The sequence below is a fragment of the Aythya ferina genome, assembly GCF_964211825.1.
Source record: "Aythya ferina genome assembly, chromosome: 1".
NCBI classification, from domain to species: domain Eukaryota; kingdom Metazoa; phylum Chordata; class Aves; order Anseriformes; family Anatidae; genus Aythya; species Aythya ferina.
In genome coordinates this window covers 124575238-124711612 of record NC_140296.1, presented here as the reverse complement: position 1 = coordinate 124711612, position 136375 = coordinate 124575238, and the positions used below count along the sequence as shown (strand labels likewise).

Here is a 136375-nt window from a genome sequence, read left to right as displayed (position 1 = left end):
ACACGCCTGCTTCTGCTTCAGCTCCTGCTGGTGGGGCTCTCCAGGCTGCTGGCATGCGGTTGCTTCACTCAGCTCCCGAGGGCATCCCCTCACAGCCTCACCTACCTGTGCCTTCTCTTCCCCCATCACATTTATACCGCTCCACATCTCATCTGCTGGGTCAGTTCACGGCTTTTCTCTGCTCCTCTCTCCCCCCTGAATTTTTCGTTGTTGCGTACGCAGCGATACTCAGCATGCGGCGTGCAGATGCACGACCCAATCTGTGCTCCAAGTTGCTCTGCAACCTCAGCAGAGTACATTCATTCCACCCTTTTTGGAGTCTTACACCCTTAGACAAGATGAAGGAGATACAGAAGTCACACGATACATAGTTGTTGGGGAATATCGACAGTATGCATGTCTGCAGCCCGGAGAACAATATGAATGTAATTTTCTCTGTACAATAAATTAAAATTTTTATGGTGTGTGCTGTTTGTGCTTTGTGTTTACATAGGTGTGTGCATCTCTACACACACACATTTGTGTGCAGTGGTGGTGTTTTCTCTGTCTTCACATGCACTTACTTTTGTGAGTTTATAGTATGTATGTATGTATAGTATGTATGTAATAAAAATATGGTATTTTTCTACAGATGTGTTCTAGGCTCGCATGTATGTCTTCATACGTGGCCACGTGGCTGTTTATTTCTGTGGGCTTTCATCTGCGATAAGTATTTTTCTGCTTCTAGCTTATGCAGGGTGCATGCTCCTAAAGTAAATATTTATACATTTTGTTTTAATAGTTCTTCCTAGTCCTGTCACTGTATCGTTTCACTGGGGGAGGGGAGTTTAGCATTTATGCTGAAGGCTGAAGGAACTCCGAGCAAGCCCAAAACACACCAGATATTTTAAGAGTTTTATTCTGTGAACTAACTCATAAGTGTCATATACGAACATAACTCATAAACCCCCTCCAAACTGTGTGCTGAACAACAGAGCAGAAGGCCATGTATTTGCATTTGCTTTCCTTATATTTACATAAATTCAGACGCAGAGCTTGTACCCTTTCACGTAAAGTGAAACCAGCAAAATCTCAGTGTGAGGAGGGGATGTGCACTTTTACTTGTTTGATACGCACTGCTCATCTTTCTGTCCTGTTCCCATTAAAAATCAGGGAGATTAATACTTCTGTTCATCTTCCACGATGCCGTATCCAAAAGCCAGGAGGACACTTCCAAGAATTCAACCCCTGGACGAGCTTTGCATTGGGAAATGGCTTCCTGAGAGGCGATGTCAATGGGCGCTGCTGCGGGATGGGAAGCAGCGTGTGTAACACAGCGAGAGGAAACCCGAGGAGTAAAGGGGAGTGATTAAGGATGCGACCCAGCCTGCGAGAAGACTGGCAAGGGGAGGGAGGTTTCGAATCGCTGTTTTTGTGAACCTAACGTAGCACAGATGGAGGTCGTGGTGCTCACTCAGGGTGACAGACGCACTCTCAATATGAGCACAATATTCTGAAAGCATCCCAAATCTGAGCTGTCACACTTGGGGATCCTTCACTCAGGACACCCTCCATCAGAATTAGGGGTTGGGTGAAGGTTTCTTAAAGGGCATGGGCGAAGGGAACCAAGGAGGAGATGGCCGTGCGTGGCTCTGCTTTTGTACAACGAGGATTTCTCTGTCTTACAGGGGCTCTGGGATATTTGGGTTTACTGAGAAGCTGCCTTCTTGGCCCGAACGGCCTGTAAGAAGCGGGTAAAAAGGCAGGCTTTATTTACCTGCGCCGCGTGACGCTCGGTTTGCTTTCGGAGCGCTTTGCCGGGTGGCTGCCCCTTTGGCTGGGGTGTTCGGGGGGAGGGAAGCAAGGCAGCCAGGCAAGGCAGGGAGGACGTGGGGTCGGGGGCAGCGGCGTGGCTCAGCACTGCCATTTTGCCCTTGGCTCACCTCCTGCCTGCTGCCCGAGCTCCTTCCTCCTCCCCTTGCCCCCCATCCTCCTCCTCGGGCAGGACCTGGGTGGCTCAAAAAAAAGGACGGAAACGGAGGGATGGGGCTGGCCGCTGTTATTCACGGCCGAGGACGGAAACGGGGAGCGTGACAGAAGCGAGACGGGAGGCCTGCTTTTCGTGCCCCTCCTCTCCCCTTGGTGCGTGGTGGTTATACCCCAGCGCTTGGAGCGCGTTAGATGTGGTGCGGTGTGTGCTGTGCAGAAACATTGCGTGCAAAAAAATGCAGATTCTGCATTTCTCAGAAATGAAAACAAAAAAAGAAAAAAAAAGGGGGGGGGGGGTTGCATTTCCAGTTCATCTGTCCAGGGTTTTGCTCAGTGTTAGCTGTGTGTGTTTGCAAGCTCCCTCAGGGTGTGCTGGAGGGGCAATACCGCTGGTAACGCGCTCTTTGCCAACACGGGTTACGCTTACACCATTAATCGCAAGGACAGCTAGAGGAGTGCCCTGCGGGGCTCAGCCTCGGCCCCCAATTTTGGGATCTGACCCCAAACCGGGAGGCGCAGCCCTCAGCGCCCCCCTTCCCCCTGCCCTGCCATTCCGCTGCCCGCCGCTAGGGGGCGCTGCCGCCGCTGGGGGCCGCCGCTTCCCGCCCTCCCCCCCCCCGCCCCCCCTCACGGCCCTGCGCATGCGCGCGGGGCGAGCCGGCGGCCGCGGGCGGGGCTGCGGGCGGACATGGCAGCCGGGCCGTGAGCCGCCCCCTCCTCCCCTCCGCCTCCTCCTCCTCCTCCTCCTCCTCCTCACGGGCAGGGGAAGGGGCACGGGGCCGGCCCCGGTCTGCTCCGGGCTCCGGGGGGCGGCCGCGGCGGGGTGAAGCCGCCTGTGAGGAGCGCCGGCCTGCTGCTGCTGCCCCCCCCCCCCCCCCCTCAGTTCCCCTCAGCTCACCTCAGCTCAGCGCCCGGCGGCGGGCTCGGGCAGCATGTTCCGGCTGATGAGGGATGGGGAGCCCGAGGACCCCCTCTTCGCCATGTGAGTCGTGCTGGGGGGCTCGGGCAGGCTTGGGGGGGTCTGCTGCGGCACTGCGGGGGCTCCGGGGGGCAGCGCAGGAGGCGTCGTGAGGGAAAGTAGGCCAGCGTGCCTCGTAGCTGGCTGGGGAGGAGAGGGGTAGGGTGCTTAACACATCTCCTGGCTTCAGGGCTTCTTCCTAGGAAGGTTCCAGTTCAAACGGGGGACGTCGGCTCTCCTGCTTGTTAGGCGCTGCTCTGCGGAAGGTGAAGAAGGCTCTGAAAGGAGTTGTCACGCTGCACGAAACTAAATAAGCAGGAAATTAGTGGCTCTGAAATATAAATCTTGAAATCCGCCAAAAGTGCCAAGCGCTGTTCGTGTGTTCCCTCTCACTTCAGTATTTTTGTCTGTCCGCAGACTGGTTGCTCTTGATAAAACTCGCTAGTTCTTACCGAAGCAGAGATAAGGATAAGACTGTACCGCAGTAAGAGTTTGTTTTCATCAAATATGGAGGAATTTGTGCAGGGAAAAAAAAAAAAGTCAGTTTTTTCTTTACAAAAGTGATGATAATCACCAACTTTATCAGCTGTAAACAAATTAGCAGGAGGGGAGACCTTGATGTCTCAGTTAGTCACAGAATGAGTGTGTGTGCTTATTGATGTGGCGGGGATGAGTCTGGCTTTTATTATGCAAAGCATTTCCAGTAGAGACAGAAAAGTATTGGTTTGTGCTGGGTGCTTTTGTGATCTCAGGAAGCTCTGTGCCGCTCAGGTTATTCATGCTGAGGAAGGATAAATGCAGACTGTAAAATGGGCAGGGAAATGCTATGGTATTTCTCAGCCTCTTTGCTGTGGCTGCTGTCTTTTGTGACAGTTTGTGCCTGCTCTTTCTCTCTCCTTGCTTCTCCAGCATGTGTCAGTGTATACAGCCATCAAAGTGGAGGCTACAGAAGAAAGAAAGGAAAAGCATTTAGGGACCCTAATTATTGTTTTCTTTCATTCTGACTCTGAGACTTTGACCTGCAAAAGCTTTGTGATCTCGGCCTTGCAGGTGTACACATAACATCACAGAAAAATAGCAGGTGGAGATGGTTTGGGGCAGGGGAATATCAGTGTCAGGCCATACAGGTTTCGGTCCTTGTATTTGAATGTGTTTGTGCACAGGTATGTGAAAGGATAAAAAAAAAAAATTACAATTGGAATGGCTTTAGCCATGCTTAGCCCAAAAGGAGCAGAACACTAACCTGCTGCTGAACAGACATCAGTTAGCACATGAGAAACAAGAAAAGAATGAGATCCAGAATTGTTTTTTTCCAGCCACAGGGATTACCACTCGTAATTTTCATTTTAAAAAGTACAGTCACAGTTACATAAGAGAAACTCTGTCAGAACAGGTCTATTATGCAGGGCTTTGTCTTCTGTCATCCCTTCCTCACCGCTGTTCTCCCAACCTTCTCAAAAGGGACCCTTTTGCTATCCACCGGCAGCACATGAACCGCATGTTTTCTGGAAGTTTTGGGTTCGGCCCGCTGCTCGGCATCACCGATGGGACCACTCCTGGGGCGCGCCAGGCCGGCCGCAGGATGCAGGTAAAAGAGGGGCTGAGTGTGGGGGCTCGGACACTGACAAGGCAGTGTCTTGGGTTGGGCATGCCCCTTGCCTTCTTGTGTTAGATGGAAGGAAGGGAAGGCATACGTGTTACTTCTAAAGGCCATCAATCAATAAAACTGGGAGTAATTTAGAAGCATTACTTCCATCTGATTTGTTAGCAGTGATACGATTTGAACCATTGTGAGTCTGTGGGATGCTTCCTTAACTTACTTGTTGGGTCTGGGTGTGGGTGATCTGAGGAGGGTGTAGTATTTGTCTGTTGCAAGATCATGCTCTATTCTGTTTTTCTGTTGTCCTGACAGGCAGGAGCTATCTCACCCTTTGGGATGCTGGGCATGGTAAGTACTCGTTTTTTCTGTGCCAAGTTTGAAGCTTCCCAAATAGTGGCTTCATGCAGAGATACATTAGCACTCTGTTCAGCTAGTAGCTAAAATGTGACCAAGACCGTGTGTATCTCGTATGTAGTAGATGGTGAGGACGAACAGTGAGGGTGGGATGGTTTGAGGAGACCAGGATGAGCTCTGTTTGTCTTCAGATTTGTAGTAAATGGAATACAGAAGAGGGTATTGAAGTGAAGCTGAATGTAGCTGGCTTTTCTTGGACCGCTTGCAATGAATTGCTGTATGACTTTAGGCCTTTTGGTTGTTCCCCTCCGATGTTTTAACCCGGCCTGTGAGCTGTTTTAGAGGGGAGAATCTGTTTATATGGATGGGCTGGATCTGAACCTTGAGCGGGGAAGAGCTCTAAAGCTGTTACAGCACAACAGTTAGTAGGAACTGGGAGAGTTAATACCCAGGAAGAGCAGAAAGTCTCTTAATAACCTCATACGTCTAAAAAGAAGCAACAGATACATTTTAGAGGTCACGGAGGAGCTATGACAATGTAAGGAAAAGACTTGGCCTTCGTTAGGCTGAGGTGATTATTAAACCTCCTTTGCCAATGGTGTCGGACGGAAGAGCCAACAGAGTCATTGAGGGGAACAGGACTGGAGTGAGAAGGGTGTTCTCACGTACGTACAGCATGCTGATCTGTCATCTGCTGAAATAATACGGTGGAAATAGGTTATTACAGATCCAGCAACTTCAGCTGCCTTGTGGGATTGCCTCAGCGAGAGAGGCTAGCGTCCCAAAGTTGTTCTAGCTCGGAGAAGGATTAATAATACAAATAGATAGACTTCAAAGGATTATAACGTTGCATGTGAGTACTGGTCTGCTGAAAGCGAGAACAAGAATGTACTCGAGGAAGCAAAAAATAAAAACAAAAAATCAGCACATTTAAACTGGCATAGTAATTCTGTTTACGTATTGCACAATTAACCTGTGAGACCTGCTGGCCCAGTACGTTACTGCAGCCTGTAGGTTTACGAGATTAAAAAACGAGGTGTTTATTGGGGAAAATAAGAAAAGCTATTATGTTAGGAAGAATATAATCTATGGAAACTCCCATGTGGTTTAAATTAATTGCTGATAGTGATGAGGCGAAAACATCCCTGAGGATGACTGTCTCATGGCTAAGTCCACTGTTAGTGCACATCCTGAGATTTCGACTCTTAATTTTGTTGAGTGCCTGGATTCGCAAACCCCAGTTCTTCAGGAGTCAGGCTGGTCTCAGTTAGGACAGAGTTAATTTCCCTCCTGGTAGCTGGTAGGATGCTATGTTTTGGCTTAGGATGAGAAGAGTGCTGGTAACGTGCTGATGTTTTAATTGTTGTAGAGCAGTGCTTACACCAAGCCAAGGACATTTCAGCTTCTCTCTCTGTCCTGCCAGCGGGCAGGCTGGGGGAGCAGCAAGAGCTGGGAGGGGACAGACCCAGGGCAGCTGACCCCAACTGGCCAAATGGGGTCACGCTAAACAATATATAGGGGTGGCTAACCGGGGCAAGGAGGGTTGGACTGCTCGGGGTTAGGCTGGGCATCGGTCAGTGGGTGGTGAGCAATTGCATTGTGCATCACTTGTTTTGTACACGTTATTAGTAGTAGTACTATTATCATCATTAATGTTGTTATTATTTTTTTTTTCTGTCTTAATAAACTGTCTTTATCTCAACTCACGGGCTTCACTTCCCCGTTTCTCTCCCCCATCCCAGAGAGGGAGGGGGAAGGGTGAGCGAACGGCTGCGTGGTGTTTAGCCGCCGGCTGGGTGAAACCACAACGAGGAGTCAGACTCCCACTAAAAGAACACCCTTTGTCCTCTCTGGGGATCTGGAGAACTAGAACATCTGGGCAATGCACCCTGAGAGACCGGAGAGAACAGCAACTATAAATCCTCTTTTTTTTTTTCTGAACTACTGATAGAAAGGGAAAATTACAAATTTACTTATTTATTTATCTTCTTGGACATCAGTTTTATGGCCTTTGCAGACAGCTTATTGTAGTTCTTTTCTCCTGTATCCTTCCAAGCTAACTGTTCCTGTGCTCTCTTCTTTTTTCTCAGGCAGGTGGCTTTATGGATATGTTTGGCATGATGAATGACATGATTGGGAACATGGTAAGAACCCTCAATGAATCCCTCTGTATTAAGGGGGGAGTACTGGAGGTGCTCCTACCGTCCTCTCTTGTCTCCCACCTTATTGTGCTGCTTTTGTGTTGGCTGCTCTCAAGCTGCTAGGGTGGCAGAGGCTTTCTCTCTTGTGTGCTGGCCAGGGTGAAATGACAGAGCTTTTTCTTGGGGCATACCTGCTGTGAGTGCAGCAAGGAGAAATAGGGGAGGAAGGAAGTGTGGGGGTAGGCTTGTTCAGAAAGAAACAAGAAGAGCTGCTCTCCAGAAAGACGGACCCACAGGAACTACACTCACAGAATCCCAGAATGGTTGGGGTTGGAAGGGACCTCTGCAGGTCATCTGGGCCGCCCCCCAGTTCAAGCAGGGACACCTGGAGCAGGTTGTCCAGGACCATCTCCAGGTGGCTTTTGAACATTTCCAAGGAGGGAGACCACGCAACCTCTGTGGGTAGCCTCTCCGTTGGAGCGCTCAGTCACCCACACAGTACAGAAGTGCTTCCTGATGTTTAAACAGAACCTCCCGTGTTCTAGTGCATGCCCACTGCCTCTTGTCCTGGCACTGGGCACCACTGAGAAGAGCCTGGCTCCATCTTCATTGCATCGCTGGAAGAGCTGGACAGTCTTCCTTTTGTACAATTAAGCAAGAGGGAATTACAGAGAGAGACGTAACCACAATCGCTTCCTCCCTCCCTTTTCTGCTTTACGCCACTGCTCATTTCCCCTTGCAGGAACATATGACAAACGGTGCTAACTGCCAGACGTTTACCTCCTCAACTGTCATCTCCTATTCCAACCTGGGTGACGGGCCCAAAGTCTATCAAGAGACCTCAGAGATGCGTTCAGCACCTGGCGGGGTAAGAGAGAGGCTGCAGTGTGTCTTCCCAGCACGAGGCTGCTGGCTTTGCTGACAGCGAATAGATCTCACTTGGTGCCTCGGTGTTGGCCACCCACAGCAGTTCTGTTTTGCAGGCGGCTGTGGTTTGAGGAACGCATTGTGAGTCACTGAACCATGCTGAGGGCCACTGGGAAGGGATGGTGGGGAGGGAATCCTTTTTTTTTTTTTTTTCCTCATTATTATGTTGCATCTGACATACGGGGAGTGGTGGCAGTGCAACGTGCCTGAAGTTCTGTAGACAAGAATCGGAGCGCCTTCTGGGGCTGGGAGAGTGAATTAAAACGTTGATCCTGCACACATCTGCCCTCAGATCCGTGAGACGAGGCGGACTGTAAGGGACTCAGACAGTGGCTTGGAACAAATGTCTATCGGGCACCACATCAGGGAGAGAGCCCACATCATGCAGCGGTCCCGGAACCACCGCACAGGCGACCAGGAAGAAAGGCAGGACTACATCAACATGGACGAGAGTGAGTGCTGGCCACGTCCTCCTCCGCAGCAAACCCAGAAACCACTTCCTCCTTTTTTCCCCAGCTGAGCCTGCTCTCCTTTCCTTCCCTAGGTGATGCGGCTGCGTTTGACGACGAGTGGCGGCGAGAGACCTCCCGTTTTCGGCCACAGCGGGGCCTGGAGTACCGACGCCACGAGGGCACCGCTGGCCGCCGGGCCGAAGGGACTCGCCTCGCCATCCAGGGCCCTGAGGATTCTCCCTCCAGACAGTCCCGTCGGTATGACTGGTGAACCCAGAGCAGACCTTGTGGGGGGTGCAGCGTGCTCACCCCCAAATCTATCCACACACTATTGTAAGTCTTAACAAGGCTTGACTTCTCTTTTCCATCTTCCACTGCACGGTTGCTTCTTAGCCGTATGGGCTTTCTTTTCGTTGCCCCAGTCCTGTAGTATTTCGAAGCGTTGGAATCAGGTGTGTTTTCCCAGATACTGTGAAGAGCAGGGGAAGGTGGGAGTTTTGAGAAAATCACGTTCTGAGTGGAAAAGTGGAAACTGTCGAAGTTAGTTTTGTCATCAAGAAATGAAGATGCTGTCAGCCATAAGTGGTGGTTGAAGTGGTATGAGATCATGCAGGACCACAATCCACAGAGTGTTTATATTGTCATTGTGTAGAACTCCGAGAATGTTTACTGTCAAAACAGGTTGAAATACAAATAAGTGCTAAACTCTGTCCTGTGCCTTGAGGGTTCGCTAGCACGTGATCTAGTGCTTGAAAATCAGTGAATTGTTTGTTTTTTGTTTTTTGTTTTTTATCTTTAACCATCACCCTTAAGATTGCCTTTATCTGTCTTCTGTGCTGCTTTCTAATCACCACTTACTCTTTTTATGTTCTCTCTTTGTTTCCCTTCCTCCCAGGTACAGACAGTGAAACTCTGAAGCCCCTTCAAAGCTCCACTTGGACCCTCCTCAAATTTAGTATTAACCTCCTTCCCACTTAAGAATTGAAACAAAGCAACTAATCTTCTGCGTTGCTCTTTTTTGCCCCGTTTGGGTGCTGCCGTGGGTCACGGAGAATCTCACTGATGTGCAAGGAACGTGTTAATTGCCCATTCCCTTTCTGCTCTCCCTTGGTTCTTTTCTGCCAGTAGTGATGGGCACGAGGAGCTGCCACCTTGCCTCTTCCATCCTTTCCACTCTTCCTCTGCTGGGTTGGGCTGGTTCTGGAGTTTGTGTTTAGTCCCCTGTGAAAGAAAGATGAGGGAATCCTGCTAGACCCCTGTGTTAGTCCCCTCACTGGGACAAAGGCTTCTCTTCCCCTCCTGGTCCTTGGTGCGGCTCTGGAGAAGCAGAAGGATGTGTGTTTTAGAGAGGTGAGGAGCAGAACAAAAGCTGGATTACCTGTGGGCCCCCCGACCTTTCTTCGATTGGCTCCCCCACTTTTTTAATTTGTGGAACTTGTAACTAGATGTTTACTGAATAAAGAAACAAACTAAAGAATTCTCGGATGGTTTTTTTACTTCCTGCTAATCTAATTGTTCCTGATGTGGAATTAGGTAACCTCTTTCATATCCTTAGGAAGCAGCTGAGTAGAAATTCAGTGTCTAAGGCTTTTTTTCCTATAAAACCTTCTCGCATCGTTAAAGTGAGATAATGCTCAGTGACAACATGGAAATTGTAAGGGACCCAACCACCCGCCACTTGCAAAAAGACACTCTAATTGCTGTAGCTTCACTGCATGTTCAAGGGGAACTGTGGATGCTTTTTCTTGCTGCCTGGTCATCTGTGCAGCCCTAAACGAGGCCTCTAGGGTTCCTGGATAGCTGGGGAGTATTCCCATGATTTGCTCATTATTTCTCTGCAACCCAGGCTGACAACGTTTGACATTTCTACCAGTGATCTCTTAACTTCGGTATTAGGTGAAGCTTGAAAAGCATTGGGAATACAGGACCAAGAAAGATCTCCTGGGCCAATTTCTTGCTCTGGCGTGTCCTGTTATGTAAACTATTTCATAAATTAATTTGGAACAGAACAGAGGAAATTAATGCTTGACTTGTGCTTGAGAATGGTGTGCCGGGGTTTTACCGTGTCTTACCGTGTTGTACCCTAACAGAGGGACAGACACCTCGCGGAGTACTGATTGCTTTGCCCCAAAAAATAGGATGCAGAATCTGGTGTGTTAAAGGTTGGGGCAGAGTTTATGCGTGTTCCGCCCTCCAAGGAAGCACAGGGAAGAGCCATAGCTGGTGGCAGGCTCTGTCCCCACTTCTATCCCCCATAGTAAACCCCAGCAGGAGTCCTGCGCTTCAGGTGGTGGCTCAGCAAGGCCTCCACCTCTGGGGTGCGTTTGGAGAAGGTGTGTTTGTGTCATGACTACGGAGGGGAAGAATCACTTAACAGGGTGTTAAACCCTGGCTTCAGGCAGATTGCTTTCAAAGGGGGAACAGTACCCCTCTGACTCTCAGTCCCAGGAGGCAGTTTTTCACCTCAGGCTTTGGGGTCTGCTGAAATGTTTTCACCTGCTCTGGGCTGACATTGATCCGGGCCTGGCAGTGCCTTTCGATCGGTGGCTTGAGGGACTGTGGGAAAGAGGAAAGAACGCGAAGGAAAGGAGAAAGGGCAGATCTGTACCTCAGTGGGAATAGATTTACTGCCTTCACCGGCTTCTGCTGAGTGAGTGCGAGTTGTGCTTGGGGCTTGTGCTTTCACCAGAACCCTGGTTTGATGAAAATTCACTTACCAATTACAGATGTAGGCTATTAATCAAAAGGAAGAGAGTGCAGAGAATTGCATGGAGGCAAAAAAAGAGAAAGGTGTGTGTGTGTGCACAACCATTTATTTACTCCTGTTCCTGCCTTTAGACAAGATGTGAGAAGCCTGAAGTTGTTTTAAGAAAGCAGGTGAAGTCTGCGTGCAGAGAAGGTGCGCTGCTGTAATTGGAGTGCCTGAAAACAAGAACGCAAACACACGATCAGAAAGCCCCCTTCTGATTAAACCACTACAACTTTGGCATTTAGACTGCGCCTAAGTGTTTTTTTTTTGTTGTTTTTTGTTTTTTTTTTTTTAACACATTAACTACAGTTTCAGGTGAAAAGAGTTTCCTGTTTCAAAGTAATCGATGGTTGTATCAGGGCATGCTGAAGGCCTGGGATGTCTTTGTGGCTCCTGAAATTGTAAAAGGTCAGTGTTATCAGCTGAATGTTCATAAGTCCACGTGGCCTGATGGGATTCACCGGAGTAGTGAACTGTGTGTGTTATAACTGGACCCCCCCCCAACAGTTTACCTAAGGTCTTGGGAGTCTGGGAAAGCACAGGGTGGCTGGGGGTGAGCCAGTGTGATATCACTGTACAAGACATACATGAGAGGAAATGACAGCCCTATCAGTTTAACCTCAGTCCCTGGAAAAAGTATGGAGAAGATCACCTCCCATGGAATCAGGTTGCCCAAAGCCCCATCCAGCCTGGCCTTGAACGCCTCCAGGGATGCGGCATCTACAGCTGCTCTGGGCAACCAGTGCCTCACCACCCCCATAGTAAAGAATTTCTTCCTAGTATCTCATCTAAATCTCACCTCTTTTAGTTTAAAACCATCCCCCCTTGTCCCATCACTACACTCCCTGACAAAGAGTCCCTCCCCAGCTTTCCTGCAGGCCCCCTTTAGGTACTGGTGGGCTGCTCTAAGATCCCTCCTCAGCCTCCTCTTCTCCAGGCTGAACAACCCCGACTCCCTCAGCCTGTTTTCTTCCGCTACGTTCAGCATAAGAAAGGTGAGAATGGATGTTCCCTATATGAAAGTCAAACGTTTAAGTTGCAAGGGGCATACTTCCTAGCCATTTTTATCCATCCGAAGGAGACAAAATCAGTTCTCAGTCTTTATCTGGTATCTATCACCTTCAGATGAGGCTTGTTGGAGCACCAAAGCCAGGCAATTTGGCGATGCTTCTGGTTCTGGCTAAGGAGCAAGTAGAGCACCTGGAGCTGAGATAGAGGAGCCTGCCAGGACTACTAAAATAAAACATAAGTTTTGAAGCTTTCCATATATAAACATTTATCATGAAAATGGGAGCTATTAGAGCTACTGGGAAACTTCTCCTTGAACAGTTCTGTCGGTAGCCCTGAGGCTCTGCACCTTTCACTGCACTTTTTAAAGCCGTAAAGTATTGGGGAAGTAAGATGAACACGGGAAAATTAACCTTGTGCCCATATTTATAAACAGTAAATGAGGTGATATCCTAGCTGTAAATCAGTTAAACTGGCATTAAGTTAAGATAAGAGAGTGAAAACGCAATTGGTTTAAAAATTAAGAAGGATGTATCGATGTTCCCATGCTGGCTTCCCCTCAGTTGTTCCTAAAAACTGTCATCTTTTCTGATGCAGTCGTGGGCTGGGCTAACAAAGGCACTACAGGAACCTAAAGTCACACCAGCACATGACATCTAACTTCACCACACAGGCCTATTCTCTGATTTTTGTTTTTATTTTTATTTTTAACAACAAAAGGGTCTATAATATAAATTCTAGCTTACTGGGAGATTTCAAGTAACTAGGAGGGAAAGAGTCCCCAGAATACTGAAGTATTTCTAACAGGATGCTGTTCTGAAACGAATGCTCATTAACAGTTTGATTAATGATCTGAAAGAAGAAATTAAACCAGTGCTGATGAAGCTTTTGCGGGACACAAGGAAAGAGGGAGGTAATAAATTCTGGGAAGCGATGAGATACGCAGTGCAGCCCATACCCACTGGCACAGGGTTTGTTTGTCACTGGTGAGTGGTTGTGGCTGCACTGACAGCAGAAAGGCATTCATCTCGGAGCATAAAGGTGTTCGAGATGGAAGACTTTTTGGAAACTCTGAAGGGACTCTAAAAAGAATTAGGGGGCTGGGAGACAACCCTGTAAATTAATTTTAAATGCATAATTATTCAGTTGTACAAACGGGGTGGACTTGGATACATTAGTCTGGCATCATCAAGAACAGAGGAGAAATTTCTTCCCTATACCACAGCAGTGAAACCATTGCTTGAAGCGTTTTATCTGAGATTCCTGCTCTGAGAAAGACACCAAAGATTCGAAGGAGTCCAGAAGGGAGGAGCAAGGATGACTCGAAGCCTGGAAGCGATGAGAGGCACCACAAAATGAAATGAACTGGAAGTCCCGCTTGAGCCTGGGCTGGCGTTACTTTATGGGAAGGAAGTTTCTGACAGTAGAGGGCTCTTTAACCCAGCAGAAAACCTGCAGCTCCCTGATGAGGAGGCTGGAAATGAGGTGCAGGCTTTCACTGGGGAGAGCAATCATTAGAAGACACCTGGACTGTCCAGATCTTGCTACACCAAAACCTGGATGGGGATGCCTCAGACAGAAGTTGGGGAGCAGACGCAGGAACTGGGGTAGGTAGTTTTCGGGAAGCCTCATGGGAAGCCAAACAACATGATTATATTGTTCCCATCAGGCTTTAAAAATCCATGAATCAGAGAAGAAAAGCAGGCCGGCGCAGTACTAGACTGCAGGGAAGGGTGGGAAAGGGAGGAAGAAAACTGGTGACCTGACAGATACTTCAAAGCAGAGAGGACAAAAGAGAGTTGCAGGAAACAGAGCCGTCTGTAGGCATGATGCTCTGTTTGGGAAATAAATGCACATTGTGAGCCTGGAGTGCGAAATCCCCCAAATAGCTGTCCCACAGCACAGGCTGGAGTATGGGAGAACAACAAGATTTAAAATAGAGCTCAGTATGCAGTCTAGCTTAAAATCACTGGTGTGATTTTGCCATGTTTATCTGTTTTCCAAAACATTCTGAAAAATAACTTATTTTTCACCCCTGATTTCAATGTAACTATTTTTTTTTTCCTCCTGGCGATTTTCTTTTTTAAAGACAACACTTCACAAGATATCCCCACGAGGAAATTCTGCTCAGATGATTATTACTTCCACTGTTTCCTTGCATCTGGCAGTTTTGGCTGGCTGGGTTTATATATCCTGAGGGCACTTAATACAAGCCGACGGGGGTGAAGGGAGATACACAGGGACAATCATGGGATCAACACTGCCTATCTCCACCTGCTGCTGCCGTAAGCTGGAAGCAGAGATACCAGCCTCATGATATCCATCCCCTGTTATTGGCAGGGAAAAGGAAAAAAACAAACAAAACAAAAACCAGCAGACGCATTGCCAGACTGCGTCAGTGTCACACAGGAAGAAGTAGATGGTCTTAAAGGTGTCAATCACAGCAAAAGGGACTAAAGTTAGTAGAGCAAAAGAAAAGGTACATACAAACTGAAGTCAAGACTGACTTAGCTGTAAACTCTTAGCTTTAAATTGGAGCCTCTTTGATTGTAAGCAGTGAAAAAAGAAAGACTCGGGATCACCAGTAAATCATATAACAACTGTGAGCACTTACTGCAGCATCAGGAAAAAGACGAATGCAATCCTGAAGGCATTTATAGTAGCTACAGGTATGTATTGCTGCTGCTGTGCAAGATGTTGATAAGACTTGATCAGTGGATGAGAACTGTGCTTGTTTCTAGCCAAGAAAGCTTAATTTGAAGTGCAGGTAAGAGCTTGTAGGATACGACCTATGAAGAGCTCATAATATCTGAGGAGACAGGTTAGGCAAAGTGGAGTCTATACACAAGGGAGAGAGGTACCAGGGAGGAAAAACAGTTTAATCTAAAGCCATATTGGCACGGGAACAAGAGAATATAAACTAGCTGTGAATACATTTAAGCTGGAAATTAGACAAACTTCCTAACCATGGTGGCAGGCAGGTTCTGGGGCAGCCTTCCAAGAGGACTACCGGGGACGATAAAATTAACCAGCTTTTGGTTGGCGCTGGAGAAGCTCACACAAGGGGCTAGGACGCAGCACCAGCAGCGGGAAGAGATCACACATGGTCACTGGGAGTCTCCTTCCCCATCCTGCTCCTTCCAAACGGATGGTTTGTCTTTTTGCCTGCACCCTGAAGCCATTGCTAAATGCCTCAGAGGTCAGGGGAAGGAATCCCGCAAGGAGACAGGGCAAGGGCTTCCCAGAATTATATTGTCTTGATATGAAGGGGAAGGGGCTTCGCTTCTGCTTTGGAGCAGCATTTAACACACACATAAACGCTACAATAATTCTGGACATTCATGTTATCCATGTGAGGTTCACAGCTCGAGGATCCAGCTGGCATTTTGGTGCTAAATGAATTGCTAACCAGCGATTTCTGGCAGCTACTTTGAGACGCACCGGCCCATCCCTTCTCCAAAAGACAAACACGAGTAACCTTTCCTATGTCTCATCTGGGGAACAGGGACAAGGACAGCCTCAGCAACCCCAGCAAACAGCCCGGAGCCCTTCTGGGAGCTGCTGAACAAAGAGCCCACTGCTGCTGCTGGAGCTCCTGGAGCTCAGGGCAGAGGCTGCTGTGTCCCAGAGCTGCCGCAGAGACTTCCCTGCAGCTGTGCTCCTAATAAAAACCCATGGTTGCTGCTCGCCCTAGGAGGTGGAGGTGTCTGGCAAAATCCTGACATCGCTCCCCACACTCAGGTGTAAACTGGGAGGAGGAGGGACGGAGCAACTCAGCCCCTGGCTGCATCGCTGCCCTCTCCCCTTGCCTGAACCCAGATGTATGAGTCCTGCGTATAATGCACAAAGAGGGCCGCAGTGAATGACTGCTCAGCCGTGCCAGGGCTGGCAGGGCTCCTGCTCCCAGAGCTGGGACCAGCACATCTCGTCACGCCCTCCCCTCTACAGCCCACTGAACCTCTCATTCTTTCACCCGTGCTTTGGCTGCCGTGTCTCCAGATACTTCTGCTCTGCTTGGGGCCTCGCTCTGCTTTGGGAGAAAGCAGGGTTAAAAACACAAAGAGGACATTTAAAATTAAAATGAAAACTTGCAATAATAATGCTCGGTACTTATCTCACTCTTGCCATCTTCAAAGTGATTTACAAATGTTAACTAATTAATTAATCTCCGCAGCCTCCCTGACTGAAATTCAAAGTCAAGGCTGAAGCGAACAGGAAAACAAGCAGCGTGGTTTTCAGGTGAAGGGCAAAGCGAAACCCCTGCTCCTGCCTGCTATTTGCCATCAGGCAAGGCAATTTGCAGCGACGTTTTCCTCTCAGTTATTTTTCAGACGTACAAAAGGTCTAAAGTAATTTTATCTGTCACTGCCTGCTTCCTTTTTCTTAATCTCCCCCGTTAGCCCCTCGGTCCACGACCAGCCCTTCCCAGGGAGCAGGAGATTTGGATGCCCACAGACATCGCTGCCTCTCACAGACGTGTGGAAATGCGGAGAGCACGGTGACCTTCCCCACCAAGAAAAACAGCTGAAGGTGACGCGATGCAGAGGGAGGAAGGCTCAAAATAATTCCAACAAAAGCCGAAGGTGTAGTCGCAACCCCTCGCTGCGCTTTATGGAAAGCAGGACTCATCAAGTGAACTCACTACTTCTGCCAATTAGTCAGCCCAAATCGGAGAGCCGGGACCAAGCTCTGCGCTCCTGCAGGCAGATTCACGCTTCCTGCCTGGGCAAAGTTCAGGGCCTTCTGTTGTCCCATTAATATTTTTTTTTTGGTGGTTTGCTCACGCACAGAAACGTCGGGTCAGGGAATGCAACGTTAGTGTTGGCACACAGCGAGAGGCAGAGCTGAGTGGGGGCAGCAGTCACAGTGTCAGCGTACATCAGCTGCCACAGAGCCACCACGCAGCGTGGCGCCCGCAGCTGCCTGACTCTGCTCCAAGGCAGTTTCAAGGATGCATCCTCCGAAGAACCCGATGGCTTCTTCAGGGCACCTCACAGCAGCCAATTTCACCTCCTTTTTTTTTTTTTTTTTTTTTTTTTTAACCTCTAAGAATCCCCGAAAAGCACCTCCTTCAAATGCTCTGGATGCAAAGCAGTTACACAAGAAACTCTTTAAATAAGAATTACGTTTCATCCCTGCATTACAGATGTGTTCATAGAATCACAGAATGGTTTGTGTTGGAAGGGACCTTGAAGCCCATTCCAGTTCCAGCCCCCTGCCATGGGCAGGGACACCTCCCACCAGCCCAGGTTGCCCAAAGCCCCATCCAGCCTGGCCTTGAGCACTGCCAGGGATGTCATGGTTTATACAGGAATATCCAAAATCAGTATATGAGGCAAAGAGACACCATCACAGGAACACAAGTCTGTATAGATATGTCCATAGATCTGTATTTTTATTGTTTTATATATATTTATAATATATTTATATATTTTTAAAAGAATCCCTTCAAAAACTACCCTCCCACCTAGCAAAACAAAGTTTAAACAACCAAAGATGGCAGCTGCATCCTGGAACAAAGTGTCCCAGGGGTCTCATAGAGCCAAAATGATTGCTGAGCACCAGTGCACTCGTTCCAAGCTTCTGTGATGCCCTACGGATGCAAAGGTGACTGACGGACTTTTATGGCTCTTTAAATTTACCTGTCAGAAGACAGGGAGAGAGAAAGAAACACATGATCGTGATGATGGGAGCCTGAGGGGCAGGGGAAACAGCAACACATTCAACTGGAAGCTTAGTGTGTGAAATGCCTGGAAAAGAAGTGAAGGAGATAGGAAAGAGAACAAACATGCAGAAGAATTAGTTGGCAAGATGGATCTCAGAGATGAGCTCAGAAGCATCACACTTGGGACCCTCGCTACCCCTCGATCCCCCAAGTCTCTTCCTCCTACCCTCCCAGCTGTGAAGGGCGATCCAACTAGTTTGACTTAGACCAAATCTTCGCGCTGCCCCGGAGCCTGTGGAGAGAGGGAAAAAAAGAAATCAAACTGAACACTAAATTTCGTGCCTGACTTCCTCTGCGAAATGTGCAGAGAGAAGAGCAGCTGACATTCTTTGTGAAAGAAGAGAACACAAGGAAGGCTTGTGAACTCAGCTTCAGTTAAGGAGCTGCAGAGACTCCCCTCCAAATCAGCAGGAGGCAGAAGTCTGCTGGGACCATCCCACCTCCAAGGAACACAGACCGCTGCAGCCCCTGACCTTGCTGCTTTGTAACAGCACTCCCCTGAATGCGCACAGACAGTGGCAGTATTTGTTTGCCACCACTCCTCACCCTTTGGCTTTGGAAGTTTTCTTGCTGGCCTGGCGCTGGTTGGTGCCAGGGGCTGGCTCCCTGAGCTCTGTTAGGTGCTGTTCCGGGTCTTGGGACGTAGCTGCTGCGGCAGCTGCTGTTGTCACTTTAATTGTCTTCTTCAGATTTGCTACCTGAAACAACAATAAAGCAAGAACCGAGGAATTTCCCCATTTTTATGTTTTAAGAGCTGCAAACACAGGTCCAAGTGCTAACAGCTGCCCAGACCTTGGCACTGCAGAGGAGTGTTTAGCTGATTTAGGGTTCTTCAGGCACAACCACGCAGGGGGTTGCAACCTTACTTAAGCAAAGACTGTGACAATGACCAAATACTGGTTCCAGTCGTTTTTAAGTGAGGGGTACTAGCAGCTCCCTCCTCAGCCCACTAACCTCGCTCTCTATCTGCTGCTTGAGTGCCAGCTGTTGCTCTTTGTGTTGGTTGGCTCGGCTAACCTGTTCTTCGATGCCAGACAAGACAACTTCACAGCCCTGGCACCTGCAGAGAAGACGTAAAGCTGAACAGGACGGGTAATTTATACTGCACAGAAAAAAAAAGAAAAAACAAAAAACACAAAACCAAACAAACATGAAGGATGACAAATTTAACTCTACAGAGACCAAACAGCCTTGAAGGTGAGGGCTACACCAGGCAGGAAAGGCACAGGAGCAGCAGTCCAATGTAATAATTTAGTGCCATTATTATCTGGGAGGGAGGGGGGGCAAATAACAAAGTCACACTAAGTTGGGCGCTACAGATGGATACTCAGAAAGCCTCCTGCTGCCAGCCAGGACTGGTTGCAAAGGTTGCTGCAGTTATCTCACTCCTCCAGCATGGAGGAATTTGGAAAATTGTTCTCCACTGTGCAAAGGGAAAGGGGGTAGAGGAGGCCACCTCACTACACTACCCCCCAACAACACACAGGGGACCTGGTGAAGCCCCTGCCCACTCCTGCGACTTTTTTTTTTTTAGGTGTTAGTACGGGGGGCTTCCTCCTCACCACTCCTGCAATGTGCGGGTGATGGTGCTTAGCTCCTCCCTCCGGATGTCCCTCCCAATGCTGTAATCCACCTCCAGGCGCTGGTTCCGCTGATCCAAGCTCCCTCGCAGCACATCTGCGTACACAGCCTCAATCACAAGGTCCTCCAGCTGCCGCACGTTCTTCAGCTGCAGCTGCTCCAGCAGCACCGAGTAGGGGATGCACTGCGGAAAGACGGCAGCGCCTAGCACGAGGCCAACCCCAGAGGGAGGAGGGCTCGGGGTAACAGAGGGGCATTACCTTGATCTTGGCGGCCAGGGTGACGACTGACAGGTGCCTCAGTTTATTCTTCTGGGCCTCTGTCAAGGGAGGGAGGTTTGCTGCTTCAGCTGTCGCAAAGGGAAGAGCAGATGTTAGAATTTATGCCTCAATCTCCGTTCCCCAGTTGTGTGACTGAAGTATATGCACCATGTGTGTTTCTTACAGCCTCTGTGCAACCCCCTGAGCAGCACCTTGCCTCGGGGACCCCCAAAATCACCTCACAGCCCCAAAACCTTATATTATGGCATCCTCCCCACCGCAGCGTGCTCCCCAGCCTCCCCCCTCCCTCCAGCACAGGCAGAGGCAGGGCTCACCCAGGTAATCGGCGTAGGTGCCGTAGGCGAAGATGGTCAGGAGGCGAAAGACGGGCGAGAACTCGCTGTCGGCCAGCTGCGGGACAGAGGGCTCGGGTCAGGGCACGGCGCCGGGCTGCGGGCGCTGCGTGGTGGGGTCGGTGCCGGTGCCGGTGCCGGGTCCGGGCTCACCTCCCGCACGGCCGGCATGTCCAGCAGCTCCCCGAAGACGTAGATGCCCGGCGCCTCCAGCACCTGGTGGATCAGGCTGGCCAGGGCGGCGCCGCGGGCGGCCTTGGCGAGCAGCAGGAACTGCTCCTGGCTCTGCCCCGTCACCTTCCCCTCGGCCGCCATGGCACCGACACCGCCACCGCCACCGGCAGCCGCGGCGCTGGGCACGGCCCCGCCGCGATCGCTCCCCACAACGCAGGCCCCGGCCCCGCCGCCCTCACCAGCGGCCCCTTCCGGGTGTGGCGCCTCCTCCTCCTCCTCCTCCTCCTCCTCCTCCTCCTCCTCGTCCTGCGCCCCCTGCGGGTCCTCTCCGCACCTGAGGCATAGCGACGGGGCTCTGCCTCGTCCCTCGGTCAAAGGAATGGGTTTTGGGGTTAAACTCCGGGCTCCCGGAGTCGTTATATCCCAAGTTTCCATCTCGCCTTGCTAAAAACAGCCCGCGAGTGCCCGTCTTTGTGGTTACAGGGAAGTTCTGAAATTTGAGGACTTGGTGTAGCCTCACAAAGCTTGCCCACGAGGTGAGCGGGCTGAGGAGGGAGCTGCTAGTGCCCCTCACTGAAAAACGACTGGAAGCCAAGGGTGCGGGTGGATGTCAGCCTTCACTGCGTTTCAAACTTTTCAAATAAAAAAAAATCTCATAATACCACGAGGTTGTGCGTTATTATTTATGAGTGTTTGGGATTTCTGCTCCTCTAGCATCACCCTTCTCTTCCCCCCGGAAAGAAAGCCCCGCTCTCTCCTTGCTGCAGACCCACCTTCTCCCCTCTGCCCCACTTTAAGGCCCGCAGCGCCGTACTGTGTCATTTTGGGTTGTTTCTCTCTTCACCACTGCAGAATCCAAATAACTCGTCGACACGCTGATGGTATTTTTTCTCCAGCCCTTCTCCAAACATATCCAGGGTCGCGTCTTCTTAGAAGATTTTTCACACCTCTGTGCAGACTCCACAAGCTCCTAGGCAAAAGCCTTGTAAGGACGAGGGAGTGAATCTCTTTGGGCGGCGACATGACTCGGAAGGGTTTTAACCTCATAACTTGTACTAGGTTAATGCACACAGGGTCGTAAGACCTGTACCTGGTTACACAGAGGGCAGCGCAACACCAGGCGCCTACAGAGGAATATAAGAGGAGGAAAACTGCATGGTAGCTCTGCTGTCTGTTTGCTCTCACAGCCTGCAGGGCTTTGCAGAGCAGGAACTCCCTTCCAGACAGGCTTCCAGTCATGACTCAAAGACTCCAGAAGAGAGAGGACCTCTCGCTTCACGTGGTAGGCTGTTTCTGTGATTATTAGTCACTCTTTGGTGGCTGTCTCTTGTCGTTCTCCGCCAGAATACCTGGTATACTTTTCCTCGGGGAAGAAATCATACTGCAGTCAGGTCGTGTCTCTTTTTGCCTTTTGATAAATTAAACAGGTTGACCTCTTTAAATTACTGAGATCCCCAGCCTTCAAATCATGTCTGATTCAAAGTTATTTTTAAAACACAGACCATGAAGCAGTGAATAGTTTCCCAGCATGGGGTCCACCCAAGTCACAAAAAGAGGTCTCCTCACTTCTGCTGCTTAGTCCTGTCATTGCATGGTCAGGCACCAGGTCAGATCCATTGCTGTGGCCTGTCCCACTGGGATTTTCTGCCTGATATGACCCCTAAATACTTTTCAGATCACCTCTTTTGGGGATTGAAAGATGCTCCCTGCTGACATGGGCATATCTACCTTGTGGACATCTTTCCCTGTTCCCGTACAATTTGCTTTCAGTTGTCTTACAAGAAGTTTTCTGAGAATGACCACCTTACTGAACACAGCAGATCATGCTGTGCTGGTCCTAACCTCATTATTTTTAACACCCTAACAATATTTGTGTCCTCAGAAAACTGTGTCAGAATAAACTGTATCCATTCACCAAGCGCTGAATAAAGTGTTGACTCATACCTGACCCAGGGCTCATTCCTGGGCATCCACAGAATAAACACCTCCATTCAGTGGTGGACTTCCCTTTGCATGTGGTAAAACGTGGTTAATCAGTTCACTTAATCTCCTGCTCTGTTAATATTGCGTAATGCTATTTTTTTTCTCACCAGAACGCTTTGGGATATTAATGCCTCCAGGAACCTAGATAGATCTAAGCCATCACCTTTTCCAAAAAAAACCCATAGTCACATCAAAGACTGACACGAACAAAACAAGTTTATGCAGCAAGATCAGTTTCCTCCAAATCAGACTGATTGGCATTAGCTGAGAATCTCATATCAGCTCCCCTCTTGCCTAGAAATGTTCAGGTCTTCTGTTTGCTCTTTACAAACACCGGCGCAGCGCTGCTCTTCTCCAGCCTTCTGGGAAGTCTCTGGTGTTCCAGAGCTTATTAGAACCGGTGGTTTTGTGAGCAACAGGACCGAGGAGCCTGGCTTCTGTTTGGATGTGTTGCCTATATTTTCTATACTTCCCACCGCCCTTCCTTCGACCAGGGTATCGTGATGACACCCTTTCAGTCTGCCACAGCTGCGTGTCCTTTCCCCTTACCTGCAGTCTGTGTCACTGGGCTATTTGTCCAGTGCTCTCTAACACACACAGCTTTCTCCATATTTTCTGCTTAATTTATTTTGGCCTGCTGGCTGGACTTCTCTGACCGGTGGGGCTTTGCCCAGCGGCGTGGCTACGGGCTCTCCTCCAGCACAGTCACTGACAGCATCTCTCCTCTGTCAGGCTGCCAGCTTCCATACAACTTACTGGAGCTTATTTACCTTTCAGACTCTGCTTCTTTTGTCAAACCTGGCTGAACACGGCCTGTGGCGACTGACAGACAAGCAGATGGACAGACAGATAGCAGGGCAGCCGTAGGGGCCTCACTGCCCTCAGGACACAATGCTAAATAAGAACAGCAGTGGTCCTCTTGGCCTCAGGACTCTGGTGGGAATGATCTGTACACAATGACTGTGCCAGGCAGAAATAACAGCCTTGTGCCCTTCCCAGTTACAACAGGGCAGGAAGGTGCTTCACGGTCCTCACCGATCCTTGTACAACTCCTGGCCAAATACACAGCAGAGAGAATTTTTATATCTCCATCTTTTTTCCATCACTACACCACCTTAGCGTGAACACCCTGAGAGTAGTACTTCATGCTTAACATCGCTCTCGTTATCCTCTTCCCACAGCTATCCACCTGCACCTCCACCAGCCCACTTGACTCCATCTCTTCACTCGGATTTCCCTGTAGTTTCTCGCTAGCTTTCCTTTGAGCCCACCCCCTCCAGAGTACCTCCTTTCACCACTCTGCTTGTCCAAACCTGTGCTCTGAAACAAGCACGCCTTCCCCTTCATGTCCTGATGTAAGTGCCACATCAGCCCTTGTGCTCGCCGTTCCTGTCACCTCGATGGCTTTCCTGACTTCCCTCACGCCTCCCAGGGTCTCCTTGGTCCCTACAGCACCTTCCTCCTCCTCATTCTCTCCCCTGTCTCCGTCTCCTTTTGCTTCCTCCTGCAGTTCTGCTCTTCAGGGGGATTTTCAGTGTTTGCGTCATTTGGATTTTCGCCCTTTAACTGACCTTTCCCCGCTTGAATTTTCTCGTCTGTTTTGTGCCTCCCAATTATACTAAACACATTCGTCATAATTTGAAAAGGTCAGAAAGAGCCCGCGTGGCTGAGGTAGCCCCTTCCAGAGCTTTCCACCCTCAGCTACCCCACGATGAGCGGCAGGAGGGTGCAGGGGGCTGGACAGAGCTTGCAGAGCACGAGGGCGCAGACGGAGGCACGCCTGCCTCGCTTGTGCCAGGGGCTTCCCCGACCACGTCTCTACAGGTGGTTGTGGACAAGTGTGCAAGGATTAGCTGGGCGAGCCTCGTACGGATCCCTTGTACAAGTCCCAGGAGGGTGAAAGATGAAAAGGCTGGTAAATGTGACGGAAACCCAGATAATCTCTGACATAAAGCCCTGTGTGCGTGAGGGGGACAAAAGCCGAGGCGCTCAGACACGTATATGCCTGGGGACACACAATGGTATTTGTCTCGCCCAGCCACGGGCTGTGAGAGCTCCCTGGGCAGCACCGTCCTCCCATGCCCTGAGCACTGTGCCGATACCTCCAGCCGCACACAGACACGTGCAAATCCCATTGACTCCCCAAAATACTTGCAAAAGCTCCCTCCAAACAAGGACAAGGTGAGTTCAGCCTGGTTTGCTGTCAGGGGAGCTCGTGGAAGGCCTGAAGAGCGACCGAGCACCCTCAGGAGCTGCCACGCATTGGCACGCTCTGTTCCAGGCGCCCGCTGTGGCTGTGACCAGCGTCCGTCCCTGATGGAGTGGCGGTGGCTTTATAGATCGGCGCTGTCTCTGCTATTCCCCTCTGTTTTGCCAGGGTCAGACACGGTCTTCCCTCATCACTGCATGATGAAAAGTTTGATCGTTTCTGAGGAGCTGAGGAAATTACTTCCTCATCGCTCGGCCCCGGCAGTGGCAGCCGTCCTTCTTCTCCCTCTGACTTTCTTCTCTCACCCGCGGGCTGCTCGGCAGCCACCTCCCCGTTTGGACTGCGCCTCCTGCCTGCTCCTTGGCGGCTGGGAGAGGGTGGGGGGGGGGGGGCAGATTCTCGATTCTCCCGGCGAAGCCCCCGTCCCCTCGGGGGCTCTGCTCCCGCTGCCACATCCCCGCCGCTCCCAGACGCACCGCATCGATCCGCGGCGGAGCGACGCGCCCGGGGATGCGCTCAGCCGGGCGGGGAGGACCCCCAGGCCGGGCAGAGCCCCCCCCCGGACCCCCGGGACGGCCGCGGGGCGTCCCCCTCGAGGGGTGCCCGGCGGCGGAGGCGAGCCCGGAGGGGTTTGGGGGCGTCGCGGGGCGGGGGGATGCCGGGGGACGGAGCCGTCCGGGGGTAGGCGTGCGGCGGGGAGCGGGGGGGAGCGGGGGGGAGCGGCGGGTCCCTTGGAGACACCTCTCTCTCCATGGCAACCTAATCGCTTCCTGCGGGGAGCCCGAAATAACCGGCACGACGGGAGAGGCGCCGAGCGGGCAGCGGCGGCGGGGAGCAGGTCCGGGGGATGGATGGGGAAGGGGAGCCGGGGGCGGGGGGGAGGCAGCGGGGAGCCCTCGCCCCCTCCCCATCCATCCCCTCCCCGCCGCCGGGGGAGGGCTGCGGGGCCGGGGGAGGACAGGAGGGCAGGGGGCGGCCCCCCCACCCCACCCCGGGGTGCTGCTGCCCCCGTCGGGGCTGCCCCCACCCCTGCCCTCCGTGGGCGCCCCTCGGGCCGCAGAGGGGCTCGGGGGCGGCGGCCCGCGGCCGTGCCAGCAGGCATGGGGTTAACGGGAGGCTGCGAGCGAGGGAGACGGAGACGGAGAGAGAGAAAGAGGGGCTGGACCAGTCCTCGGCAGCTGTTTATTTCAAGGCATCTCTCGCTCCCTCTCCCTCAGCCAGGGCTGAGCCTCGCCGAGCCTTCCTCCTCCTCCTCCTCCTCCTCTCCCTCCTCCTCTCCTCTCCTCCTCCTCCTCCTCCTCCTCCTCCTCCTCTCCTTCCTTCGTCCTGGCCATGAGAGGCACCGGCAGCGGCAGCCGAGCTCCCCCGGCCCCCCGCTCCGCCGCCCCGGCTGCGCCCCAGCGCTCTCCCCGCAAGGTAAGTTCAGCCTCAGCCCCCGGGGTGGGCAGGGGGCCGCGGGGCTGAGGGGCGAGGGGGGGGGACGCGTGCCCGTCTACGAGTCATCCCTCCCCGTCTCCTTCCCCGTGTCCTTTCTCCCCCGGTTTCCTTCTCCCTCTCCCCATCTGGGTGCTCCGTCTCCTCCGTAGCCGGCTCTCCCCCCCCCCACCTCTGCCGCCCCCTCCCCTCTCTGGCTGTGGGGCAGGGGGTGCCCGAGGGGCTGGCAGGGAGGGGGCAGGTCCGAGGCATCGCTGCCTCTTGCCCTCCAGCTCCGGGCTCCATCACAGACCTGTTGTGCTGGAGCCTCTGCTGAGCAAGGCGACTTCAGCCAAATTGGCGCAGCTGGAGAAAGGAAAAGGAGGGGTCAGGCCCTCCTCCCGCCCGGCCGAGGGTGCACCCCGCCAGGGAGAGCATTTCGGGTGTGCAGACCCGGCACCTGAAGCACTCGGATGCCCGGGAGCAGTAGGGAACCGGGAGGCAGAAGATTGGCAGACTCATGACATGTATTGCAGGCAGGCACTAGATGGCAGGGGACCGGCATCCTAGAGTGCTGGCTGGAATGGGGCCATGCTCACAGTTCCCAAATGCAGGGAGACCCGAGCTCGGAGGACCGCTGCTGGGCTTCACACGCCCGGTCCCTAGGTACCGAGGTGTCCAAATGCGCAGGCACTGCCACCCCTCCAGCCCCGCATTGTGCCCCAGCCCAGGATTTCCATGCCCAGCCCATGGGTGCTTGCCCCAGTGCCCTGGCACTGGGATTTCTGCCAGCGGTCACCGAGCGCTGCAGGACCTGCACTAAGAACCCCTCCGTGGTCCTGGCCAGTCCTTCAGGGCACTGCCCCCAACCCCGACAGCCTCAGGCAGGCAGCAGGTAGAGCACCCAACGCGAGGCACTGCATTCAGCCTGCCGGCCCCCAAATCCAGCACGCTCTGCAAGCTGTCGCCCCCAGCCCCATGCACAGCAGGAGCTCCTTGCCCAGATGGGCTTGGCATCTCCCACCACAGGGTACCAGCATCTGGCTTCGTGCTCCCGGCTCTCTGAGCTCCCCTGAGCACAGCAGAACTGCCTCCCTGGGGCAGCTGCTCCAGGATTCCTCCCTTTCCCTGTCCCCACCCAGCCGAATACAGCAGGACTCACAATTCCTTCTCATCAGCACTGGGGTTCACGCTTCCTGCTGCCACACCAGCGATGACTGCATCTCTGCAGCTTGGGCTGTGAACCCCAGGATGCTCACAGCCACTGAGAAAAACACAGGTGTGGGGTGCTCGGGGCACCCAGAGGTGTCAGGGGGTCTCACTGCCGGCGTCTGAACTCGCTCTGCTCGATGCCCGGAGATAGCTGCTAGGCTCCACAGTCCCGGATCGCTGTCTCCTATCAGTAGCTGTCATCATAGCACCTTGATGCTGGCCGGGAGTTAAAAATGACAGGCAACCTGGCTTTCTGTCTCTGCGAGGAGGGCTGGGTCCCCCTCAGGTTTGTTTTGATTTTTTATCACTGTTTTGAGTGGGATCGTTGCTGTGGGGGAGCCGGGCAAAGGAAGGATTTGCATGAAGCTCTCGGTGCTGCGGGGTTGCTAATGGCGAACGCTATTTCAGCCGGCAGTAAGTTTCATAATCTTGGCCCAGCTCCTGTGAATGTTCTGTTCCCCAGGGTCATCAGCCTCTTTCCCCTTCTTCCACCCCTTCCCCCTCTACCCAAACTGGTTGGCAATCTCATTGTTCCAGTGGAATATATCCGTCATGTGAGGTCATCGCTGCATAAGGAGAGGTGATTGATTGCTGAGGTCACTGGGGCCTGTCCCATGCTGGGCTTTGAATACTGGGCTGGAGACCTTGAGCTGGACTCCGTGCTCGCAGGAGGGCCGCTGTGGGGTGCGGAGGGGCACGGTGATGCGTTCCCGGCAGATCGAGTGGCTGAGCAAACAGACTGCTGCATTCTGAACTAGCTGGAGCGCTCGGAGAGCAGACGGCTCCATTCCTAGAGGCAGAGTATCACAGCAGTCAAGCCCGAGATGCTACAGAAATACAGATAGATCATCGACTGCCAGCCGAGCCAGGCAGAACCGGGTGCAGCCCTCTCCCCATCCCCAGATGGAAGGAGGCGAGCCTCTTCTCGCTGCCACATCCTGCCTGCGCTCGGCTTCGCCCAATTGCTCTCCGGTCAGAGCTGATCTCTGCTAAGCACCAAGAAAGCTGTGAGATTCTCAGATTTTAAGGCCAGGGGGACCGTTTTGATCATCTAGTCTGACCTACAGCACAGCACAGGCCAGAAAATCTCACCAATTTCATTTCCTGCGTCAAACCCATAACCTCTGATTGAACTACAGCGGCTCTTTGAGAAATACAGCCGCGTAAAGGCTTCAGGCAGGAGGCAATACACCACCTCCCTAGGTAAATTGTACGAGTGTGTGACCCTCTTTATTAATAGTGTTGTTCCTCATTTGAATTTGTCAAACTTCAGCATTTTGTAACAGAAGGTTACAGATTGCATTTGATGTGAGCGAGCTACAGCCTGGGTATTGCCTGCACGCGGCTGGCACCTCGGCTCTTTTATTCCAGCAATAACTTTTGTATTTCAGTAAGATTTCTCTTGGGGACCACTGCATACTACTAGAATCCTGGCCATGCAGGAGTTATCTGTGAATCCCAGGGCTTCAGCAGGCAGAGCAGCACCTGAACTCCAGAGTTCAGGACGTCACTTCTGCGGTTTAGCCTGTGCTTCCTGCTCAGAGCAGGCGTGCAGCAGGCTCTGCTCCTAGGCAATAGTTAGGATGTAGGTTCCCATTCCCCTTGGCGAAGTGGCATGCATGCTTTGAGGCATGGCTGCCAGGATCTGCTCTCTCCCATCCCAGCAGCAGTGGGTCTGGGCTGCAGGAGACTTACCAAGGAGGGAGAAAGCACGGCTGGGTCACTGACTTTGGGGAAGAGAAGAAGGATTTGTGCTTTCATCCTGCAAATTCAGTGAGAGCAGCTCCTAACAGACTAGCCCCGGATCTGTAGTCTGGCCCTGCAGTGGGGTCCGTACGCAATAGCAACGAGCAATGCAATTCCTCCTCGCTGCTTCCAAGCACCAAGATTCACAAACGGCGCTCGGTGAAGTGCCCTGGGGAAATAGCTTTGTCATTCACTCTCTGTCATCTGTGCATAACAGGACACTGGAACACTGCAGTGAAGGCCCTGTACCTAGAGTGAGAGCACACAGGTCCATCTTTGGACCCTGGGACCAGCTCTGTCCATTTTTTATCACGGTTAGACCTGGGAGACGGACCTGAAAGCAAAAGCCGTGCCAGGTGGTACTGATGCAGAAACCCAGTCTCTGCTCTGGCACACAACAGCCTCCTGAACAGTGTAAGGTGCAACGATACCGGGACTCATACCTCCAGGCAGTGAGACTATTTGAGCCCGCTCCTCCTCTCTGAAGATCTACTGTTTTATTCAACACCCACAATGGGATACAGAGATGAATCAAGGACATTTGCTGAGCTTGCCCTCAAGCACAACAGAGTTTGTGCCCAGGAAACAATTCCTACTGCCAGCAGCTAACTGAAGAGTGCCCCAGACATGTTTTATCTGCTGCTGTGCTGGTAAGCCACAGGGATCTATTTCTGCTCTGAGCATCGGTACTCCATGTGCAGTGGAGTCTAGCCCTTGCTGGCTGGTCAATCAGCTGGACTTCGTTTTCCTTTGCTCTCAAATTCATGCTACGGGAGACACCTCTGTGCCCCTCCACAAAAGACACCTGGCTGTGCTTGTGCCAGGTCACACTCTCAGTCTCTGACCCCAGTATCATTAACAAACCAGAATGTGTGGACTGGCAGCGACTGGTATCGTGTCCCTCACTCATCTGGAGCTGCCTTTGGGGTAGAGCCTCCAGGATTCACTTCCTCTTTACTGCCAGGATCTGTGCTCAAGAGTAGCTGAGGTCTGAGGCTTGTCACCATCACAGTGGTACGGGTACAGGAGGGGGCCAGTGCTGCGCTCACTCTTATCCCTCTGGTCCAGTAACAGCCATAACCTGCTCCCTAGGGCTGAAATTCAGGCTTCCTGGTGTTAAAGAAACAGAATTTGGGTCCGGAGGGATCCTTATTCCCAGGCTTTAGGGAATGCTTGGTGCAGGGTGCTCTTCTGGAGTGCCCAAATACAGCCAAGCAGTACAGCAATTTCTGCTTCTGCGGTGGTACTGCCCAGATCACATCTCCTATAGCCTAATGCAAAAAAAGCACATAGACACCCCCCAAAGACCAGCGCTGTTAGCAGGTAATGTGGTTGCAGAGCATGGCTCTTCATCACCGGGCTCTTCATCACTCCCCAGTCCCAGCCATGGCCCCAGGCACTCCAGGCCGCCTTGAAATCATCCGGAGGGTTTGCGTGCACCCTAGCCTGGGGACTCACACGGAGAGGGATCCACAACACTTGGGATTCCCTCCCTTTCCAAGGGCCAGAAGAAATCCTGTCACAGATTTTTGTCTTGCCAGACATGATCTTCCACAGCGTCGTGATCATAATCCAGATGGCCAAGATCTTGCCAGCGCAAGGGAGCCTCTGGCTTTGGAAGAAACTTGCTCCATTCGGCTGGCTCTCTGCAGAGCTGCATTTTAATGCCTAGTCCCCTCTAAGGCTTAGAGGTTCAGGAGCAAAGTACAAAGAAATGCTGAGAATAGCTGCTCTTTTCTCCTCATCTTCATCTCAGGATCTCTCCAGAGACTGATCTTGCCCCGGAGGGAAGGGCAGGGCACATTAGCCGACAATTCCTTTTTTCCTGTGAACTTTGTTTAAATATTTAACAGAAGGAAACTAAAAATATCCCCAGTTAATGCAGCAGAAGCCAGACAGCGGCTTGCTCCTGGGTGTCCTTCCTCCCGGCCCCTCTCCTCAGGTGCATGGCATGGGGTGCGAGCCCCCCAGCCCACAGCAAGCTGTGAGCTGCAAGAGGAAGGCCTGCTCCTCAGGAGGGGCTGCAGCGTCACCTAATGACACAGACCCAGCAAGGGGACAGATATTACCCCTTGGGAGCATCAAGATACAGCGTGGTGGCTCAGGGCTGGAGGTTTGGTCTCTCTGTTGACTGCCTCCTGATCCCCCTTGGCCAAGCGCCCCCTTTTCCACGCCCCACAGCCACATGAGGGCACGAATGTGGGTTGTCAGCTCACGCCTCTCCTTCACAATGAAGGAACGGGCTGGATGTCTTCAATGATTTTTTTTTTTTCCCCGTGTGTGTGTGAGGTCTTTGTTGTGGAGCAAATCCCGGGTCAGGTACACGGCAGCTCACTGGGGAAGGGCTGGCGCTGCGCCGCATGCTGCCAAGGGAAGGGGCAGGCAGCATGAAGGGCAGCCGTGCTGCCATGAGGATGATGCCGGAGGGAGGCGTGCGGCCGGAGCTGAAATCCTGCCGGGGTGCTGGCCCTTGCTCCGTGCTACAGCTGCTGCCTAGCGCTGCTGGGTTTGGGGGATTGCTGGTGGGAGAGGCGGGGGAGGAGGGGAGGGATGGGACCTTGCTGAGGGTACACGGGTAAGGAGCACGGAAAGGTAATTCCATGTTAGCTAAGAGGAAAGTAAATGCTAAATATTTGATAGCTATGTTTTTGCTCTTAAGTTCCTCAGTAAGGCTGGACTTTTCTGGCTGATTCACTCTCTCCTTCCCAATCTTCTCGGTTTATCACTCACGAGCGTCCCCTCTCACTCCCTCACCCCGGCAGACAATGAAGAGGCTCCTTTTTAATAAATGGATTACACGCTCCGCACTATAAATAAACACAGGAATTAAGATTCCAACTTGTTCTGGCGATAAGCAAACAAAGACGCCGAATCCCCCCCCTCGGCCTTCAGACAGGAGAGTCCCCCGGGAGTCTGTGCACGCGTCTCCGCACGTGTACTCCAGAGGCAGATCGCTTCTCCCCGGTGTATAAGATAACAAGTGTGTTTCTGTGGGCTGGGGGGAGCAGCCCCGGGCAGGGGAGTGGGTGCATGTGCATGCTCTGCGCGCCGGGGCTGGCACCAGCAGCGGGGAGGGAGCGATGGCCGCGAGGCCCAGGCGCAGCTCAAGCTCTCTCTCTCTTGCCTCCCAGTGAGGAGCATGAGGCGAGACCTCGCCGAGTGACGAGGCGCTGCTGCATCTGCGATGGAGCCTGGTGCCTGGTAGGTTCGCAGCCCCCCCGGCGCCTGCCGGCGATGCGGGAGGGAGGAAGGCATGTGGGCAGCAGGCTGCTGCCGGCTGCTCCTCGAGGAGCCTTCCCAGCAGGAGGGATGTCCAGATAACATGCTCTCCCTCCTCCTCCTGCAGCAGGATGCCTCTCCTGGCCTCCTCCATCCACTCGCTGCAGCTATGGCACTTCCTCCTCCTGGTCTCGGCCGTCCCTCCGCCCGCCGCCTGGTCCCTGCGCCCTCGCAGCCCCGTGGCCACCCGGCCCCTCTGCGCCCGTCGGAGCCCCTCTGCCCACCGGCCCATTTGCATCTGGGACAGGACCTCGCTGCCCGAGCGGGATTTGCGCCTCACGGCGCCGCGCCAGCGCGCCCTGTCCCCCCGTGGTGGGGACCTGCGCCACGCCGTGCGGCTGAGACGCCAGGCAGCGGGGGCCCGGCCCGCCACCCCCTCTGGCTTTGAGGACGGCATGCCCTCCTCCCAGTACCCCTGGGCCATCGTCTGGGGCCCCACGGTGTCGGATGAGGATGGAGGGGACGCCAACTCCGCCAACCCGGGCTTCCCACCGCTGGGCTACACCTTCGTTTCCCCGCGGGGGATGGCGACGGCGCAGCCCAACTCCCACTCGCTGCTGCACAACGCAGGGCTCAACCTCCGCGAGACCCCGGCCACCCTACGGCCGTTCCTGTTTGGGCCCCGGGGGGAAGGTAGGTCTGCACTGTGCTTCCCCCGGCCCTGTTCCTGCAGGAAGAGCTCCTCCTGCAAAACTTATTGCCCCAGCGCTTGTGCTGCTGCTCTCGAGGGGGGCTGATGGGGGCGGCGGTCCCACTGCCCCTCTCCCCCCTGCCTCACAGGTGTGGACCCCCAGCTCTACGTCACGATCACCATCTCTATCATCATTGTCCTGGTTGCCACCGGGATCATATTCAAGTTCTGGTGAGTGGGGCTTGGGGCCAGTCGGGGTTGTTTCATTACGGTGCTCTGAAGCCATGTCGGTGGGCACAAGGACTGCGGGCTTGGGTGCCGGAGAAGGCGTTTGACCCGCGGGTGCAAGGGGCACTCATTGCCTTGCTGCTCTTCTCCCCAAAGCTGGGATCGCAACCAGAAGCGCCGGCGCCACTCCGGGCAGCAGAGCGGTGGGAGGCAGCAGGAGAGCCAGCAGCCCCTCACGGACCTGTCCCCCACCACCGTCAGCATCCTGGGGCCCTACGGCGACTCCCTGACCCCCACGCCTGAGGCAGAGGAACCCAGGCATGGGCAGGAGGGTGCGGAGAAGCTGGGGGGCCACGGGAAAAGCACTGCCTTCCAGCTCAACCGGTGAGTCCTCCGGGGTGCCAGGGAGCCGTGGGGTGGCAGGGGGCAGAGGGACAGCAGGCTAGGGGTGGGCAAGGCAGCTCAACCTTCTGAGGAGGGTCCACGCGAGGCTGGCTGGCTAGCGGGGACGCCGGGGCAGCGTGAGCGCCCGTCTCTAATTCTTTTCCAATTCCCTTTTCCCCCCAGAATCCCACTGGTGAACCTGTGATGCACACGGGAGAAGCAGAGCTGGCTCCCCCACCCTCCTGTCACAACCGGGGAGCCCACGCTTCTGCCGCCTCTGCTACCCCAGGAAAAAAACAAAACAAAACAAAACAAAAACAAATCTCCTTGTGCCACGGCCCGCTGCCACCGTTGTTAACTAACTCCACCGGGACGTGCCTGGGCAAACGGAGGAGCCGGGCCTCGCTAGCGTCCTGTGGGGGGAAGGTTGGGGACCCCCCGAGCAGGACAGGAGGATGAGCGAGCAGGAAGGTGGGAGGGAAGGCGGCTGTCAGTGGTGTGAAGTCGTAGCCTGCCCTGCCCCTCTCCTCGCACACTCACACGCACTCTTCGACCTCCGTGACTCTCCCACCAGTGCATGCCTGACGTCGGGGGTAGGCGAGGTGGAAAGGCGTACCCCTGTCCCTGTGGGCCCGAGCCCCTCTGTGTGTCCCTTTCCATGTTGTGTGCTTTGACGTGAACGTCTGGAGTTCAGTGGCTGCAGCGATGCCTGCTGGGGTTCGGTCGCCCCGAGCTGGGGCTCAGGTGAAGGCAGGTCCTTCTGTTCCCAAGGTCTTGGCCCTCCTGAGGGTCCCGGGGGTGGGTGAATCTTGGGAAGAAGAGGCTTATATAGCACCTGACCCCCCTCAGCAACACATTTCCTTGAAGGAAACATTGCCCTGCCTTTAATATTCACATCTTCCCATCTCCTTTCTGCCTAACACTCCTGTTTTTTGTCTTCAGCTTGTATCTTTCATCTCCCAGTCCCCAATGTTTCTGTTTTTTTCTCTCCATTCCTCCTCCCCTCCTTTCTTGCCAGTTAAGGTTGGAAGAAGTTCCTTTAGCTTGCCAAATGTTTTGATCTCTTGGAAGCCTCCTCGCTGTCCCTTTCCATCCCCTGTCTACTTCATCAAGGTTTTATCTCTGCTCTATGGAGGTGTTCTTTAGAAAATCATAGGTGAAGCCTTCTGCCCATAACGTCATTTAGCAAGTGTCCTGTCCATTGAGATACAGCTGAAGCAGCTAAAAGTGTCACAAGCAGATATAGCTGGGCACAAGGAGCATGAGTTTGGCTGGGCTGGGGTAGGGAATTGCTTTTGGACACTCCTGTCACAGGCAGCAAGCAGCGGAGATGACTCTGTTTGCCTTGGATGGCAAAGAGCAATTTACAGATGACCTCGGGAGTGCTCGGAGGGTTGCCGTGTACTGCTGGTAGGTTTCTCCTGAAATGCCTCCTGAGACAACACCAAGGGCATGAGAGAGGGAGCATCTATGCTGCAGCCAGGCATGGGAGGCCGATTTCCATGACAGTCCATTGGCAATGACAGTATTTGCCCTCTTGTGGCTTTTGTGGACACCTTCAAAGAAATTCACAAACCCACGCTGACAGCCACTGAACTGAAATGATGCTGATTTGGGTAAGGTCACCCCTACGGTATACAAACACCTTCAGCTGCTGGGCTGATTGTGTCCAGAGACGGGAAACTCACCCACAATTTGAAGGCTCTAGTGCACCATACAAGGTCCTAGACAAAAAGTTATCTGTCATCTCAGAGGATATGAAATCGCCTTTCACCCTTTATCCCTGTAGTAAAAGCGTATTCTTTATAGAACAAAGCACACGGAGTTTCCTACGAGGCCTGGTTCTGCCCATTTACCCAGCTGATCTGATGGTGATCTCAGGTCCCACCTGGCTCACCGGGAAGGACATTTAAATGAGAGTGTAAGTTACAATAAGCCTCGCAGAAAACAGCAGAGATTTGGAGAAAATGACAGGTCAAATAAAATTATCGGCTTATTAGAAGCACAGAACGGCTGAAAGATGTAGGTGGAAAAGGACTCTGGAGGTCTCCAGCCTAAGCACAGGTTCAGTCTCTGCTCACAGCAGGCGATATTATTGCTTTACTGTAAATCAATCCGTTACTGAGCCTTTTCCTTACTGAGGCCCCTCTCAAGGCTTTGGTGGACGTTCAAGCTGTGGATGGACAAAGCAGGGGGCAGGTGGCTGCTCCTGCCCACAGGCCCCTCACCACCACCCCTGCCAGCTGAGGGCAGGTCGGGGGCTGCTCTCCCCCACTTCGGCACAACCAGGGATGGAGAAGGACATCTGCAGACAGTCTGCACAGGGCTGAATTGGTTACGGCGGGCAGTTGGCAGCACAATGCCTCAAACTGGTCTAAGTAACCTTCCAGACTGGATTAATTAGATTGCTCTTTGATCAATAGCGCCTGTTGAAACGAGGCCAGAGTTTAGATGCTACCACTTCAAGGGCTGTCCTTGGGCTTTCCCTTTGCACAGGCTGTGTGGAGAGAAGGTCTGCAAGGAAGTGGCAGGGCACTGCAGGGGGTGTAGTGAAAGCATTTTCCAGTACTTGCTACAGGGAAGCCCTGTGCTCTGCTGGCCAGGCCTTTGTAAACTCTGCAAACACATCAGATTCAAGTGTTGTTTCTGTTTGCTTGTTTGTTTGTTTTCCTTTAACGTGTCTGCTCTTGTTACCTCCAAGTAATGAAAGCACCTCCAAGGAGTGAAAACCTTTCATGGATGTTGTGGTAAGAGGGAAGATGGGAAATGCAGTAGAGAAAACTCTTACAATGACAGAAGCTTCGATATGCTGAACATCTTTTCCAACACCAATTTTTCTAGTCAAACATTTTTATGATGATCATTCACTCTCTCACATGAAAAAGGTTAGATATGGGAAACAGTTTCGTTGTTCTGCCCGAAATTTCATTGCTACGTTCTGTCCCTGGAGCAAAACATTCAAAACATGTTTGGCCACATAAGCTTCTTCCAGTCTATAAATAGTCTCACTGGATCTGCTTTCTCCATGGTGGGAGCCTTATAAATCACCTTTCCCCATGCAGAACGGAGCCTGCCTGGTCCAAGACCGTGTTCTGTGAGATGCACACGTGGACTGGTTGACAGCACCAGGTACAGAGCCAGGGCAGAGGCCGGCACCTTCTCAGTCACAACCTGCAGGGTTCTCCATCTTCCAGCTGACTGGAGGAGAAAGATCTGGGTTATTTTTTTCTTTCCAGTGGAAATTTTACAGAGAGAAAGGTGTGTAGGGAAAACTACTGCAAATGTCTCTAGGCTTGGGCTGAGCCTGTCCAACATTGCTGGCCAGTTAGCAGAAAACATCTGGGTGGGCTGAGCAACCGTGTCTGTGCAAACTCCTCAAGGGACGTGGTTTTGTTAACAAAAGGCCGGTCTCCCTGTGGGTGCAGTGGGAAGGAGGGAAGGCCTGGGGGACAGTCCCTCCCCTCCGCCCTGCATTGTGTTGGAGCAGGAACCTGAGTCTCTCCCTCTCCCTGTTTACCCAACAGTGACATGACCACGAGGAGAAATCCTGTTTGGGCTTCCCGATCTGGTTGGCCATGACGGGTAGGCAAGGGAGCAGAGCTCAGATGTGTGCTTCCACACCTCTCCTCCAGTCCAGTTTACAGCGACACATCCAGCCAAGAGTCCCAGGGCTTCAGAGAGGGCTATCTACCTCTTCCTCTGTGGCACCTAAGTGCCCTTGTAAATCTGGCCCTTTCAGCCCCCCTCCTCCCTTTCCTGCTAAGGAAAAATGCTTGGAAAGGAGCTTTTTGTTCACTTCCCACACATTCTCAAATGAAAACATGATCACCTTCGGATTGGTCTGACTTAAACTGCGGTTTTGGTTTTCACTCTGAAAAACACGCCTATGGCACAGCCTTAGAGACGAGTCCTGCAGCACAAAAGCCCTGGGCCAAACTCCAGCTCCCTGACCATGCCCCAGCTGATGTCTCACTGTGGTCCTGGCTCTACCTTGTCAAGACAACAGAGGGGGCCCCCCTTCTTTCACTGTCTGACAGCTCTCCACCCCTTCTTTCCCGTTGTTTTCCCTCTCCCGCTCCCATCTCGTACCATGGTCTCCCTCCTGGCTCTCTCTCCCCTCCTGCTGTTTCGCTCTCCTCTCTCCTCTCTTGTCCTCTCCCTGCCATTCGGTCTTGTTCTGCCGCAGCTCCCATCCTTCTCTCCATCCTCCCTCCTGCTTCCCGCTTGGTCTCGCTCCCCCCCCCTCCTCCCCTGCCCTCGTGCGCTGTGATATATATTTTTGTAGGATTTCTCTTCTCCTTGTGGTGAAATATTCAATTCTTGTGGGATGTTAGTTTCAACATTTTTAAATAAACCTTTGCAAAATACTGAAAGCAGAGCTCTCGCTGCTGTGGAAGAGGCCATAACGGAGGTGTCAGGGGTGGGAAGAGAGGGGCTTTGCCCCGTGCAGACCCCAGTGGGACGGGGACTCACGCACCTGCCATCCTACAGCCTTCTCCAGGGGGGTGGACAGGGCAATTTGGCCACGTGTCCATCTCACCCTGGTTTTCTTGGTGGCCATAGAGGCCTTTCAGCCCTCCTCACAGATTTCCACCGCTCTCCTTCACTCAAGGAAGCCGCAGGGGCCTCACACACCCACTTCTCAGCCCCGAGTGTCTGTTTTTGCACCGGAGCTGCTGCCTCCCAGCCATGCTCTGGGGCTGCTCGTCACATGCTGATCTGTGCTGGGAGCCAGGGTGGCTGTGAGAGGTGAGAGAAGCTGGAGAGAGACGGAGAGATGCTGGAGCAGAAGCCTCCCTCACTCTGTTCCCCGCGGCTGCCTCCGCAATTTCTATTTACAGCCCTGCTGCCTCCCCTCCTGGCCACAGTGCCGCTGCTGTTGCTGGTTTCCAGGGCTGCTCTGTAATTAAGCATCCTCTGTCTCCTACAACTCCCCCACTTCACCAGCTCCGTCAGTGATCGCTGCTGGGGTGGGCAAGGAGGGGGGTGCTGGAGACCACAGCAGCGCTGGTGGCACCTCCGAAGGGCTCCCTCCCCGTGGGGCAGCTCCTGTGAGCAGCACCCCTGCTGCCCCCGTGCCGAGGGTGGGAGGAGGGGGTCCCTCAGCCCTGCTGCGTTAGCGGGCTGAGCCTCTCCTATCCTCTGCAAAAGGAGGCTGTGGGGCTGGGCAGGCTGGGGAGACGCGGCTGAAGGGGTGAGAGATCCTCAGCGTGCTGACATTACAGGCTCACAGGCTTGTCAGCGCAGTGAAATGCCTTGCGTAAACCTCAGCTGCTTCCAGCGACTGCTTCAGCCCTTCCTGCTGGCTTCTCATCAGCAGATGCGTTTCCTCCAGTGCCCCCTCCACGGAGGCTGAGGCTATGGGCACTCAGCGAAACCTTCCTTTCCTTCACCTGGACAAGCTCCTTTTTCTTCTGGTCTCCTGAAGCACTGACTCCTTGGTCTAGTCCCTTCTCAACAACACTTCCCGCTATATGGCTCTTGCCCATGACTTCCCTTGGGCTTCCCACCCTTCCAGCCTGCTCCCAGCCCTGCCTCCTTCCCCAGCACCTTGCTCACTGATGGGGAGCTGCATGCTGAACACGGGGCAGTGGAGACAGGAGGAATGGATGAGATCAAATAAATCAAAGAAGAACACCCAAGAACTGCACAGCCACATCAAGACACGTGAAAGCCCCCCAGCAAGGGGTCAGAAACCAAGCAGGAGGTATTGCTGAGCACTGTGATTTCCTGAGAAAGAGAGTACCTCAGAAACACATTAAGAAAACAGCTCCCAAAGCTGGGACTCCCTCCAGCTGAGCACTTTCTGTAACCTGCAATAAATTGTCCCATTCTATTTAAAAACAAACAAACGTGAAAAACTAAGGTAATGGCCTGCTGGCAGCGCCTGTCAACGTAAGGAGCTGGTGGTGAGCTACAGTACTCCCTTGCCTCCCCTGCTCAGGGAACTTCTCCAGACCTGGGGCTGGGAGTGAGGCCTCTACACGCTCTGTGCTGCTCTTCCCCATGGGGCTATCATGGGAAAGCACCTGTGGAAGTGTTGGGCATTGCTGTCCTCCTCAGGCCTACCGTACAAACTGGGCATGGCAGCAGAGGGGTCGATCAGCTTTAGTTAGAGGTGTCTCCTAAAGGGATGTGGTTGTGCAGATGGTGATTTAATTAGGAATTAGCAGCAATGCACAGCTTAAGGCTGCCTTGAAGAATGACCCTGAAACAAGCTCATTTTAGTGCCATGTAAAGGAGCTGAGTGCTTGCCTTAGTTCGCTCCTGCTTTGAACCTCAGAGCTGAATCTTTATCAAGGGCTGCTGTGTCTCCGAGTGCACATTTCACGTGGTGAATAATAGGCCATTCAGTGACGCATTCGCCATTGATCCAAAGCCCATCTTTCTCTGGGAGTGACCAGAATACAAGCAAAACCATCTTCAACTTCAGATCAATCCCTACGAGGGATCTGGCAGGGAAACAAATGCCAGTCCCTGCTCCAGGGACCTGTCTTGCATCTCCGTGGCTCCTAGTTAGAGCTCCAGTGGCTGGAGGGCAGTCACTCTAGGGCAGCCAGTCTAGCTCGAAGTCCAGGCTCTGTCAAGGGCTGGACGTACCACAAAGGTTCAACAAGCAAGCAAGCCTGGGGTGACTCATTTTCTGAATGTCAGGAGAACATAGCTTGATGTCTACGGCACGCACTGGTCAAATCTGCATTACAGCCTGGCTGAAGAGCTGGTTGGTTTCCCTGTTAGTTTGCCCAACAAAAGTGCCCGGACAAGCATCACAATTCTCTCAGGTACCATCTGAGCCTTGGTAAAGTGACCAAGACAGCAGGATCTTTGTGAGCTCCTCCCAAATCAAGGGACAGCCTGTGGTGGGTGTCCTCTGCTAGCGTCAGGGAAATCAGTCTAGACAGGTTATTGCACTGCTAACACGTGCAGTTTGTCTGAATGTGTTCACACCTACAGAGGAGGCTTGCACCAGTGCCGTTAGATTGACTCAGAGCCATTTGACAACACCGGGGTGAGTTATTTAAGCCTGAAATGGTTTCCTTCTGATGCCTTTTCCTGCCTTACAGATTTCATTCACGTGTGACACACTGCATATGAGTGAATATCATGCAGATGAGGTCCGAGGCTCTGCTTAGCATTACCCTGTGTTTGTGGATACGCAGCAGGAACTGTCAGAGAGGCGTTATTCCCTCCTTCATAATGAGACTGCTCCTACACCAAGCATCAGGACATGCGTGGCAAAAAAGAGGACTAGAAGACTGACCTATAGCCAAATGCTGGTTTCTTGTAGCTACTCATGTTGGCTAACTTACTTTTGGTTCTCTAAAAAACATGCTGCAGTAAATCTGAGTGCAGCTGATGAGGAAGAGACAGATTCTCCCATGGTACCTGCTACTTACAGGAGGGCTGGGATGAAGTGGTCACTGAGGATAATAACAGCACTTCTGGCAGGCTCTGGTGACAGTAGTTTGCTCAGGCAGTACCTTGGAGAGAAATGCACGGCCTAACCGAAACACAAGGAGCTGAAGCTGTTGAGGAAAGGCCTAAAGGAAGAGAGTTATGAGGTAGAAGGAATATGAGGGAGGACAGGTTGAGGAGAGAGTGGGCAGAACCATGAATTTTGAGCAGGATTAAAAGATGGAGCAGGAAGAGGTAGTAGGGTCAGAGGAAGGGATCAGGATGGGAATTTAGAGCTAGGGGAGCTTTAAAAGGGCTGGGTAAACAAGAACAGGTGGATGAAGCAGGGGTCTGGGGGCTCACAGGTATGAGGGTGCTGCTGACGCTGAAGCCCTTGTTTAGGGCCGACCCAGCTCTCAAAAAGATGATGCATTCCCATGTTGTTTCCTTTTCTTGTCCTCTTCCTTTCTTGATGTTAATTGCTTGGATATTGTTTTCCAGGAGCTGAGGTGGAGGCTGTGTCATTGGACTTACAGGGACATGAAGAAATAAACTTTGAGGATGGAGCTCTGAGTACGCTCAGCACGGAGACCACCAAAGATGAGGCTGTCAGCACCTGCCCTTGGGCTCAGTGCTGGTATATGTGCCTCTGGCCTTTAGAGCTGAAGGGCAGGAACGGCACCACCTGGAGTGGCATATGCTGGGAGGAGAGCCTCTCAGACTCAGCGATGGATGCATGAGGAAGCCCAAACAGAACAACGCATGAAAAACAAACAAACAAACAAAAACCCAAAAATTTTGCAAAGAAGAAGCCAGGGATATGAATGTGAAAGGGCGAGTAGTGTCGTGATGCAGTGAGCATGTCCTCTGCACCAGAGGTGCGACTGCCTGCTGAAGCAGAGCCTGCTAACGTGACAGTAACGGGAACCCAAGCATCTGTCGGGATGGTGAGTGAAGGAAGGGGCTGGTGTTTCCCAGTGTCTGAGCTGACTTTGCATCCTGGGTGGTTGCTGCCATTGATTTTCTTCTTCTGTGATAACTGTACGTCATTTCTCTGTACAATTTACTTCACAAACGATTTCATGTACCCGCCCGAGATGTGCTTTGTTGTGTTTTGTTTAAATATGCAAAATGGCATGCAACTCCATGTGACGTCATATGCAAATTACTTCTCGTGTTACTGTGCTTATTTGAAATTAATTTGAGTATGATCACAACCCTGAATCTGAAGCCGTTGTTTAGGCTGAGCACTCACCCTGCTGCCCCGCTCCTTGCAGCTATCTCAGGGGCAGCAGCACGATCCTCCCCTGCCTGCCTCAGCCTTGATCCGGAGGTGACCCCGGCTGCGGGTGGTGCGGCTCAGAGCAAGGTCGTGCTCCAGTCCTCTGCTGAGGTTGCCAGTCAGTGCAGCAGGAAGGGTGAGGATTTAATGGGGAAGCTGGGACTCCAAGCTCACGTCTCACAAGAGTCCACAGATGTGCACTCACAGGGAGAGATTTCTTTTAAACCCACAGAGCCAGGCTAGACACTGGCCTGTGATCAGCCATCCAGCAGCTCGACAGCTCAGTAAAGTGTCATAAGGCATCTGGGCTCAGAAGAAAACGCTGGTGTTACAGTGTCAGGAATTAAACTCGCTTTCTGGAAGAGCTTGTTTCTTAATGACCGCCCCTTTATGGCAGTGAATCTGCAGATACAAGCAAAATGCTGCCGATACAGGTGCCCCATGTTCTTAGAAAGATCAGATTCCATCAGAAAACATCCACTGAAAACAAGAGCCATAACACAGGCACCAATACAATATCTACACTAATCTCTGAACATATACAAGCCATTTCAGCAACATTCTTCATGCTAATTTTCCCTTTTTTCTTCCGCCTGGTTATGAGTCAGCAGCTAGGCTTGAAACCCCTAGCCTTCATCACCGAGGAAGATGTAGACGTCACTCCAGCAATGCCTTAATCTTCCGTTAAAAAAAAAAAAACAAAAAAAAAACAGTCAAACAGACTTTGCTGTGACTCCCATCTCATCCCAGGCTCACATAACCCGCTGTGACCTGGCAGTGAAATATTTCATGCAAGGCTTTTTGCTCTGGGCAACCGAGAGCGGATGGGTGCCTGGAGACAGGGGTGGCTGAGAGCTCTGCACCGTGTCCAGGGCTGCTGGTGTCCAGGCAAGGCAGGAGGTGCTCAGGGGCAGATGCTGCTGGTTGACTGCAGCACCCAGCAGCTCCTCAGGCTGCCCGGGGAGAGCTGCTCTCATCCTTCCCCAGGCAGCTGCTCCCGAGGCATTCCTGTCTCTTGTCCCCGTTTGTAGCCCTGTGCCCCCTGCCAACAAATGGGTCTGGTCTCAGCCACTGTGCAGATGGTCCTGTGAGGTGTGAGCCCTGTCCCAGCCTACGTGCAAAGCCTGGGTTAATAAAGACAAACAAAAGCAGTGGAGGAGATGGCCTCAAAGCCTGGAAGATCACAGAGGTGCTGCAGCATGGAGGAGCTCTCTCTGCTCATTAGAAATCCCGTTGGATCTGCAAGACACGCACCCGTCACCCAAGGCATTTGGCCGTGGGCCTGCCTCTCACTTGCTGTTCTCTCCAGTTCCCATCCTAGCTCTACACACCCTGGAGGAGGCTGTGCCACCCGTGGGATACACATCCTGAGCTCCCTGGGCAACTTTAGCCCCACAGCTCTCCCTGCAGCATCCCATGGGCACCAACCCCACCACCACCAGCAGCTGGCACCAATTCCAGTCAAGCCCCAGGCATCCTGCTTGGCTTGCACTGCGTGAAGACCAAAGACATTATGAAAATGTCCTGCACTCATGTAAGAAGAGAGGACTGGAGGAGACTGCCTGACCTCTGACAGGGAGTCCCACCACATCCTCTTGCTCAGAGACCCCCGGTCTCAAAACAAGCTCAGCCTCCTGGCTTTGGGACTGCCGCTCAGAGGCTGTGCTAGGTCCTTGCACTGGCAGGTGGGAAGCTCCTTCTAATTTCCAGCCTCGGTATATTCATGGCTTAGCCTGTTATAATTCATTCTTGTGCCAGCATTGTCCTTAAGCTTAAATTCAATGACAAAGCCCTTTGTTAACACAGAGTTAATGTTGCTTGGTGATAGCTCATTCTTTCCCAGAACATTGAGTTCATGAAAATGCAAACTTGTGGAAAAACAGGGCATTTAGAGTTAAGATGCATGCCTGAGCAACCTTACTTCAGCTCATCCTGAGCTGGCGGCTGCCAGGGGGACTGCCAGCCCTCCAGCTGCGCCCACTGTGTCAGGTGTAAAGCCTTCTGCTATGTCGGGAGGGAGCAGGACCATGAGTAATGGGGGAGGTGAGCAGGGAAATGAGTCCTCTGGGGCACGCAGGGGGCTCTGGGCTGGAAGGCAAGGTGCTTCTGTCCATGGGATATCCAGGCACTCACCGTGCAGCACTTTCAAGGACAGAGGAAGATGAAATACAGTTAGGACATCCCAAGGTAAAGATTCCACCAGGCACTCTCTACTCTGCCATAACACTGAAGGGAAAAACTTTCTGGTAGGAGTCAGCTCATAAAAACAGAACCCTGAGGCATCGTTTCCCCGGGAGGAGCAACGCCAGTGTTCACCAGGAGCGTGCCCTGCCTCCTGCACTGCAGTCACCGAGGTGGGCAGGAGCCATTTCCAGCAGCCAGTGCAGCAGCCCAGCAGACTCAGTCCTACCACAGCTGGGGAGGCCCCGCGTGCTTCCTGGCAGCAGCAAGCTGCTTGCCCTTCCTGCAGCTGCAGGCGTGCTGCTTTGCCATGGAAGCTGCTCTGTCTAAAGTGAAGGGATGCTGGGAGGCTGCCGCAAGCTTCGGCCCCATCCTGGGCTCCTCCATGCAGGGAATTCGGGCCAAGATTTCCACCAGGGTCACAGTGATGCACGAAGGTCAGGACAGAAAATTATGGCAGCTCTAAAACACAGTGGTCACAGAAACTTCAAGCACAGAATCAAAGGATGTCCAGAGTGACTCCCCCTCTGCTTCCCCCCCCAGTTATCCATGCAGCATGCTGCAGATGAAGGGAGCTCATCTAGGAAAAGCTGGGGCTGTCATCTGGCAGGTGCTGGGAGGCTCCACTCCAGAAGAAGGAGAGAGGGAATGAGCGCAGAGCAATTCCCTAGGCGGCAGCTGCTTCCCAGGCAGAGCCAAAAAGGCTCCCATGGCAGGTGCTCGCCCAGCCTGCGAGGCTGGGAAACAAAGCCTCAGGTGACACTGGTGCTGAAGGAGTCCCTGGAAAACGTGAGAATCCTTGCTAAAAGGAGCGGCAGAGATGATGCACAAGATTTTCGAGGAACATCTAGGTGAAACAGCAACTGCCCTGAGGAGCTGGAGGCGGTAATCCCAGCCCACCTATGAGGAGGAGCTCGGGCAGCCTGCTGGGCAGGAGGCACTCCACCTCCTGCAGAGCTGGCCTCACTTGGCCTGGCCCTGGGACTCGCTGCTGCTGATGGTTTGGGCAGAAAATGTGTGTCCCCGAGTCACGGGCCCCTCTGGGCAAAAAGCTGACAACTTGTGGGTTCCCTAAATATGCTTATAAAGTCAGAGGTGCTTCCAGCTGGCAAAACAGAGACAGCAAATAGTCCAGGATCACTGGTTTTGTGTCTGGGTATCTGGTATGCATTGGGAGAGAGTGGAAAGCTTGCAAGAAGTGCTGTGACTAGGTAGCACTGCTGCTGCTGGGCTTAGCACTGCAGTAAATACACCATGAGGAGGAGGATGAAATAATCCTGGGAGATAACCCAGCCGTGGTACGCTGAGAGGAAGCAAGGCAGCTGATGAGTTTTCCCTGATGACACTGCAAACACATCTGAAAAGTTAGTTCCCAGAATGTGATGCTTACCTGAAGCTTGGGAGCCCTGCCCAGAGGGATCTGCTATAGATATTAGGAAAGCTTTGGGGTACAATAAAGGTGTGAGAGCTGCTGAAACCTGAAAAACCACTCCGAGTCTTGCAGCTGAAGCATTACTCTGAAAACCTCTCAGTGTGCTGGAGTCCGTAATGAATTCCAGAGGTACCCCTTGTACAGACATCCTGCCTCCCTGATGCTGCAGACTGCAAAAACATTTGCAGCAGGCTGTCCCTCCAAGCTTTCGGTGCTTACTCAAGGGGCTCCTGGCAGCCAGTGGCGGCCCCAGAATCCTGATAGCAGACTGCTTGTTCACTCCTGCATCTCGTTTTCTTCTGCATTTTATCCTGAGTCCTTTTGCCTCCTTTCCCTGCAGATTGCCACAGCCCCAGACGCCTCTCCCCTAATCCCCTTTCTCATCCCTTTCAGGCAGCAATTTCACCTGTCAATTAGCTTCCCATCCAATGTATATTTCAAACCTGAAAAAAAAATCCCTCTGACGTCAATTTGTCAGGAAAATCACATCAGCCCTTCTAACTTGACTCTCTGACAGGGTAGCTGGGCTGGCAGACCGGGGGATGCAGTAGATGTGATAGGTCTTGACTTTGAGGCTTCTGATGCAGCAAAAGGCCTGAAGTTCTCACAAAGAAACTGGGGAAATGACTGCAGCCAGAATTGCCAAAAGGTGAATGCAATCGCCAAAATAAAAATAAAAATAAAAAATACGTATACAGCTGGTTTGAGAAGATTACATCATCAGAGCCAAAAGGCATTTCCGACGTGGCCACAGAAATCAGCAGGTTCATTTTCATCAATGAAGGTTTAAGCTGTGTTGTAGGGAAAAGCTTTTTAACTATCGAGCAATAAAATGCTGGACTAGACTGGCCGAGGGAGTCTTGTCACTGGAGGCTGCTGAGAACAGGTTCAGCAGATATCTGTCAGGGATGAGCTGCGCTTCCTTAATCTTGTCTCTGGGTCAGGACGATGAATTAGATGATTGCCTGAGGTCTCGTCCCAGTTTCATTTCCCCTAACTAAATTAAGCAAACCTCAGAAACCATTGGCAAAAGCAAGCTGCAGTGGGCTCTGCTCACTGCCTTCCTGCAAGCTGGGCATTAGACCAGCACCAACCTTGCCCAGGTGTAAGCCAGGCTCAGAATCTGTCCCCCTAATGCTGAAAACCCACACGGTGAAACCCTTCCAGCTCTGCTGTCTGTGCAGGCATGTCACACGCTGAGTTCAGGAAGGTTTTTGTGCACCTCTGCAGAGATCTGAGCATTTTCTGAGAACCTGGGTTTTAAACTTCCTTCTTCAGAGGGTTCTGGGAGCAGCTGTCATGCGGGAGAGGCACCAAGCAATTGTCTACATTGAGAATACCAGGCTTGGGACTTACCCTTGAAGGAAAAACTCTTTAGGGGATGGAGGAGGAAAACATGGGCTTGTGGACCTGTGTTCAACACCTTTTTTATTTTATTATCATATTTATTTTTTTTGTCATGCTGACCTGCTCTGGAAGCACAGCAAAGCCCAGGGAATAGTAAATCTGTACAGTCTGTAAAAGAGCCAGACTGAAGGGAAAGGGACTGCATGACTCAATCACAGCCAAGCTCCTTTTCCTCGATCATAGCCCTTTTCACTGGGAACAGCCTCACATATAAAATGGATTTCTAGAGAGGAATCCACCCATGCCAGCCTTCTGCTAAGCAGAAGAAGCCAACCCCTCCCTACATCGTTTCACAGGATGGCCAGAGGGGAGGCACAGAGACAGACTCTGTTATTACAGCTCCTCCGTGCTGCTGCCAGCCCTCAGCCTGCTCCTGAGCACGGGTGACAAATTGTATATACCGTCTTCAATAAGATTAACGTAATGATCTCTTTAAGGCTGTTGTCTTTGTGACCACGTCACATCATTGCTTCATAATCACCTCGTGAGTGATGAATGCACACAGATCTGTTTTTTACCCTCTGTCATTTCTAACCACTGAATCTCCATGTATAAAATAAATCCCTGTTAGCAGGAGCAAAGAACAGGACCTCACACTTCTTCGTTCCGGTCTGTGAGTAATTCTTCCAAATGCATTTAATCAGCAAACTTCCTTTTCACTCTGCTTTTTTTTTGCTGAGCCAGAGCCATTACTGCAAACAGAATTATTCCCAAGGCCAGTAACATTCCTCCATGGTGGCAGTTCAGCAGTTCCCATTTGACTCAACACATCATCTCCTTTTCCCCAGTGTTTCACCCAACTAAAATGACCCTAACAATTCCTTTCATTTCAGCTCATCTAGCTGCCTTCCATCCTTTACTCTAGCAAATGTCTTACTGAAATTCAGCTAGATTGGATCCACCTTTTTAAAATTTTTTTATTTTTTATTTTTCCCACCCAGGTGAGGATGAAAAGGAGGTAAAGAAAAAGGAGGTAAAGAAAAAGATCAAGTTAAGGGCATGCAGTGCTTGTGTTGATAAACCCATTCTGTATTTGGTGCCGTTTTCCACTTACTGCTGTAGCTTTAATTTTGTTTTCCTTCTGTAATTTGTTCTTAACCTTATGCTCTATTGAGACTAGACTAATGGGCTTGCAGCAGCCGAGAGTACTTTGTTTTCTCTCTTCCTGAAATATAGCTCCCTTTTTCCAGTCCTGGCATGCTTACCCTGAATTTGATGGATATACTGCAAGTCTATGCTCCCCAAACTGCAGTTTCCTTGCCAGGTTTGAACAAAATACAGATATGGAGGTGAACCTGTGAGCTCCAGCCTTCACGCAATAGAGCTTCTGGAGTTCTGCTTCTGCCCTGGTACAAAAGCATACTGTTCTCCCCTGTCTCTGATATCCTCTTCTCCTGTCTTTTTCAGCATCATTCTTCCTACTGAAAAATGACATGAGGCAACTGTAAAGACCTAGACATGCTTTAGCAGCACTTTGGTGAGCACTGAAGGTGGTGTGAGGAGTGCATCAGACAAGCTTGCATGACCATGCTCTCATGCAATGTAATTTTAAATGACGTTTCTGCAGTGTTACTGTTCAGAATATGGATGTCACAGCCTACGAAGTCATCCCCAAACCAAACAGGTCCTGCTGCTACGACGTTCACCTGTACTTGGAACAGAAGTGGGGTGGAATGAGAAGCGCTACAAAGCCAGCTGGGAAAAGAGATGTTTGTGCACCAGGGCTTTACCAATGCTAACGCTGCTGTCAACATAGATGCATTTCCACAGGGTCCAACAAGCATGCTACCCTTCTGGCTTCTAGCATGATGAAGACATTGAGCATTTGCTTGCAGTGTACCAGCAGCACAGATCAAAATCACTGACTCACAGAAAAAATCAGGTGGGAAAGGACCTCTGTAAGTCTCTAGTCCAATCCCATGCTCACAGTGGGGTAACTACAAAGACAGATCGGGTTGCTCAGGGCTTTGTCCCCACACATTTTGAACATTTCCAAGGGTGGAGATTCCCCAGACTATGTAGGCACATGTTTCACTGCTGAACAGCTCTCAAGGGGAAGAAATTTTCTGTTACATATGTTCAAAATTTCTCCTGTTGCTATTTGTGTTTGTTGTTTCTTGTCCTTCCACTGTGTATCCTCAGAGTCTGGCTCCATCTTCTCTACAAATTTCCTTTAGGTAGGGGCAGACAGCAAGTGGATGCCCCTTTGGCCTTTTCTTCTGAACAAACCCAGCTGCCTCAGCTTTCTCCTTGCACATTGTGTGCTCCAACCTTCCAATTCAGGGCCTTTTCGCTGGGCGTGCTGCAGTTTGTCAACATGCCTCTTGCACCCCAGCCCAGCCCTCGATGTAATCTTCCAGATGTGGCCTCACCTTTCAGGTGGATGGGAATAATAATTTCCCTTCCTCTGCTGGCTGCGCTCTTGCTAATGCAACCTAGGTTGCAGGGATCTGTCATTGCTTGAAGGGCTCACTGCTGGATCACGTTCAAAATACTTGTTAAGACTTTTTGAGGTGATCTAATAATGTCAGTTTTGATTTAAGCCTGTTGGGGCTATTGCCACGGAGAAGCTATCACCCCACTGGAACAGGTTTTGCCTGAGCACGCCTGGTATGTTTTGACCGTGACCATGCAATTGAGGTCCCCCTCAGGCACTGCTGATGCGATTGTGGTTTTTCTCCTGTGCTGAAGGTACTTGGGCACAGTCCCTCTGGCTTTCTTGGCATGCCCAGCGATTCCTTTTCCTCCTTCCAAATTATGGGACGCATATTCATGACACGTTGGCCAGAAAGTTTGGTAGCTAATTGTTCTTACTACAGTGGCCAAACAAACTCAGTCTGTGGCTAAGGCTGATCAGTCCCAGCAGAGTCTGCCCAACAGGAACCCTGCTGTTCCCAGCTCCAGAGCCACTTCTCAGTAAAAAAGCAGTGGATCGCTGTTGAGTGTGCTTCAAGTTCCAAAGTGCATCCCAGGCGCATGGTTTCTGCTCCTTGACCTTAAGAGAGTAGATGCCAGTGTAACACATGATTCAGACAAGCAAGCGTGTGCAGGATAATGCGATAATGCACGTGTTATAACTCAGTTACTGTGTACTTCTCAGACCGTACAACACTAAATAGAGAAGTTACCAAGGAGGGAGAGATGCAATCTATTTCCACGCCATGGAAAGAAAGGCAGAAATGACATGCTGAAATGCTCTCTGCTGCGCGCTACCAGGGGATTTAATCAGCCGATTGCCAAAGAGATGTCAGTTCCTTGAAAGAGTAAGGACAACGTGCCTTGCTGAGAAATGTACTCGCAAGATTAAAATACCAGCTTCAGGATAAACTTAATATTGTCCCACAAGCAGAAGAAAATATGGGCAAGAATGAACAGCCTCCATCCTTACAACGGGTGTCACTACACCATCACACCCTCCCAAGCCCATCTGCCCATCTCTGCCTAGTGTTCAGGTACCCTCCACAAACTCAAGCACCAACACCAGCAAATCAGAGAACATGTTGGGCCTGCCCTACAAGCCAGCCAAGCAGGATCCCACAGCGCCACGCACCACCCATATCAATGGGGTGGCCACCATGACTGGTGCAGTTTATATGCGGACAGGGGACAAAAGGTGTTCAGGCACGGAGTATGGAGTGGTGCCACAAGCACGTAGTCATTACGGAAGGTCCGGGGCTAGGTCTGGTGTCAGGGTGGTGAGACAGGATAGAGATGAAGAAATCAGGCAAGCAGAAGGAGACGGGAAGAGCTGAGTTGGGAACATGACAGTCAGATGTGTCTGCGGAGGAGGGAACACGGGTGGGAGATGGAGCCTGCAGCTCGTGTAGCGCTGTGTTTGCTACCCTCCTGGGTCAAAGCTGTCTTGAAAAGCTCTCTGCAGAAGTTGTGAGAGAGCAACCGCTGTGGTAGCTTTTCTTTCTTTTTTTTTTTTTTTTTTTTTTTTTCTCAGCTGGTGTGCTTTCTCCACACAGTTTCTTTTCTGAGCTTGTCATGAGCTAGTCCCTCAGAGGCAGGCAATGTTTAGCTGTGCTGCACGCCGGCTCCTTCTCCCAGGGGGGAGGCCCCTTGGCCTCCATCCACCACCCCTCTGGGGCTCATTTACCTCTCACAATCTCTTTTACATCGCTGCTGGCTTCTCGTCCTGCCACACAACAAACTGAGCCCCTCTCAGCTGTCCCCTCCCCAGCAGCCTGGCCTGGGCACTGCGAGCGGGTGAACCTGAGCTAGGAAGGAAGGTGAGGAGACCAGGTGCCCTCTGCAGAGAGATAGACCCGTTCCTCCTATTTCGTGTCCTCCTAAGGGAAGAAGATAAGAGAAATCAAGTGCCTGTGACAGATGTTAGTCACGCTGCCTCACGTGCTGCTGAAAGGTGCCTGGGGGAGGGGAGCGTGACGCTCTGGGCACAGTTTGGGAAAATTAACCACCCTGTCCCACTCCTCTGCTGGAAATCATGACTTCTCCTCGTCTGGTGTAGGGCGTTTTGATGAGCTCTCCCAGCAGCCGAGCCGAGGAGGAGATGCTCGGCTGAATTTCTTTCAGGCAGCACAGGGAGGGGAAGGAGGGAAGCCGAGGGGGGCTTTGGGGCGAAGAAGAGGCTCCTCTTGCTAGATGTGGGACTGACATAGTTTGTGGTGATGTGGGACGAGATGTGCCACCCTCAGGGCTGAGCTGACAACCCCAGAAACAAATTACAGAGGGAAAAATGGAAAAGGGATGAGCGTGGGTACCCACCAGCAAGTCAAATCCCCCAAATTAGCAGGGAAATGGAACTTTTTTACCCCAAAGTGTTGAGGGGCAGTGGGGCGGGCTGCCAAGGGGGTGGTGGAGCCACCATCACGGGGGGCTGTGGAAGGGGGTTAGGTGCAGGGCTCAGTGATACGGGGGGCTGGGTAGGGCCCCCCAGTCAGGGGTGGACTGGGAGAACTGGGGGGCGTCCCGTGTGACTGTGTGTAATTAGCTGCTGTGCCTGTAATTAATGTAATCTGGTGATTGTGCCATTAACTCGGGCGATTGTGCAATTAACTCCGGTGACTGTGTGACTCTGCGCAACCCACTCCCCAGACTGACCACTCAGCCAAAAAAAACCCTTTTTATTCCAACGCACACCGGCGGGCCCCCCCTCATGCATTATTCATGAACTCCTCATGAATATTCATGAGGCCCGCCCGGGCCGGAAGCGGCCCCCTCACGGCCGGCGGGAGGCGGGGGGGGGGGGGAACTGGGGGGGGGGGAAGCGCCGCGCGCGCGCGCGCCGCCCGCCGCCGCCGCCACTTCCGCCCCGCCGCCAACCGCCGCCCCCCGCGCGCGCCGCCGCCACACGGCGCTTCCGGTGGAGCCCCGCGCGCTTCCGGCCCGGCCACCCGCAGCCCCGCCGCGGCGGGGGGGGGGGGGGGGAGGCGGAAGGAGGAGGGGGGGGGGAGCGGAGCGGGCGAGAGGGGGAGGGGAGCGGCCGTGACGCCAGCGCGCCCCCGGAAGTGCTCTCGGCGCTGCCCCGGAAGCGGCCCGGCCGCTGCCCTCTTTCCGGTGAGGAGGCCGCCGGAGGAGCCGGGGTCGGGGTGGGCGCCGCGGGGGCGGGCGGAGGAGGAGGGGGGGGGAGGCGGGGGGTGAGGGCCCGGGTGGGGGAGGGCAGAGGGGGGGGGGGCGGCACGGCGGGGCCGCGCTTCCGGCCGTGAGGCGATCCGGAAGCGGAAGCGGCGGGCTGCCTGCCTGCCTGCCTGCCTGCCTGTCCGTCTGTCTGCCCGGCCGGCCGTCTGTCCGCCCCCCTCCCCCCCCCCCCCTCCGCCTCCCTCCCCGTAACGCTGGCGGTTTGTTCGCAGAGCCGGGCCTGGAAGGAGGAGAGATGCGAGAGGAGGGAGAGTGAGAGGGGTAAGCAGCTCCCGCCGCGCCCTGAGTCAGCCTCGCCCCGGGGGGGGGGGCACGGGACGGGACGGGACGGGGCGGGCTGCGGGGCCCCCCAGCCCCCGGGGGGCTCATGGGGGGGGGTGGGGGGGCGGTGCATGAGGCGGCTCCGAGCTCCGAGTTTGGGGCTCAGGGCTCCGGGTGTTGCGCTGGGGGGTCCTGGTGTGCATCCAGGCGCAGCAGGGCTTGGACTTCGTGGTGCTTAGGGACTTAGGGAGGCGTTTCGGCGTTTGTTCCCACGTCTCCTGGGGGCATCCTCAGTATTTTGCAGCGGTTAAGCCTAAAAGCTCCTTGTTAGCGACCAGTTACTCCTCGTTGCTTGCATACAGACATAAAATGACAGCTGAAATCACTCAGGGCCTTTTATCAGCTGAAAGCTGCCTAGAAAATAACCACGAGGCGCGTGGAGAATAAAGAAAGCCACCTTACAACTCAGTCTCTAAATACCCGCGTGTCCAACCTTGATTGTGCCTTCCAGAAACGCAGCCTGTGCCCGGCCGTGTACTCACACGTGCTTTGGTCTCTGTGTTTACGATTAAAGCGATGACCCTGCAAAGAAGTGTAAGCCCAGCACGTTAAGTACGCGGCTCTGGGAAATACTCTGAGAGCCACGCTTCAGGTTCCTTGCCCCTTGCGAGTTCCCTGGTGCACTCGGGTGTTTGTTTGGTGCATGTCAATTTGTGGTCTGTACATAGAAGGTGTTTTTGGTTTGTATCAGGAGGGTACGTTGACATCTGTCTGATACTAGACTGGTGCGTAGGAAGAAGGTCCCATCTCTGGCCTGTTTGTGGAAGCTGGGATGCTGAAGGCACCGCAGTGGGAACATGCTGCGGTACAGGGTTGAAGCTCCAGCCCATGTGTGATAGTTGTAGAGCAATTGGAAGGGTTACGAGCAGAGTGCTGGTAAAGTAAGTGTGAGCGCTGGGAAAGTGGGGGCTGTGGATAGGGGTGCATGTTTTCCAAAATATCCTTCAGCCTAACAGCGGGACAGGGGAGGGACGTCCGTGGGCATTAGGACAGGAGGTTGGTGCGAGGATCTTCGCCTTTGTTTTCTCCCTCTGGAAGATTGGCTTGCCAGTGAGATTGCATGACAGCTTTGACTCTCACACCGTTCCTCCTTTTTCTCCACGTTCTTATAACTTTGTTACACTTCAGTCTTTCAAGCTGATTTTTTTTTGAGGCCTGACATCTATTCAAGCATGAAGACTGCTGGGTGGGGGGACGGATTCTGAGAAAGTTTAGAGAAAACATGGTAGTCATCTTCAGAGAATTAATACAAACTGTTTTGGTGGTGGTGTTTTGATTTATTATTTTTTTTAAACACTTTGCAGAACAAAATGAACAAAAGTTGGGTGCTTTGTCGTGTTCTGACAGGGGGCAAGGTAGAATCAGGAGGCCACTGAGTGCCCCAGCCTGTGCTGGTTTGGATTTTACAGTTTGAAGATGGAGTTGCCTTTCATACCTGGTGCTCTTTGAATAGGAAAGCTGTTAGGAGATTTTTGTTTAAATTGTCATCTTTCTGTTTTACTCCTAAACTTTGCAGCTGAATCCAAGGAATCCGAGACTGGGCGATTGCAAAGTTTATTTGACAGACAAGTGTGATAATTTATGAGACTTTGTGATTGCAAAGTCAGGTTTACTTAGGTTTGTCTTTTTTCTTTATTTATTTTTTGATGTGGAAGCTGAGCAAACAGAGGCTTACTCATTTAAAACAACCACGACACCCCCCGTGACATCCCAAACACAAAAAAAATCCCTCTTGATACAGGTGCTGAGTTGCTAGGGGAGGCCTTATCTCTGTGTGTGCCCATCCTGTGGAAGGAAACAATCCCGTACTGAAGTGTTAGATATGCAGGGCCTCGTTGTGGGCAGAGCACTTAATTAATCTGGCTCAGTAAAGAAATTAAAGGAAGCCCAGCTGCCTGCCCCATCGGATCCTGCTCGAATCACGGCAGTGTAAATCCAGAGTAACTCGGTCAGGCAGCTGGCAGCCGGACCGCATGCCGCTGCTGCAAGGTAAATAATTCATCCTTAAGTGGGTTTATTGGTTGGTGTGCAGTGAGCAGGTGAGGCAGGAGGACAGGGCTTTGCTGTTGTGCGAGCAATTCATAAAAAGCAAATTAACGGGTAATTTGGGTCATTTAAATACTGCTGCTCCGCACAGAGGAGAAGTGCCTTTGCATTTTGGCTCACACGCAGCAATTCCACGTGTGTTTATTCTCTCCTAAGACACTCCTGGAAAGTAAGGGCTTCGTGCTACTCGGGGCACGCTCCTCAGCTTATCTGATGCTGGGGATAGGCCCTTCAGAAGCAATATTTACTCGCTAATTAGACTGCTGCCACATCACAACAGGAACGGGGCCGGTGCTGTTTGCAGAGAGCTGCACGGGAAAGCTGCGGTGTTTGGTTTCTCTGAGCAGCTCGCTCTGCCAGGCACGGTGTTCGTTGAGCAGAGGTTTTATGGCCTTTGTTTTACCCATCAGTTTTGCCGTCTTTGTTAAGGAATCGGCACCTCTTCTACCTCAGAGAACACCGTTGTGTGGATTTCTTGGGGTTTTCAGAGTGATGCAAACTTTGCTTGCTAGGCTGTCTCCTGGTGTCTGGCTGGGTGATAGAGGAGGCTGTGGTCTGCCAGGAATACCGAGAGACACCTCCAGGCTTCTTCCAGGAATGGTCAGGGCAGTGGGCAACGGGCAGTCAGGAGCCCTAGGTTTTACTTCTCGGTCTGCTGTGCCTGTCTGTTACCTCGGGCAAGTCTGTTTCCCTCTCTCTGCCTGTCCTTCTTCCTGTGTAACACGATGCTAACGCGCCCTTGCTGCATCTGGGTTCTCAGGGAGCTGGGGTGGAGGGGCAGGCAGGGTCCAAAACTTGCACTGCTTGTGGGCTCAGGCTGTCTGCGGCAGCAAAAAACGTTTTTCAGCTGTGTTTGCCTGGACGCAGATGCACAGACTTCATCATCTATGGCATGTACTTGGGTAGAGGATAACTGGGGAGTTTTAGAGGTGCTTGGGGTCAGATGTAGTCTTTTATTTTTTATTTTTTGCATGGAGGACTGGTGGGCAAGAGGCATTTGAGGTGGACCCAAGCCTGTGGGAATAGCAGACATCTTTTTTTTCTCTGCAAATAACCTGGTTTGGGCAGATAGATCAAAAGCGGGGAGCAGTTGCTTAAGGAAGGACGGGGAGATTAAGGAACTGTCGCAGCATCAGGCTGAGTCAGTTCCCTGTTGGAGTCTTTTTGGGTTTAATGTTCCTTTTGTGTATGTGTGTGTGTGTGCGTCTGTCTGTCTGTCTTCCTTCTCCCCCATATTCCTCTTCCCTTCCCCCTTCCTCTTCCCCCCTGTGCCCAGCTAGGATGGAAGAATCTCATTTCAACTCCTCCCCGTACTTCTGGCCAGCAGTGCCCACCGTCTCGGGACAGGTAAGAGCTTTGCCTTCCAACCCTTGCGTCCCGTGAGAAACCCGAGCACCATACACCCTTCGGTTGCCTTTTGTGCTCAGCCGAGCGCTGGGAGAAGCTGCGGCACGGCGTCCTAAAGGCCCTTCTCCCCCTTTTCAGATCGAGAACACCATGTTCATTAACAAAATGAAGGAGCAGCTACTGCCCACGGAGAAGGGCTGCAGCCTGGCTCCCCCCCACTACCCCGCCTTGCTGACGGTGCCCACCTCCGTGGCCCTGCCCGCCGGCATCGCCATGGACTCGGACACCAAGCCGGAGCAGCTGACACCACACAGCCAGGCCCCCGTGACTCAGAACATCACCGTGGTGCCCGTGCAGTCTGCTGGGCTGATGACAGCAGGTAGGGGACTCCAGGGGGACGTCTGCAGCAGGGTATAGGGGTGGCGGGGAGTCCTGGAGGGTCCTTTTTGGGTGCCATCGGGGATGTAACACCTGCCTTCCGCCTCGGTCTCTTTGCAGGTCCTGGGCTGGTGATAACTTCCCCCTCGGGTTCCCTGGTGACCACAGCCACCTCTGCACAAACCTTTCCCATCTCGGCTCCCATGATTGTCTCCGCGCTCCCCCCCGGCTCCCAGGCAGCCCTGCAGGTGGTGCCCGACCTGGCCAAGAAGGGGACGACCACCCTCTCCGAAGGTGCTGGGGGTGGCGGGGGTGGGGGAGTTGCCCCCAAACCGCCTCGGGGCCGGAAGAAGAAACGATTGCAGGAGTCGGGGCTGCCAGAGATGAGCGACCCCTTTGTGCTGTCAAACGAGGACGATGAGGACCAGCACAAGGATGGCAAGACATACAGGTGGGGAGCAGGGTTAAACCGTGCCCGTAACGTTGCATGGGGCTGGGGGGGGTGTTCGGCCCTTCAGAGGCTCGCGCAGGGAAGAAGAGATCTTGGCCTCTTCCCTGCGGAGTCCCTGAGCAGAGAAACTTGCAGATGCAGGGAGAGTTGAGTTGTCTTTCTAATCGGGGATGTTTGCAAACGAGTGGGTTGACCCAAAACTAAGGATCCTCCTTAGCAGGACAACCTCCATTTCCTAAATGTGCAGATGCTAACATCACTAGGTTGATTAACGACCGGGATCTGACGGAGGCTGAGCCATATCCTTGATGCCACAGCCGGGTAGCGTGGCTGGCACGCTGCAGAACGCAGTGCTGCGTGGTGCAGCTGAAAGCCCTGCTGTGCCGGGGTGCCCCCGAAGCAGGACTCCAGTCTGCCCAGTATAAATACCCTAGACTGGATGCACGGAGCTGGAAGCGAACCCTGGTGACAGTGCCTGCTCCTGTGTTCGTTGCCCAGCGTGCTCTCCTCCTGTTTCGGTGTTCCCAACAAAACAGGAAAAAGTGCATTTCTGAACTAGGTGTAAGGGCGTTCCTAAGCCCTAAAGGTATCGGATGAGAGGGGAGAGTGCTCTGAGCCCCAAAGTTGGGTTTCTGAGCTTGGAGGGATGTGGCTTTAGGAACCTGTGAGTCCTGGGAACAGGGGAGAGGCTAGCTAGGAGGGAGTGCTTCAAGCAGAGGGTGGTGAGAGTGTTCCTGAGAAGGTGGGAACTGGGCAGAGCAGGGGAGTGCTAGGAAAGAAAGGGAAGCGACGTGGTAGTCTGTTGGTTGGGGAGCAAGCACGGGTGATTTAGTGATGGGCATTTCTCAGGGATGATCAAGATCAATAAGAGACAAATCAGTAGCTAGGTGAAAACAAGTAGGAGGTGGTTCCTCATTCTCCTCGCTTCCCTGCTACGTGCCCATGAATCCTTCTGAGGCAGACCGTTTCCCTGTAACCATCCCAGACCTTTTTTCCTTTTCGGTAGATTTAGCTACGTTTCTGGCATAAGAATAACAATGTGAAGGCACCTACACAGAATCAGTGCATCCACCGCAGGCCCTGTTTCATTTTTAACTACAGCATTTAAGGAATGTTTGTATTTTTAAATCAATGCAGTGAAATAGCTTCAAAACCAGCGCTTGGATCAGCCTTTTTATTCTCTTGCCCAATGTCCCAGTTTTTCCACTTTGAAAATATAATCAGCGTATGGTGAAGAAGGGTAGGAGTGTTAGGTAGCCTGCTATTTGTAATCCCACCATTTATTTTGGGCCCTAGCCACAATTCCACACTCAAGCTGCTTACAGTCTGGGTTGCTAATTAGGCTGTTAAATATGTATTTACAGGGGACACAATTGGCAGTGAATGCTAGAATTAAAGCTGAACCAAAGCTTTAATTATAGCTCCTTGTTTATTTGTAAGTTTGAAAATAAAAAAAAAAAAAAGCCAATGACCAGGTGGAGTGACTCAGCAGAAACTTTATGAACATGCAGAGTCTGTGTAACTGGTCATGGGGAAAAAATGAGTTTGTATGTGGGAGCATGTCAGCAGGAAGACTTTGTCTTCATGCTTAGTCCAAGTGTGGTACCTCTGCCTCTTCATCCAGCCCCCATCCCAACCTGGGCATCCTCTGGGCACTGTTAAGGTGCAAGACAGCTACGTTGGTATTTACTGAAGACCATCAAAGAGAACTTCCTTGGGGTCTTCTCTTTGTCTGCTGCTTTCCATGTGCAAGTTTGGAACTAAAAATAATTGTTCCAAAATAAAAGAAAAAGCTGTCGTCTTTCGCAGCTGTGGAAGAGAAAATCTTTGCAGTGCAGTTTGTGCATAATATGCATATGAATGGGCTTGCGAGTGAAAACTTTGAGGACTCCTGGGTTCCATCTGTATTCCAGATTACGATAATTTGGGGAGTTCCCATTACTACCATACGCAGACATACACTAGCCAAATGAAGGCCGTGTGAGGTTTGTCTACTGCTCCCTTCTCAGGCTGAAGGAGGAGTTGCTTGCGGTGTACGTGGGGATGTGTTTGTATGATTTCATCGATTCTCGTGGTGATGCACTAAGGACAAGCTAGTCAGATGCCTGGAAGGAGTTTGCCATATTGATCAATGTGTTTATTTTTCAATAGTTCATTCCTAAAGCCTGGAAAGCTTTTGTCAAATTGATCTTTTTTTTTTCTTCTTAAGTTCTGTGAGCTGTCTTGTTGTGGGTGTCAGAGCAGGTGTCTGATGTTGTGAGCTCCAGACTCGTAGTGATGCAGGCAGAGCGAGGCCTTCAGCAGGTAGCAGTGCGGGCAGGTTTTGAAGGGGTTGGAGCACAAAGATGATGCCCCCAGTGCAGGTCAGCCCACTGAATGGAGCGGTTCCTGCTCCAGCAAAGGGCACATGTTTTGCTGCTCTAACATCTCCAGAAGTGAATTAGTGAAATTGGTGCAAGAATCTTTTATGACCAGGTTTTTCTTTGTAAGGAAAGGCGTGAAGCTTTTGCTAATGGTGTTGCTTGCAGATCTCAGACATCCAGCCTTAGGATCAGTCTGGCACAGTCCTTGGCGCTTTGCTTTGTGGCATTAGAAAAATGCTCGTAGCTGAAGGGGACAGCATCTGAGCCAGTTCCGTGAAGCCTTTTCCTTCGTGAGTTATGTCGCTTCAGTCTTGTCTGGATTCAGTGCAACTTTATTAATCTTCCCTGACATCCTTGCAGAACTTTTTCTGTGGAAAACGAGATCATCGAGACAACACATTTCTAGAAAGAGGCAGTGTGTGAAGCACATGGTTGCTCATCAGAACTTCAAAACATGCTGAGGGAGAGAGAGAGCATGAATCCTGGAGGCAGTAGGGTCATTTCATAGGACTGTTGTAGTGCTTGTACGTACGCGCTTCTTGAAGCTTGTGGTGTGGTGTGTTAGACGAGGCTGATTAAATGGTTCAGCTTATCTGTTCCAGATCATCCGTTCTGTCTCAGAAAACAATTCTCCAGATAGTTAGATCTTGCATTTGCAAGAGGAAGAGAGCTCTTCATACGTGTTGCTTGGTGGTAACACTGAGTTTGTAAAGGCTCTGGTTCTTAATCTGGAATGGTTTTGCAAGCTATGCCTCTGAACCTAGTACACCCAGAGAAAAGTTGTTGCCTTGAGAAGAGCCTTGCTGTGATACTGTAACCAAAGAGCTCCATTTCCACTTTCAGTTGTGAGTTCCCTTCAGTAGGGTGTGGGCACATCAGGGTGTTCGGGTTTGGAAAACAGCAAGCAGCTAAGGGACGTACGCTTCTGTGGTGTGCCCAGGGAGAAAAGTGTGCAGAAGCCATGGAAGGCTTAGCAAGAAACAAAGATCAATGAGCTGTGGAGGGGGGAAAAGCCAGGCAGAGGACCTGTTAAGGAGGAAATTAGGGACACAAGAGGAGCCAGTGGCTTGAATACAGCACGTGGGCATGTTCTTAGCTCATTGTCAGCCTTTTTTTTTTTTCTTGCTCTATGCTGGATTTAATGTTGCTCTTCAGTGACTTTCTGATTTATTTTTTTTTTCCTGGATTTGAAGTCAGGTGATTATGGCTTTTCTAAGCCACAAATATCTGTTAAAATGTGGCCAAATTTGGCCAAGTTGTAAGCTTTGAAAAAAAATCTGTTAAGCGTGCTTTGAGACGCTTTATACTTCAGTAGCTGAAATAGGCGAAGGCTGTTAGATCCTCTTTGGTGTTACTTGAGGCCTGCATGGCTCCGGGCACTGACCAGCCTGTCCATCTCCACGGAGGAACCAAAAGCACTCTGACCTCCAGGCATCTCTGAATGCTGAAGGGCCAAGCACGCTTTTCCTTCAGCCGCAACTCCTCGTTCTGCTTCAGAAGGGAGTCCTGCTGCCCGTGTTTACAGGAACCTTCCCCCTCCCCTGGGCACAGCAGCAAGGTGAAAGAAGGCTTGATTCAAGGGCAGTAGGGACGAGAGTGAGGTATGGCTAGCACCTAGAGCTGATTGTGCCTAGGAGGTCTAGAAAGCTGGCAGAGCAGAGATGGGAACAGAAAGGAGGGAGAAGAAAAGACTGGAGCCTGCAAACCAGAGGGGATGGCGGAGAGCCTGCTTGCAAGGGAGAGGGACTGAGAGAGGCTAGGAGGGGCCAAGACTTGAGAAGACAGAGAAAGAGCAGATCTACTAGGGGCTGGAAAGTGAATGGGTATCTAGAATTAGCGGAACAGATGGGGACAGGGGCATGGGATGTGGACAGACAAAGAGAAATATGAGGGAGAGGACACAAATGTGAACTGTGAGAGGGAAACTTTGAATATGCACTGCAGTGGAGGATGAAGTGGGGCGCATGGGACTGGGTCTTGGTGCAGGAGAGAGGGGCTTGCAACGGGCTGGAAGGCTAGGGGCAAGGGGAGAATAAAGTTTGAAGTATCAGGCAGAAAGTTTGACCACATTCCCTCCAAAGCCTAGAAATACTAAATCCAATGTTCCTAAATTTGGCCGCGTGTCTGCTGTCAGCACAAGAACGTGCCCTCCTCTGGCACAGAGCCTCGCCCCCCTCTAATGCTAGCGAAAGGTGTCAGACTAGCACTGCTGTCACTGATTGTCCTTGCTCTGCTGGCAGAGGTCTGTGCAGCGGATCTTAAGATTGCTGATGACCAACGTGGGTGTCGGGACGATGCCACATGTTGGAATTTCTGTTTGCTTTTTTTAACAAGTAGTTCCGTGAGCAGCGGAACTAATGAAGCCTGGTTTCCAGCGGCTCTCTCCTGTGTGGATTCTCTGATGTCTAATCAAGGGTGAGCTTCCTAGCCTTTCCCTCAGCAGGGGGCTCCACGAGGGTCTCTCATCTTTCCCAGCTGCGTATTCTTGTGAAACTTGTAGTGACTTTAAAACCCTTCCCCCTTTTTTTTTTAGCTTTGGTTGAAATTGGCTTATGATTTCAAAACGAAGGAGGACAGGTGTGCATGAACTTCCATATCTACACACACCGTACACATGAGCTTTGCTTTGGATATGAGTGCTGTGCTTGAAAGTTAGAAATGAGACTGACCGTATGCCTCAGGATATAGTAAGGTGGAAGCTTGGTGCAAGTTCTCTCTCTAGAATTAAAATGAATTTTAATTTTAGTGCTTTTTACTTGCATACAACCATTCTACTGATGTGCAAGGGAGTGAAGGGCCAGTTACAGTTTCAGCTGGAGAGAGAGAACATCAAAACTCTTCTGTCACTCATCTATCTGGTCACACCTTAATTTGGCCCTGTTGAGTCAGTGCACTTCGATACATCCTTGATTATGTGACTACAATTGCTGTATATGTGATGGCCTGGCAGCGTCCTGCACAACTACTTAGAGAAAGGAATAATTTTGTCAAAAATAAAGTAAAAATGACTTGGGGTTGTGGCCTAGAGAAGGATGATTTGAGGAAGGCATTTGACTGCTGGTCTGAGGAACTGCAGGCTCTGTTTGCTTCTGCTACAGATTTCCTACAGTATTCTACAGCCACGTGGTTCAGGCCTACAGATGATCATGCCTTGAAGCCTGTGCATATATGAGTTAGGTTGAGCTTTCTGTGGATTTGCATTTGCTGCAGGCTAGGAATGACCATAGACAGTTATCCTGAAGTAATTAACATTTGGTATTCCTAAAACCATAATCCCTTCAAGTGTCATAGAGTAGTCCTCTGTTACCTGTTGGATCCTGTTTTGCTTTGCAGAAGCATTGGATCTTATATGCAGCACAGAAGTCCTTCAGGAGCCGTGATTTAAATGTAAATAGCATGAAGTTCTTTTAAAAGAAAAACAGTGTTTGCAGGCATCAGGTCAGCCACTCAGAATTATTTCCTCCTAATTGTTTTTCACTCCTCTGTCTTCTGCTGCACCCTTCCCTTAAAAATAAACAGGGGTGTTGTGGAAATAAATGAGTGTCTGAGGAGCACCGATACTTCTGTGGGGGTCCAACAGAGGAGTAATTCTGCCAGCTGAGGTCAGAATTGCGTGCGGTTGATGAGGCTCAAGGCTGTTCACATCACAATGGTGATGAAGAGTACTGAAGGCTTGCTTGTTAACTATCTGTGCAACATGATAACGATGCAGTTGTGTGGGAACAGTCAATAAGGATGTATCAGGACGTCCCTGCATTGCAGAGCCAAATTATGGTGACATAGATGACCGTAACTTCTGGCACTCCCAAATTTGTTAGTGTTTTCTCTTTTGTGCTCTTTCAGTTTTAACACAAGGTATTATCGCTGAACGAGGAAACACCTCGCTGTATTTCGTTGTTTCGCTGCTCTCTTGCTAATGGGGACTGATTTCAGAAAGTGGTAGAGAAGGTCTTAGGCTTGATGTTGTTCAGTGATTTCGGAGATCAACAGGAAATGGTGGCTGACAATTTACAGGTAGAGGCAGTGCTGGTGGATAGGTAAGGGAAAAAATGGGAAGTTGTGTGTGCTGGTTAAGCCAGAACCGTTCAAGCAAAATGTGTTTTTATTACAGCTGAATGGAAGGCTTAGTTTCTTGGTTTATTAACCCGTGTGACTTCTCCAGTAGAGTCAGGGATTGAAATCTAGATACTCAGACACGATATAAACAACCATCCAATTAGGCCTGGATAGAATTGGAGCAGGAGTTGGACTTGACGATCCTCGTGGGTCTCTTCCAATGTGGGATATTCTGTAATTCTCTAAAGTGGCCTGTTGGCTGCTGTTGAACACCTTTGATCTAAAGATACGGAATAATAGTCATGAGGAAACAGTATCCTGGAAAGCAATGGCTATGAAAAGGACTTTTAGGAACTAAATGACATCATGTGAGCTCCCAGTGCGAGGCTGTGATGAAAGAGGGTAAATGCAATTGCTGAAAGCACAAGTGCTGAAGTGATTAAAAGAAGGCAGGCAACTTGTGAAGCGTGCTGAAATGCCACAAAATTCTGGTTCCGATGTTTTTCCAAATGATCTTTGAAAAATGGACGAAACATTGGAATCCCCTCAGAAAAGTAGAACTGGAAAAATGCTACAGGGTGTTAAAAATATTCAGCGCCTTGCCAAGAGCGTGATGCACACCTGTTTTCTGTAGCCTTATCAACCACACGAGTGACTGAAGGAGTGTGGAAATAAGTAGCTTCAGACCTCAGTGTAGCTGATAGATTTGGTAGTATACGTGTCAATAGTGTAAATTGGCAAATGGAAGCATGTTAAATTTTTAATGTGATTTGGTGTAGAATTGGAGAAGCAGAGGTACAATTGTCACATGCTTTCCTTTGGCATTTCTGTACTCAGGCTTTATTTAGGCCTTACCCGAGTTTTGTAGCTGTGTCTCTTAAATGTTTGGCCTCCTTCCCTCTGCCACTTACAAAATATTAGTAAGCAAATGTTTAGCTCCAGCTTTAAAAAATTGGGGAGTTTGAAGGTTAAATCAGCATTTATCATGCACTGTGCATCCATTATTATGCTATGATTGCATTAGTTACTTCATTAACTCTGCATTGCAAAGGCAGTACATTTCTTTCCCTGCTAAATATCTGTTGACTCCGAGAGCCTAAACTTAGATCAGGAAGGTGGGAAGTTAAACTAGTTGGTTTTTTATAAACAAGCAAACAAAAAACCTTGTTGGTCTGGTGTTTGTAGCCTAATAGAAGGAGCAAGGGTTCAATTAAATTCAAGACCAATCTCAGCGGATACTAGGAAATTGAATCCTCAAGGCTGTGTATAAAAGCTTGCATAGTTTTCACAACTGTGATACCAATTAATTAAGCACTTGATTGAAAAAATGCTGTTAATCCACGTTAGGCAAATTTTACTATGAGATGGTATTTCAGATGGCATTTTATCTCATAACAGCATCTGATGAATGAGGCGGAACATTCCATGAAAAGTGGAAAGAAAAAAAAAGGCCCCGTGCGCCTCCGAGTTGTAGTCTGGTTGCTATAAGCATAATTTTGTTTATGACTCATCGTGATGACTTTCATATGGGTGCAGAATTAGAATTGTGCATCCACCTTTTACTGGCATTTCATGATTTTTGAGGGTGTTTGTCTTAACATGCACATTCTTTTAACGTCTCGCTTTATTTCTGTAGATTCCTTATAAAAAGAAAGGATTACAAACACTGGAAGGGGTTGCTTTTGATCTCTAGCACGTTGCTGCGTATGGAGTTAACTATTTATATGGAGAAATACACCTCTGCGTTGTTAAGAATATGCTCTAAGCTAAATTTGCAGAGCCATAACAAACGGTTGTAGGGATGTTGTATAATGCTCTCAATGGGAATGCTGCAGCCATTGCTGGTACGTGCTCTCCGAATACAGTGGCAGTAGTAGTAGTTTAGAAGCACGATGGGGAAAAAAAAAGATCAAAAATGTTTATTAACAACAAACAACAACAGATTATTTCACATAGCACTATGTTCATGTTTAGCAGGCGGCGCTGCCAACTTTTCCTATCCCCAGCAAGGAAAAATTCACTGAAATGAAACACTGAAGCCTTGCGAGTGTCAGATGCAATGTTCTCATTATCCGTATAGATTTTAACATTTTTTTTGAATCCATGTTTACCCACTAGAGGGCTGATTGCATCTTCCCCTTTAATATTTGATGATGTCTGAGGCAAAATGCAAAACCCTTAATTAAATGGATCATTTGTTCCATTGAAAATGCCTGCTACCACATCATACAGAACTCTCTGAAGTGCAGCTTTCTGCTGTATTCCAGGGCTCTTTTAACTTACAAGACTTATGACTTTGTTAATGCTACATAACGTTCGTGCCCTCTCAGGGCTAATGCTCGGTAGATTATTGGAAAACGAGTCCCTGCAAGATTATTTTTTTAAAATGTTGCTTGAAAAACACTGCTGAAATGTCTGCAGCTGCTAAATTCAGACAGCTAGGGTTGGTTTCTTGTTTGATGGGTTTTGTTTTCTTCTTATTTTCTGGTTTGTTTGTTTGTTTTGTTTCTAACACTCAGATTTATCTCCCATTCTCATGCAGGTGCCAGAGAGGTTTTGAAATACCTTTTTTTATATGTTTACTTTGAAAACGGAGAAGGACGTTCAGTCTCTCTCTTTTCATTAAAGTTTATTCTAGGGAAATTCTGCCCTGAAGGCAGATACCTAACAAAGTAAATAAGTAAAGGAATTGGTGCACAGCTATTACGGAAAGTAAAGTAGATGGCTTTATGTCATTACAGACTTAAGCGGCTGGACTACTTAGACTTGATGGCATAGTAAAGATCATGAATTTTTCAAAAAGGAATAGACTTTTAAAATCTATGGTCATGCGTACAGCACAGAGGAGATTAGTGCCCAACATTGCGTTGGAGCTCAAGCAAAACTTCTAAAAAGGTATTACTCACTGACGGGTAGCTGAATTCTAAAAATATTAATTGTAGGTGCCAAGTGGTTGAGATTGTAACGCAGCCTCGGAGTTGTGCCAAAGATGCATTCTTCTCATGGTTGGAATGATTTTGTTTCTTGGATTTCTTGAGCTCATACTGTCAGCTACTGTATCTCATGGTACCTTTGCTGCATAAACCAAGCCCACAGTCATTGATTTTTTTCCCTCTACGTAGATTTATACGGTTATTGACCAAGCTATCTTTTAACCTTTCCCCCAAACCAAACCTAGATAGACCGGGCTCAGTGAGTCTCTTCTGTGAAGTAGATTTTCCACACGCCATCATTGCCGAGCTCTCTGAACTTGCCTGGATCTCTCAGTACTTGTTGACTGTACAGTCTTCAGCGTCAGGCATGCTGCTGCAGGAGTAGTTGCCCCATTCCCACTTAGAGAAAGCTGATACCTGCTATTCCCCTTTGATTCATTTAGCCGTATTAGCACAACATCGCACTGGGAGCTTGTTCTCAATTGAATGATTCATCATCAGAAGAGTGACACAGTGGAACAGGCTTCAGCTGAGAATACTGGCAATAAACATCCACTGAGAGGGAGCTTGATAGAGTCACACATGGGGTTATGAATTAATTCCTTGCGTTAGCAGAGAACTGGACTTGGTAACTCAGTGGTACTTTCAGCTCAGCGTTCACTTAAGTTCTTTCTAGCATTGCTTTGTTCAAGGATACAGTCCTCAGCCTCTAAGCATGACTTGATAACTGCAAAATACGTATGCTGTCTTCAAGTCCAGCTGTCCTGTTTCAGAAAGTCTGGAGCAAACTGGACAAGTGTTTGGAGATAATTGGGTTTATAAACCAAAAGCTGCTTTTTCTAAAAGGTGATCCCGATGTGCCTTCTTACTCCCTGTATCTCTAGCAGACGTAGGGACAAACAGCCAAATTGCTTCTGCTCCTTGATTCCAGGCAGGAGCTGTGTATGTGTGAGTGGGGAGCTACGTAAGGACGTGTTTAGCTTGTGCGTTGTGTTCAGGTGTGCAATTAAAAGGGAATAAGAGAAAGATGAAGGTAGGAAATGCAGAAGCAACTGTTAGAGGTGATCATGAATGTAAAGGAGGAGGAACAATGTTGTGGCAGGTGTGTGGTAGGATGCTTGGTAGGGAGGCACGGCTTCCAGTTACATGGCTCAAAATGAAGCTGTGGCTTTGAAGGGCCTGTGGAAGTTAAGGTAGGTGCTGGATAAATGTTGCCTACATTACATACACCAATTAGACTGCATACTTCCTAAAAGCTTCTGGCTCCAACATCAATAGCCGCAACAGTAGATGTAATGATGTATCCTCCGAGGAGGAAAAAGAAGTAGCTGAATGTGGGCACAAACAGGATAAGCTCTCTGTGGTGTGTAGTACTTGCAGAGACTTCTGTCACTGGGTATCTTTTTTAGACACTGATAAAACTTAAGGAAATTCCCAGACAAAAACATAATCAACGCACCACAGCAGGCAGAACAGAGGTCTCCTAGGTGGCATTGTTCCCTCAGATGTGACCCTGGAAGTTCCAAGTGCAGGTTCCATTTTGGCTTGTTTAATGGAAAAGCCTGCACATGGAAGGACTTAAATTGAGAGAAACTTTAACTCTGCTCCTTGTTGTCACACATTTTTTGAAGGAAAAAAAAAAAAAGGCCAGCAATGGGTGCAACCTCTGTGGTTAAAATGACAGAGAGACAAAATCTTTTACCATCTTGAATTGTATAGCAGTGCAGGCTTCTCCCAACAACCCGGTGTCATGACGGAGGAACAGTTTTTAACAGCAACATCCATAGCAGATAATGCCAACTGCTTCTTCCTGTTCGAAGAATCTCTGTTACCAAATATGTTTCTGATCTTTATGGGAACAGATGGGTCCAAACTCCTAGACAAAACATTGTAAAACATCAGTAAGATAGAATTGGTGAAAGCCAATTAAACCAGTGAAATAGCTGATTACGTTCTCAGGGTATCTTTGTGAGACCCACTAGGAAAGTAGCCCTGTTATTTCCAGCATTGCCTTCAAATACGTGAATGTCTTCCCCAAAAACAGGAGCAGAGTTAAGTGTTTTGGTCATAACTGCTTTTGCAGACTTTGCAGTACGTGGAATTAACTTTTATTATGAAGACACACCTTAACCTGGATTTTCAGGTTTTCCAACTTTTTTTTGACTGAAATAAATCATAGATGAACAAAGTGTTTTTTGTCTGGGAATTCTTATTCCTGTCCCCTTCAGATTGCCCTTGGAAAATTTCCCAAGTGCTACCCTGTCTCCCTTGTAAGCCTGATAAATTAATCTCTCTGATTCTTCCAAGACCTTTCCTTGTGTGGCTGCAAGGTATAAGTCTGGTCTTTCCTGCCCATTCCTAGCTTAGGTTTGTCCCTCTGGGACTGGAGTACTTGCAGCTGAGCGTAGTGGCCGAGGTGAAACTTCCCCTGGTCCGCATGGTCAGAAACTCTCCTTTACTCACTCAGTGTGGAAGACCCCTTCCACTTAGAGCTGCTAGATATTGGGGCTCGCCCCGTGTGACGCTGTCTCTTCCCCTCGCCCCGGTCCCAGGTGCCGGATGTGTTCGCTGACCTTCTACTCCAAGTCGGAGATGCAGATCCACTCCAAGTCCCATACGGAGACAAAGCCACACAAGTGTCCTCACTGCTCCAAGAGCTTCGCCAACAGCTCCTACCTGGCCCAGCACATTCGCATCCACTCAGGGGCCAAGCCCTACACGTGCAGCTACTGCCAGAAGGCCTTCCGCCAGCTCTCCCACCTGCAGCAGCACACACGGTAAGGGCCAGAGGAGGCTGGGGGCCCTCCGCACTGCATGTTGCCGTCGTCCCAGCATGCCGTCAGCACCTCGAGTGGGTGACCGCCTGGGGAGACCCTGCTGTTTTCCGCGGGCTGGTCACGCCTCAGACAGAAAACAAAGCGGCGGTCGTGGTGTCTGACACGTAGTGCTTGTCATTTTCCGTGCGGGGCTGGGTGCGCGCAGAGGTTCGTGCTGCTGACTCTAAGGGGCGTCTGCAGCGGAGCGGTGTTTTCGGACAGAAGGTAGCACTGGCTTTGTCAGCACGAGCGTAGAGTTGGGCGTAGGAGGACTGTTCCCTGTCACCCCAGCCTAGTCCTGCCAAACGTCTCAGTCCGGGCTTGCAGCCCCCTGCTATTTCAGCCATAGGCTTCCCACACAGCTCTGCCAATGCCCCTCAGTCCAAACTCTGTAGTTCCTCTCTCTGGATCCTCCCCCGGTGCGGACAGACCATGGTCTCTTGAATCCACGGGGAGCACGGTTTGAGGCCGAGCCAGCTCCGAGCTCGGGCCGTGTGTGGAGCTCCTCTGTGTAGCAGATAGCGTGGTGCTGTCCCACCCCCTTTGTGCCCTCATTCCATCAGCACTAGCCAGATGGCGGTCGTGTCCAACTGCTGCTGCTCCTCCTCCTCTTCGGCAGGATCCACTCCAAGCTCCACACGGCGATTGTCAAGCCCCACAAGTGTCCTCACTGCTCCAAGAGCTTCGCCAACACCTCCTACCTGGCCCAGCACCTCCGCATCCACTCGGGGGCCAAGCCCTACACCTGCCGCTACTGCCAGAAGGCCTTCCGCCAGCTCTCCCACCTGCAGCAGCACACACGGTAAGGGCCAGAGGAGGCCGGGGGCCTGGCCCTGGCCCCCCCGCGCTGCCGGCATGCACCCTGTGGAGCACGCGCGCCAAGCATGCGGGGGGCGGGCGGGGAGAGCGCGGCCGGCTGCACCCCCAGGAGGAGGCGGCCCAGCAGAGTGGACGGAGTGGCGGCTGCGCAGGAGGCACTGAGCACACGGCAGGGCAGAGGTGGGCACGTGCTGTCCCGGGGGAGCCTTGGTCTGGCACCGCGGGGGGCACAGAGAGAGAGAGAGAGCGATGGAGAGAGAGGCATTGGCCGTGAGGGATCCTGGCACCACCACGGGGGTTGGACTGAGCGTGTGGAAGCTTGTCCTGGCATTGCAGGGGGACAGGGACACACGAGCACGTTTCCCCGCTAGCGTGAAGGGAGGAAGGCTGTTGTCACGCGTATCCTGAGAAGGAACAGAGCTGTTTTCTCGGTGCTGTGCAAGCAAGAGAATGAATTCCTCTTGGTCACAGTTTGGGCCTCCTGAGCTTGGAGCAGGGAGTTGGGGCCAGCAGACCCCCTGCCATTCTTAGGTGACCCTCGTGCCAAGCATTCATAAGCTCTTGCTCCTCAGTCCTAGTCACGTTCTGAACTCTGCTTGATGGCACATCCTTTCTAACTTCTAGCTGGGCACAGGAGCTGGGCAGAGCTCTCTTTGTCCAGGTAGAACAGCATCTGGCGGCACTGTCATCCCCTTCCCCGCGCTGCTGAGCGGCTGTGAGATTGCATCACAGCATCAGGCCCCGGCAGTCTGCGCTGCCTGTTTGCTCACTGCCTCCTGTTTGTGCTCTTCCCCCCCGACAGCATCCACACCGGGGACCGACCCTACAAATGTGCTCACCCTGGGTGTGAAAAGGCTTTCACCCAGCTTTCCAACCTGCAGGTAAGGGGCTGGGCAGGCCCTGCTCGACAGTGGAGGTGGCAAATATGGATGGCGAGTGGGAGGAGATGGAAAAACTGGGGCAGCTGGGAGGAGGAGTGAAGGAATGCAGAAAAGGTGTTGAAGGGCTGGACAGGGGAGAGATTGGTGGCAACAGTGACCCAAATAAGTCACGTAAGTGGTTACATCCTGTAAAATTGTAAGATTGACTTGCAAGCGGTGATAGCTTGTTGGAGTTCCTCTGATCTGTTCTGCAGACGTTTTCTAACATAGCTGGGGTAAGGCTTTTCCTAAATCTCACATGTTGAATAAAATCTCAGGAATAGGTGTTCTTGTTTTATAATGAAATGGGGGACGTAAGAGTAGGGATTTAGGGAAGCAGAGGTGGTGCCTCCTGTTGCAGTATCCTGGAGGAGGGGAACTGTAGGCAATGCCAACTGGCAAAAAGCTGTAAACGCCTGTGAGCAGTGAAAGATCCTGCCTTGAGAGTTGACAGATGTGGAGAGTAAATGTGAAGAGAGGTAGAAAGGGCATGGGGGGAGACTGGAAGAGTTGCATGGAGACTGAGAAGATGGGGATTGCGGAGAGTTGAGAGACTGCTCTTCAAATGCCTAATAGGGCTGAGAAAATACGGCGCCCACCAGAAAGCTCTGGGGACTGGGGGGGAAATCACCATCCTGCTCTAGGAGCCAGGCGTCCCTTGCTCGGCATCCTGGGGCTTAGGGAACGTGGAGCCTGGCGGGAAGGGAGTGTTAGGGGTAAGGCAGCCTCCAGCGTCAATATTCGCTTCCTAACCCTTTTGCCTTCTCTCTTTTCCCACCCCGCTGCCGCCCCCAGTCCCACAGACGGCAGCACAACAAAGACAAACCTTTCAAGTGCCACAACTGCCACCGCGCGTACACGGATGCCGCCTCGTTGGAGGTGCACCTGGCTACGCACACGGTGAAACACGCCAAGGTCTACACCTGCTCCATCTGCAGCCGGGCCTACACCTCGGTGAGTATTTCCTCCCCCGGAGGGGGTGGCAGAGGTGGAAGTGCTCCTCGGGGAGTCCGTCCTTGGGGTCCCCGCGGGCTTTGGCTTCGGTGAAAGCCGTCCCCTCCTCTCACGCCGCCTTCCCGTTGCAGGAGACGTACCTGATGAAGCACATGCGGAAACACAACATCCCGGACCCCCAGCAGCAGGTGGTTCAGGCCCAACAAGCCCAGGCCTCTCAGCAGCAGCAGCACTTCCAGCCGCAGGGGGGTGGGGCAGCAGGGGGCCCTTCTGGAGACACTAACCCACCCAACCCTCCCCCTCAGTGCTCCTTTGACCTGACTCCTTACAAGACTTCAGAGCATCACAAGGACATCTGCCTCACTGTCAGCACCAGCGCCATCCAAGTGGAGCACCTCTCCAGCTCCTAGAGAGACCTCAACCCAGGGAGCAGAAAAGCCTCTTGTGCATAGCCTGCGCCCGGGGCACCGCTTGTGCAGCGGCCCTCCTCGTGCAACAGCCTCCGGCCTCTCCTCCTGCAGCAGCCTCTTCTGGCCGTGTAAACCCCGTTCGTGGCAGCCCCTTGAACGACAGCCTTGTCTCAAGGGGGTGCTCCTTCCGTGCAGCAGCCTGCCTGGTAGGAGGATGCTTCCTTGTGCAAGAGCCCCCCTTCCTGTGCCGGGATCGCTTCCTCACGCAAGAGCCCCTCCTTTCAATCCCAAAGAAAGGCCCCTGCTCTGCCTTCTCTCTCTCGCTGTAGGCTGCGCGGGAAGGGGGTGGGGAGGCGTTGAGAGGTGCGTGGTGTGACGGGACGGAGAGCTGGGCCTTGTACAGGCGGGGGCTCGGACACGTTTTCAGCGGGCCGCAGAAGAACGTGGCAGGGGGTCACAGCCGGATGGGTATTTTTGAGGATTTCCTTGAGTTGTCTGAGAGAGAAATATCCATTCCTGTCCCTCCTGCTTTGCGAAAGGGAGGAGGGGTCGCTTGTCCTGCCCCGAGGACTGGATGGGAGAAGCCTTCTCCCCAGCGGAGGGTGAAACCGGTGTGGGGGAGAGGTGAGGCGTGTTCTCTGGGCTGGACAGGTGCCTGCGCTGCCCGAGGGCTCTGGAGCGTTGCACTCTTTCTTCTCCCCTGGCGGAGAGCAATAGAGAGAGGAGTCTGGCTGAAGGGGCTGCCGCCTCTCCCGGCTGTCTGAGCAGCATGACGGCCAAGGCCCCGTAGGAATGTGGGTTCCTGCTCATTGCTCTTCCTGCCCATTGTGGATGATGTCCTAGCAGCTCGTACTTCTCCTCCTCTCCCTCCTGCTTCCCCCCCCCCTCCCCCCCCACCTCCTCAGAAAAGCCTGCAGGCATCGAGAACAAACCAAAAAAGCAATGGAGGGGAGGGGAAGAGACTGCCAAAATAACCATCACCCTTCTCTCTACTTCCTTCCCCGAAAGGCGGAACAGCAGCAGTTCTGACTCTTCCACACCTGTCCTGCCCCCAGTTTCCCAAAGGGAAGGAGGAGGAGGAATAGCCCAGGCTTTTCGAGGAGCCGGCAGGTGTCAGGGCAAGGCTAGCTTCTCTGCTCACCTCCCATCCGAGCGCTCTCCCGGGCTCCCTCTTGCCAAGACGGGCTGGACTCACGTGGCAGTGGTGGCCTCTTCTGGACCCCGAGCGTGGGAGAGAATCCCCAAAAGGCGGACAGTGGAGAGAAAGGGGCGAAGATCCCCACAGAGAGACCAATCTAATGAGAAGGGGGAGCCAAAAAGAATAAACTGAAGGCCCCTTGAATTTATATATATATATATATATAAATATCTATTCCCCGCCCCTGGCCCGCTCTGTCCTTGCTGTAACTGTTTCTATCTCTGTGTTTATAAAACGCATTATCCTGGCGAATTTTTATTTTCAATCTTTGTTTGTTTTTCCCTCTCTCTTCGTCTTCAGATTCCCTCCCCCTCTTTTTTTTTTTTTTTTTCTTTTTTTTTTGGTCCACATGACTACTAGTCTTGTGTGTCACTTCTTAGTTTCTTTGGATCATGGAGGCTGACTGGGAAGAGAACGAGAAGGCAAGGGAAAAAAAGCATGTGTTGCACTCAAACCCTATAGAATCCCAGACTTATGTATGAACAACCGGTAGGGGCTTTTATTATTATTATTTTTTTTTTAACCACCCTGTGTAGAAATAAATTGGTGTAAAAGGCTCCCTGGAGGTGCTGCTGCGGGCACCCTGCCCCTGTGCCGTGTCTTCCTTCCCCACGCACACCGAAACGCGGCAGGAGCGTCCTGGACGGGCTGCGGGAGCGCGAGCGGCGCGGCGCAGCCCTGCCCTCGGGCAGCCTGGTGGTTTGCAGGGTGGAAGGGGAGCTCTGCACCTGCACAGCCCGCGGGGAGAGCTGGTGCTCTGCGCTTACTCGGCAGGGTTGGCTGCGAGGGGTTGAATTGGTTTTTTTAGGTTCACAGATCAGGCTGGGAGAAGCCCTCTTCCTCCCGCGTTTTCCAGGCGACGTTTCAACCCATCTGTCCTGTTCTGAGCCTCGGTGACTAACGTGCGTTTGAAGTACGTGTTCCCGAAATGGGTTGGCTTGGTTTTGAGGCACGGGGACACAGCGAACCCCTTCCGTTGGTGGCCTGCTGCAAGGGCTTTGTGTTCTGGCTTGAAAATATCCAAGCCCGATTTCACTTCTGGATTTGTTTGGCTTTGGCTTCTAGTTACTAGTTCAGGCCTGTCCATCCCACCAATTCAGAGACCCACAGAGCAGAGTGGGGCTTTCTCCCCTGGTCTGGTGTTTAAACGCTGTAATAGCACCTCCTCATCTACTCTTTGAGAAGCTCAATGGATGAAAACTCCTTCAGTCTTCCACTGTAAGGGATTTCCTCCAGCCTGTGAATCACTCTCGTCTTTTATTTCTACATCTTGGCAGATCCTTCAATATCTTGTAGACGCGTTCATGTCAGAATTAAGTGTTGAAGCCCCGTGGCCGTGGACAAGGTTGCCCTGCCCTTTGCCTTAAGTCTGCAGAGGACTGCGTTTGCCCGTTTCTTGCAGCGTTTTACTGGAGCTCACGTTAGCTGCTTACCTGGTGTGACTCCCAGATCAAAGTCTCAGCTTCCCACGATAGTGTTTTCCCCCCTTTCTGCAGGCATGGTCCGAGTTCTTCCCGGTTACTGAACGCGAGTCTCTATCAGTCTGTTGTGTTTGAACAGACCCAGCTTGCCAATGGTCCAGGTTGTGCACCACCCTGTCCATTTTGTCCACCACAAACTGCATCAGTTGTTACTTTTTACTTTTCGGATCCGGGTTGAAAGTGCTATGTTGCATCTGACCTACACTAACTTGAAAAGCATCGTTCAGTGCAACTTTTTATTAGCTTCTTTTTGAGACTTGCAGGCTAGTAGTCGTTTCTTAATCTTCTTAGTATGTGATTATGTACAGTAAATCTTTTTGACTTACGGTGCTAGGTCAATGCCTTACAAAAATTTAAGTATGTTGCACCTATGCAGTCCCCTTTGTTAAACCAAATGTATAATGATGTCTTCAAAGAATGAAATTAGGCTTTTTTTTTTTTTTTCCTTTTTATCCTCTACAAAATCTATATTCCATAAACCTTCGGATTATAGGTTTTATTCTTCATTCATTCATTCTTCATCTCAACAGCTCTTCCATTCTTTTGCCTCAGACTAATTTTGACGTTGAATCATTTCAGTTGCCTTTTGGGAATACTGTCACTGAATGTCTTACGGTATTTCTCTAATATCCCAAGTTGAATGAAAATCAGAATCAATGGGCTGGAGAGCTTGTTAGTCAACTGGAAAGACTCCTGCTTGTTTGCTGACTTGAAAATATATGTCCCCGGCAGATGTTGTCTAACTTCCTACTTTGATACTAAGGTACTGGAGAGAAGTTGCTGTTTTCGTACTACTGCCACACTGTTTCTTTCTGAGTATGGGATTAGAAATATTTTGTTGACTGATTGTCCTTGTTCTGTGTCACTAGCAATTTAATCATTTTTATTTAGCATGGATCAGTACTATTAGTAATATTTGTTTACTTTTTATTTTAAAAAATGAATGAGAGTTCCCAAATCCATATTATCTGTAGTTTTGCTAGCTGCAGAGCTTTCCTTACCAGTTTTCTCTATTTAATAATACCTAATTTATGTCAGTTGCTGTCTGGCCTTCCCCTTTTCAATGTGTTATATTTCGGCCTTTTCTCTCTCTTTTTAAGTTGTTTCTTCTTGCTCACAGACTTTCTCACTGAACCCAGGACAAGCTTTTACCCAGTTTCCCCCTCTTGATTGTGGAATTGGAGCTTTTTTGGCCATATAATAAATTTTTCGTAATAGTTTTCATTCACATTTTTCCGTTTTACTTTTTTTTTCTCATGGGCAACTCAGTTTACAGTTTTGCTCACTTTGGAAATTGGCTTTGAGAAGCACAGACAGGATAGGTTTATTACTGCTTGTGGCTCTCCTCCGCATGCCCGTATTCAGTAGGAACAGGACAAAGCTGCCAGTTTCCGCTCATGTTTTTGTCTTGTCTTGTATGCATCACCTCAAAGTCTGAAAAATTGACCTGGTTTGGGTGCAGTGTCTTGTATTGAGAAAACTAGTTTTAAAAATTGGAAGTATATTTTGCTGACTGGCTGGATTCCTTGGGGAGTGTCTTGCAAGTTACAATTCCTTGCAGTGGTTTTTTTTTTTTTCTTTTTTAAACGTGTTAAAGGTGCTTGAAATCACCTTACCTTGTTTGATGTGTTGTTTTCAATGTCTTCTATCCTTCCCCTTCTTGGAATCTGTTACCAAGCATGGGGATCTGTATGTATTTAAGGCTGTATGATTCTTTTGTTACCAGTTATTTCAAAGATATTGCTTGTGTTTGTGCAGTTTGCCGCTGTTCCTGTAACTTTTACTATTGCCCAGAAAGAAACCAATGATTTTTATTAAGGGACTTTCCCATCAAGTTTCAAAAGTGCCACTTTATTCCAGGATTTATTTTTTTTCCCCTCATCAATGAAAAATTCTTATTTCTCTGTTTACCCAGGCTCCTGTTGGTGGTGTAGAAATAATTGAAAATACCTTGTTCTCATTGTCTTGTTTGTATCAGGTCTTCCTCTTCAAATTTCTGAGGCTATTTAACACATATAAAGTACTTCAGCTGATTTTAAAAGTATGGTTTCTACCTGCAGGATGCAGAATATAACATCCACACAAAATTATCCCCTGCTGAGATGAAGCTGCGGGTTCCACAGTCTGCAGCTTTTCAGCTTTGTATGCTCAAGGTGACAACAGTTCAATTATTTAACTTCCACTCACAAGAATGGAATATTCTCTTTACTTTCTCTTCAGCTCCCTGAATTCTTTAACTATGCATTTTCTTTGTGATGCCAATCCATTTGTTCCCGTGTGTCTGTGCCCGAGACCTTACGTTGACTCTGGAGTTCTGCGTTCAGCTGCATCTTGAGTCTCTGCTGGAAGGCGGTAGCACTTTTTCTTCTTGTCTTTACTGAATCCATTGTCAGTTCTAAGCTGGATTCTGCAAATTATCACTGCTTTAAAAGGAAACATCACGTAGGCTGGAAATCATTTAGAAAAATCACCCACAAAACAGTAACTGAACCTCAGCTGTGACTAATGATAGTATTGCTGCTCTACCATTCAGTTAAATCTTCAAGAAAGATTTAAGACTTTTCATAATTTAAAGACTTATGTTTAATCAAACATTATTAAATTTTTTTGTTGGTTATCACTGCCATTAAAAATAGCATTCTATTTTACTTTTTTTCTTTTCTTTTCTTTCTTTTTTTTTTTTTTTTTTTAACTTCATAGGGTCTTGTTATGCCTGTGTTCATAACATTAAAGTCTTCTGCTATCAGAAATCTTTTTCTTTTGTAATGAGTTACAGACCACGATCAAGCCACTGTATTCATCTTTCCAAACAGCTAAATTAAGTCAAGCTGGTTTAGGTATTTCATGGTAAGGCTTAGCTCCATCCTCCAGCACTTACCTATTGCCTTTCATTTTCCCTTATGAACAGCCAGCCTGTGCGGTATGCAGATGCAAGTCTTGATATGTTAGTCCTAGACAGCTATTTTGAACCACCAAATTTATATGGCCATAAAAGTAATTCTTTTAATGAGATCTTTTCCATTAAATTAGATCAAATAACATTATGTTTCCTTTTTTAGCTGAGTGTAACCCAAATTGATTACGCTCTGATTTTGCCAAATCAGTGTTAGGTTAACTGGCTTATAGCAACCTGGATAGCCCCCCTTACTTTTTCAAATATTTTTAAATGAAAGTATTTACTTGTCTTCTGGGATGCATTCAAACTCCAAAGTTCTTCTGAAAGGAAAGCCCGTTGTTTCCATCTGCTTGCCAGATAATTCTTTTAAATCTTGATTGTGAGCTTCTAGCTATGCAACTTCTAGGATATTTTATGGGTAGATGGGTAGAACTAAACATCTTCCTAAATATCATGGACAATTGGTAATCTTTCATTACTTCACAAATTTGTCTACATCTTCCATCTTTCTTCATAATATAGAATATAATTGAGATCCTGCCTGTCTTCTATATTTTTATTATTTTATCATCTTTGTATCAACTAAAGGTTATATATCATGTCTAGGGTTTTCTTCTAATATTTTGCAGGTGATGTACCTGAAAGATGCCCAAGTTTACTAGTACAGTTTCAGAACATAGACTGAAATCGCTCTGTACATTTCATTAACTACATGATAGGTACCTGTTCAATCGTCATTCCAGGTACAACAGATTAAATTTGTGTGCATGGTTTCTTGTTTCTGTATAGGACACCGAAGTTCTAGAGAGATGTAGTGACTTGGTCCAACAAACATTTCGATTTCATGTAGTGTCTGTGTAATGAATGGAAAAAAAAAAAAAAAAAAAAAAAAAGAAAAAAAAAAACAACTGCAAGAAAAGAAATCATGACGCCAAAGAACTAGAGTCTATGCCTAGTTTTGCTGCTCAATTAGGATATGTTTTTGGAACGCGCACACAGCTATACCATGGGGCATTTGGCATCCTCTTCCATATGTAAAGCTGATTTACCACCTTGGGGGCAGGTGCTCCAGTTCAACTGATGTCTGTGAGAACGAAGTGTGGGTACATCTACTCCTTTCTGAAGAGAAGGAAATGCAGAGCAGGGACCTCTGAACTGAGAATGTAAAAGAGAGAAGAGTCGAATGTGTGCCTCTACAGCAAAAAGGGAACTAAACACAAAACTTTGGAGTTGTAGGCCTACTGCTGCGGTCTGCGTAACAATCCCTCTCAAGCACGGACTACCTTGTGGCCCTTGGAGAACACTTAAAGAGGTCTGTAAGGTAACTGAAAAGCCGGAGGCTTAAATTTTATGCAGATGTTCACATTTCCAAGGGAAAATACACAGGCATCTGTAGATCAATAAAGGCTGAGAACCTAGTCTAGACTACTTCAGTAGGCTGTTTAGTTTCCCTCTGTGAGATGCACAGGTCTCCGCTCACTGATCAGCCAGGTCCTGCACCAAACTGGGAGGTATTTATCACCTAGCAATATGATTTAATTGAAGTAGCAAACTCCTGTGTGGGTGGAAATATCCCTTGCAGTTAAGCAGATGTGGCTTTGTTACCTACAGTCGTTACATAAGGATCAATACATGAGGCTGGGTGGGGCTAGATGGAGTCAGATTTCTCCAGAGCATATTCCAGTCGAGAAAGCATCTTTCTGCATCAGTGCTACAGCTTTCACCTGTAGAAACATTTAAAAATATCACACTTCTCACCAAATACCTGCAGTGGTAACACCTCATCTGCCAATCAGGTTGCTCCTGGAACCCAGGGAGACATACTTCCACATGAACCTCAGTGCCTCAGCTTTTTAAAGCAAGAAAAAATAAAACTTCTAGATTCAGAGTTCAGGAACTAGCTTTTCCTGAAACCGTTTCTACTGCCTTAACTTGGAGGATAAACTGAGATTCCTGGGTAGTCTCTTATTAACCAAATCAGTGATGTCTAAGAATGCCTGTTTCTTAACATCAGCTCCATTCAGCACAGTAGCTCCAAACACAATGCATTTGGGGGTGCCTGGTTTAGTGTTGTGACAGGGCAGAGGATGTAGACTTTCTAAGTAACAGCCACATCCTTCTCCGTAATTAAGGATTGTAAGGCAATTTATACAATTTTTAAGTACTTTAAAAACAAAGCGAGGTTTAACAATAATATTTAGCTTAACTGAAACCAGTTCCTTTGCAACAGAACTAAAGAGCAAGAAAGTTTTTTGAATAATTAAAAACATTGAGTAACTTCAATGACTTTAATTACCCCATTCAACACTACAGGCTTGGGGCAAGTGTCTGGAAAGCTGTGCACAGGAAAAAGATCTGGACGCGTTGGTTAATGCTCGCCCAAACATGAGCTGGCAGTGTGCCCAGGTGGCCAAGAAAGCCAACAGCATTCTGGCTTATAACAGGAGTAGTGTGGCCAGCAGGACCAGGGAGGTGAACGACCCCCTGTGCTCTCTCTGGTGAGGCTGCACCTTGGGTACTGTGTTCAGTTTTGGGCCCCTCACTACAAGGACATCGAGGCCCTGGAGCGTGTCCAGAGAAGGGCTATGAAGGTGGTGAAGGGCCTGGAACACAAGTCCTGTGAGGAGTGACTGAGGAAACTGGGTTTGTTTAATCTGGGGAAGAGGAGGCTCAGGGGAGACCTTATGGCTCTCTACATCTACCTGAAAGGAAGGTGTGGGGAGCTGGGGGTCAGCCTCTTACAGGTAACTAGTGATAGGACTAGAGGGAATGGCCTCATGTTGCACCAGGGGGAGGTTCAGGTTGGAAATGAGGAGACATTCATCTTGGAAAGAGCAGTCAGGCAGTGGAACAGGTTGCCTGGGGAAGTGGTGGAGTCATCATCCCTGGGAGTGTTTAAGGAAAGGTTGGATGTGGTGCTTAGGGACATGGTTTAGTGGCTGACATTGGTGGTAGGGGGATGGTTGGACCTAGGTGAGGTATGGGAGGTCTTTTCCAACCTTAATGATTGTGTGATTCTAGCAGAACTATTTGCATCTTCAGAACAGAGAGGTTCTGTGAATTAACCAAACAGTGCATCAGCAAAATGGCCAGTAAGTCAAACAGTTGCAGTTCATTTCTCATCACAGCTTCTCAGAGTCGGGTTGCAGGTTGCTAAAAGGCTTAATCCTAGAATGTCCCTATAAATAAATATTGGTATGGTGCCTTGGAAACTTTTAGGAGGAACAAGAAGCCTGGGGGAAAGAAAGCAACACAGGTGAGCGAGTGGGCAGGAGAAATGCAGATGAAGTTTAATGTTTACAAAATACAAACTCAATTATGGCACACAAAGTTAACCCTGACCTCCTGAACAGCAATCCTGAATTTAGGTCCTAAGGACCAGAAGATGATAATGGTCTCAATTTATTTATAATTAAATTTGTGACCTAGAACACCTTGTGTGTACCATCACTAGCAAAGGACTGCTTAGGGATGGGCTCCTGAAGTCCATAGCACGTGTATCTCTAATCTAGAAGCCATATGTGGTGTATAAGAAACAGTGTGACCAGCGGGGCTAGGGAGGTGATCGTTCCCCTGTACTCGGCTCTGGTGAGGCCGCACCTCGAGTACTGTGTTCAGTTTTGGGCCCCTCGCTACAAGGACATGGGGGTGCTTGAGCGGGTCCAGAGAAGGGCAACCAAGCTGGTGAAGGGCCTGGAGAACAAGTCCTACCAGGAGCAGCTGAAGGAGCTGGGCTTGTTCAGCCTGGAGAAAAGGAGGCTCAGGGGCGACCTTATCGCTCTCTACAGGTACCTTAAAGGAGGCTGTAGTGAGGTGGGGGTTGGCCTGTTCTCCCACGTGCCTGGTGACAGGACGAGGGGGAATGGGCTTAAGTTGAGCCAGGGGAGTTTTAGGTTGCATGTTAGGAAGAACTTCTTTACTGAAAGGGTTGTTGGACACTGGAACAGGCTGCCCAGGGAAGTGGTGGAGTCACCATCCCTGGAAGTCTTCAAAAGACGTTTAGATGTAGAGCTTAGGGATATGGTTTAGTGGGGACTGTTAGCGTTAGGTCAGAGGTTGGACTCGATGATCTTGAGGTCTCTTCCAACCTAGAAATTCTGTGATTCTGTGATTCTGTATGGCCATGGAAGTGGTTTTGTTTAGATGGAGGAAAAAAAAAAAAAAGAGAGAGAGAGACGGTAGACGTTGAGCTTCACTTCATGGGTTTATTGCTTTGTTAGGCATGTCGAGCCTGTACCCCAACCACCTCAGCGCAAAGACCACCTCTGGTTATAACGTCCCAGCAGTTTGTCGCAGCTGGCAACGCAGTAAATGGACGCATACAGTGCTGTAAGGGACTAAGAGCACCTCCCCACGCACATTATCCAGCAGAAGTGCCCAGCCAGCCTCCTGCAAATTATCGGTGGCCAGGGGGCACCCCCGTAGCCCTGCCGAGGCCGAAGCCCGGCGGTGAAGGACGCAGGTCCCCACCCCCCCCACACACCGCCCCTCAGGGCCCAAAATGGCGGCGGGCGCCAAGCGTCCCGGAGCCAGGGCGGAAGCGGCTTCACCAGCCGGGCAAGGGCCGCTTCCGGTGGGGGCGCGCCGGCTGCCGGAAGTGGCGGTGTGTGGGGGGCGCAAGATGGCGGCGGGGATGTACCTGGAGCACTACCTGGACAGTAAGCGGCGGGGCGGGGGCGAGGGGAAAAAAGGGAGGAAAAAGAGGAGGGAGAGGAAGAAGAAGAAGAAGAAAAAGAAGAAGAGGAAGAGGAAGAAGAAGAAGAGGGACAGGGGACGGGCCCTGCCCGGGTGCTGGCCGAGCCCGGGGCGCACGGGCCTGCTGCGAGCCCCGCGGCCGGCGGCTCTCGGCCTGGCCTCTGCCCTTAGGGAAGGGAGGCTCTTGAGAAAGGTTAAAAGAATTTTAAAAAGTTCAAGAATTGTAGTAAGTAATGCTCTGCCACCGAAGCTGAGAAGACAGTGGGAGCGCACAGGCTGTAATGTTGCTCTGGGGTCTGTGAGGAGGGCGCAGAGGGCAGTGGGAAGGGTGGGCGAGGAGGGGAAGATGCCTGAGGGGTGGGGGCGAGGCGAGAGGTGGATGTGCGGGGTGGACAGGGAGCTGGTCCGGGGGGGGAACGCGGTGTTTCCTTACTGGGTAGAGCAGAAGTGTATGTGAGAAGGGCTGCAGAGATACAGGGGTGAAAGGCTGGGATTTGAAACCAGTAGAGGTAGGGTAGGCGTTAAGACAAGAGAGAGAAGAACCTGTAGGTTATCTTGGTGGCTAGAGACTGCTCTGGTTCTGGATGTCCAGCTTCTGGATGTCACCGTTACTGTTAGCTAAAATCTATGAACTCCATGGGAATGCCTCTGTTCCCCTCTAGTACACATACTTGCGGAGGAAAAATATAAGATCTTCTATTTTGTCTCAGCTGAGATGTGTGCTCCTGCAATTGAGTTAGAGGTTGTCATCCTGCTGAAGGTGGATATTAATACAGTGGTGGTGTCATTTTTTTTAAGGTGTGTCGCTTTACTTTTTTATGTTCACAGTCTAAAAGTACGTAAAATATCTGGCTACAAGACTGTTGGGAAGAGCAAAAAAGCATTCGCTACGGTGGCTTTGCCTTTTTTAATCCAGTATCGCGTATCTCATATACAATGTGACTTCCCTTCGTTAGCTAGCTGTAGGACAGTTGCTGTGCTCTAATTAGAGTTTCTTTAAGAAAGGCAGTTTACATGGGTATTAATACATAGAGTTGAGAATCCATCTCAGTCTTCAGTGGGTTAGTTTGCCAATAGCTCTCCTGACACAGTTTGACTTGTCTGTAGCTGATTTTCACAATTCCACCACTTAGTCATCGCACCTGTGCCTTTTACCTGGTGTGTTGAAGTGTCCCCTTATTAAAATCTTCTTCCTTGTGTAGATTCTAATTAATTAAATCTGAACTTTCTTTCTGGTACCTTAGGGAAAAAATGAATTTCTTATAATGATGTATTTTTCAATTAGCCATATTGTTCTCCTCCAAGCCTGCTCTCATCTTTTGACATCCTACTTGAGGTTCTGACTCTCTGAATGCACATGGTCCTTTATTACCAGTCTTTGTTACGGTGCTAACTAAAGAAGTCGGGTTGGGTTATTGTTTTCCTGTTGAATATACCCTTACTGAAAAGCCTTTCTGATAACACGTCAAGTTTTTGATCCAAGTTGTAGTTCAATCATTGAAAAATGATATTTTTGCTAATGATATGTATACTCTTTAAAAATAATAATATTAAAAAAAAAAGTTTATCAGGAAAGTTGGGGAAGGGAGGGTGTCACAACTTAACCTGCGTTGTCACCCTTGTTGAATTCTCTGAGGTGATCCCAGATCAGCTGGTCCATTTCTTTTACTGGTTTCATGCCTCCCGATTGTTCCCCCCTCACTCCTTCCTTCATTTTTTTTTCTTTGATGATTATTTCAATATAATTTTTTTTTTAAGTTCACTTTTTAAAAGTTGGGTAACATTCCAAAATATCCTGTAAACTGCTACAAATAAATAGTCCAGAACTTTTGGTCAGCTCTTTTCAAAATGTCTAATATCTGCTTCTGCTTGTTGCACTGAAATTCTTCTTAGTGTTCTTTTCGCATCTAACGTAGATGTGGCTTTCAGTTGATTTTTTTTTCCGTCCTGCAGCATTTCTCTTTCATATCCTTTACTGTCTGGGTCTGTTCAGGGGGTGAATGAGGAGTGTGTGATGAAAGAGGGCAGTTTGCTTGTCGGACCTCTTCAGATGCTTGAAGAAAGGAAGGTGTGTAATGGAGTAAGTGAGGATTGTAGGGAGAAAAAAGGTGGTGTCCTGTTGAATGCCACCCGGACAAAATGTGACTGATGTTTGTGTTTCCTCTATAGCAGATGTGCAGAATGCTCATAGCTGCAACTAAAGTGTGCTTTGAACAAACAATCCTAAGTAGTGAGGATTTGCAGCATTGACATGTCAAGAGGTGTGTTTGCAACGAGCTGCCCTTAGTCTCTTCACCTCAGTTGTTCATTTTCCTGGTGAGGGAAGCGGGCTATTCCACTGTGCTGGGAAAAAACATTCTTCTTTCAGGTCCTTGCTGTAATTTAAAATTGATTTTAGACCTAGGATTAGACGTGCCTTTGCTCTAAGCCCTTCACGGCAAAGTGTGGCTGTCTGAAGCGTGTTATGCCCCTAGCAGGTGTTCCTGCAGCAAAAAAATGTGCGTGTTCCTTCAGTGCTGAAAGTCCCTCTGTTGACTGCCCTGATCCCCTGCCCGCCTTCATCATGCTGAGGCTGGCCCTTCAACGACAATGCTGAGCCAAAGAATTCGGGGAAGGGGAAGAGGAGGAGTGGTTCTTGCTCCACTTCTGTTCTCCATTGTTTATTTCTATGGCTCTTTCCTCAGTTCTCCTTAGTGATTGAAGTTAAGCATAAAAAGCGTTCCATCTCTTCAAATGTTGTCCTCCTGGTCTCAAATCAATGTTGTGTCTGCTTCTGAGGGGAGAGAGCAAGGTAGGGAAGCGCTTGCCTTCACGCCAAGAAAGCAACGCAACTTCAGCAGGAGGAAAACTGTGGCTGCAAATGAATTAGAGGTGTAGAAAGGGGTGGAGGAAGAACGAGATGAAAGAAAACCGTGGTATTTCGTGGTTGCGTGTGCATGAGAGCTCCCCAGAGGAGTTTGGGGTTGCTCAGCCTGGAGTTGCCGTGTTTGGCTCAGCATTTGCATGCTCACAGGCTTAGAAATACCGTAGTGGAGGCTTTGAGTGGGAGCAAGGGAGGGTGACTAATACAGATCCTCCAGAAGATGGGATGCAAACACCGTGTTTTCTTCACGGTTAGATGTTTCAAGAGGCTTGTAGGGTTGTTCAACAACACTTCCTAATGCTGGTGCATCCCTGTTTATCTGGTCAGAGGGTATGGAAATAAAGTAAGCACAGGGACACCCCACAAATCTATCTTCTATAGCAACAGAACCGAGGAGTGTACCTCTCCTTGGCTGGCCAGTTTACTGCGAGCTGCTCACCTTCCTGTGCTCTGCTGCTGGGGATGGCTGACCAGATGCAAGGGTCGTGTCTGTGGGTGTGCTTCCTCCTTAGAGAAACGAGGAGATGAGATGCCACCTTCCCTGTTTGTTCCAGCCAACCCTGCCCACCACATTTTCTGCCTGGACTGATGAGGCTGTTGCTTTATTTGTCTTGCTGGATGTGAAACTTTCATCATCCCAGTTGGGAAGTGTGCACCGGACTGGGAGGAAATTCACGTTTCCATTCAAAGCTGGTCAGATATTGAATGAATGTCAGTGTAAAGCCTGGGTGAGGAGAATGGTAACAAAGCAACAGAAATGTTCCCAGCTTTCCCCACCCCATAGCTCTGCGCATCTAGATTCGGCCAACATTTAGCTATCTCACTGCACCATTAGCTGAGGAGTCCGCAGTTAACACTGAGTTAACTGTACTCATTGGGGGAGCTTTCTGTTCCTGCCTATCGAGCTTCCTGCATCATACTTCAGGTTTGCCATCTCTTCATCCTTTCCTTTTATGTTAAACGTTGTCATGGATTGGAAGGTGCTTGTCACCTTCCCGAGGCTTTGGGTTAGGTGGATCCGTACCGCAGCACGCAGGTATGGAAGATTACAGATCTCCTGCAAGGGAGAGGGTTTGGTGATTCACAGGCATCCTGTGTTTCTGTGAGAGCTGCTGGCACAGCCCACACTGAGCCAATGCTTTTGCTGCTGGTAATGGCCAGTTCACTTAGAACAGATTTGGTCATTGACTGCTGTCTTCAGCAGAGTTGAGAGAAAAGGGTGGTACAAGATGGAGCGTTCTGCGTTTTCTCTGTATTTCTTCACACATCTGATCTGCCTGTCTTGGCAAAAAGCCCTCGAGCCCTTCAGTGGTGGTCCCTGCCCTTGGAGACCTGTGACCAGCTGGAAGTGTTGTGCCTCTCGTTTGACATCTCAGTCCTCCGTGTCCTCCGAACTTCTGACATCAAGGCTGATCTCTAACGTAGCCATACAGTTCCCTGGTGTGGTACTCCTTACAGGGGTTATCCTGCCCTTGTGCAAGCCTGTCATCTTCCCCATCCTTGGCTTCCTCTCTCGCTGCTCTGCTGCGTCTGTGCTGAGAGGTCTTTGCCTCTCCTTATTTTTCTGTCCAATTGTTGCCTGTGGCAGAGTGACCGCACTCGCCTGTGCCCTAGCAGTCGAATGTGTCTGTTAGGGTGTCCTGACTGCGCTTGCTCAGACAGACAATTTCTTTTTCCTGTGATCTCTTTCAGAATCTGAGAACTGTTTGGGTACTGGCAAATACAGCATTTAGTCCAGAAGAGCTTGGGTGCGTCCCACTGTGAGAAGAAAGCATGAATGGATTGTAAAGGGGAAAGGAGAAACACGGGAGGAAGCAGTTACAGAAATACCAAATCGTTTTGGAAAGACAGAGGGGAAAAGGTGTTGGTGTAGTAAGAAAGAGACAATGGAAATTTTAAACCTTAGATTTATTTATTTTTAATGGACTGCACAACACAGGCCAAACAGTTTCAGCAAGTGTTTGGCCCACGGCGATAAACGGTGTGTGATGAAGGGCTCTGCTTCAGAAGGGTCGGGAGGAGCTTCTGGGTTAAGCTGCAGAGGTCAGAAAGCTCCCCCGTGCTGAGGCAAGCCGACTGCCACAGAAATAGTTCATCCAGGCTCGTGTAGCTGCAGCTGGATCGCGCTGTGCTTTCTGTGTAGGAGGGAGAGGCGCAGGTAGAACAGAAGCTTCCCAGGCGAGGGCACGTGATGGTGGCAGTGGCAGCTGGTGGCAGATTTTCACAGCGACATCTGTAAAAAAAAAAACAACAAAAAAAAACAGAGCACAGCCCCTTTCAGGTGCTGTAACGGAAGCAAATTCCTGTCCGAATTCCTCCTGCTGGTAGCACGTTGCTGTGAAACCCAACCGTAACCTCATTTCGGGTTGTTCTGCCCGAAAAATAGCGGCCTGCTGGTTTTTGTGCTAGCCCAGGTGTGCTCTGAACTGAACGGTTCGCAGCCCTGCCGAGAGAAAGCTAGGTATGTGGTGGAATGTCTGCTTGCAGCAGCTGCCTTTGCTTTAGAGGAGAAAAAGGAAATTACATAGATATTTTTCTGAAATCTGCCAAGTCAAGAATTCAGAGGTCGCGATGGTCCAGGATTAATCAACTGGTGCATATCTGGCACACGGCGTGCAACGCAAGAACAAATGCTGATTTCTCCTAGAGGAGAGGAGTAAAAAGTAGTGTGCTGCTGCATGAAACATGGTTCATTTCTGCACAAATTGGAAGGCTTGGAGTCAACGAGGATGGGGATTACAAGAAAAGGGAACGATGTTAAGGTACCTGAGCTGAATTTCATCCCTGCCATTAAGTTCCCTTTGTAAGCAGCGATGTTTCTCAGCGTTGTGTCACTGATTTGATTTTTTTTGAGATGTTTTTTGAGCTGTAGGGATGTAACATCAGCTGCGGGCTGCTCGAGCCTGGTGCAAAGTCTGTCAGAGTAGGCCAACAGGAAGCATCAAATCTGGGAACATTCACACAGCCTTAATGTTGCTGCTTCCTCATTTATTTATTTTTTTCAGAAGGTGGTTTTGCACTGTTAACCTTGGACACAGGGCAGCGATGCATGCCTGCTGCATGATCATGTACCTGTATTCTTCAGGACACCTGCTACCTGCAAATCCCTCAGATATTCAAAGTAGAAATGGCAACAAAACCTGTTGCAGCAATAGCTTAATTACCTACAGGGCCTTTGTATGTAACTCACAGTGTTGTGTGTGTGTGAAAAAAGAAGTTTAAATATCTTCTAAGCTCGGTGAAGCCTACAATGGCTTTTACCTCTTGTACGAATAAATTTCACAGCCTGTGTACTGTACTTTAAGAAAAAATAAAAAAAATCTCTTGTTTTTCAGGAAGTGTCTCTGGTGTAGAAGCATATGGCAGTGAAAGCAGAGAGCACTGCTGGGGCCATTGTGTTAGACAGCTTTGATTACGGGCAGAGACGCCTTCATTTACATTCTGCCTGTGCTGCAGGGAGGGTCCAGGAGGCAGGTGTGCTTATGTTGTGTTTCTGAAGAGCTCTTCCTCCCCACCTCCCCCCCTTTATTTATACCTGCAAGAGATTGTTTTTTTTTCTGTCAGGTATAGAGGTGGCAGCGATCAGGCTTGGACTTGATGTTAGCGCAGTGATGGGAGCCCTCCGTTTGATCAGACAGCCACGGAAAACGAGAATTGTTTTTATCAGCTTTGTCAGTGCAGTATCTGCTGATGGCTAGGGGGCGAGTAGCGCTGTGCGTTGAGAATTAATTGACTCTCAGCTTCACGTTGCTCGTGCCGAGTTGTAGAAACATTTGTTATTCGTGATGCACAGCACCTTGCAGGTGCTGGACAGGCTACGCTGAGGTTGTGGGATAGGAGGCAGAAGAAGGGACAGCTGAGAGCAGAGGCGTGCTCGTGTGCAGCAGGAAGGCGTGCTGGGAGTGGCAGGGCTGGTGTAGGTGCTGTGATCAGCTGCTAGCTTGGTTCCTGCCTTGAACCTGACTGCTCCGTGTGTCCTCCTTCCCCTGCAGGCATCGAGAACCTGCCTTTTGAGCTGCAGAGAAACTTCCAGCTCATGCGAGATCTGGATCAGAGGACGGAAGGTGAGCATCGGAGATGGTTTCTGCGATGAGACAGAAAGCGTGCGGCCTGGCCAGCTCTTCTGTGCTGTGCCTTCGTCACAGGGTTCTCAGGGCAGGGAAGGAAACCTGCAGCTGCTCTCATCCTTTCCCAACCTTATCCCAACCTATTCTTTCCTATCCTTATACTTCATGGTCTTTCCTAACAGAATCATTCCATAGAATCATTAAGGTTGGAAAAGCCCTCCAAGATCTGGTCCAACCACCCCACTACCCCCAATGTCACCCCCTAAACCACATCCCCAAGCACCACATCCAACCTTTCCTTAAACAACCCCAGGGACGGTGACTCCACCACCCCCCTGGGCAACCCGTCCCACCAGTGTGTGTTTGTGTATTTGTGTGCTAATGCTAAACTTGTTTCAGACCTCAAGTCGGAGATCGATAAGTTGGCCACGGAGTACATCAGCAACGCGCGGACTTTGTCGTCAGAGGAAAAACTGGGGCTCCTCAAGCAAATCCAGGAGGCCTATGGGAAGTGCAAGGAGTTTGGGGATGACAAGGTTCAGCTGGCAATGCAGACCTACGAGATGGTATGAAGGGAAGTGTCTAGTGGTTATTGTATGACAGGCTGTACTGACACCCCCAGTCCTGGAAGGCCCTGATCTCTTTTTCGGGCCCTGCACGCTCTTGCTTCTCTGCTCTTTCTCCCTCGGGCTCTTTTCCGTGGTAATTCCTGCTCAATGTCATCTCTGCAGGTCGATAAGCACATCCGGCGGCTGGACACAGACCTTGCTCGCTTTGAAGCAGACCTGAAGGAGAAGCAGATAGAGTCGAGTGACTATGACAGCTCTTCCAGCAAGGGCAAGAAGAGTGAGTACCACCACTGGGCTGCAGATTGAGACAGGAGGCAGCCGAGTGCCTGTGGAAGTGGTGGGGATGAAGGCAGGCACTGGAGTGGTACAGATCAAAGACTGTTACGCTGGAATCTGAAGGACAGGTAAAAAGATGGTGTCCTGGGCTCTTTTCTGTGAGCGTGTGCAAGGCCGCTAGATAAAACTAAGATGGGGTGCGTGGCCCAAAGCCAACACACGCTCCACAGCAGGAGCGCGTCTTAGTGCTGAAGAGGGTGTTCCTGTCAGGGGTCTGTTCTGACGGGGTGGCAGGTGCAACAACTTCTTCTCTTGTTACCAGAGGGCCGAGCCCAGAAAGAGAAGAAAGCTGCCCGTGCTCGCTCTAAAGGGAAGAACTCTGATGAGGAGGCACCAAAGACTGCCCAAAAGAAGCTGAAGCTTGTCCGCACGTAAGCATTTAAGAAATTTGGGGAAGTGAGGAGCAGCAGTGCAAATCAGACCAAGGGAGACCTAGCCAGACTTCCCTCTGAAGGATCCGGTCCTCACCCAGACCAGGCTGTGTGTCTTCTGTCCCTGTTTGGGGGGAAAAAAAACAAACAAACAAACAAAAACAAAACAAAACAAAAAAAAAAAACAAAACACAAGAAAGAGGCCTTTTATTTGTTTCAGGGGAGTGTGGCATGAAGGGGAACGCAGGTCACATCAGGGGAGGTGGGTGTGTGTGCTTAAAAAAGAGGTGTGGCTGTCTGGCAAATTAAGGGCATCATCGTGGGGGACACGAAGGGAACCGATGCTGGTTCATTTGCTCACCTAGGTTATTCCTTTCTCCTGCAGTAGCACGGAATACGGGATGCCTTCAGTCACTTTTGGGAACGTGCACCCTTCGGATGTACTGGATATGCCTGTGGACCCCAACGAGCCTACGTACTGCCTCTGCCACCAGGTCTCCTACGGGGAGATGATTGGCTGCGACAACCCAGACGTAAGAGCCCGTGCATGGTGGAGGTGGGGGAGGAGAATCTCCTACAGGATGTCTTGTCCCACCTTGGGGGCTGATGTAGCAAGCAGTGGCAGGAGGAGGTCTTATCTCGGGTAGTTTGGCAGAGCAGCGATGTGTCCTGTTACGTGCAACTCCCTCCAGGTTTACTCCTGAAATGACAGGCTGCTTTTTTGGCCCCACCCTCAGCAAGCACGGAGGGGAATTCTGCTCACTAACATTGTATGGGGTGGGTGTGAGTCCCCATTTCCTGACTGATCCCGTTAACATCGCTGCTAGCAGGAGTTTGATCAGATGTTGGGAAACTTCAGTAGTCCAGAAACAAAGATTTCGAAAGAAAACTGCTCTTTAACTGCCTGCTCTCCACCCCAACAGTGTTCCATCGAATGGTTTCATTTTGCCTGTGTGGGTCTGACAACAAAACCAAGAGGAAAATGGTGAGTGAGGGCTAAAAGCAAACACCCTGGAGGGCCCGTTGGTCTCTGGAAAGGGGAGGCCTGGGGTGGCAAGAGGGAGGATATTGTATGTACATGCTAGGATGTCCTTTTCAGAAGGAAACTTTGAATTAAGGCTTTGGTTGGAACCTTGGAAAAGAGCTTTTGAGACTGTATCTTTGTATATGTTTATATATCAGGCCATAAATGCTGGCTTTTTACTTCCCTTCCTACCAGGTTCTGCCCTCGCTGTTCCCAGGAGAGGAAGAAGAAATAAAACCCCATGAGCCCTTAGCACTGCTGCAGGAGCTCTCTTCCCCCTGCCAGGGCCTCGTCCCAACTCCCCCAGCCCTTGGGGCCTTGGCTGGGGGGAGCCTTGCCCTGTTTGTGGTTTCGGCCATCCCTGGAATGGTGTGTACCCTCACGGCACTTCCTCTGTGTTCTGGGTCCCTGGTTGCTTCCAAGTCCCTAAGGGAGGCCCTCTCTGTGTACTATTCCAAACAGGTGCCTGAACCTCACAGGGAATGAATGAGGGCACCAGGGTAGCCACCAGATTCCCAGGGATTCAGGTAGCCCCTGATTTCCCTTGGCTTTCCTTCAGCCTCCTCAGAGTTCATTGCCTGCTCTCTGCTTAGAGAGCAAGGCTATGGGATGGGGGAAGGAAAGGAGGTAAGTCCGCAGTATTTTAGGTCTTTGATTTGCCTGGATCTTTTTCAGGAGAGAGGGAGTAACCAGGCCACTGCTTAATCTAGTGGGCTGGTTGAGAGACTGAAAACCTAATGTACTCCTTATCTTTAATCATTCCACTACTCTGTCTGGCATTGAGCTGCCTCTTTTGTTGGGGTGAGGAGGAAGGAGGAGTGTTTAGAGCTGGCTGTCTCCTTTACTCCTGGGGTAAACCTGCTGGCCTTTGAAGCACACTGTATGAAGGAGGAAGAATTGCTGGCTGCATGGCAAGAAACGATTTGATCTAGCCTGTCCTCTGGCTCCAAAATTCTTCCTCCGTTTTGTGCAGTGGAGCTTCTCCATTATGTTCATGATGAGAAGTTCTGGGATCCAAATCCCACTTGTATAATACAGAATTAAATAAAGTTCATTGGAACAAATACTCTTTGCCTTGCTGTCACCTCCAAAGTAAACAATGGGTCTCTTCAGTTATTTTTTTCTCTCTCAGCTCTGCTTTTTCTCAGTGGCACAGCTTTCTTCAGGTGATAATCCTGACTACTTAGACATGCTGTGTAAGTCAGGCTTGAAAATGCACCCAATACACTTAGCAAAGAATTACACAGCTTTCTAGTGTCTGTGAAAAGCACCTGCCCATGCAGTCATGTCCCCCCATGCAACGGGATGTGTATTCACATTTTTGTTGGATCGTTTTTGCATCAGTTATCCTCTCTCAAACAAGAGCGACGGAGGTTATAAAAGACCAACCCTCGCTATGACTGCAGGGCAGCACAGCTGAGAGAGTAAGCCATCAAGGCAAAACACGTGCATACAAGAATGTGGGCAGCTTGGGCAGCTTTTTGAGGTACCTTTTAACTTGCTCCCCAGTGAATCCCCTACACTTCAGATCACCTCGTTGCCAGAAACTCCAGATGCTGTTACTAAAATGCATTAGGCTCCAAAACAGTTACTGGAGGCGTGTCTTTCTCTAGTGTCTGCAGGTAGCTGTGAGGAGATGATCCATACTGAAGCTGACCTTTGTCTATTCCAGTGGCTTGGCCTGGAGATTGATGAGTTTTTCTTCCTGCCTTTCCTCTGCTATTCAGGAGGATTTAAGCTTTTCACAGGAAACAATAAATGCTTTCCTCAAATAAATAACTTTTATGAGGATTGGTGGAGCAATTTTGTTCCTGTGGTCACAAAGCAGGAGCTCTTTTAGGGGTTCGTCGTTAAAACAACTCAGAGATCCGTGTAGCTGGAGAGTGACACCATCACCATGTAGTTATGTAATTGTATGGGGATCCTGCCAGAGCCATCAGCTCAGGAGCTGGTGCCAAGTTCAGGTGAGTTAGCACTGGGTCGTTCTTTCCTTTTGCTTTGGGAAGGGCTGCTTGGGTTCCCATCTTGCACAGAAAAACGCTGTGGTAAGTTCTTACCCAGACTGGCTCATGTGGTTGGTGTGCTGCTGCCACAGTCTGCGTCCTGGAGCTTCCCTCCTTAAATATGGAAGAGGAAAATGCTGGAAGATGTTGGCTGTGAATCTGACACAGTCAAGAGGAGATGCTATGCCACCGTGCGTCTGTGTGAGAAGGAGAATTAATTTATTGAGCTGGGGTTCATCCGGATACCAAACGAGTGATAAAAGTACAAAAGAAGGGCATGGTTTGAAACTGAAAACTGGCTTTTGGCAAAGTGCAGGGGAGACAAAAGATGCAGAAACTATTTTAAATGGTATGATTTTGAGGGGATGTTGGCCATCACGGGATCAGTAATCACTGGATTGTGGTGGCCAACATGAGCAGCAAGACCTCTAGGAAGCGGGGGTTAGAGAGGTGTTTGAGGTGGTGGCTTTGTTACGAAGCCACCACTGATACGGGATGATAAGTGCTGTGTAAAGGCACACGGTGTGAAGTGAATGCAGTGAGTGGGCAGGGGATTACTGCGTGCCAACCCAGGAAACACGGTGACCTGTTGCCTAGGCACTGCTTACCCTGCAGGCACAGTTCTCTTCAGGGTAGCTCTGGTTTGTGAAACACAACTCAGGTCCTCTGCAGCCAGCACAGGGCGCTGAGGGGGGAGGCAGACCAGAATATGCCCGTTTTTAGGCTAAAGCCTGGGCCGAAAGTTATCATTGCGTTCTTCGGGACACAAGGGATGCTTCCCCACCCCCTGTTATTGTACAGTTTGTAGCTCCTGGTAGGCTTTTTGGTTGTTTGCAGGGATGCAGATAGGTGGAACATCCCCTTTACTTTAACACAAAACACATGAAAAACACCTAGGCCAGGTGGAGAAAACCAAGAGGAGTGCTAGGGGGGGAAACGGGATCCATTGGTCCTGCCAGTGTGACCTGCTGCTGCTGGGTGAAAGGAAATCCTGTCCAGTGGTGTGCAGCATTCGGGGATCGTTTGCTGCAGGTGGGGGGATGCCCTAAAGCAAACTTGCAGGAAGAGGGAATTTAGACACAAATGTGAGTGAAAACCAAGACTTTTAAAAAAGTTTACAGTGATGGATAAAAATGAAAGGACATAAAGTGTTGGAAGAGAAGGAATGAAGACAGCAACTGTGCAATATTTAATAATCAAAGGGGGGAAATAATGGAATCAAGAGAAGCTAGAAATTACAAAGCACAAAAATGAAGCCACTGGAGACAAAGCCTGTAAGTGAAGAGGCTAGAAACATAAGCAGCTTTTTTTTTTTAGAACGTCTTTTGTTTCTGGTGTAATTGAACATGGCACGTGTCCATTGCCAACTGCAGATAGCAGAATTGTTTGTAATGAGAGGAGGGGGAAGTGTTCTGTAAATATTTGCTCTGTGTTGGTGCTGGTGTCATATTAGGATGATGTACTTCCCAGGCAAACAGTGAGGGGGATTTTAAATAGCATCCACTGGGGTGAACAATTTTGATCAGTGATCTTCAGCAAATGGCATTTGTAGCCCTGTGAAAACCGCCTGAAGGCACCTGTGCTCTGCTCTCTGTCAGGTTCTGGAGTGCTGGGGAAAGCCTGCAATGACAGAGAAGAGACAGCGCTGTGCTGGGCTTTAAGGACGTCAGGAGGACTGCTGCAGGTCAGCTAACAGCAGCCGATACCGGTCTAGATGCGAAATACTGACACACCAAATAAGCAAATGGCTTCTTTGTAAAACAAGCAAGAATTCCAGGTCAATAAAATTAAATTGTTCTGGCTAGAAGTAGCAAAACAAAAAACAACCAACAACCAGAAAAGTCTGTCAAAATGACCTGATACGTTTTTTTGAAAAGGCTGCTTTAAATAGTTGCCTGTAGCACTGTTATAATCACTGGAACAAGCATCCAAAAGTTCATCTCACCTACAAGTTTGTGATTGTAATGCTTCTCTTAAAGTAATCACAAACTCCTTTAAAGAACTGGGTAACTTGCAGCTTTGTTGGAGTAATTGTCAATGAAACACAACCACCCTCGAAAGTGGAACTGGTGAAATTGCCTCTCAGACTGACTGGTAATAATAAGTAAAGGCAAGGCTCAGTTTCAAGAAGCTGCAGCCATGCAGCGCTGCCAGAGGTAAGACTTTTGCCAGCATCTTTAAGCAAATTTATTGATAAAAATTGGATCGTGCACACGAATGACTGGTTTATCTTCTCCAGCTCTAATTGTCTTAATGGTGGGCATCACTCCTAGGTTAGCTGGGCAAGTGTGACTGATAAGACTGTCTAGCAAAGTACGCTCATTTGCAGTGAGCACATTTTCAGTAATCTCTCATCCCTGGGACTCTTTTCTTGTGTGCGTTTTGCCATGTGCAGGGTGTGTAGAAACTGTGCCAGCCATAGCTGTCACCCTGGACCAGCACGGCTTTCGTCACCAGTTACACATCTAAAAGTGATTAAAACAGTCACCACTGCTCAGCAATAGCTTTAATTAGCACTCTTAATTATGTGTTCACTTAGATTTTTGGGGATTAAATTTTATGAGATTTTATAAGTGCTTAAATTTTATAAGTGCTTAATAATGTTCAGAGGGAACCTCCTGTGTTCCGGTGTGTGCCCATTGCTCTTCTCATGACATTGGGCAGCACAGAAAAGAGGGTCCCAGATCATCTGGTGTTGAACTTAATGCTTTCAGCAGTGCTGGTGAAGGGCACAAGGGAACAGCAAACACCCAAGGTTAAAATTCTGATGTGAAGTAAAAGGATGCCTTGGTGCAAACTTGGTGTGGATACACTTGTTTTGTCCTGTCCTGTCCTGATATTCCAGTGTACCAGAGCTGGCTGTGATTACCCATGGCTATCTGATCCAGATTGCTTCCTTGTTAACTACCAGTGCATCAATATCATCTCTGCAAGGTTTTCAATGAGGCATTAATCTTGTCAGTAATAGTTTAGACCTCTGGCTAAGGAGCTTGCAGAAGGCTTTGCTTGAACAGACCATGTGCAAAGGTCTGGGTTTTACTTCTGTGCCTGAACAGAAAGAGGATCTTGCGTTTCAAAGATTAATAAAACAATGACATGAAAGATCATGAATCCCTCAACAAGTCCAGGCCCCAAATCTCCCATATCACTTCTACTGCTGAGAAATCAAAGGACTCCCTTACCTCCACAAGGCAAAATTACAAGCAGCTCTGTGACTACATGAGGACCTGCTATGTAAAGAAGGACAGAGTCCAAGAGATGCTGGTGGGGAGGGACCTCTAGGGCCTGGCCAGTCCTCCCTCACTGTGGTCATGTCAGCTTTTTACTATTGGGACACAAGGTGTTACTGGCAGAATAATTTCATGTCATCTGTTTGTTTGTCCGGATTGCCTAGAAGAGATATAAAGCTCTTTACTGCACCTGGTTCTTCTTGTAGACCTGAGGTCCCATGGGTCCTTTTGTATGATTCTGTCTCCCTGGTTAGTGTTTAAAATCAAAAAAATAATGGATGTGCTCTCACTTCATAAAACTGGAGGGGGCAGGATGCTAACGCTAAGTGCTGCCTTTCACGTCTCTTGCTAGGCAGTGAGCATACGTCCTCTGTTTGGCTCAGTGATTTGGGTTTCTTCATTCTCCTGTGGTGGGCTTCCAAAGGAGAGGTGACACCTACTTACAAGCTGACCTCAAGTGTTTAACTTTTCTTGGGTAACACATTCATAGAGTTAAACACTAGCAGAAGAAAACAAAGTGTGCTATCTGTCTTTCAAAAACAACTGAAGGAAGTTTCTCCAACTCTGTTGCCTAGTGGTTACAGTATCAGGAGACACATAGCTGTTTTTATCAAACAAAATGCATTTCATTTACAAAAATAGTCCAACATCTTGATTAATTTATGGTAATTTATATTTATTCTTCCGAATGCATAAAAGAAATTAAAACATTCGTTTAAAAAAAGCATTTTTTTTTTTGCCCACATCTTAAGGGCAGGCAAACCTGGGATAAACACTAAGCTAAAGCCTAGTTTGCAAAAATGTTCTGTAAATTGCTTACTTTGGGCTGATTTTTGAAGACTTAATTTTTGCACAATTTAGGTTTTGTACAATTTAATTTCAGTGGATTGGGTCATTGCCGCTGAAGGGATAACTCACTCAAAGCTGAAAACCAAGCTGGGAGGAAAAAAAGGTTGGAATTATTTTTCACACGTCGATGACAAGCATTCAGAAAAAAAAAAAAAAAAAAAGTGTGAGACAACGAGATTTCCTTGTTCTGAAAGCCTGAAGGGCTCTAATTATTTGCCACAGAGAGATTCAGGTGGGAAGGGGCCTCTGGAGCTCTGTAGCACAACCCCCTGCTTGCGCTAGGGCTAACTGTGGTCAGGTTGTTCTTGCCCTAAACAAGCCTGCCTGAAAAGACCAGGGCAGTTCATTCAAGCATTCTTGTATGAGCCCACTCCATTTTAGGTTGTATTATTAATTCACGAAACCGTTTTTAAATACCGTTTTTTGCAATCAATTAAATCTTCCATTTTCTAAACGACAAGGGAAAAAAATGCTTCATTCATTATTTCCTAACAAAATTAAATGTAAATTAGCTTTCTGGATTAATGCACATTATAACTGTACAGTGCCTGTATAAATGTGAATAGATTAACATATCCACCAAGTTAAAATGAGCGCTAATCTTAATGTAAAGGCTATATTTATCAGCTCATTCGAATAGCTCTCAGTCAGTGACAGTAAACCTACAAAAATGAAGTGCAACTCAGAAGGAAGATTAGGTAACCTGTTATTAAAGCCATCAATTCATATCATTTTGGTTTAATTCATCGCACTGCCTAATGCTTTTGTCTTTGGAAATGGAGGTGCCAGCCCTGCTCTGAGCGAGATGGTGCCCGTGTCCCTTCCCACAGGGCTGTAACCATCAGGAGGATGTGTTCAGCACAGGGCTACCGGGCAAGGTACTGATTCTGTAATCCCTGCCTGATCTTTGTAACCTCCATCGTTTTGAGTTTCCTGAGCTGACGGGACATCCTCTCCCCTAATCCACCCCCCAGTTCAACTCACATAGCTGGCACAGTCTAACAAACGTGGCCATCAGCCCGATGAAGGAAGGGGCAATATTCCCCTTGCAGCAGAGGAAGGAGGACTCGTGAGCTGCAGCCCTGGGGTTGTCAAGAGGTTTTCAGCCATTGCTGCTGTTAGTGGTGTTTGTGGGCATGGCAATCAGGTAGCTACATGGAAAATGCATCTCCTTTCCTTGTAGCAGCCGTGTGCTGCTATCCTGCTGCCGTATTTACCTACTGCAGCAGTAAGGCGTGCTGTAGGCCCGGGGCTTACATCAGTATACACAAGCTCGCTGAGCTCCGACTAGTGCAGGGACATGGTCTGCTGGGAGCTGGGTCTTGTGGTGGCCCTGAAAATCAGGTCACAGATCTGCTTCAGTGCATGAACGATGCGGCTTGTAGTGGTACAGCCTTATAGGTGCCAACTCAAATCTCAGGAAATGCTGGAATTAATGTCACTCTTGTGCTTTACCTCACAGACCTTTCCCTAAGGAGTAGACACCACCACCACCCAGCGTGCTGCATTGATGACTCCTGCTCAAACTCCTGTTTCTCCTATCCTCATCCTTGTCCCAAGGATAAATTATTCTTTGCAGAAACTTACAAGTGTCCCATAGCCACTCACCATCTCTCAGCCCTGCCGGGTACACACTGCAGTCTGGCTTTTCTGTGCACCTGTGGGCCATAAGAGCTTCCTGAAGGATTTTTGACAGCCTGAACCAACAGAGGTAAGCTGGGCTCTGGGCCTGAGCAAGCCTCTTTAAGTATGTGGGAAGTACAAAGCAGCCAACCTGTCCTCACATCACTGAACACCATCTTTTGAAATATGCAGTAGCTCTTCACAGGCAGAGCTACTGGAACATCAACCACGGATGATCTCCTTGTCAGCTCCTTTATCTTCTGCCTTGTATTTCAGCTCTCAGAGTATGTTCAGAGACTCCAGCCCATTCATTCATGTTTTCTGTTCCTATATGCCATAAAATCTGAATAGGAGCCCTTGTGATAACACTGCATGTCATGTGCTTCCCTAGGTCATCAATTTCTATCAGCCACTGAGGTCAGCACTACCTTCCCCTGTGAAGCTGCCCAGTGATGGCAGAACTCATCCCGGGCTCCTTTGTCACCGGGGAGCAGAGGTGATTAACAAACTGGGGAGCTGAAGGTGTTAGGGTTGCCTAAAATCAGCTAATAAGCAATGCGGCTCAAGCTCAGCGACAGGAGATGAGGAATCACATAAAGCTTGTGAGCTGCAGCAGTGTCACCTGTTTTAATGAGTGGCAAGAGAGCGCTGACAAATGGTCTCTGTGTTTGTAAGGAGCTGTGAAAACATCCTAAAATTCAATGCTGTTGTTAAATGGTTAGCTTTTTGGAAACGCTGCCTTCGTGCTCCTGGAGCAAACGATGTCTTGCCTCCTGTAAGGAAGCGCAGAGCTACCTGCTGTCGGCAGATTCCTTTGCAATGCATGGCTGCAGAGATCTGAGCTTTTGCCTTTCGGCCTGCGTGGCAGCTCGGGTTACTGGCAGATGATGCCCTGCCACTGCAGCTGGTTCACCCGCCGTGCTCCCTGCAGCTGCTGCGCAGAGCAGAGCGGCTTGAATCTCCTGGGGTTTGTGCTAGGATCGGCTTCTTCAGGAGCACCCTGCTGTGCTTACACCTCCTTTGGGCTGTCCAACACCATCTGCTGTGCCGACAGCTCTCAGCCCAGGCTCCTGGATTGCTCCTTGTGGTTGCCTTGTCCCCAGAGAGCTTTTCTCTGCCCCAGCTCCCTCATCTCTTGTGGCGTGGCCGTGCCAAAGCCCCTTCACACCCCCACATCACCAGCCTATGTTTCAGGTCCCCTGCACTGCTCATTCCAGTGCCCACCAGCCCTTCCCACCCCCTGGTTCCAGGGGGGCTCGTGTCCCCTTGTCCCCCCGTGTTCCAGCTGTGACACCACCCCCTTCTCATTCCGCTGCTGCCAGGGACACCAAGCAGAGGGGTCAGCAGGACAGGGGTGCTGAGGAGAGGGGCAGAAATGCTGAGGCTGCCCTCCTTGGTGGGTGAGTGACCCCCCCAGCTGCTGCCCTGCCTCCCGGGGCCATCAGCAGGGCCTTGGGACATGGCTGGGGGCAAAGGAGAGGAGGGAAGGAAGGGACATCCTCATGGAGGAGCACGGTCCTTGGTGTGCTGGACAGGGCTGCTGGTGGTGAAGGGGGCATGTGGGAGGGGTGGGCAGCAGAAGCTGCACCGTGGGCGCCTCCAGGGGCATTGGGCAGACAGGTCCCTGCTGTCTCCCCAGGGCTGCTGATCTGGCTGACGTCTGCCGCCACGCCACCCGTGCCTCCCGCAGGCAGCCCCCTGTCTGACAGCGAATACCAGCTCTTCTTCTCCAGCCTGCGCCCACCCTGGAAGGCCCAGGCATCCTGCCACCTGCGGCAGGTACACGGCTGCCTCAACCCCGCCGTCCTGCGGCTGGACCAGCAGGAGAACCACGGCCATGTCCCCAAAGGTAGGGCGGTGCGGGCTCACCCCACCTCCAGGGGCAGTGGCAGATGCCACCCCAGCTGTCACCGGCTGCCAAAATGCCACCAAATTGTGGGAATGGTGGTGGAATGGGCACTTTGGTGGGTGTGTGGTCCAAATTCAAGCTCAGAGCAGGACAGTCCCAGCACTAGATCACCGTTGCTCTGTGCAGATAAATTTTGGAAACCTCCACGGGTGGTTTCGTTGCCTCTCGGGTCACAACTTCCAGTGCTTCTTCTAGGTTACCCACCTTTAATTCCACCCTCTGTATGCTTTCTTTTTGGGTTTGGGTTTGGCAAGGAGCTCTCTGCTCATCCACACAGGCCTCCTGGTGTTTCTATTCATCGAATGCACCACTCTTGGAGGAGGTGATCCCTAAATATTAACTTTAATATTAACTTAGCTTTCTTTGGCCCCTCTCCTGCAGCCTGATCCTATGGGGCTCTTCCAGGCAGATCTTTTAAGAGGCCCCTCGTTATTGCTGGGTATGAGGTCCAGCAGATCACCCCTCCTCACTGAGTCCTCTGTGACTTGGAGGAGGAAGCTATCATCAGTGCAATCCAGGAACCTCCCAAAATACTTATGCCCTGCCGTGCTGTCCCTCCAGCAGTTTTTTGGGGTGGTTGAAGCCTCCCAAGAGGACTAAAGCCTATGAATATGAGGCTGCTCTTATCTGTCTGTAGACTAGGGCCTTCCACCTGACTGAACAAGTGCATCTCCCCCAGCATCTGTCCACAGGTAACAGGCTGAGGCCCTGGCCACACTGCTGGCCCTTCACCCAGCCCTTCAGTTCCTCCACACCCCTATTGAACTGTGTGTGGTGGGGAGGTGGGGAAAAAAAATAAAATAACAGCCGCCACATCTTTCTGAAGCACACTGAAGCTCGTTGGCTCTTCCTAACAGTTCATCTTATGAATTGAACAGCTAGATCTGGGGTTTAGTGCAGAAGCCTGATTCATAGGTTCTCATAGGCTCTTAAGAAACCATGAGCTGATAATCTGCTTTTTTTTAAGTGTTTAACGTTTCAGTAGAGGAGAAACATCCCAGTTCAGAAAGTGCCATAGCAACAGCACCCTTTAAATCTCTGCAATCATCCTTTCCCTGAACCCCTGCATCAGTGAATTTAAGTGGCATAATTATATCTGTGCAGCTGAAAAACTTGGGACTACTTCTGTTGTATTTTTCTTCAGAGAGAAAAAAAAAAATAGGAACAATTTTCTCATTAAAAATATGTCTTTATATTTAGCTATGAACGTCAATGAACTGAATGATCAGCCAACTGTCTGTGCTTATTTGGACTGCAGCTTGAGGGCAACTATTTCTTGCCTGCCTCTGCAGCTGTGTCAGGGGAATGGTTCCCATCCCGCATCGCCAGACCCAGGGACAGGTCCTGGGCTGCTCCCTCACTTGCTGGCACCTGCAGTCGGTGATACCAGGGCTCTGGGTGCTGCAGGGCTGCTGCTGGTTCTTCTCCAGGCAATGTCTGTAACCAGGGACCTCTGGGACACCACGGTTGGCATGGCAGTGCTTGGAGATACTTGGAGCACTATAAGTGCACACAAAACCTTTCGATGTTCTTTGCCATGGAAGAACCCAGTCAGGATGATGTGTCCCTGATGAGTGTATGAAAACATCTTGGCTGGCTCCACCTTTCAGTGAAGGTGAAATTGTTAATTAGTTGTTCTTGTTCCGTGGAAGCCCCCAGTGCTGGGAGCTCCTGCATGCGGACTTGGCCACAAAGCTCAGAGAGGTGGCCTCCTGACTTCCAAGAGTTGTAGCCATTTGCAGCAAGCAAATGGGCAGGAAGAGAACAGGAAGGAAGCAAAAGATCTCATTGATTAAATCAAACAGATAATACTAGAAGGGCTCCTCTTGACAAGAAGGTCAGAGGAGTCAAAGAAAGGGCAAAAGGCAGGGGACCATCAGGCTTGTTCCCATCACACTGGGCATTTTTCTGGTAGATGGCTGAAATTCTGCTCTTGCTAGTGAATTTGTATGCTTGGCACAAGGGGAGAAGTATGATTTAGGCAGGGTTACGGCCTCCTGCTTATTGCATGGCATAGGGCCACTTCTCAAGCAATCAGCCCAAAGAGCACTTAACGCTGGTGTTTTCTGCCTTTCATGTATTATGTGTTTCTCACACCCTTTGCAGACTGCTGTCTTGTTCATCGTGTTGTCCGTATCTGCCCTTATTTGGTGCAAAATGTCTGCATTCCCTGATTCCAGACTGTTTTCATGTTTGTAGCTCTCGTCCTGTCCATTGCTTTTGCCAAAATTAATAACCAAATTCAACTCTAAGCTAAAAACAAAGCAGCACAGGATGCTCTGGTCTCTGCACAATTAACGCCTAAAAATTTGGTTTCAAGGGCAGTGTGATACGCCAATTACTCCATGCTTGGCAATAAATGGGGGGAGGAGGGAGAGCACCTGACTGTGCAGCGTGCTGTGGCTGGCTTTGAGCACAAGGTGAGGTGCTGCCACGTGCTGCTCCTGCATGCAGAAGTACAGGAGACACCGCTGCACCTGCACTGCTTGGCTGCCATGAGCCTACGAGTGCATGGGCCCTTGTTAGAGTGCCTTTGTCTGATCTGATTCCAGCTGCCTCTAGAGCTGAATAGCGATGGACTGAAAAACAGGCATTCACATTATGAACAAAAGATGTACAAGTGTGCATATTATGTACAAAATGCACACTGGGAGAGTAGCAAGAGTGGTGTAATTTCACTGCTGAACTTCTCCATCTCCACCTGCACTTGACCCTCACTGGCAGGCCTTCAGGGGACTGTCCTGTGGTCACCACGTTGTTTTCTGAAGGATGCTGAAGAGATACTCTTCTCTCTAAAGTTTTCTCCACCTGCTTGCATGTAGCTGGGCTGGGGGTGTACTGAACCCCTAGGAGGTGTGTAGGGAAACAAGTGACATGAAATGTTGGTGGTTTTAACAGCACAACGCCGTGATCTCCACATGGGGGCAGACACCTTTGACTCCCCGTTCAACCACAAGCGTGCTCTGAAAATAAGCATCTGAGAGGTGCCAGTCTTCACGCTCAGGCCAAGGGACGTATCCCTAACCCTGTTCCCACCTCCCCTGTCTCTCACCTGTCCCTAGGACCCGTCTGCTCTGCTGTCCCAGAGGCACGGTGGTTCCAGAGCTTCTGCCAGTTCGCCCAGTACCGCTGCTCCAAGCGCAAATTCTACATCAAGGTGAGGTGTGGGGCTGGGGTTAGGAGGTACAAGCATCTCCTGGGAGAAGGAAGGTGCCAGCTTTAGGAGACAGGGTCCCAGGTTGGGGTGAGAAGGGAAGGAAGCGGGCACGGTAGTACTCTTGTTTTTCTCTCCACTCAGCGAATCCCGTGTCCGAGTGGCTCCCCTCCAAAAGGTCTTCTTCGTCCAGCAGAGAGGCTTCACGCTGTGGGCTTCCAGGCGAAGGAGGAAAGCTCTCCTACAGATGGAGGTATGGCTCTTGGACCAGATGGCCTCCAGAGGTCCCTGCCAGCCTCAGCCCTTCTGTGATTCTGTGAAGGGTCTGAAGACTGCCAGAAACCTTCCCAGTCCCACATGTGTATGCATAAGTGCAGCAACAGTAAGCACGTGTGCTGACTGGCCGCAGCTCTGGGGAGGCAGCTTTCTGTCTGGCCCCAGAAAGCTGCCCTCCACCTCCTGAAGGGCAGACACGGAGGCCAGCTCTGCTCCCCAGCCCTCCTGTCCTCTTCTCTCCCCAGCACCCAAGCAGGCCTCTCTTTCGCCCACCGACATCCACCTGCACTCCAACGTGGACATGCTCCTGAAGTACTCCTACGCGCTGTCAAGCCAGAAACCCTTGGCGAGGAAGCTCCCCCCGGCCCTGGCAGCGGTGCCGAGACCCTTGGGGGACCGGGGGCTGCCTGAGCCCACACCAACCCTGCTGGTCCCAGCCCCCCTGGCCCCCTCGCCACCCGACAGCCAAGCAGAGCGAGCCTGGCAGCGCCGCCTGCAGCACAGTGTCCAGCAGCTCATCGGCTTGGCCCTCACCTTGGAGACCTCGGCGGGCACGGAGGACTCTACGCCAGACCCCGACACCGTGTCAAAGCCGGGGAGAGTGCCCAGCGCTGCCGAGGAGGGGATGCAGGAGGAGGCCTCCCGTGGCAGGTGAGGGGGAGACGCAGCTCCCCACCCGGTGGGGTGCTGGTTGCTGTATGCCGTGTGTGCAGTCCTCAAATGGAAATGTTCCCAGCCTGGTGATGTGAGTAAAGTGCCTCCTGACCGTGCCCGAGATTCAGTCAGGGCTTTATCCTCTGCACATGTCCCATGACACATCCCCATCCTGCAGCCAGTTGTGCTGTGCGATCACCCCTGCGCCCATCCACCTCCCAGCTCATGTCTGCTGGCAGTCTGAGCGACCTGCAGAAAGCCTTCTTGCAGTCGCGGGTCTTTGGGATGCTGGACTACACCACTGTCTGCCTGTGCTCGCCTCCACGCAACAGCAAGCAGGTGTTTCCTGAAACAGCCCGGCTTGAGGAGAGCCCTGAGCCGTGCTCTGTCCACCCAGACAGAACTAAAGCAGCCCAAGGAAGAACTAAAAACCAGGAAACAGGGCTGGGAGCACAGAGCAGGCTGGCTTGGCAGGACCAGTGCGACTCCTGTTTTGAGCCTTTCATACTTTGTGGCAGAGGACCACTTCCTCTGACTGTAATGCAAAGATTACTTTGCTTACCAAAGTCATAAATGTGCTATCTGAATGTGATTTTCATAGATAAGTAATTTTGGTTTCACTTAGTTGTGGGCCAGTGATATTCCTGTAAGCACATCAGTCTGTGCGTGATTGCACACGTGGTTTCTACTGAAAACACTGCATGCTACTGCAGTTGAGCCTCAGATCCCGCTTCTACATGTAAAAATAAATTGCATCATATCCTTGAAACTATAATTGTTCCCTTACAAGGTTGCAACTTGTGCCATCCTCCTTCCTAATACTTTAGGAGGCTTTTACTGCCCAGCAAATATTTTCCTGGCGTATGTACGCTAAGGCAAAGTTATGTTTCATTGAAGATATGTTCATCTTCCCTGCCTCCAAAATTGAGCTTTGCTCTGATTTAGTTATATCGGGATTACCGGGGGACTGCTGTGATTACAGATGACACTCGTTGTTCTGCTGCAGAGTTCCTCAAAGGCACTAATGCTGACTGTGTCTGCAGCCTGACAGCCGGGCCCCATCAATCATGCTAAGCAAAGCTTAAATTCGAGTGAGATAGAAAAGCGAGCTGGGCTATGCCTGTCGGCTTTGCTGCTCACCACATCCTGCCTGCTCGCAAGGGGACTTCAGCACATGACCTAAAACAGGGGCGAAATGCTCTGGGGCATTTCCACTCCAGCCAGAGTGATAGTGACGGGTGGGACTGGTCAGCACATACGGGTGCTGTTCAGCGTCTGGTTTAACATCAGGTGCACACAGTTGTGACAAGGGGCAGTGGAGCCAGGGCTGCACGTCTTCTGCAGTCATATGTCTCACAGGATATCCACCCCACCTTTCTCGGCCCTGCTTGTGGCAGCTGCTCTGTGGTGCTTGGTGAAGCTAGCTGTGACCTTTAGAGAGAGAGAGAGATGCCAATTATATCAAAATAGCAAAGTGAAAAACTCACAGCACACTTTTGTGGTAGTCCTGCTAGCAGTGATTCATTGTGGGGAAAAATATGTCTCTTATTAAATTTATTTAATTATTTTCTTTCCTTTGTTGTTGAAAATTTGGCTGTTTGGTAAGGCCAGGGCCCGTTTATTGTTTCCATGTCATCACTGTGTGTGGCTTACTTTGAAGAGGAGTTAGGTCTCATGGTACAAAGGATCCAGGCAAATGATGAAACTGGCTGCCCCACCAGCGCTTGGAAACCTCAGGTCCTGCAAACCAGAGCCTCCTATTTAACAAGGACCTGGCTGGGCTTTTTTGCACTGGCTAGCATTTGCAACAGGAACTTCAGGTGATGTAATGTCAAAAGTTTACCCCAAAGTGTAATTGCTTAAAGAATACAATTTTTCCCAGAGTCTGCATCTGCTAGCTCTTGGCCAGGTGTTATGTCCCATTCTTCCAATGACTCCTGCACCCAATTACCTGCTGATCTTTTCTTCGTGGCATCTGGGCCACCTGCAGGCTGCCAAGGCATCGCTGGGACTTTAATTGTCACAGGTGATGTCAGGCGGCCAGATATCCCCTTGGTCGGCTCACTAAGAATTAGAGATGTTTCCTATACTCACCGATTCAAAAAGATTTATTCTTAATATGTATTGTTAAGCACCCTTCCCTGTTGTGAATGGGCTGGAAGATATTGCTCCAGGTGACACAACACATCAACAAAGACCGTTTGGCTTCATAACATTATAACATTATAACCATACAATGTACTGTATGGGTATGCTTTAAAAAAAATAATCTACTTTTCTATCTGAGGCTGTTAACTTCGGCTTTTCCCTTAGTGGTTTTAGTTTTCTACAGCAACCCACACAAGTCAGAAGTCATAAAGTGCTGGAAAGCTGTTGTTTGCTCCTTATCGTCTTTTCTGCTTGCCTCACACAGCCTGCTAATATCAGGGAGGTTCAGCAGCTGAAAGTTAATGGCCCAAATCCTTGTCATTATGTTGAGGGAGCAGTGGATGTTGTCAGCCAGCCCTCTTCAGAGACACCACTGAAGTAAAGTAGGCAGAGTATGCGTCACGCCATGCCTTGAGTTGCTAAAACAGCATGGGCTTTCGTCCAAAGTTTTCTCTTTGAGCCATTGAGGAATTACTGATCTCGGGTGACAGAGTCTTCTCAACTCTATTTTTTTTAGAGAGAGAGGTAGCAGCAGAGGGCTTCTCTGAGCATTACGTTGCCAGCTGTGCTGCCAGGAAACCAGTGGTGGCAATGGGTGCACCCAGAGCCTTGGCATCATGGGCTGCGGGTGCTGGCAAGCAGGGGAGGAGCCCAGGACCTGTCCCTGGGCCTGGTGATGCGGGATGGGAACCCTTCCCCTGTTACCTCTAAGCTGCTTTCAGGGGCTAGCTGTCACTTGGGGATGATGTAGAGTTACCTCACCCACCTGGTGATAGTAAACCAACACATAAATGTGCAGCCGTTGCGGCCAGAAAGCCTTGCAGCGGAGATGTAGAACAGAGATAGAGCAGGAAATGGATGTGAAATAGAGAGCAGCAGAATTTCTTGGTAACCTCAGGCAGATGGCACGGCTCGATTTCCTGGATGGGTGAGCGGATGCTATGGACTCAATTTGTGTGCTTCTGCAAACATGGCCAGCAGCAAAGCGTCAGCGGGCAGTGCTTAAGAGTGCGGGGCTTTCTGACCTGGGTGAAGAGATCAGACTCAGAACAGAGTCTGTTCTGAACCAAGTAGGTCATCAGCATTCAGCAGATGTTTTATTGCTGCTTATGAGCTACTTATGGAAGCACTCTTCCTAGAAGAGGCTGGGGCTGAGTTCCCTTTTACTGCCCCTTTTCCTTGCAGTCCTCTATTTGCATCTTGTTTGGGCAGCACTCGTTGGACTGGTGCATGTGCAGGAGCAAGCAAAGGCTGTTAAGCCCATTTAGTAGAAGCCACATTTTAAGCTTTAGGTTCTTAATTATTTACTAGTATCTTAAAAAAAAGTATAACAATCTGGACAGTTTTTCTACCTTGTTGAGGAAAACATCAGAGCTATTCATACCATGTTTAATGACTGTTAATATGCCTCTCACTTTAATGGCTTGATCATCCTGGCTTGATGAAGAAGTAATAAAATCAAAACGTGCCACTGGCATAAAAAGTGGGTAGTGGAACAAGAGGCAATGATGATATATTTGTGGGTAAATTGTTTCATGTAATTTTTGGAGAATGATGTCAGGTCATTAATCAAATTAATCAAATTTTTGAGTCCCACCAAGATGACCCAGCTAATTTACCAGTTTTTAAAGGCCAAGAACCAGCTGTGAATGAGCAGTCAGGCTTCTGAGTGCTGGCAGGGACTCCCTTCAGCTGTCACGGGTTTATCAGCACAGCGGACAAAGAAATCTGGATCTCATGGGCTGCTCTGAAGCAGCTGCTTGAGAGAGAGAAAAACTGTAAGCGTTAGGTAATTCCCACTCAAAGAGCAATCCTCTATGGAGGAGAAGTGCTAGGTGTGCCCGCGGGCTGTCCCTGCTTCCTTTTCTAGTGAAGGCCAGCATCCAGTCACAGTAAAATGCTGAGAGGGTTTTATTAAACAACCACAGACAGGGTTTTCATGTGGGATCAGTACAGACCAGAGGTACTTTTTGCTAAAATTTCAAAAGCTTTCCTGTGAGTGTTTGCAGAAGAACCAAGGAAAAAAAAGATTATATGGAGAAAAGAAAGATTATAGGGGATACAGGAGTAGGCATAAGGGTCTTGCAGGTGCTGGAAGTGCTCTCTCCAGGATGAGCAGGCTTTGTTTCCCTTTTTTTCACTGGCACATTTTCATTCTTTCCAGCTGTGTCTGTTAGTGCTGTCCTCAATTTGCATTCTTTTGTCTTTTCTGAGCTCAGATCTTCCCTCCACAAACATATGACCAGGTTGTTCACAGTGTGGTGCATTGCAGTAATATATGCACAGGCTTGCAATGCATAGATTTCTAGGTTTTGAACTGCCCTCATTTTTCCAGTGGATGTTGTTGATGTGCGGTGGGTTGGCGCCACTGCAATTTGTTCATGTGTCTGTACCCTCAGAATACCATTTGCAGCCTGTCCAGAGCGCAGCACAGCAATGTGAGTTGAAACAACATCTTCTCTTGTCTCAATGCAGGCTCAAGCAGCATCTGCAGCGCTGTGATAAGACAGGTTTGACCATTATGTCTTTTTAAAAAAATGGTATGGAGACATTCATGATATTTTCTGCAAACAAGATTTTCCAGGTTCTCTTGTACCTAAATGAGAGTGATGCCTTCAGAGATCCTGACGTGCTCGTTTGCTTCTGCTTAGTGTGAGCTGTTTGGACGCAGGATCACTTGCTCCTGACCTGCTGCAAGTGCAGAGTATGTGCCGTGAGCTCCTTCACCTGTGTCAGGGCCTAGGGATCTCTTAGGGCTTGACCTCATGCTGCCTGCTGAGCTCTTGCTCTTGTATGCATGTGTGATGGACTGCATACAGATCCTGTTATGTACGTACAGAGCAAACAGGGCAAATGCTCATGTTCATCTGCATACATATCCAGTGCATGTGTCCTCTTACACAGGTGCACAAAACTTCTTCCCAAGTTCTAACACTGACACATATTTGCAAGAGCACACTCAAACCCAGTGCAAATGCCTGGCATTCACAGGTTTCAGCACATACGGTATAAACTGCTCCACTGTGCATGGATCTGTGAACACCAGTTGCTCCTTACAGCATTATTTCTACTCACAGAATGTAATTGTTTAATGGCAGGGAGATTGATCTCTTTTGGCCTTCAGACCTGGCAAATTTTTCTGATGCCCAGCAGAGGACATGAAGCCATGCCTGGGGATCCCTGAAGAAAAAGCAGTATCCCATGGCTGAGCTACAGCCCCTCTCCTAACTGAAATTTGGGATTTCTTTATCGAGTCTCCAAGCCATGGAGAAACTATCTCATAAGCTGCTCCCATGGTAAACACCCTTCATTTCATGCAGCTAATTTCTGATTTGAATTCATCTCACCCTGAATTCCAGTTGCTGTAAGTCAATGCTCTTCATCTGATGAACAGACTCTTCCATCTGACCTTCACCTTGGTAAAAGGACAGACTGACTGACTGGCCACTCAGTAGTGCCTTTGCTCAACTAAGTTCAGCTTCTTCAGCTTCTCACTTTGAAAGTTTTCCAGGCTGCAGGAAATCTCATCTTAATGACCTCCCTCCAGGTTCTCCACCTATTTCTTTTCTCTTTAAGGCTAATCTGAAGGCCTCCAAAAAGTCTCAGTCAATCTTAGGACAAATCCTCCATACAGGTTAGCTCATGCATGGATTTTAAGAACATTTTAATATAAGTAATTGCTGCTTTTTTCTTCTTACTTTCTGCCAGATAAAAAATTTATTTATCTATTTATCACTGGATTTGTTTCCAGACAGAGAAGAGAAATATTTAATGAGTGTTTTTACCTCTTCTGCTTCATTGCTGATAACTCACATGTCTAATACCAGTCTATGATTTCTGCTGTTCCTAAGATGGAAAACATTCTTATTGTCATTACCTGTCCTTATACTGTCCTTAATTTTTCTACCTTTGGCTTCCAACATCAGTCTGAACGAAAATTTAATTCACCATCATTACCAGTTTATTCCCCTTTCCATCAAAAATATTGTCTCAAGCTGGAGAGAGGCTCAATAATTTGTCCATTTCAGACCCCAGTGGGGCTGCCCTGTGACCAACACTCAGCAGGCTCTAACAAAGATCCCTTTGCTGTGCAGCTGGACAGACAGAACTACACAGCAGCTGCTTCGGTGGTCCTGGAAAAGTTCCCAAACCTGTGCCTGTCCAGTGCCTCTTAAATGTTCCTGAATGCATCCCCATCCTACACGTTACACAGGCACATGCAGACCCTGCTGACATCCCCAGTCTGTGCAGTTTGGCCAGGACTCCAAGGCTTCTTCATGAAGGGCTTTGTGGTTTGTTTGTTTGTTTGTTTGTTTTTCATTTTGCATTGGGGTTGAACTCTGCCATTGCACCTCCTCCTCCCCACACCTCTTCTGTTTTTATCTAAGGGTCTATCTCTTCAGCTCACGACAAGGGAAGAGAACTGACTTCCTCCATCCCTTTCTTTGCCAGCCTTTTAGCCCTGAAGAAGAAGGAAGCAGTGATGATCCTGTGCTATGCAGTGCTGGAGGGAATCTGTGTTTCATCAGTTGTCACCCAGGCCTGGAAGGAGATGGAAGGAAAAATCCTTGGCTTTGGAGATTCGGTAAGGATGCTGAAGCCCATCTTTGCCCCCCGCTGTGTGCAGAGCTCCCTGTAGTACTGACAGTGCTCACCAGCACTGCCTTTACAGGTACCAGCTCTTGGGAGTAGCTGAGCTGGGTGACTGGGTAGGCAAGACCCAAGCAGGGCTACGGGAGCTGCCTCTTTTCTTCTTGACCTCCCCGTTGCACCCACCCTAGGTGTGCGACAGCCTTGGGCGGCGGCACATGGACCTGTGCCCTGACTGTGCCTTCTGCTCACTGAAGAGGGAGCAATGCCAGAACTCCAACAACCTGAGGCGTGTTCACTGCGGGAAAGGCAACTTCATCACCTACATCAACCCCCAGATCTCAGCCCAGCACCAGGCTATGGGCAACAAGGTACTGAGCACGCCGCCTCTACAGTCGGTCTGTGCGATGGGTGGTGGGGATGGGGAGGAAGAAGCAGAGCTCTCTTCATCCCACCACTTTGCAGACCGGCTTCCCAGAGCCCTACGGCATGCAGTTCTCCCAAGCGCTGCGAGCAGAGTACTGGTGCAGCCAGATAGCCACCCAGGGCTGCGACGACCCTCGTGTGATGCTCTGGCTGCAGGCAGAGTACGCCGCCTTCCGAGCCGGGGACACCCCAAGCCAGGTGGGTGCCGGGTGGGTGCTCCCATCTCTCCTTCTCCTCTCCCACCCCTGGCTTTCATTCCTATCTCCCCAGATCTGCGACTCGGGTGGAGTTCAGCACCCCAGTTACTGCGCCTTCAAGAGCCACCAGTGTCTGCAGCACAGCCTCCACAACCAGAAGGTGAGAAGCAGCCTGTGACCTTGCCTTCTCCTCCAAGGCCCCGCATGCTCCAGCCATCTCCAAGTCCCTGCAGAGCTCACTGGCCCAGTGCTTTTCCTGCCAACAGCACACAGGTGGTTGTGTCTGGGAAGGGGGATCAAAAGTACTGACCCGAGCACAGAGGGTCTGCTGATATGTAATTGAAGCAGTGGGATTTGTGCGGAGGTAGTAAGAGATGCCTTCACAGAGGAAGCCATGGGGAGCCTCCCAGCCATCAGGGTGTTCTTGTATTTCCTCTCACAGAGGAGCATCTCCCCCATATACTGTGTGCTTTCTAGCCAGTAACAAAACCCAGAAACCCCAGAGCAGGACAGAAGACTGATTATCCTGTATCCTGCAGGGAAACACAGTTCAGCTATCATCCCCTCCCCAGTGCTTCTAAGCAGGCTCTCCCCTCTGATGGGCTCCTCTCTTATGTCTGTGAGATGGGGAGGGCTGTCCCACCTACACGGCTGCTGAAAGATGCCACCCCTCATGGAGTCCCCTTTGCCAGGGGAAGGACAGGCAGCGGTACCAACCCTATGAACTCAGGCTCTCCTTTCAGGTGGTTCGCCATGGCTGCCTCAGAAACCAGACTTACCATGTGCTGAGTAAGGAGGAGGGAGAGGAGGAAGTCAGGCGGTGGCACCAGAGGTTCCTCAGCCTCATCGAAGGGTGAGGCATGATGGTGGGAGACGCACGTGAGGCACAGGGCTCCAGAGCAGGCTCTCCAGAGCTGTGGCAATGTGGAGAACCTGGACAGATTCGGACGGCTCTCCAGAGACTCCTCGTGGCCAGGTCTTGCCACCTGAGAACCTGCTCTGTGTTCATGACAGCAGCACACCAGGATGGGAGCGACATTCAACAGCATTTCACTGTGTTGTCTACTCAAACTCCTTCCTGCAAGAGTTTTCTCCAGCCGAAGGAGTGGCTGATTACTAGAGAAGGCGTTGGTCCCAGGACGTGGATTTAGACCCACCAGCCCAAGTGCCTGAAGTCCCCAGCAACCTCTGGCTTTCCTGCCCCCGCAGGCCCATACGAATCAGTAACAGTCTCAAGGCTGAGTCTTATTTTATAAAAATGAGACCACAAACCTAACTTGTGCCCTTCTCTCTGTTGCTGCCACTCTGTCAGACCCCCTGGAGACCCCTCTCACATCTGAGCAGGCTCCCCACTTCCCTCTGCATGGCTTGCTGGTGTTGCTTGCTCACCACTGCCCACGTGGCCCTTGTGATAAGGCTCTGAGGGCAAGGTTTCCTCCAGGTCTAAACACAGCACGTGAGGAAGGAGTTAACGTAGACACTCAGCTTTCTATTTCAGCTGCTTTATTTCTAACGTTTAAGGGTTTCTGGGGCCTATGTCCTCCAACCCTCCATCTGGGAAACAAGTTTAAACTGCAAAACTCCTGATGAGACTGGGGAGAGAGACCCAGACAGGTTTCCCCCACACCCACCCTGCCTCCCCCCACCCCGTGGCCCTCTCCCTGGGCTGTCTTCTGCTCGGTCCCCGGCCACCCCCCGTCCCCCCTCAGCGGCAGCTGTGCACCTCCACCCGGTGCCGGCACTGCTTGCAGTTGACGGAGCAGCACCAGCGAAACTTGCAGCTGCAGCGCTCCACCACCTCGGCCTGCGTGGTGTGGAAGCCCCTGCCACAGCACAGGAGCTCGCAGCCATCCATGGCCGGGGATGTCCGGTTGCACTGGCGGCCAGAGGTACCAAAGACCCCGCGCCGGGGGTCCCGGTCACAGAAGTCTGGGCTGGCCAAGAGGTAGACCAGGTCGTGAGCTGTGTAGGGCTTGAAGCGAGAGCTCTTGGGCACCAGCAGCTTGCGGGAACCCACCCGCTGTGGGTGAACCTCAGTCGCCCCCTCGAACTTCTCCTTCAGGACGTTGCCCACCTTGCGGAAGGGGGGCATGACCCTCCAGCAGGTACGCACCTCGCAGGAGCCTGACACGCCGTGGCACTTGCATTCCACCTTCATGTGGGCCAGGAGTGCCTGGGGAGCAGAAGGTGTCTGCCAGCCAGATTTGGGACACGATGTGGGGCACTTGCCCCGTGCCTGTGAGCCCCAGGCAGCCTCCATTCCCTCCCAGCCTTCCCATATGGGGCCTGGCAGGGGGCTTCGGGAAGGGGTGTTCAGCTGGAGGGCAGCATCAACCAGAGGGATTGTAAGGGAAGGGGAGAAAGGGGGAGGCAAGGCAAGGCAAAGCAAGGCAGCAGGACACAGACCTGCTCTGTGAGCTTGGGGCTGCCCCAAACTGCTACTCTGGATAAGGGGCTAGAGCAAGCTCTGCCCAGCCAAGGAGAAAGCCCCAGAAACTGGGCTTGAGTCCCAGCTCTTGTTCCTGCCCTTACCTTCCTCCCCGCCTCGTTATTGTGCAGGTTCATGAGAGCTCGGCTGGAAGAGATGCCGCGGCTCCTCTCGGGATTGTCTACAAAGGCTTGAGAAAAGGCAATCCCATATGACAGGTTATCAGAGCAGCCTGACCACTGGAAACCTGCAGAGGGAAAGCAGCCGTGAGATGAAAAGTGAGAGGCTCTGGGAGGAGCTCCAGAAGGGGGCTGTGAAGCAAAATGAGGTCTCACTTCCCCTGGTGAGGGCCTCCCCAATGGATCTTATCCTCTGCCACCTCAACTCTGCTCCTGGCCTCCTCCATTACCTTCAGGGCTGACTCCTCGGATTTTGCGGTCGCAGCCACACTTCTCCAGCTCCCCACGGCTGCAGGCGCGAGTCACGGCAAAGGCAACACCCGCGGAGGAGATGGCATGGATGAAGGCGGATTCCCGCGTGCCTGCAGCGGGGTGAGAAAAGGCAGAGCTCTGCTGAGTTCGGTGCTCTCCCTTGTGGAGAGGGGGAAGGAATTGGTGGGATGCAGCAGGGGAGGGAGGCTGTAAGTGCAGGCAGGATCAATACATTCAGCTGAAGACTGCTTAGGAGAAATCACAATCAGGATGTTCACCCAGCACTGTGGTTCCTAAGACCTGAAGCCAGCCTGCAGCACCCCCAGCTCCTCGGCCTTGTGTCCCATTGATGAAGAGAAGTCAGCAGCCCTGCTGCCCAGAGGCAGCTAAAAGGGGAGCCTGGGGGTGGGAAGCCACAGAAACCCTGTTTATTGCTCCCTTTATGTGAATCATGTGCAAAACCTGTGCAGACTGGTTTTGGAGACATAGGCAGAGCCTTTTTCCTGGCCTGAAACAAAAAGGGACTGTGACCTTGAAGCAAAAGGCTCGATTTGATCTGATATTCATGGGGGATGATGGCAGGGGTTAGGGGCAAGATCTGCCAGCCTGCAGAGCTGATACCCAGCACGGTCCAGATGGGACCTAAAAGCCAGGCCTGGCCAAATGGCAAAATTTAGGTAGAATATTAATATTTGCAGTAGCACATGCATGCCATTCCAAAATTGCTGTGTTAGCAGCTATGTTAGCATGTGAAGGAAGCCACACCAAGCCACCCTGCATACTGAAGGGACCCCATGCCAACCCTTCTGGCTCAGCCTTCTGCCCCTGCTGACCTTGGATGGCGACTTTGCCGAAGACTTGCAGCCCCTGCAGGGTGGAGCAGTTCCACCGGCGAGAGTGAAACTGGTACTGGCACTCCTCCACAGCCAGCTCCGCTCCTCGCTTCACCGCCTCCATGGCTTCCACCTGCCGACGGCAAACCCGTACCTGCTCTTCCACCAGCCCCGTCAGACCTGCGCAGACACCGGGGTCCCTGAGGGCCCCCCGCAGGGACGTCTGCTTGGCCAGGTGCCTGTAAGGCAGAAGAGAGTCTCAGTCACAGGTGGGCTGGAGACAGGGTCGTGCCTGCAGAGGATTACCCCTCTGTAGCTCTATTTTAGAGGAAAAATGGACAGGGAAGGGGATGTGCACCCTCTTCTCTGTGGCAAATTGGACATTTTTGCTCCCCTGCTTGCATCTCTTCCATGTCACTGCCCCTCTCCCTTCATGCTCACCAAGATGCTCCTTCTCAAATGCTTCATTTGTGTTGCCAAAGTTCCTTCTCCCACCCCTTTCTCACAGATCCGCATGTTTTCTTCACAAACAGCACCTCCCCAGGCGACTTGTCAACCTATATAGTATAAGTGCAAAGTATACTTACAGCCAGGTCACGGCAAGGACGTGCTGCATCAGGATCAGCACCATGCACAGCCACGCCATCTCCATCCTTTCCTTGGCCAAACTCCACCTTCAGCCACAAAGCAGCAGCCACCCAAATCCCTGCCAGTGACCTGAGAGACCTGGTGGCCCACAGAACCAGCTGGATGGAGCACGTTCATGCAGTGTTGTCCCCTACAGCTCTGCCAGTGCTATGGAAGAGCTTTGAATCAGGGCTCTGAGGTGGGTGCCCATCACAGGTAGCTCACGGGGCTGGGGATGGCATCAGTGCCTGAGCCCTGGTCTTTGATGTCCTGTAAGCGGGTGATCTGGTCGTCTTCCTTCGTAGGCAACTCACTTCATCAGCAGGAAGCAGCCCGAGATCCCGTTGGCAGCACACAGATCTTTCCATGCAAGAAAAGCCTCGCAGATGTTCAACCCAGAGGGTCTAGAAACTCTACGGGTGCAGGCAGCTGTTGCTAGACACATGAGCTCGTCACCGCATTGTCATCAAGCCCTGGGGAACCAGAGGCTTTCCCTGCCGTGGCAGTCCATGGGGGTAGAGAGGGGAAGACCTGCTGCTTGCCTTTTCCCCAGCCACTGTCCTTGGTGAGGCTCCCAAATCTGCCTCCTCCAGGCTGGACATTCTTCTTCCCTACCCTGCAGCCCACATAGCTACAGCAAACAGACAGAGCCCGGCAGCTTCCCAGCTCTCTTAACTCTTTCCCTGGCAGGTTTCCCTTGTATACCCCGTATCCCCCGTGTCAGGACCCCTTTCAGCCCTGCCGTCCCCCACGGCAGGAGGGACTGTCTCTGCCCTTCTCCCAGGAGGGTGTAACATGGTGGCTGCTCCTCTTCTCGGAGGGAGATGTAAGCTGTATGAACCACCCCGAGAGCAAAGGCTGCTCTTCCCTCTCTGGGCCGGGGAAGTACCGTCTGCTGTCTCTGCAAGGTGATAATCCTCACCCAGCCCTGAGGTTTCTGCTTTCCTTCTCTGAACCGTTCAAAGAGCAAAACGCTGTGGCTCTGGCCTTGTTACGGTTCATCCATCTCCTCTACATGCAGGTTAACACCTTTGCTGTGCTTGTCTGCATCTGCCTGCACAACGAGTTCTGAAAAGCATTGGGGTTTATCAGGCATCCTCCCAAACCCCAGCAATTTCTCTGCTGCGGCAGGCTTTCTGTTTCTCTGCTCATCTTCCCAGCTCCCAGCTCCGCTTTGGTCCTTGCTCCTGCTTTCTGGAGCCGGTGCTCGGCGGCGGTGGGCATGTTGGGATCTGCAGCAGCACCAGGGTGTAGCCTCCGACACACACCCCAGCAATCTGGTCTTACCTGCTGGAGGCTCAGGCAGCAGCGAGGAGCGCTGGGGGCTGCGCTGCTCGGCCCTGCAAGCTGAACCTCCGAGGGGCAGCAGCTGAGGGGCTTGGGCACGAGCCCACCTGGGAGGGCATCGTTTGTGGGCTTCTGAGACCCAGCGAGGTGAGTGAACCTGGGGAGCGAGGTGTGAGGGATGCAGTGGGGTGGCACGGACACACAGGGCAGCTCTTCTGACACACGAGGTGCAGGCAGGGCTGCCAGGCTGTGGCAGGGAGGTGGGGGGAAGGCAGCGAGAGGCTCAGGAGAGGGGAGAGGCCCCACAGAAGGTTTTAGGGATTCTTTTTGCAAAGGGTGAAGCCCCCGCTCCTCAATATATTTGCAAGTCTTTCGTGGTACAAGAGACTTGGCAGGAATTGGGGAGAAAAAAAAAAAAAAAAAAAAGAAAGAAAAAAAAAATCACAAAGAGCTGTGAGAACAAAGATCCCAGCAACTAGGAAGTGAGAAAGGGGGACTTGTTAAAAGAGAGAGACAGTGAAGCAAAGCAGAGTGAAATCAGCAGTTCGGGTGCTATTGTACCCTCCGAGGATTTACGAGCAGCAGGAAGATATATCCCTCATCGTGTCACTCCCTGAATGAGGCAGAACAAGGGGCACAGGGAGTGAGAAAGTCAAACATCAGCCGTGACAGCCAGCAGGCGGAGGTGCTGGGAGCCCGTGAGCTTCATCTGGGGCAGAAGGCAGCAGCTCTCCCGGGGAAGGACGACAGTCAGGATAGGAGCGTTCCCATGGTCCCCGCCTTCTTCCAGGTATGCTGGGACCACCAAGCAGAGACAGGACCTCAGGAAGCAGCAGAGTGCCAGATGGGCTCTGAGGAAGAGCAGACCCCCTCCCAGCCCTGCCTGGCAATGCTGGGTCTCGTGGCACCATGCCTCTACCAACAGGGATGACACTCGTGGCAAACGTGCCTTTGCCTACTGCAGGCACTGACAGCCCTTCAAGAGCTCGGTTATTTGGGGTCCCTGATGCTTGCCAGCCGTGTGAAGCTGTGCCCCTGGGCAGGGCATCTGCCCCAAAGTGCCCCCCATGGGGCCATCAGGACGCCCAGCCACTGTGCTATCTGGTGATTAAAGCCTTTGTGTGCACGCACTAGCTCTCACTTCCCATATTTCACTTCTAACTTCTGTCTGGCAATGTTGTGGGGAAGGGGGGGGGGTAATTTTCCCCGTGGAGAATTCAGCCGTGGGGGTGGCTGCGTTATCGTGGGGGCAAAGATGAAGAAATATTTGGCACGGTGACTGAGGGCATGCCTCCTCTGTTTCTAGTGCACCTGAGTATTGCGTCTTTCACAATTGCAATCGCTCTCATAGAATGTCTTTTAGCTTATCAGCCTCAAATAGCAAAGTTCATGCTCTGTGGCCAGTGCATCAGGAAGTGAGGAAGGAGGGAACATGAACTGCAGCTTGACAGATATAGAACCAGCCACGGCAGTGGGGACGGACGTGATTTGGATAAGCAAGTAGACAGAGAGCCTGCTTGGTTCTCTTGTATTTCAAGCCACTGGCAGCCCTGGTGAATGAACTGAAATCTCTGCAGTGAGCAGACAGCAAGCTCTCATGCACCCTCAGCTCTTCACCAGCAGAGAGGTAAGTGAGACAGAAGCAGTTCACTGGCAGGATGGTGTGGGAGTGTTGGGCAGGTGCTACCAAAACTGATCATAGGGCACAGGGAACCCCCTAACGCCTCTTTGGTCATCCACTGAATTGAGAATTGCGTGGCAAATCTCAGTGTGCATTCAAACACGGGCTTTCTTTGGAGTCCTCTGATACTAAGAGCGTCAGCAGCTTGCAGAGCTTGCTTGACATGGTGCCCGCAGTGGAAGTCCTCTTCCATGGGGTCCTTACAAGGTGAGGGTGGGTGAAACCTCTAGGGAGCAGGCAGTACCAGTGTGATCAGTCCTTTTGAGTTATATACTGAGGTTTGAGCCCTGGTGCCATGCACCTCATTAAAAACAAGACATCCCGAGTCCCAAGCCTTAGCTTTCATGGTTCTAATTACCACAATAATCTAATTTCATGTTTAGAAATAAAGGTGAAAAGTGGGGTTTAAATATCACCTACGTTGAGTAAAAATTATCCACATTTAAAAAAAAAAAAAAAAAAAAAAAAAAAGTACCTTCAATTTCTAAAACAAAACTGGCTGTTTTGTTGTTTTTTTATATTGAGGTCTGGCACACTCCTTGTTATTTCCTCTTGGTGTCAGATGTACTAAGCCAGCTTGTGCAGTTTGTGCTCTCTTTGGCACTGCTCTGCTCATTTGCTACCTGATGCTGTGCTTTCTTCCTGCATCTACAGGCAACCCCAGAGTGCAGTAGAGTTTAAATAACAAGTCATTCTCAGAAACACTTGCTCTGTGGCATGCTTGGCAAGACTTTTTTAGCTCTCTTTTTTTTTTTTTTTTTTTTTTTCGCCTCATTTCCCTGCCCCATGCATAACTCTACTCTGCTCTCATAAGTATGGAGGACTGTATCCTGCTCTGGGGCCTGCAACATAAGAAATAGATGGATCTGTTAGACCGAGTCCAGAGGAGGGCCACAAAAGGTGATCAGAGGGCTGGAGCACCTCTCCTATGAAGAGAGGCTGAGACAGTCAGGGTTGTTCAGACTGGAGAAGACAAGGCTCAAAGGAGACTTTATTGCAGCCTTTCAAAACATAAAGGGGGGTTATAAGAAAGACAAAGACTTTTTACCAGGGCTTGTAGTGATAGGACAAGGAGCAACAGTTTTAAATTGAAAGAGGGTGAATTTAGATTGGATATAAAGATGTAACTTTTCATGATGAGGGTGGCAATACACTGGAACAGGTTGTTCAGAGAGATTGTGGAAGTCCCATCCCTGGAAGTGTTCAAGACCAGGTTGGATGAGGCTTTGAGCAACCTGGTGTAGTGGAAGGTGTCCCAGCCCATGTCAGGGGGATTAGACTAGATGACCATTCTATGAAAAACCTGTCCCACTATGCTGTGGTCATTCATAATTTTTGTGGTGCTAGGCAGCAGTGGCTCAGGTAAGGTATTGTGAGAAGACGCCTAAGACTAGGCAGAGAGATCTCAACTCATCTCATCATCTCATCTCATCCCAAGGCCTTCCTGTTTCAGCCCCTGTAAGGAAGTACAGCTATGGTTTCCCACCCTCCGAAATGTAAAGTCCCACAGGTTTGGCATGTCCTGTGGGATCTGCTTGCCTAGCAGCTGTTTTTCTACCTCTGATGTGCTCACCTTGGGCCTGACCTGTGGCTTGTCCCCTGCTGGTGCCATGAGGCCATCAGGAGCACCCCAGACCAGCCATGGCCCTTGGGCAGCTTCCTAAGCACTTGGACGAGGCAACGTGGCTGGCTGTAGTCCATGCAGGGTGGTCACAAGAGGGTGTATGTGGGAGGGGAGCGTGACATGTTCTCTTTAACTGGTTTTCAGGTTGTTTACCAGCATGGTGTTCTTCTCTCCCCTCATACATCATCAGCAGTCAACATTGCCTCCGTTTCACACTTCTACCACCACCTCTTCCTCCCTTGACACTGCCTTCCCTTCGTTTTAGTTTCTTCATCTCCTTCTCCCTTGCAGAATTTGCTTAGTGTGTGTGTACATGCACGTGTCCATGTTGTTCCTCCTGTCCCCTTCCCGGAGCAAGAACACCACCAACAAATTCAATTTCTGCCTGAAGCCATGACAGGAAGAGGTATCTGCTTTGATGGCATCGGCAGTTTGAATTACTCTTTTCTGTCTCCACTGGGGAAAAGGTCCTTCAAGGTTCGTACTGATCTACACTAAAAGGTGAAAAGATGCTTACTCCTCCTCATGGGCCACTTAAAGTCAGTTGCCAAATAGGAAGCTCCTTCAGGATTTCAAGACAGCATCTCATCACAAGGAATATTATTTCTGTAGAAGAACATTGGAGTCAAAATATCTATTTGGTTGCTCTTCTTCTAGTGCTAGTTCAAGTTGTGGTACCATTCCCTGTGTAGGCACAGCTGACGACTTGAGACCTCTCAGCAGCATTTTTGTAGAGCTTGAGGTTCTTTTGGAAATAGCCACAATGAATGCTGCCAGTGGCTTTGAACATTAACTGACGTGGATAACTGAACCAGTTTCAGCCCCCCTGCTACCAGCCTGCTTTATCAGGAGATTTCCTCATCAGTGATGAGCAGTCAAAACTGTACCTTCAGAGCTCTGCAGAGAAGTGCTCTGCCCCCACAGCTTCCTCTTTCCAAAGACCGTGTACAAACACATCTTAAGTTGGGTCTTTGACATCTCAATTACAGTATCTATTACATCAGATTTGAGACTATCACCTTATTTTTAATAACACCATCATTAGCCTCTAGTAAAACTCAGCTCAAGGATTCTTGCTTCTGTGTTTCCATCCACCCACAAAAAAGAAACCAATTCACCTGAAAGAAAAAAAAAAAAAGTTTATTTTTCACTCCCAGTGATCTTTGCTATCAGTTCAGAACTCTACTATCTGGTGTCTCAGAGGCTTAAGGGCTAATACATAAGGAAAGACCACTCAGAAAAAGGAAAAGGTGAAGGTGAGTAGAAAATTAAACAGATTTATTGCCCCGGTGTTCATGTCAGGAAAGTCTGGAAGATTTCCACAGCAGAAACAATCTTTAAGGGGAAATTCATCAAAGGACTGCCTCTGATGAAAATGCTGTTATGAAGGGTTATAAAGCAGCAAGATTAAGTAAGCACTTATTAAATCTCTGGCTCTTATCCCAGTGGTCCTAAAACAACTTAAGTATGAAAGAAGTGACTATCTGTGGTGCTCACTAACAGGCACAATTTGAGGAAAGGCTTTTGGGAGATTTTACACCAGGGAGCCTGATATCTGTGCTGAACACAATTAGTAGAAGCGATAGAAGAAGGGGAAAAAAATCAATTGGCATGCAGTCACATCTAATTACTCGGGAAGAGTCAACATGGCTTTTGTAAAGAGATGCTGTGCCTCACCATCCTACTGGAATACTGTGAAGGAGTCGACAAGCACATGAACAGTGGCCTGTGTGGGTTTCCAAAAGGCTTTCAAAAAGGCTCTCATGAATGGTGCTTAAAGAAATTTAGAGAAAAGATTCCTATTTGGATAAAAAGTTGGTACAAGACAGGACAGAGAATGGGGGTGGATGGTCAGTTTTTGCAATGGAGTTATAAGACACCCATGCTGGGGCTTGGGCTGTTTGATTTATTCATGAAGGATGAATAATGAAAAAACAAATCTGTTGGAGACATAAAATTATTCAAGTTAGAAAAGATGAGAGTGGCTGAGAAGAACCGCAGAGATTAGAAAAAGAGTGAGTGACTGGCCTTAAAATAACAGCTGAAATTTCATCTAGCTAAGTGATGAGAAAAAAACAATCTGAACCTACCATTACTCCTTGTGAATGAGTTCTATGCCTACTCAGCTCAGTGCATACATATCTTCAACACTCCGTCTGTACAGCTTGAGCCCCTCACCACAAGGCTTACAACGGCTGTAGAAGAGGAGGAAAAGTTCTGAGAATGGGCAACAAGGACATTCAAAGTTACAGAACAGATCCTCAGAACAGAGGAGCAACTGAGAAGCTAAGACCCTTTAGCCTCAAAAAAAAAAAAGTCGCTGAGGGAAAGTATGGTAGAAGCCTGTAAAATCATCAAGGTGAAAGTAAATAGGAATGTTTTATTCCACTGTCTCTCCCAGTACTAAAACTAGGAACTGAATCTAGCTGGTGGTGATTTAAAGTGGGTATAAGGAGATAGTTCTTCACATGTGATGTAATTAATCTGTGGAAAACCTTGGCACTGCTGTCACTGGATGTTGTCGATGGTAAATTTTATATGGATTCAAAAAGCAATTGGAAAAAATAATAAAAGATCCCTGAGGACTATTAAATATAAATATGTCACCTCTGGCTCAGGAAATCCCTGGGCCACAGTTTGTTGGAAACAGAAAGAGAACTTGAAGGAGTATCATTGCATAATTGTACTGTTCTTACATTATTCCTTCGTCAGCCATGATCTGAGCTGGAGTATTAGTTGTAGATAAACCACTGCTCTCACACAGTATGGACCATACTTACAGACTGTATTCTCTAGAGGTGTTTATTAAATACCAACTGACAAAAATAGGCTGTCTATCTAGACAAGTCACCTTCATCTGACAGCCGGATGGTCTGGGCACGCGTTGGAGAAGGTCATGTTTTCTCACAGAGCTTGAGTCTCACTCAATTTGTCTCAGTCAAGATGAAGGTACTCTCCAATCTGTTCAATCTGGAGTCATTGCAGGGTTTTGGCTGTATCAAAAGCTGGCATATCTCCCTGTAGTTTCTCTTTTTGAGGCATCTAATCATTTCACTTGAAACCAACAACATTCTTAGAATCATAGAATCATTAAGGTTGGAAAAGACCTTCAAGATCATCTGGTCCAACCATCACCCTACCACCAATGTCACCCACTAAACCATGCCCTTAAGCACCAGGTCCAACCTTTCCTTGAACATCTCCAGTTTGTTTTGCTGGATCATTCTATGTTTTAAACTTAAGCAAATCTTCACACAAAGTTGTCATTCATTTTTAAAGGAGGAAAGCCATTCAAATGTATCCTGACAAACCAGCAGAAGTTTCTGTAAGAAAACTGGCTTGGCGGTGGACCTTCCCAATGACACAAAAGGATGGGCAAATTGATTACTCTCTGCTCTTTATCCCCATTCTCTCATAGTTGAGTTCCACTTTCATTGTCTAATATAGTTACCACAATGAGACTGTTGACTCAGTTCCCACCTATGAAACCAGCATGCACTTCCTCTGTTTTTAATAGATACTCCCTCTGGACCTGTGCATCACCCTACAATACCAACCACAAGGTCTGACATGCCTGTCAAGTTGCTGAGGAGCTTCCTCTTACAGTAATATCCAACTTAGGCAAAATTTTTCTCTTTTCTCCTGCTGGTATGGGGAGTCTGTTATTATGTCACCTGGAGCCTTCTCTTCTCTCAGTTGAATTAGCCCAGTTCCCTTAGCATCTCTTCACTGGGCAAATGTTCCAGCCCCCAGATCTTTTTGGTGGCCTTCCACTGGACTTAGTCTAGTTGATCAATGTTTGTCAGGGCAGTGCTACCACTAGAACCTAGAGTGGTTACCAGCCTCACACTAAGTAGGAGTCATGGACATGACTCCTGGTGAGGGGCCTGGAGAACAAGTCCTACGAGGAGCAGCTGAGGGAGCTGGGCTTGTTCAGCCTGGAGAAGAGGAGGCTCAGGGGCGACCTTATCGCTCTCTATAGGTACCTCAAGGGAGGCTGTAGCGAGGTGGGGGTTGGCCTGTTCTCCCACGTGCCTGGTGACAGGACGAGGGGGAATGGGCTTAAGTTGAGCCAGGGAAGTTTTAGGTTAGATGTTAGGAAGAACTTCTTCACTGAAAGGGTTGTGAGGCACTGGAACAGGCTGCCCAGGGAAGTGGTGGAGTCACCATCCCTGGAAGTCTTTAAAAGACGTTTAGATGTAGAGCTTAGGGATATGGTTTAGTGGGGACTGCTAGCGTTAGGTCAGAGGTTGGACTCGATGATCTTGAGGTCTCTTCCAACCTAGAAAATTCTGTGATTCTGTCTCATTTGCACTCAAATCTCTAGAAAAACAAGTCAGGTTTCTAGAAGATTTCCTTGGCCCTACACATCAATCCATTGAAGTTTATCAATGGTGGTCCAGCCCTTAGCTGGGACTCAGACTTTTATGGGTTGTTTCACCTACAAAAGGGAGCTAGGGTGGAGTCAAGTCTAATTATAGCATCATTCTTTTTATCTGCAATGGTGTACAAAGTCCTGTTTCTCTGATACAAAACTACCATGCACTTTTTATTCTCTTCTAATTTCCTTACAGCCAGCATTTTTGCTTCAAAATTCTTGCTCTCTTCCTTCCTTCCTTCCTTCCTTCCTTCCTTCCTTCCTTCCTTCCTTCCTTCCAACCAACCAACCAACCTTTCCCTATTTCTTTTCTTCCTTCCTTCCTTCCTTCCTTCCTTCCTTCCTTCCTTCCTTCCTTCCTTCCTTCCTTCCTTCCTTCCTTCCTTCCTTCCTTCCTTCCTTCCTTCCTTCCTTCCTTTCTCTCTCTCTCTCTTTTTCTCTCTTTCTCTCTTTCTCTCTCTTTTTCTTTCTCTCTTTCTCTATTTCTCTCTTCCTTCCCCCCCACCCCGCCTACCCTGAGCTGCCTTAACTACTTTCTCTGTGTGCTCTTATGTTGTCCCTTTCTTGCATGCATGTGCTCACAGCAGCAATCAAAACAATGTGTATTTTCTGGGAAGTGCATATCCTATACAACAGTTACCTTCTCTGGCTTCTTCTGCTGTTTAACCACTCATTTTTCTACTGTACATTTTTCTTCATCTTTCAATTTTTTTGCAAAGTCTTGCAATAGAAGCCACCGTGGTGGGATTTTGACCTTTCAAGAGATTTCCCTTTCTAACTTGAACTCTTATTTCTTGGTTTTCTGCTCTGCCCAGGAATTGTGCTGACATTGAATAACTGGAAATGACCTTTCATCACATCAACATCCCCGTAACCACTGGAAAGAATAAGTGAACTAGAGGTAGAAGCTGACTACATTACCATCCCTGCCTGATGACCATTGACCAACAATCCAAAGCAGTGCCAGTCAAGAGAGAGAGATGTGCCCATCTACCTCCCAGTTGCAGATGAGTGGAATGCCCTACCCAGAGCTTCCTCAAGGGGAATGACTTTGCTTGGTGCTTTTCTTTGGACCTTCTTAACTCACCAGCTGCCTCAGCCATCTCATTGAGATCCTCCACTCATCCCTGGGCATGTTAGCCAACAACTCATCTCAGATGTGCAAGGATTACAAATACCAGCACTACCTCCTGCTGCCTGGCTACGTCCTGATATTCATTACAGGTTTGGTACTGAATGTGGTGGCTCTGTGGATACTTGTTCGCTGCCTGCGCCTGAAGTCTGTAGTGATGATCTACATGTTCAACCTGGCTGTGAGCGACCTCACCTTCACGCTCCCTCTGCCACTGCGACTCTACTACTATACCAACCACGAGTGGCCCTTTGGTGAGATCCTCTGCCAGGTCTCTGGCTCTGTCTTCCAGATCAACATGTATGGTAGCTGCATCTTCCTCATGTGCATCAACCTGGATCGCTATGTCGCCATTGTACATCCACTTCGCTGGCGGCATCTGCGGCGCCCCAAGGTGGCCAGGCTCCTGTGCCTTGTTGTCTGGGTAGTGATTCTCATGGGCTCCATCCCCACAGCCATATACCACAAGCAAAACCACTGTGTGTTGGAGAACCAGACCACATATCTGTGTTTTGAAAGCTTTAGTGACAACATGTGGCAGAACAACCTCTTCCCCCTAGTTGTACTGGCTGAAATCCTGGGTTTTCTCCTGCCTCTGAGCTCTGTGACATACTGCTCAATTCAGATTTTTCGGGAGCTCTGCCAGGCCAGCCAGACAAGGACCCTGCGACAGCAGAAGACAGTCCGTCTCCTCGTGGTCAATCTGGTCATCTTCATCATCTGCTTTGTGCCCTACAACACTACCTTGGCAGTATACGGGTTGCTAAAGGCCAAGGTGATTAATGTACGACCAGAAACACAGTCCTCTGTGCGCGACGTGTTAATTAGGACGATGTTGTTGGCCAGTATGAACTGCACTCTGGACCCCCTGATCTACTACTTTAGCACTGAAGGTTTCCGTAACACCTTTAAGAAACTGCGACAGGGACAAACCTGGGACTCAGATACAGGGATGCTTAAGAGTCAGGTTGTGGAGCAAAAGTCAGCCCAAAACCATGCTGCCACAAAAACAAAACAGTTCCCATCTAAAAATGTTATCTGTCCCAATGAACCTTTGCCAACTCTTCCTACTGCAGTATTTTTGAATGACCCTATTGAGGACTCAGAAATATAACCACAGGAAGGTCATAGCATTACTGAGTTGCAGAGTGGCCCATTCAATAATTAAAGCAAGACGGTGGAAAGCAGCCCAAGGTAACTTAGCAAACTGTTTGAGGGAGCACAGCAGGCTGTATGTGGGTGAATGTGACGGTTCAAAGCTGAAGGATGAAAGGATGTTTTTGAATAAACAGATACATTGGTGACATGGTCCCACCTGACTCTGTTGGTACAGGAAGCATAGTGGGGAACGAGTACTTGAAAAAAGTCTGCTGTGTCTAGGTCTGGTTCCTGTGATAAGCTGATCCTGCCTGAGCACCTCCTTGATGCACTGTAACAATAAGCAATTTTGAGAATAATCAGAACACAGATACAGTACTCATTGCTGACAGGGTGAATTTAATAGTAAATATTGAGGGAAAGTTTTTGTTTTGTTTTGTTTTCTTGTTTTTTAGATGCCTCAGATACAGTCCTAAGTCCAGCGTGGGGCACCTAAATAAATGTCTTAATTTTCCAAAAGAGTTGAAGCATTTAGCAACTCTTGTTAGAGTCAAAGAGAATAGCTGAATATTTAGTACTCTCACAGAAAATAGGTTACTAATTGTAGAGCAAGTCATAGACCTTAGCAAAACTACGTTTAGGAGGTACATTAAATGTGCTTGTGCAGCTGCACACACACACATGCAGCACAATGGCTATACAATTACATTAAGTGAAACAGCTTGGGAAACACTAGCACACTTGAGAATACACTCAGCATTCATAATGGCCCCAGGAAAAAAAAAAAAAAAAGAGAGAGAGAGAGAGAGGGAATACCAATACCGTGGTCATTTCTGAAGATCTCACTGACGTTAGTGCTTTGCACTTTCTTGTCACTTGGCCTCAGGCTGATTGATTTCAGCTCTGGGTGATTTTCACTGTCAAAGCGAAATGATGTCACGGAATGAGGCCACAGTGAAATACATTTGCTTGCACTGTTTGTACAAGCTTTCCAGACTGCACTGTATGCTAAAGCCCTATAAATCTGCCCAGAAGCGAGAGATGCAGCTGTGCACCAGTAATGCCAAAAAAAAACAACCAACCTGCTATTCACTCCTGCTAGTGACCGAGGGTTGCCTTCCCATTTGCACTGCAACTGAGCCTCTCTTTGGATCCCAGCAGGACCCAGGTCACCCCAAAGTGGGTCCATTGCAGTATATGTGAAGTTGGTTGGTTTTTGTTTGGTTGGTTTTGTTTTTTGAAAGAGTTGAAGGAATGGTAAGGGAAGTTGATGAGAAATGTTGTTTGGGGTAAAGTCCATGTTCTTAGACTACCTTCTGCATTAGCAATGAATCACATTTCAAATCCCTACCTTGTGAGTACTGGGGGGAAAAAGGTATTGCGATGCATCAAGATTTCGTGTTACAATACAGTTTAGGAGACAGAGAGATTTAGATCCCTCTTTTCAATCTCCCTTGTTACTACAGATGCCTCCAGAAAGAAGTCTAGATGCTCAGCCTCTCCACAGAGACACTTGTCTCACGGGTTGACCTGGGAGATATATGTCCTGGGCAAGTCAGCTGCACTGCCTTTCTTATCACATGCATCACCAGAATCTAGCCCTGCAGATGAAGGACATTTAATGGTGTCTGAGAGATGCAGTGAGAGAGATGGAGTAGGGCTAGAGGGGCCGCAGGTACTTCTGTTTTCAAAATTGAGGACTGTCATGTGAATGTGAATCACTTGTGACACGGTGTAGCTGTAGAGGTCTGTGTGTTTATCATCTGGTAGGTTTGATTTTACTCCTTTGTTTTGGGATTTATGGGCTAGTGGAGTGGTATTACAGCAAATTTCCTTGTCCCTCTTCTCATTCTTTCTCCCCTCCCCAGATCGCCATGCACCCAAGCATCAACACAATGCCTTTGCTGCTACATTTCCTACCCTGCCTGGAAAAGCTGACTTTTTCTTTCCTTTTAGCTTGGCTAGATCACTGCTGAAGATTCACAGAAAGATTTGGGTGGGAAGGGAGCTCTGGAGGCCCCTACCCCAACTCCCTGCCCTCAGCAGGTGGCAGGGAACATCAAGGGCTGGCTGCTCCCAGAGGAAGGGAGTTGAGAGCCCGGTGTGCTCTCAGGCAGAGGACCAGCCCTCACTGGCAAAGGCCCCGTGGCACAGCACCCAGGCGAGGTGTGCAGGGCGTGTACGATGAGAGCAGCTGAGCTCAGCTGAGAAGCCAGGTTGTCAGATTGCCCGCGGTGACGAGGCAAGTCCAAGGTCACACCAGGAAGTCGAGGCGGTGAGTCAGCTTCGGGACCGGGTCTGGAGGCAGTCACCAGGGCCAGACACAGGCTGGTGACTGCCAGAAAAGTGCACAGTGATAAAGCAGGTCTTGGGTCAAGCCTGGGAGCCTATCGATGGGTCTGGATCAGCACGGTACGTGGCCAGGCACAAGCAAGGCTGCAATTACAGCTCAGGCAGGAGCCCTGGGCAAGAGCACGAGTTTAAAAGCACCTCAGGACAGGAGCTCCAGTTTCCCTGGCTGAGGCTCCCAGCAGAGCTTTTCAGGAGCCCTCCCCAAAATCACCAGAGGGAAGGTGTCTCTGACTTTGCTCTCTTGCTAATAGCACCCTGCATGTGGGAAGCATCAGGGAAAGCACCAAGGGTGGTGCTCCCTGGACACCAGCGCACATTCCTGGCAACACAGGAGACCTCTGGGATGGATGCACGTACACCATCCTAGCACAGGTACCTCCAGGGCATACTTCTGCAGCTGTCATCCTCACAGAGGCACCAAACTCCCCAGAGCTGGGGTGAACAGGGATCGTTCAAGGGCCTGCAAGTTTGCCAAATATGAATGAATCTGTCAGGCAAACACCGCTCCTCTGAAAGGAGCTGCTCCCCTGCCAGAGGTAAAGCATGCTCCCAAAACACAGAGCTTCTCAAAAAGAACATGAGAAAACATCATCTTTTCTTGTAGTTTTATTCTTAAAAATAGCGAAACTATTTTTACCTGGAACATTTTATAAATATACCACCTCCAGCAGAGGAAATTTTAGCTCAAATATTTTGACAAAATTATAAATAACTGAAAAGCTGATCTCTTAATGGAACTCATCAAACAACTTAGCAATAAAGAGTGTTGCTGGCCACACTACATGCAGTGGGAAAGTTTCTGAATTTGGGTTTTTAAAGGCTTTCCATTATTGTTATATATAGTCAATGGTGTGCCCAGTGTAGGTTGCTGGCTTTTGTCCTCTGGGTTTTAAACCATTTCTAGCTTGCATGAGTTTTGTTTCATTTTTGAGAATTCTAGTCAAGTTTAATCACTTTGGATTCTGGAGGGGATTTGGGTTATTATTCTCTGCCAGAGAGAGTGCGTGTTAACTAGTTTTGTTTCTTTTTTTTTTTTTTTCTTTTTTTTCCCCTGCATTTTTGCCTTTGTTTGCCTGAAGTTTTTATTTCATCATGGGGTGATAAGCAAGAGAACATGCATGTACTGTCTTCAAGGGAAATGAGTCACTAGCCCTATATTGCTTTATAACTTAATGAGTACATATAAAACAAACAAATCTAAAAGACCCAGGGTATGATGGTGCCCATTTCACCCATTTTGAAAAAGCTTTTGGCACAATACTGATTGCCACGAAACAGAACAACTATAAAGCATGTGTTTAAAACAACAGAAACAAACAAAACCCACAGAACAAAAGTATTCAAGAAAGAAAAATGGGAAAGTAAGTTCACCAGAGACTTTTCAGCCTATGCAAGTGACCCTCTATGTCCTATTGCAATAATTCTTTAATAAGTATTCTTGCTAAGTATGTCAGGGGAAAAAAAGCTGCCATTCATTACTCTCCTGCACTTTGTGTCATTTGCAGATGTGCACATAAAACAAATGTCTTCTTATCAAGTAAGACTAAACAAGTGAAAGGTCAGAGAGATGGCAAATGAGCACAGAATGCTTATTCTGTGTGGATCAGCCAGGTTATCTGCAAAAGTCTTAAGTACATGAGGATTTCAAATCTCTTGATTTCCAGAACAGACATCCACTTTTGGAAATGGCTCCTTGCTTGGACAATTTAGAAACATGTTGTTATTACTATTAATAATGATGCGAAATAAATTTTATGCTTTCTAGAAATCCAAAGACAATCTGGGTTCTGCAAGTCCACTTGGAAAATGGAAAAAAAAAAAAAAAAAAAAAAAAAAAAAAGCCCGAGAACAAGCCAGACTTAATCTTAAAATTGTTTTTATTACTGCTTGTATTCTTTCCACCACATACTAGCTGTGTGTGCCTCCCACCACTTGGAGTATTCCTCCAACAAAATACATATGCCGTATTACAAATGTCCTTGGCAAGTTAAGCTGTCCCTGCATTGGGCTTGTGTTCTTTTCCCCAGCACTCCAGTCTCTGGGATTTGAAACAATTGTCCTCCAGAGGTCCTTCCAACCTAAATAATTTTATCATTCTCTGCTCCTGTGTTTTAGATGCTGATTTGCTATCCCAAGCATTTTTCAGTGTTGCACAGAGAAGTGTTAAAGAGAGAAACCCTCACCCCATCACCAAACCCTGCCAAATCCTGGTTAAAGGCTTCACAGTATAGTGACATTTGGTGATGTCTGGTGCTACTTTAGTATCACCCACTCTTAGAGATTTTCTTGCTTGGATCATACTCTGCTGACATCCTGACTGACTTCCAGCTGCAGCTGTAGCCCTTGTCTCTGCAGCTGAGAATCACTAGTTAGCCTAAGCCTCATGTTTCATTAATTTCTTTTGAAGCCTTTCTTTAAAATTTGTGTATTCTGCAGTGCTGACAGAATTTCAGCAGAGGCCTGGCCACTGCTGTGCTGATAGCACTGTACATCCTGCTGACCGAAACCATCTCAGGGCTTCCTTGTGTTTTCCCACTTTTCCCTGTCATCCGCTGCCTCTTCTCTTACAGTGCAAGAGATCTTTGAGTGTGAATTTTTGAGCGTGAATTTTTGAGCATTTGTTTGCCTTGCCCAGCATCTTGCCCAATGGGATAGTGGTCTCTAAGGACTTCTGGATAAGATGAGAAAAAATAGCACAATTATCACGGAAAAAACGTGCTATGCTGCTAGTTTTATCAGAGGGTAATCGGAATGGATGTGCTAAAGCCCAAGATGGTTATCCGTGCTTTAACCTATTTAACTCAGGTAGTGACAGTGGCAAGGGAATGGTGAGCTAGCCTTCTGTGTGAGCCGTAACACCTCCCTGCTCTGCAAATGCTTGCCTCTGAAGAGCAGGCAGTCATTCTCCACTTCGGTCCCTGAAATGCGAGGGAACAAGAAAGCGCTTTCCTCCGGGGGGCAGGGGCGGAGGGGAAGGATCAAACCTTCCACCACAAAGTGGTGATGAAAAGACCTCTTCTGAGAGGTTTAAAAAAAAAAGAAGAAAAAAAAAAAAAAAAAAAAAAAGGTAAAGGCATCAGTGAGCTACAAAGCAACCTGTCACTGCATCAGGAATGGACGCAGATGACAGGACCAAAGCCTGAGAGCCGGGTGACACTGGGAACAGCCTGTCCCAGCTTCAGACACACACCTGCGGGGGCCCGGCCCCTGCTTTGCCCGCAGCCCCCCGCAGCCCCCCGGCCCCGCCGCCGCCTTCCCGGCTCCCAGCCCGAGCTCTCCGCGGCCAACAGCGGCCCCCGGCGGCCTCCCGGCGACGGCGCTGCCGGGGCCGTCCCGCGGGACCCCCGGCGGCTCCCCGGAGCCTCCCCGCGACCCCTGGAGGGGCTCGACCCGGGGATGGGGTTCCCCAAAAACCCCCCCGGGGCCCTGCAGGGGCTGCGGTAGTGCCCGGGCTCAGCGCGCAGCAGGGCGCGGCGTTATTTGATGGGGGTCTCCCGCTCAGCCCTCGGGGAAAAAAAAAAAAAAAAAAAAAAACAATTAAAAAAAAAATAATAAAACTGATAATAAGGAGAAGAGGCTGTAAAAGGAAGTAAGGGAAGGTGTGAGCGCCTCTTTGGCGGGGATGGAAGGGGAGCAGAGCGAGAAGAGGAGTTAATTTTGTTGTCATCATAGCAAAACCCCGGTGTGAGATGAGGAAAACAAAAGGAGCACCACCAAAAGCCTTTCAGAGTAATGTTGCCCGTCACACAGGCCCGTCTCCTTCGTGGGGGCTTTACCTAACCGCAGACTGGCAAACGCTGGATTCGCACACTTAGGGAGTGCTGCAGGAAAGGAAAACCCTCGCTGGGAAGGTTTCAAAGCCCTGCACTCTCGGTTCAGAACTGCCAGAATTAGTTTCCTCCTTGTGGGCTCCTTGTGCATAGGTGTCGCGGTTGTCCTTGGTTACACAATGACAGATTGTTTTCTCCACAAAGTCCCTTCTTTGTTCCCCGCGTAGGAAGAACACTGCTCACAGAAAGAAGAAGAAAAAAAGTAGCTATTTGCTATTTATTTTTTTTTCTCTCATATGCAAAACTATGAGCTCTTTAATGCACATATCCAAATGCCACTCTGCAAATAGGGCTACCGATCTTCTCATTCCCATGCTTTTCTGTAGGATTTGTCCTTTCTGCATCCAGTGCCTTCATAAATTTGAATTAACTTCCTCCACAAGAGGCCCGTGAGCCAGTATGGCATTACTACTAATTTATGGGCAGGAAATGTTGTAGCTAATACGTATGTTCTGAATTACCTCAGATGTCACTTTTCAGAGTGCTACATAGCATGTATACATTTTCCATGCAGCTCCTACTGATTTCATTCACAAATACACAACATAAGCAATTCTGCAATTCAAACTCCAAAGTCTCAAGCTGAGGGCTGTTACAAGAAGGGTCAAAAGAGCAGAGGTTTCCAGGAACAGCCTGGCGTATGTCCAGGTGCCTGGTGTCACCTGGGGGCTCCAGGCAGAGGCAGGGGTTGCTGAGGTGGTGGCAAGGGGGTCACAAACACCATGTTGTGGGGAGGTGGATTCTTGAAACGCTTCTCTGTCAGTGTGTGAAATCCGAATAATGAGCAGGGGGAATTAGACATTCTTATTGATGAGCATCCATTTGATATAATTAGCATTACAAAATAATAATAATAATAATAACGGTGGGACAATTTGCATGATTGCAGTGCTCAAGTCTCTGGTTACAGCCTATTCAGAGGGGACAGAGAGGTTAAAAAAAAAAGATGTTGGGGAAACATACTGCTGTGTGTTGGGGTAGTGGTCACTGCTGAGATGTGGGGGAGTCTGGGTGGCAGCATGCACATGGGAAACCTTATGAGAGAACTGAATTTGGGAGACATGCGAGGGAAATCTCATGCAGCCATAGTAGGGCTGTGTCATTGACCCTTGTAGAAATTATTGGGTTTGTAAGCTCAGAAAGGATCGGTGATGCCACAAGCTGGTTTACTCTTGGAGGGCTTTGCAATGGGTAGTGAGGCATCAATTTGCTGGACTGGCAATCAGATGTTGACTTTGTGATCCGATTGCCATATCTGTGCATCTGGAGTGTAACCTGCACAACCACTATGCACGACTGAAGGTCCAAAAGGACCTGCCTCCAGAGAAGGGAGATGATGAGGGAAGAAACGCAGTGACAGAAAAATACCACTGTGATCTGGCAGCCGGTCAGGTGAGGTTTATTTAGCAAAAGCACCTACAGTTATAATCAAAGTGAAAATGATAGTTCAGCAGTAATGTGAAAATAAAATTTTGAAAGTAGAAGCATAAGAGAGACAAAAAGGCAAGATAGGTTGCTCTATGTCATTCTGCACTTTGTACCTTCTAAAGAGGGAGCAGCAAGCTATTGGGCAGGTTGCCGTGACTTACTGGACAAGGAAGAATTAGACAGATGAGAAGCAATAGGAAAATACTCTGGGTACTTAATTTAGAAATGGTATTTATT

At 49.8% G+C, this 136375-nt stretch overlaps 8 protein-coding genes across 23 annotated transcripts; 6 read left to right on the top strand and 2 right to left on the bottom strand.

Moving 5' to 3' along the window:
• The first annotated feature begins 2652 nt into the window (after positions 1-2652).
• MLF2 (myeloid leukemia factor 2) lies at positions 2653-9877 on the top strand. Of its 3 annotated transcripts, none has more exons than XR_014691980.1 (8): positions 2653-2950; positions 4388-4514; positions 4839-4874; positions 6971-7024; positions 7764-7889; positions 8241-8400; positions 8493-8733; positions 9296-9877. XR_014691980.1 is itself a non-coding variant. In XM_084515905.1 (8 exons), the coding sequence occupies exons 1-8, from the start codon at positions 2901-2903 to the stop codon at positions 9306-9308; spliced, it is 732 nt and encodes a 243-aa protein (XP_084372031.1). In that variant the 5' UTR covers positions 2653-2900; the 3' UTR covers positions 9309-9877. The 3 variants fall into 3 exon arrangements, 2 of the variants coding, with proteins under 2 accessions (XP_084372031.1, XP_084372030.1); XM_084515905.1 differs by having other exon boundaries at positions 8493-8658; XM_084515904.1 differs by lacking the exon at positions 9296-9877 and having other exon boundaries at positions 8493-9105.
• Positions 9878-11195: 1318 nt separating this feature from the next.
• Positions 11196-20484, bottom strand: COPS7A (COP9 signalosome subunit 7A). Of its 3 annotated transcripts, none has more exons than XM_084501588.1 (8): positions 20230-20484; positions 20059-20134; positions 19724-19812; positions 19445-19647; positions 18837-18942; positions 18429-18580; positions 18049-18114; positions 11196-11322 (listed from the first exon to the last, which is right to left on the bottom strand). In XM_084501588.1, exons 1-7 carry the CDS (start codon positions 20389-20391, stop codon positions 18075-18077), a joined length of 828 nt encoding a protein of 275 aa, XP_084357714.1. In that variant the 5' UTR covers positions 20392-20484; the 3' UTR covers positions 11196-11322; positions 18049-18074. The 3 variants fall into 3 exon arrangements, with proteins under 3 accessions (XP_084357714.1, XP_084357712.1, XP_084357713.1); XM_084501586.1 differs by lacking the exon at positions 11196-11322 and adding an exon at positions 17671-17799 and having other exon boundaries at positions 20230-20483; XM_084501587.1 differs by lacking the exon at positions 11196-11322 and adding an exon at positions 17771-17907.
• A 4702-nt stretch (positions 20485-25186) lies between these two features.
• Positions 25187-41898, top strand: PIANP (PILR alpha associated neural protein). Of its 3 annotated transcripts, none has more exons than XM_084501715.1 (7): positions 25187-25280; positions 25660-25858; positions 31945-32014; positions 32160-32725; positions 32873-32954; positions 33108-33335; positions 41232-41898. In XM_084501715.1, the coding sequence occupies exons 3-7, from the start codon at positions 31998-32000 to the stop codon at positions 41236-41238; spliced, it is 900 nt and encodes a 299-aa protein (XP_084357841.1). In that variant the 5' UTR covers positions 25187-25280; positions 25660-25858; positions 31945-31997; the 3' UTR covers positions 41239-41898. The 3 variants fall into 3 exon arrangements, with proteins under 3 accessions (XP_084357841.1, XP_084357839.1, XP_084357840.1); XM_084501713.1 differs by lacking the exon at positions 41232-41898 and adding an exon at positions 33519-37708; XM_084501714.1 differs by lacking the exons at positions 25187-25280; positions 25660-25858; positions 41232-41898 and adding an exon at positions 33519-37708 and having other exon boundaries at positions 31852-32014.
• Positions 41899-52471: 10573 nt separating this feature from the next.
• Positions 52472-79452, top strand: ZNF384 (zinc finger protein 384). 8 transcript variants are annotated; one of them, XM_084501647.1, is made up of 12 exons: positions 52505-52555; positions 52849-52897; positions 53649-53838; positions 56284-56350; positions 56489-56729; positions 56849-57179; positions 61880-61957; positions 69084-69308; positions 69967-70149; positions 70969-71047; positions 71882-72040; positions 72172-79452. In XM_084501647.1, exons 3-12 carry the CDS (start codon positions 53786-53788, stop codon positions 72448-72450), a joined length of 1695 nt encoding a protein of 564 aa, XP_084357773.1. In that variant the 5' UTR covers positions 52505-52555; positions 52849-52897; positions 53649-53785; the 3' UTR covers positions 72451-79452. The 8 variants fall into 8 exon arrangements, with proteins under 8 accessions (XP_084357775.1, XP_084357776.1, XP_084357779.1 ...); XM_084501651.1 differs by having other exon boundaries at positions 52510-52555; positions 56280-56350; XM_084501649.1 differs by lacking the exon at positions 53649-53838 and having other exon boundaries at positions 52472-52555; positions 56280-56350.
• Positions 79453-82546: 3094 nt separating this feature from the next.
• On the top strand, positions 82547-93014 carry ING4 (inhibitor of growth family member 4). Of its 2 annotated transcripts, XR_014686391.1 has the most exons (9): positions 82547-82683; positions 89576-89647; positions 90050-90216; positions 90382-90496; positions 90818-90926; positions 91312-91459; positions 91850-91911; positions 92146-92319; positions 92413-93014. XR_014686391.1 is itself a non-coding variant. In XM_084501622.1 (8 exons), the coding sequence occupies exons 1-8, from the start codon at positions 82647-82649 to the stop codon at positions 92183-92185; spliced, it is 750 nt and encodes a 249-aa protein (XP_084357748.1). In that variant the 5' UTR covers positions 82547-82646; the 3' UTR covers positions 92186-93014. The 2 variants fall into 2 exon arrangements, 1 of the variants encoding a protein (XP_084357748.1); XM_084501622.1 differs by having other exon boundaries at positions 92146-93014.
• Positions 93015-101114: 8100 nt separating this feature from the next.
• On the top strand, positions 101115-114285 carry ACRBP (acrosin binding protein; the record flags this gene model as incomplete). The annotated part of the gene is made up of 10 exons (XM_084523867.1): positions 101115-101214; positions 101295-101504; positions 104627-104721; positions 104863-104971; positions 105240-105645; positions 112249-112381; positions 112578-112757; positions 112852-113010; positions 113083-113169; positions 113753-114285. 10 exons carry the CDS (start codon positions 101115-101117, stop codon positions 113864-113866), a joined length of 1593 nt encoding a protein of 530 aa, XP_084379993.1. The 3' UTR covers positions 113867-114285.
• Positions 114286-114417: 132 nt separating this feature from the next.
• Positions 114418-116932, bottom strand: LOC311425696 (protein Wnt-4-like). The gene is made up of 4 exons (XM_084501629.1): positions 116702-116932; positions 115847-115978; positions 115542-115684; positions 114418-115182 (listed from the first exon to the last, which is right to left on the bottom strand). Exons 1-4 carry the CDS (start codon positions 116823-116825, stop codon positions 114715-114717), a joined length of 867 nt encoding a protein of 288 aa, XP_084357755.1. The 5' UTR covers positions 116826-116932; the 3' UTR covers positions 114418-114714.
• On the top strand, positions 116858-128734 carry LPAR5 (lysophosphatidic acid receptor 5). Of its 2 annotated transcripts, none has more exons than XM_084501606.1 (3): positions 116858-119405; positions 119979-120242; positions 127114-128734. In XM_084501606.1, exon 3 carries the CDS (start codon positions 127432-127434, stop codon positions 128542-128544), a length of 1113 nt encoding a protein of 370 aa, XP_084357732.1. In that variant the 5' UTR covers positions 116858-119405; positions 119979-120242; positions 127114-127431; the 3' UTR covers positions 128545-128734. The 2 variants fall into 2 exon arrangements, with proteins under 2 accessions (XP_084357732.1, XP_084357733.1); XM_084501607.1 differs by having other exon boundaries at positions 119967-120242.
• Positions 128735-136375: the final 7641 nt, after the last annotated feature.

Excerpts from the sequence above, each read along its gene's own strand:
- MLF2 (XM_084515905.1), top strand. The coding sequence starts at position 2,901 with ATGTTCCGGCTGATGAGGGATGGGGAGCCCGAGGACCCCCTCTTCGCC. Across the intron at positions 7,025-7,763 it reads ATGACATGATTGGGAACATG|GAACATATGACAAACGGTGC; the intron begins GTAAGAACCCTC and ends TTCCCCTTGCAG. Across the intron at positions 8,401-8,492 it reads CTACATCAACATGGACGAGA|GTGATGCGGCTGCGTTTGAC; the intron begins GTGAGTGCTGGC and ends TTCCTTCCCTAG.
- COPS7A (XM_084501588.1), bottom strand. The coding sequence starts at position 20,391 with ATGGCGGCCGAGGGGAAGGTGACGGGGCAGAGCCAGGAGCAGTTCCTG. Across the intron at positions 20,135-20,229 it reads ACATGCCGGCCGTGCGGGAG|CTGGCCGACAGCGAGTTCTC; the intron begins GTGAGCCCGGAC and ends TCTGTCCCGCAG. Across the intron at positions 18,581-18,836 it reads AGCAGCAGATAGAGAGCGAG|GTAGCAAATCTGAAGAAGAC; the intron begins GTTAGTGGGCTG and ends TTGTTGTTTCAG.
- PIANP (XM_084501713.1), top strand. Across the intron at positions 32,955-33,107 it reads GGGATCATATTCAAGTTCTG|CTGGGATCGCAACCAGAAGC; the intron begins GTGAGTGGGGCT and ends TTCTCCCCAAAG. Across the intron at positions 33,336-33,518 it reads ACTGCCTTCCAGCTCAACCG|AATCCCACTGGTGAACCTGT; the intron begins GTGAGTCCTCCG and ends TTTTCCCCCCAG.
- ZNF384 (XM_084501647.1), top strand. The coding sequence starts at position 53,786 with ATGTGTGATAGTTGTAGAGCAATTGGAAGGGTTACGAGCAGAGTGCTG. Across the intron at positions 56,351-56,488 it reads TGCCCACCGTCTCGGGACAG|ATCGAGAACACCATGTTCAT; the intron begins GTAAGAGCTTTG and ends CCCCCTTTTCAG. Across the intron at positions 70,150-70,968 it reads CACCTGCAGCAGCACACACG|CATCCACACCGGGGACCGAC; the intron begins GTAAGGGCCAGA and ends CCCCCCCGACAG.
- ING4 (XM_084501622.1), top strand. The coding sequence starts at position 82,647 with ATGGCGGCGGGGATGTACCTGGAGCACTACCTGGACA. Across the intron at positions 89,648-90,049 it reads TCTGGATCAGAGGACGGAAG|ACCTCAAGTCGGAGATCGAT; the intron begins GTGAGCATCGGA and ends AACTTGTTTCAG. Across the intron at positions 90,497-90,817 it reads TTCCAGCAAGGGCAAGAAGA|AGGGCCGAGCCCAGAAAGAG; the intron begins GTGAGTACCACC and ends TCTTGTTACCAG.
- LOC311425696 (XM_084501629.1), bottom strand. The coding sequence starts at position 116,825 with ATGGAGGCGGTGAAGCGAGGAGCGGAGCTGGCTGTGGAGGAGTGCCAG. Across the intron at positions 115,979-116,701 it reads CGGCAAAGTCGCCATCCAAG|GCACGCGGGAATCCGCCTTC; the intron begins GTCAGCAGGGGC and ends ACCCCGCTGCAG. Across the intron at positions 115,685-115,846 it reads CCGAGGAGTCAGCCCTGAAG|GTTTCCAGTGGTCAGGCTGC; the intron begins GTAATGGAGGAG and ends TTCCCTCTGCAG.
- LPAR5 (XM_084501606.1), top strand. The coding sequence starts at position 127,432 with ATGTTAGCCAACAACTCATCTCAGATGTGCAAGGATTACAAATACCAG.